General features: G+C 41.0%; 2 protein-coding genes across 10 annotated transcripts in view; one reads left to right on the plus strand and one right to left on the minus strand.

Annotated features, from left to right (window-relative positions):
• Positions 1-64,103: 64,103 nt before the first annotated feature.
• On the minus strand, positions 64,104-114,686 carry ACTR3B (actin related protein 3B). 8 transcript variants are annotated; one of them, XM_058182051.1, is made up of 13 exons: positions 114,484-114,632; positions 112,449-112,544; positions 99,665-99,720; positions 99,063-99,187; positions 93,937-94,106; positions 93,277-93,372; positions 90,296-90,403; positions 83,291-83,434; positions 80,957-81,130; positions 78,023-78,115; positions 69,595-69,720; positions 68,059-68,142; positions 64,104-65,273 (listed from the first exon to the last, which is right to left on the minus strand). In XM_058182051.1, the coding sequence occupies exons 5-13, from the start codon at positions 94,078-94,080 to the stop codon at positions 65,019-65,021; spliced, it is 1,224 nt and encodes a 407-aa protein (XP_058038034.1). In that variant the 5' UTR covers positions 94,081-94,106; positions 99,063-99,187; positions 99,665-99,720; positions 112,449-112,544; positions 114,484-114,632; the 3' UTR covers positions 64,104-65,018. The 8 variants fall into 8 exon arrangements, with proteins under 8 accessions (XP_058038034.1, XP_058038036.1, XP_058038032.1 ...); XM_058182053.1 differs by having other exon boundaries at positions 112,384-112,544; XM_058182049.1 differs by lacking the exon at positions 112,449-112,544 and having other exon boundaries at positions 93,937-94,047; positions 114,484-114,651.
• Positions 114,687-138,435: 23,749 nt separating this feature from the next.
• XRCC2 (X-ray repair cross complementing 2) overlaps positions 138,436-144,179 on the plus strand; it is an 11,859-nt gene continuing 6,115 nt past the window's right edge. The window contains exon 1 of one of the 2 annotated variants that reach the window (XM_058183754.1): positions 138,436-138,654. In XM_058183754.1, coding sequence (XP_058039737.1) covers positions 138,616-138,654 — 39 coding nt within the window. In that variant the 5' untranslated portion in view covers positions 138,436-138,615. The remainder of the gene's footprint in view (positions 138,655-144,179) is intronic. The other variant, XM_058183753.1, reaches the window with a different exon arrangement.

The raw sequence follows: 144,179 nt of genomic DNA on the forward strand, positions 1-144,179 counted from the left end.
TGTGATTGTTAAGCAACTTTGGCCTCTCCCATTCACTGTGCTTGACAGAGCTGGCTGGGAAGGTTACAAATGGCAATCATATGATCCTGGAACACTACAACCATCGTAAATATATACTGGTTGCCAAGGGCCCGATTTTTGATCACATGACCATGGAGATACCGCCATGATTGTAATTGTGAGGACTGATCAGAACTTTTTTGAGTGCCACTGTAACTTCCCTCTTTGTGGGAGACAAATTGTTTAGAAACATGAAATACAAATAAACATAAATAAACTTTGAATGATCACTAAAGAAATGGTTGTAAGTTATGGACTACCTTTAATCAGAAAGGAAAATCTACCGAGATCACATTTCTTGGGATCCATTTGAAGGACTTTAAGTGCCCTATGAATAAGATGCTTCAGCTCCATAATATGGTTGAAACTCAAAGGGGTAAACTAATTTTCTTTCTCAGAGGATGTGGGCAAAATTACAGCTTGAGATTACCTCCTTCAAACCAAGTATTCGTTTTCATTTTAGAAAAAATACAGGACTTTGTTTTCCCTCAGCAAGAGCCGTTTGCTTAAAAATAATGGCACCTGTAGCTACTGGAATGCTAAATATAAATATAAAAATAATGCAAACATATACAAACACATTCTATCCAATCCATGGTAGCTCTCATAACACTTTCTGCATCTTAAGCACCGCGGCTGGTAATAAAAACAAATAGACTCACGTTAATTAAATCAATAGTCCAAGCAAATGAGTTTTTAAAGTGGAAATTTTATTAAGCCTTATTTTGTTAGAGTGGAAGTCAATTACAAGGAGGTGTGAGGTGTGGATTGCTTCCTGGCCCAAGTTATCAGAATTCTCAAGCAATTAAAGTTTTTTTAAGGTGTGAAGGCTTAGTGAGAAACCAAAGCAAACCTAATTTATATACTACAAAAAACAAACAAACCCTCTTAGGTCTATTTGTCTGTTTGTAACCTTCAATTGAATGAAACAATACATCATAGGGCAATCATTTTTGAACCAAGGTACCTCAAATGGGCTAAATTATAGAATTTCAGGATCTATTATACCTGTGAGAATAAACTTTGGGGAAGTGGTAACTATTTCACCACTGCTTCATAGCTGCTACTCCAGAATCACCTTCCTGCTTTAATCAGCTTACAGACATATGGTCATCATTTTCAATACTCCCTGACAGTTTCCCACAAGTCAGTGGGGAAGCTCACTTGACCATGTCTGCCAACATTACCCGCCAGCTTTCCATAAACAAAGTCTAGTGTTGTTTAAGGCTGAACAATAGCTTTCTCCAAACTGATGATCATTGGATTATGAGATTTCCAGCCATAAAACTGAAGATGGTCCAGTCAATGAGATCTGGGCCTCAGGCTCAAGGAAGAATCCAAATTTAGACATTAGACTTTTTTTTTTTACTCCAAAGTATTCTAATACTCATTTTGGACATTAATACAATTGAGCGTGTCCAGAAATATTTTACAAGAAGAGTTCTCCACTCCTCTGATTATAACAAAATACCTTATGCCACCAGACTTGAAATCCTGGGTTTAGAAAATTTAGAACTCCGCCGCCTTCGACATGACCTGTGTTTAACTCATAGAATCTTCTGTTACAATGTCCTTCCTGTTGAAGACTCCTTCAGCTTCAATCACAACAATACACGAGTACACAATAGATTTAAGCTTAATGTGAACCGCTCCAATCTTGATTGTAGAAAATATGACTTCAGTAACAGAGTTGTTAATGCCTGGAATGCACTACCTGACTCTGTGGTCTCTTCCCAAAATCCCCAAAGCTTTAACCAAAGACTATCTACTATTGACCTCACCACATTCCTAAGAGGTCTGTAAGGGGCGTGCATAAGAGCACCAGCGTGCCTACTGTTCCTGTCCTAATGTTCCCTTTGATTGTATCCAATTCGTATGGTTATTTCATGCTTATACTTATATATAATGTTGTGTTTGACAAAATAAATAAATAAATACATAAATAAATTATATATATATATTGTTTAGTTTCATTTTTTTGATTGTTAGGACCTCAGAACCTGGAATGTGGGCTCACTAAGGATTTAGTTGTTATGCTAAAATTTCATAGAATTGTCAGTTGTGATCCCTCATCAGTTTTATTCAGAAGTATTGACAACCTCATGAACGCACAACACATCTCTGCTATTCATTAAAGCAACTCCTCTTCTTTTCTAGAAGTCTGAAAAAAAAATAATGATGCCTTAAGGAGGCACTTACAATGTTTTCAGCAGTCCCAAACAAATGTAATGAAAGGATAATTACAAACAAAATAATTTCGTCATAACTGCTATCTTCTTATCATTGTTCATGCTTTTGATTTCTGGAAATAGAGCACGCATGCAAATATTGCTTTCCCTATTTCTGGGATAAACTTCATCATAACATCCTGTCCAATGATACTGTAACAGTGGTTATACCACATTGAAGACTGCAGCAGAATTGTGTACATACTTTATAGTGTCCAATTGCTTTTTTTTTAATTGCGCTTGTGCGAAGAAAATTAGATTCAGAATAATTTTATTAGTGCACTGCCTTTGACATTCTTTTAACCAATAAAATGACCTGCAGGTAACCAAAACTAGAAGAAACTATGTTGAAACAAAGATAGTTCAATGTTGCAAGGATTATTTCGTTCAGGCTAACAATTAAAACTAATTAAATTGTGCAAATAATAGCAAACTGAGAAATTCTTTCACAATATGATCTTCCCTGAGCACACAGACGTAGCACCCCAAAATCAGCATATAGGTACACACCAAAGAAGATCTGTAAACTTAATCAAAGTCAGATAAGAGCATCTCCCCACCAGAATAAACACTTCAAAGGGCACATTCACACACATCTCACAAAGGACCACTTCTCCTATAAACACTAACAGTCTCTACATCCCAAATTGTAGCCTCCCTTCAACTGCTGTCTTTCATGCTCTCAAATAAACTGCCTTCTCTCCAAGCAGTATGTGTACTGTTATTTTTGCATGATTCAGCTCAGAACTGGAAATCATATTCTTCTAACAGGTTTTGCACTTCAAGTCATAGATTTGGTGATGGAGAAAGGGAATTGCAAATTGCATGTCCTTCATCTTTGGACCTGAAGTGGTCACCATTAACTGTTTGGAATCTGAATGTCCATTTGACTGGCTGTAGGGTTAAAATATGAAATATTGGCTAGATTGATTGATTGCAGTTTTTTAATCATTGTAGGCCACGCAGTGGCAAGTATAAAGGATTTTCCTGCACCATAATCCCACTGATTTAACAGTACTACTGTTTTGATGATATCAGCTTAAATATTTTAGTTTAAAGAATCCATAATCTCCTCAAATATAACATCATTCATTTAAGAGATGCCATTTAACAGAGACAAATGTTATTCATCTCAGTTGAATTTTCCTTCAAGAAAAATGTTTTTGTTGAGGTTAGATATGATCACTCGTGCAAGGAGGTCAAGATTTTGCCCAGTCTGGTAGAAGAAAGATGATTCCTGTCATGCAGAATCAAAGTTTTCTGGCAAATGAAGGACATAAAGTGCCAGCTCTTCCATTAGCTAGAATGAAACAATGGCTTTAGACTGGAAGCAACAAGATGGCTGCCTTGTGATCTTCTATGAACTCCTACATTAGTCAATCAGATTTGGTGAAGATCTGGCTGTCCTGCCAGCGTTAAAAGAAATCTGTTCCATACTTTAAAACTCTACCACTGCCTCCATGGACCAGAGAAAAGAATTTTACCTTTTACTTTATAATTAATATCCACTCTGAGAAAACTGGAAGGAAATTGAAATGTCTTGGTGCATTCATTCATGTGTCATGAAGATGGTTCTGCTTTTGTTAAGGTGTAGGCTATAAATTTAAAAAAACTGCATCAATTAATACAAAAAGAAATAGCAAAGCACAAACAAGGGATTCATGTAGTGTTTACTTTGCTGCTTTGACCCAAAGTTCTTGCAACAAATCCCCAATGGAGTTGTGTTGCTATTATAAGCTTTTCTTCCAGATCAATCTTCCATCCATCCATTCTGCAAAAGCTGAGATTATAAAAAAGGTCCAAATCTTAATGGTAACACAGAACACTGCATTGTGTTTGTTAAATGTTGGCTTCTGATCATGTGGCAACTGCTATCCACTGATTCAGGGCATCCTTAAATGAAATTTTCTTATTCTGCTAACCATTGTTTGCTGCGGTTCTCTTGTACAGCCCAAGGATCTTAATTCACTAGGCAAAAAGTAATGCAATGCAAGCACTAGTGCTGGTGTGAAGTTTTTCATTTGTTTTCTATCAGTTCTTATCCAGTTTGCTTCGAAAGTTATTGTCCAGTGAGGAAATCAGTATATTTTATTGATATTCATCTAGGTGGAATGCAGTGTTCTTGTACTTACTTAATTACCATGAGGCCAAGGGATGTGTCTGAACATCCAATCTTTTCATTGAATAACCATTTTTCCAGCAGTCGAAGCTTTGTTTCTCCACGTTTCATTCAAGCCTATGGAAAGGAATCATAAAGCAAATTCTCTGTTGGGTTTTCTCAATAGCACTGCTACAGTCAATCCTAAAGAAGACCCTGGTCCTATTTCAGAAGATTTCTCCTTCTCCAGAAGAGTTTTCTTTCAGAGATTTGGTAGAGAATTTTAAAGACCGTAAGTGCTAGTTCCAGCCAGTATATAGTGCAGGTAGTCCTCAACTTACAGCCATCCATGTAGTGGCCGTTCAAGGTTACAATGGCGCTGAAAAAAAGTGACTTACCACCAGGTCTCAACACTCATGACCATCGCATGGAATATTCAAAAGGGAAAAGTTGAGAAAGGATACCAGGAAATGAGTAAAGGCTGTGAGGAAACAAGGACAGTTTAAAATTTCTCTGTTTGGTATTAAATAAATAAATAAATAAACAAACAAACAAACCTAGCAGTTTTCAAAGCACGTAAAAATGCAAGTAGAAAAAATAGGGACCACCTCTGGTGGGAAGGTAACAGCGTTCCGTGCGCCTTTGGTGTTGAGTCATGCCGGCCACATGACCATGGAGACGTCTTCAGACAGCGCTGGCTCTTCAGCTTTGAAATGGAGATGAGCACCGCCCCCTGGAGTTGGCAACAACTAGCATGTATGTGCAAGGGGAACCTTTACCTATATATTTTTTTAAAAATTGCATTTATTGTGACTGCCCACTCAGAAGATTCTGAGCAGTTTACACTAGCCCAGGGGATCTAAAACTTGGCTCTTTTAAGACTTGTGGACTTCAACTCCCAGAGTCCCTCAGCCAGCTTTGCTGGCTGAGGGACTCTGGGAGTTGAAGTCCACAAGTCTTAAAAGAGCCAAGTTTGCAGACCCCTGCACTAGCCAAATATAGAATTGAAAACATGGAAGCAAACATGGCAGCTTGAACAAAAACAATTGTAACAATAACAACACAAAAGAGGCTCAACAGACTTAGCCCAGAATTGGAACGGACCTTGGAGGTCTTCTAGTTCAATTTCTTGCTCAAGCAGGAAGCAGCAAAGGACTGTCCAACCTCTTATTAAAAGCCTCCAGGGAATGATCACCTATAGCTTTTGCAGGCAAGCTGTTCCACTAAATAATTGTTGTTTCTATCAGGAGATTTCTCCTTATTTCTAGGTTGGTTCTCTCTTTAATTGGTTTCCTTTTTTTTAAATATTTATCATTTTTATTTTATTATATAAAATACTCCAAAAATAGGAAATTAAGGGACGGAAAGGGGGATGTAAAATACAAGAGGGAAGAGAAAAAGAAAAAAGGGGGGGCATTGACTTCCAACTCTTCCTAGCACAGTACAAGATAAACACTCCCCAGCCTCGACTTTTTGCTTTTACACATTGATATATAACTAGCTATTTCTATAACACCCAATCTTTCTAATCAACAAAGCCAAGATTAAAGTTTCTTTTCTTTTCCTTCATAAGCACAAATTCCAGAAATGATATCCAAATAAGAATATATTTTCCTCTGTTGGAAGAAATGTCCATCTGGGTTCAGTTCCAAGTGGGGAAAAAGACACTGGAAACCTGGAGGCTGCTTGGAAAGATGACTTATTGGTGGTCAGGATCACATGGCTTGAGTTCCTGAACAGAAAAGGCTGAGATGCTGAGCGCGCCCTGGCTTTATGCTTTCTCTGAACTTTGAAATTTCTGGGGCACAAGAAGAGTATCCTGATTGGTTGTCAGACTCCCAGGGGGTGGGGGTCTTAGCTAGCCTTGCTGGCTGATGTAATCTTCCCAGGTGCCATGTGGTTTCTGTTGCTAGATGGGTCCTATTGTGTTGCAGATGATGTTCCCATTGACAAAGGTGGGGAGAATGAGTTTCTGCCTCTGGCCCATTGACAAAGGTGGGGGGAGGCAGGAAGCTGCAGGGAGCTGCTTTGTCCTTAAAACATGTTTCTCCAGTTCTCTCATCCAGGGAAATATAATATTCTGCTTTTTTTAATATTTTCTTAAAATATTTTGTTCTTCTAGGAGAGGAATGGGTGCTAACTTCCTACACCTCTTTAAACAAAGTCAATTTAACCATTCCTGCTTTACCTTCCTTGCTACGGAAATAATGTGTATTTCTATTTGCACCGAGTAATCTTTGTGAACTCTCACCATTTTTATTTACAAAATTTATTGTATTCTTTCAAATTATTTGGCCTTAATGAAAAAGGAAAGGTGGTGGTGGGAACCTTATTTAATTAGCTTCCCATCCAATAAACCATATAGCAGGAATATAGCAGGAATTCCAGGAACTGCTCCCTTCTCTCATGTGACCAGCATGGAGTGCTGTGAGTAGCCACTCCTCAGCCGTGTTGTGAGAAAGTCGCGTTGTGGCTGATTCTGTTAGAAGCTGCTTGCCAAAGGACTTATTTTCACCCATGCAGCTTTTAACAAAGAAAATAACTGAAAACATCGGGGAAGTAGAGGTAAGGATTGTCCGGTAGTAAAGTCCCCCTTTCCCCTGCTGCTGCCACTGCCGCCCTGCCACCACCACTGCTTTACCGCCATCGCCGCCGCTACTCTCCAGGCCTCAAAAATCACAAAATAAAAAAAAAAGAAAGAAAGAAAGTTTTAAAAGATAGAGAGAGAGATCGTAGAGAGCTCTCGCATAGAGCAAGTGCAGCCAGCGCCAAGAGGCTGAAAGATAGAGTGAGAGAGCGCGGAGAAAGCCGCCTTGCTCCAATCCAACGAGACGCCCAGAGATACTTTTTAAAGTTACTTTTCAACAGAGATACTTTTTAAAGCTGAGGCGAGTGAGAGAGAGAGAGAGAGAGAGAAAGACAGATTGATTATAATCCCCTGACGAAATAGAAAGAAAGAAAAAGAGAGAGAAAGAGGAGGAAGTGAAGAAGAAGAAGCAAAAGTTAAAAGGAGCAGGAAGATTTGAAAATACTAACTGCTGTCTTCGCTCTTGCAGAAGAGGGAATTTAAATTGAGAGCTACATGACCACCCCGAGCGGAGACTTACCAGCACCAAGCAGTTTTTAGGAGTAAATATTAGAGAGAGAGGGGTTTTTTTTAATTTTTTCTTTGTTGCCATGCTTTGAGCATCCCTCCAACATTTTAAACTGGTCTGGATCTGAATCTACCACCATTCTAAAAAAACCCAACCGGAAGACAACAGGGAACAGGCTGCTGCTTGTCTTCTAAACAAAGAACAGAACAGAATAGAATTTATTAGCCAAGTGTGATTGGACGCACAAGGAATTTGTTTTGGTGCATATGCTCTCAGTGTACATAAAAGAAAAAAGAAAAAAAATACCTTCATCAAAGGTACAACATTTACAACACAAATGATGGTCATAGGTTGCAATTTAACCCTTAATGATAGCAACAAAAAGTTACAGTCATACAGTCATAAGTAGTGTAGATTTAGTAAATAGTTTGACAGTGTTGAGGGAATTATTTGTTTAGCAGAGTGATGGCCTTTGGGAAAAAACTGTTCTTGTGTCTAGTTGTTCTGGTGTGCAGTGCTCTATAGCATCGTTTTGAGGGTAGGAGTTGAAACAGTTTATGTCCAGGATGCGAGGGGTCTGTAAATATTTTCATGGCCCTCTTCTTGATTCATGCAGTATACAGGTCCTCAATGGAAGGCAGGTTGGAAGCAATTATTTTTTCTGCAGTTCTAATTATCCTTTGAAGTCTCTGTTTTTCTTGTTGGGTTGCAGAACTGAACCAGACAGTTATAGAGGTGCAAATGACAGATGTTAAGTTCGGGCAATGAAGAGGCAGGAGACCAATGAGTGGCAACAGCTCTTTAGTTTATTGTGACCCAGCAAAAGATAACCGGCAAAAACCCCTCTTTAAATACTCTTTTGGTTGAGGCTTCAACCAATCAGCAACGTGCACATTTCCCGCCCAAAATTCCCTCTCAAAGTTCAAAATACATTACACTCCTTCCCTCCCAGAATGCTTAGTACCTCTATTTACATAATATTTACATGCTATCTCTCTACATAGTCACGCAGGTAGACAGGGCGTCTCCTAACTCTTTCTGACCTGTGCAGTTCATTCTCTGGGAGAGAGTCGAGCTGGTCGGAGGGACTGTTTGTTCCTCCCAGCTCCTCCTCTAGGCCGTCCAGCCCTGGATTATTGGCTGAATCGTTCCTGTTGCCTTCAGGAGGAACCGGTTGGCGTCGCTGGACTTCATCGGAATCAGATAAGTCCTCCGCTCGCCTCGGGTTTGAGTCAGCTGCAGATTCAAACAATTGGTAGTCAGGGCTTGGTTGTTTGGTTTCTAGTTTGTTTGGTATACGTTTTCTTAACTGGTCTATGTGGCGTTTCCATACCCGGCCGTCCTCCATGTCTACTACGTATGATTTGGGTCCGGTTATGCCCAGAATTTCCCCCTTTAACCATGTTGGGCCCTCGCTATAGTTGTGTGCCCATACTAGGTCACCCACTGTCATTTCCCTGGTTTTTCCTTGAATACCCTTGTACCCGTCTGGGGTATAAGTTGGGTTTAGTCGGTCTAGCGGGCACCTGAGTTTCCTGCCCATTAAAAGTTCCGCTGGGCTGTGGCCAGTTGTTACACAAGGGGTTGGACGGCCAGGAAAGTGTCTATTTTCGTTTGCCAGTCGCCTGGACTTATCCTAGATAGCGCTTCCTTGGTGCTCCGAACGAAACGTTCTGCAAGTCCGTTCGTCGCCGGGTGGAAAGGCGCCGAGAGGACATGTCTGATGCCCTCTCCCGCTAAATACCCCTCAAACTGATTTGCCGTGAATTGCAGGCCATTGTCAGAGACTAGGGTGTCGGGCAGGCCGTGTGTTACGAATAGATGCCTTAGGACTGTGATTACTGCTTCGGCCGTTGTGCTTTTCATGAGGATTATTTCTAACCATTTTGAGTAGGCATCTACCACAATTAAAAAGGTCTGCCCATGGAACGGCCCCGCAAAATCTATGTGAATCCTGGACCAAGGCCCCTGGGGTTTCTCCCACTCTCTAACTGGGGCTGTAGGGGGTAGCGACCTCGACTCTTGGCAGGATTGGCATTTCCCTACCCTGTCGCTGATGTCCTTATCCATTAAGGGCCACCATACATAACTCCTTGCTAAACCCTTCATCCGCACAATCCCTGGGTGGCCCACATGCAACAGTTCCAACACATTTTCGCGTAATTTGTCTGGGATAACTACCCTATCCCCCCATAACAGACACCCCCCTTGAACAGACAGTTCTGATTTTTGCGAAAAAAAATCCAGTCCAACCCTAGCAAACTCGGTAGAGTTCCGTTTACGATGGTGATTGGCAGGGTCTTTGTGAATTGTCCATATTTGACTTGGACGGATGTGGCTCCTCGAACAGGGATCCGATTCCCCTGGTAGTCCTGCACTCTCAGCTTCTGGGTTTGTAGCTGACGTTTAGCGATCGCTGGCAAGTCTCTCACGATGGTGTCCCAGGACATAATTGTGATTGACGACCCAGTGTCTACTTCCATGGGGCACTGCACCCCTTCAATGTAGACTTGGGTAAATATTTTCTTCTCTAGTCGTGTCGATGCGTGGTCCACTCTCACAGTGGTCTGGTTTAACTTCGCGCCCTTTTTAAATGTACCAATCCCGGGCCGCTTCGCTGCTCCCGCACTCTGATTGGTCGGTTTGAATTTTTGGCGGGAAGGGTGGGGGGCTCGGCCGGCCCGAGCTATGTGTCCTTTTTTTTCACACCGCCGACAAACCGCGTCCTTGAATCTGCAGTTTTGCCGTTGGTGTTGTCCCCCACAACTCACACATTCGTCCCAGTCACCTCTCTCCAGCCTCCCGGTGTGGAACACCTCTTCCTCTTCCTCACTTTCCGATTCGGCCTGGACTTCCTCACTGTGGACCGGTGTAGTCTTTGTCCCGGCACCCTGCGCGTTTGGCTTTTGCAAGGTGTCCGCCGCCTTGGTGGACATTTCATGAGCTCTGGCTTCGTCCAGGGCTATCGCTAGAGTCAGGTTGCTTTTAGACAGCAGCCGCCTTTGTAGTCTGATGTCTCTGACCCCACAAATGAGCTGTTCGAGTAAGGAATCCTCCAAATCTCTGTACTCGCAGTGGTTCGCGGCTTTCCTCAATGCGGCCATGTACACACTTATTGATTCGCCAACTCGCTGTACACGTTGCCTCAATTCGAAACGTTGGACGAACTTTGAGGGTACCGGTGCGTAGTGCGCTCGAAGTGTTGTTTGTAGTGTCTGCCACGGTACCGATTGTACCGGCGTTGGCTCTGAGAGTGACTCCGCCGTATCGAAGACCTCTGGACCGCAGTGGCTCAGGAAGTATGCTCGCTTCCGATTGTCCGAGACTCCCTGTAGTTCGTTCGCTTCGAGGAAACACTCGAAACGAGCCATGTACGACCCCCATTTCTCCTTGGCTGGGTTGAATGGCGCTGGCGGCGTGTAGCTGGACATCGCTATTTTCCGCCTTCGCAAACTGGCTGGGTTTTTTGAATTCCTGGTTCCTTCAGCTCTTTCTTTCGATCTCACTGCCTCAATATCCCATCCTCGTCGCCAAATGTTAAGTTCGGGCAATGAAGAGGCAGGAGACCAATGAGTGGCAACAGCTCTTTAGTTTATTGTGACCCAGCAAAAGACAACCGGCAAAAACCCCTCTTTAAATACTCTTTTGGCTGAGGCTTCAACCAATCAGCAACGTGCACATTTCCCGCCCAAAATTCCCTCTCAAAGTTCAAAATACATTACAACAGACTCAATAATTCCTCTTGCAGAACTGAATCAGCAGCTCCTTGGGCAGTTTGAGCTTACTGAGTTGGCGCAGAAAGAACAGTCTTTGTTGTCCTTTTTTGATGATGTTTTTGATGCTAGCTGTCCATTTTAGATCTTGCAATATGATAGAACCTAGAAATTTGAAGGTTTCTACTGTTGATACTGTGTTGTCTAGTATTGTGAGAGGTGAAAGTATGGAAGGGTTTCTCCTAAAGTCTACCACCATTTCTACATTTTGAGTGTGTTCAGTTCCAGATTGTTTTGGTTGCACCACAAGGCTAGTCATTCGACCTCTCGTCTATATGCGGATTCGTCATTGTCTCAAATGAGACCAATCACTGTTGTGTCATCTGCGAACTTCAGTAGCTTAACAGATGGATCGTTGGAGATGCAGTCATTGATATACAGAGAGAAGGGAAGTGGGGAGAACACACAGCCTTGGGGGGCCCCTGTGCTAATTGTACAGGTATTTGATGTGATCTTGCTTAGCTTCACCTGCTGTTTCCTGTTTGTTAGGAAGCTTGTGATCCACTTACAAGTCTGTTCCGGTACCTGAAGCTGGTTTAGCTTAGTTAGAAGAGTGTCTGGAATGATGGTATTGAATGCTGAACTAAAGTCTATAAAGAGGACCCTTGCATAGGTCTTTGGAGACTCAAGATGTTGTCGGATGTAGTGCAGAGCCATATTAACAGCATCATCTGTTCATCTATTTGCTCGGTGTGCAAATTGCAAGGGGTCTAACAGCAGATCCGTGATGGTTTTCAAGTAGGAAAGCACTAGCCTTTCAAAGGCTTTAGCTATGACTGTTAAAAAAATCCTGATTTTTATGGATTGGTGTACCTTGTTGGGCTCTTGCAGCAGTGAGATCCTTCGGCTCTGTGGCCCTACAACCATCAGGAGGGATCTATTTTGATTCGGCAAGGATTAAGAAAAATTAAAGGTTTTGTAGGCTACATACATCTGGCTTCTCTTGAGGTCCTCTCCTTGCCCTTCGCTGAATTTCTTCTGGTTTTCCTAAAATGGGGTGCCAGAACGGGACACAATATCAGATCAGTGTTTCTCAAAACTGGCGGCTTTTAAGATGGGTGGACTGCAACTCCCAGAATTATCCAGCCTGCCACGTAGGGTAACTTTCTTAATAGATGGTGGGTCTGCAGTAAGTGTAATATATCTTGGCTTCAGCAAAGTGAAGGGGGAAAAAAGAGCTGGCTGGGGAATTCTGGGAGTTGAAGTCCATGAGTGTTAAATTAGAATAGAATAGAATAGAATTTTTATTGGTCAAGTGTGATTGGACACACAAGGAATTTGTCTTGGTGCATATGCTCTCAGTGTACATAAAAGAAAAGATACCTTCATCAAGGTACAACATTTACAACACAATTGATGGTCAATATAAATCATAAGGATTGCCAGCAACAAAGTTATAGTCATACAGTCATAAGTGGAAAGGAGTCAAGCGAAAGGCATTTGGAAACCACTAACTTTTAGAATGGAGCTGCTGATGCTCAAATAACAATCTCTGCTGCTTTTCAAACTTATCACTACTGCTGTCCTTTCCTCTGAAGACAGAAACACCCCACACTTTCATTGTTATTGGTATAATTAATTGATAGATATTTCCTACTTATCCATAATTGCCTAGCTATTTTTGTCATACAACTATGTTCCATTAAGAAACAGTTAATATTATGGCAAAAATTTCTGCTTACTTGAAAGACTATACACAAGAAAAATATATTTTAGAATGGAAAATGTGGATTGATTATATTCAAAATAAGTATCAGATAAAAAAAATATCGAATAGCATATGAGTAAATTTAGGAAATATTTTGTATTAGATATATTTCTGAAGGAGAGGGGAATTGAGAGTGTGATTAAGTGTGGAGTGACTAGAGATTATAATTTAGGAATTATTTTAGATTATGATTGTTAGTTTTGATACCCTGCATTTTGTTCTGGGAAGTGGGGGTGGGGGGTGGGGGGTAAGGGGGAGGGGAAATGGGGGGTTGAGGCTAGAGATGGAGTGATGGTTAATGTACAGGGATTATTGAAGATGTATAAATATAATTAATGTAGGGTCGGGTCTGCCCAGTTACCATTTTAGAACGGTGGGGAGGAGAAAAGAGAGAGTAGGAGGTAGGAAAGAGGAGAAGAGGAAGGAAGAGGGGTAGAAGAGGGAGAAGGAAGGTGTAGGGTGGAGGGAGGATAGGATGTAGATAAGAGAAGGAGAGGAAGGTTAGGAAAGTAAAAAAAGGTAGAAGAGGGAAGAGTGTTAAAAAGGGGGATGGTGACTGGGCAAGCCCGACTAATTGTATATAACTGTACATTGGATGAGTTGTTTGACAATTGTAAAAATAAAACTTTTTTATGGAAAAAAAAAGAAAAGAAACAGTTAATATTATTAATCATTATCACTACTGTCATTTATTAATTATCAAATATCAATTATCATTAGTCAATAATTAATTAGCACTGAATAGCTGATTATCCAATAATCTAATTAATTAATTATTAGCAACTCAATAGTTAAGTAAATTGACGTTATTTACTGTTCTATGTTAATTGATGTAATTAATTGATATTGACATTAATTTGTTATATGAGTAATTACTTGCTAGTTACTATCTCACTATTGATATTGACAAATTAATTTTGTAAAATACTTATGGAACATTGACCATGCCAGGCAAAAATTCCAACGGACCTGCCAAACACCCTCAAACAAAAGTTGTCACTACAAACAATGACCCAAACGAATCCAAAATATATTATAAATGTAATGAATCCATAAACATAAGTGATGAATTCAAGAAATGCCGACTATGCACCAATTATGCCCACCACTCCTGTCTGAAAATAAACAAATCAATAAACAATTTCCTACAATCAGATCCTACATTTATCCATTTATGTCATCTTGTTTTCCAAAATTCGACTACCTAATTTCCATGTCTGATAAGGTCTATACTATGGAATCAACTATAAAGGCAAGCTTAGAAAAAAGAATACTAGCATGTTTAGAACCATGTTTCACAAATCTTGAAAAAAAATTACAGCACAAAAAATGGAAACTCAACAGATCAAATTCTTTTCCCAATCCAACAAACATTACCTAATCCACAACCTAAACCACAAATATCTGCCAACCAACCAAACAATGTTGCCATACTAGTAAAAGATACCATCGAAAGAGAACAAAAATGTCAAAATGCTATATTATTTGGATTAGATAACACCAATGAACCAGATATCAGTAAAGTTCGTAACATGATTAAAAATTACAATTCACGCACCTTCTCCCCTGATGAAATAATCGAAGTCTCCAGAGACGGACCAGAATACAAAAACAGTGATGGCTCAGTGGCACCCAAATTCTGTAGAGTCATCTGCATAAATAAAACCAGCAAATAAAAAGTTCATTCATGCTATAAACTCACTTGCCAGAAACAACCCCAGCCACAACAAACTTAGATCACGGCCTGATTTATCATTTCTGCAACAGATCCGCTCCTGTGAACTCCGCACAGAACTCAAACGACGGCAAGACGAAGGCGAAACCAACCTATACATTGACTACCATGCTGACTGCATAAAAAGAAAAACCTACAGTCAATTGCCCAACATCCAACCCCCCATCACCCAAAACATACAACCATCCGTTGTACAGAATCCAACCAACCGTCATCCAAAACTAGGTACACACACCCCTTATTTCCTCTACACAAACCACTGCAGATCTTAAATGCAAACTGATAAATGCAAGAAGCATTGTAAACAAAATGCCTGAATTTCTCCTCTTGTTAAATACTGGTACATTCAATATTATATTTGTATGCAAAACATGGCTGAACTCATCCCTCCCTGACTCCATTATTTCAGACAGAGAGTATCATGTTTTCCGGTCCGATCACAAAACCTGCAGAGGAGGTGGAGTGGCTATCTTTTACAAAAAGTCACTGAATCTAAAAAATATTCAAGTTGCACATAAACTAGCTCTTCCTGAAATTATTGTATGCGAACTGTCCCTTAACAACACACTTCGCTTCTTGCTATGCTACAGAGCCCCTGACTACGACATTGCACATGCGAACATGTTAACTACACTACTAACATGGGCTACTTCTTGCCCTTATCCTCTCATCTTCCTGGGTGACCTCAACCTACCTCTTATTAACTGGATAACAAACGAATGTACAACTGAACCCATCCATACTACCCTGCACAATGCTGTTACAAATCTAGGTCTTGATCAACTAATAACTAATAATACAAGACTCAACAACTGCCTTGACCTCATCTTCTGCAACAGTGCAAACTCAATTTATGGACTACAAATAAAAGAACCCTTTTCCAACAGTGACCACAGCATGATAGACTTTTGTCTCAATATATGCCCTTACAATAATCTCCATAATAATGGTATTACAATCTATAATTTCAAAAAAGCCAATTATGATCTTATAAACACTGACCTCTCATCTCTTGACTGGCAAAATTTATTCTCTAACTGTATCACTGCTGAAGACCATTATAGAGTTTTCCTACCTGAAGTCAATAGAGTCATCAAAGTATATGTACCACAAACCACCACAAAAATCAGAAAAAAAAATTACCCATATCAATAAAAAAGCTCCAATCGGGAAAAAAAAATCCCTCTGGCGAAAAAACAAAACTGGCTATGTAGCCAACTTCAGAAACCGCTACAAAAATATATGCAACCAAATAAAGATTGAATGCACCAATTACCACATCAAACAAAATCCAATCGGGCTTTCTATAATTTTGTGAACAACAAACTTAAGGACTCGAGATCCATCCCACCCCTAAAAGGATGAAACGGTAAAGAATATAATGATGAAACAGTTAAAGCAAACCCTTTAACACATTCTTCAGCTCAGTCTTTCTTAACAGCAATGGCTCATATCCAACATTCCCCAGTTGTACCACCAATGATTACAATGACCTAACACAAATAGATTTCACAGAAGATAATGTTGAAAAAGCTCTTCACAAACTGAAACCATCTCTATCTATTGGACCTGATGGTCTAAAAAAGATTTCCACTAATATAGCAGAACCCCTAAGCATAATCTTTGAAAAATCTTTCAAAAAGTGACCAGCTCGCTTCCCAAACTTTGGTCACTAGCCACAGTCATCCCTGTCTTCAAAAAAGGATACCCCAGCCTAGTTGAAAATTACAGACCAATTTCTTTATGCTGTGTCACCTGCAAAGTAATGGAATCAATCATCAACCAATCCATCACCCTCCACCTAGAAACAAACAACCTACTCTCTAATAAACAATCTTGTTTCAGGAAAAATTTATCCTGTAATTTACAACTTCTTCACTGCAAAAACATATGGACTACAAATCTTGATCAAGGAAAAGCAATAGATGCAATTTACATGGACTTCTGTAAAGCTTGACTGAGTAGTACATGACAAACTTCTAAAACTAAAATCCTATGGCATCTCCGGACCCCTCCATAATCGGATAACAGTGTTCCTGTCAAACAGACAACAAATGGTCAAAATAGGCAGTGCCCTATCAAATCCTGCTCCTGGCAATAGCGGTGTCCCCCAAGGCAGCGTTCTAGGACCAACGCTCTTCATATTATACATTAACGACCTCTGTGACCATATTATAAGTGTTGTGACTCTAGCTCCCAAGCCTGTCCTCACAGAGGAAGATGACTCTGAAAGTGAAAGGGAGGAGCTGACAAGGCCTCCCTCCCCAGGACCCTCCTTTCTGGCAATGCCTCAGGTTCCAGCTGAAGGCCAGGAGGAAGGCATGTCGGAGCACCCATTTATAGGGAGTGATGAAGATCAATCTTGGATTGATCCCAGGCAGTGTCGGAGGGAGAGGCATGCGCAGCAAAGGAAGAGGCGTGGAAGGGTCAGAGATTGTTGAGTCACCAAGCCATGCCCCACAGGGTATAAAAGTGGGTGGGGTTGCTCTGCAGGCTCTGTGACGGACACAAACTGCATATCATGAGTTTCGGATGGGATATTTTTTGGAATCAAGGCTTGGACTTTGTGAATGACTTCAGATTACTCTTCGAACTTTTGGTTGCCCCAGCAATGGACTACAGATATGCAGACTCCTGTTTCTAGAGGTGATAAGAAACTTGGCAGGCATTTGGAAAGTAGCTGCCAGAACTTTTATTTGCTAAAGGGATTCAGGTTGGCTTGTAAAAATAAATTACTGATAGATGTCATTTGCTCATGTGTCTTCCTATGTGAGGTGGGGGGACAGAAAAATAAGTAACTGTGTTCTCTTCACTGATGATGTTAAACTATTTAACACTACCAACAATATGACTACCCTTCAAAAAGACCTTGACTTTATATCAGAATGGTCAAAAATTTGGCAACTCCAAATCTCAACCAGCAAATGCTCTGTCTTACACATTGGGGAAAAAAATCTTGTTTTGCTTTGCTGGTTGAGGAACTCTGGGAGTTGAAGTCCACAAGTCTTAAAAGAGCCAAGTTTGCAGACCCCTGGATTAGGAGAATCTGAGTAGGAAGAAAGCCGTTGGAATGTGCCAACTCCTTAAATTCTTAGGGGTATTCCCACACCAACCTCAGAGTTTTTTCCCCAGGTGTGTGGCAATATGATAGCGAAGATTCTCAATAATCCAGGTAGAATTGTCTGGAAGTTGGGTCATAGCAATTGGACTTATTTTTGACCTTACTGCAGGAATATAAACAGACAGCAAGAAAAGTAGCAGACTACAGGAATCACCTCTGCTTCAACCTAATTGGTACAATCCAACGACTTTGACTCTTCACCCTAACCAACTTGTCCAGGTGGAAGAAGCTGTTTGGCTGGGCAGCAAAACACCTCAAACCAAAAAAATAAGTATAGCTGCCCCGACTCAACTTTCAGACATATAAAAGGAACTTTCTAGAAAGAAACTATGTTTATAAAAACTGCCACTTAAAATGCAGTACTGTTTGGGTAGTATTGTCCACATTGTCCTCTAATGGCAGAAAGCAAAGAGGAATTAAAAAGCCTCTTGATGCGGGTGAAGGAGGAGAGTGCAAAAGTTGGCTTGAAACTCAACATTAAAAAAACTAAGATCATGGCATCCGGCCCTCTCAATTCCTGGCAAATAGATGGGGAAGAAATGGAAGTAGTGACAGATTTTATTTTCCTGGGCTCCAAGATCACCGCAGATGGGGACTGCAGCCAAGAAATTAAAAGACGCTTGCTCCTGGGGAGGAAAGCTATGGCAAATCTAGACAGCGTACTAAAAAGCAGAGACATCACCCTGCCAACAAAAGTGTGTATAGTCAAGGCTATGGTTTTCCCAGTTGCAATGTATGGCTATGAAAATTGGACCATAAGAAAGGCTGAGCACCAAAGAATTGAGGCCTTTGAACTCTGGTGCTGGAGAAGACTCCTGCAAGTCCCTTGGACTGCAAGGCAAACAAACAAGTCAGTCCTAGAGGAGATCAGCCCTGACTGCTCTTTAGAAGGACAGATCCTGAAGATGAAACTCAAATATTTTGGCCACCTAATGAGAAGGAACGACTCCCTGGAGAAGAGCCTAATGCTGGGAAAGATTGAGGGCAAAAGAAGAAAAGGATGAAAGAGAACGAGGTGGCTGGATGGAGTCACTGAAGCAGTAGGCATGAGCTTAAATGGATTCCGGAGGATGGTAGAGGACAGGAAGGCCTGGAGGAACGTTGTCCACAGGGTCACAACGGGTCGGATATGACTTCGCAACTAACAACAATTACAATTGTCCTCATTATCTCATAGCTTTTCCATACATTTGTCACTGACCATGCTGACACCTGATGTGCTGATGTATGCTCTGAGGGGTTTTTGGTGCTCTCTGGAGTTTGGTTGTTTTTTTTCTTAGGCATTTTATTAGGTAACATCATGAATGCTGATTATTTAGGCAATGAAACATCTGCAAGAAAACAACTGAGCTCAGAGATCATCAAGGACCCTCATTTCAATCCTGAGCTACAAAATTCAATTTTAGGGATGTATATTCTGGTTTGCATAACTCTATTCAGGTAGTCCTCAACTTAAAATGGATTGCCTAGTGCATTCAATGTTCTGTTGTCCACAAACTGGGTTTAGCCTGGTGCAGAAGCCAGTCAGAGGCAGACATGAGAGGTGGTTCAAGGAACTTTTATTAAAGTACTACAGCAAAATGATCTCAGCAGCTAAAATAGCCAAGATCCCGAACAATGCACAAATACAAATTTTATACTGCTATGATTAAGGAAGTTAACAACCTAAAAATCACTCGTTGGTTCCTTGACAAATGTTTCTTTTGATTTGGTTCTTCTACTTTACTCTCCTTCTTCATACATTCCATGTTTATACTAATAAGCCTTCTTATCAAAAGGAATGTGTGTTTTGTTATTATAATAAGCTAGAGGTCACCAAATTTATGTCTACATGTCTTAGCTAGCATCCTTCTAAGGATGTCTTCCAAATTATTACTTTCTTGTCACTTTCCTGTTACTAAACAGTAGTGTAGTGTCCCTAATATGTCTGCGAGTTATCGGCTTAGGTTGATACGTTGGTGATACAATAACACTTTATTAGCAAGAACAAGTAATGAGCAACTTCGCGCCGGCTCCATACCTAAGCAGAAAAACAAACCCAACTGAAAACTGCTTAAAAAGGAACTGTCAAAAACATGTGAACCAATAAGAGCTAGTATAGTTGCCAGCGTCTCAGCCAATGAGAGTGGTAGGCAACTATCCAGCTGAGATGCAATCGTTATTATGAGGACATAACAGTCCCACCATTAGTTCCTGGTCTTGTTATACTGATCACAGCTGCAATTTTTTGCTTCGACAATTCCTTTAACAAACTTCCCTAATTCCAACCTGAGACCTTCAGTTTCATTAGATATATCGGAGGATACTAATGAATGACCCAGACCCAAAGTTCCGATGGTCATCCCAGATGGTCACTGTCATGCCCCAGCATATAACTTTTATATACTGTTGTTGCTCTCTTCGCCCATCTAGTAGCCGCAGAGACAAATACTAAGTATTTATTTTTTTATTTTTTTATTTTTTTTATTTTGTCACAACAATATATATAAGTATCATACAGAAAAGATTTTATAGTATATAAACATATATATAAGTAAATATTAGGAGGTATAAGCATATATATATATATATATATAGGAAGAAGAAAAAGAAAAACAATAGGACAGGAACGGTAGGCACGTTTGTGCGCTTATGCACGCCCCTTATGGTCCTCTTAGGAATGGGGTGAGGTCAATAGTAGAAAGTTTTTGGTTAAAGCTTTTGGGATTATGGGAAGAGACCACAGAGTCAGGTAAAGTATTCCAAGCACTGATGATTCTGTTACAGAAGTCATATTTTCTGCAATCTAGATTAAAGCGGTTAACATTAAGTTTAAATCTATTGGTTGCTCTTGTATTATTGCAATTAAAGCTGAAGTAGTCTTTGACAGGAAGGACATTACAATAGATGATTCTGTGAGTTAAGCTTAGGTCTTGTCGAAGGTGACGGAGTTCCAAGTTTTCTAAGCCTAGGATTTCAAGTCTGGTGGGATAAGGTATTTATTTATATTTAAATAAATTTAAATATATATTAATATTATATTTATTAATTAATATATTAATATTATAAATTTATATATATATTATATTAATATAATATATATAAATTTATATTTAAATATTTATATTGTTTGAAGCTGACCCCATTCTATTAACCCATCAGCCTGCACTCCCAAAGCAAGTGCACACTAGGAAGCTAGATTCCGTTTCCTTTGGCATTTGGAAAAGGCAGAAGCACAAAGAAGCATCCAACTTAATCTGTGGCACATGGTCATCCAAGGACAAACCCACATCCCACACACAAAGCATTGCTGGTGTGATTTAAATTGCTTGTATTCATTAATTGTTATGTTCAGCAGTAACTCAATACTATCTATCTTGTATTTGGTTCTCATTGTATGTATCCCTATTGCCCCCAGTTTCACCATATCCTGTTCTTTCAATAAAGCATCCAGATCTACGCACACAATCTGATTTATTGGATTGGATTCAGCTGCATGTTGAATTGCACACAGACTAACGTGGTGAGGACAGACCAGTCACATGACCGCCCTTTGGGCACTCGCAACCAGATTGCATTTATTATTATTATTATTATTATTGTGCCATATCCATCATCAGACATTGGCGATCATGTTGGCAATCCTATTTTTGTCAACAGCCACATGAAAAAGTGCTGCTGAGTTTTGTCCAAACCATTGCATTTATGGCTGTTTGCATTGTCCCATGGTCATGTGACCACATTTTACAATGGTTTTGCCAAAACCTGGCATTTATATTTGCTTTTTAGCAAACTCCTACTCATGGCATTGATTCACCTAACAACCATAGCATTCGTTTGACAACTACCCACAAAAAAGTTGTAAAATGGCATTACAGCTATTGTGTTATGTTCATGATGCGCAAATTCCATTATAGTTGTAACCAGTGGTGGGTTTCAACATTTTTTACTACCAGTTCTATGTGTGTGCCTTGGTGGGTGTGGCTTGGTGGACATGGGAGGGGAAGGATACTGTAAAATCCCCATTTCCTCCCAATCAACTGGGACTTGGGAGGCAGAGAATAGATGGGGTCAGGGGCAGTCAGAATTTTTACTACCGGTTCTCAGAATGACTCAAAATTTCCACTACCGGTTCTCCAGAAATGGTCGGAACCTGCTGAAACCCACCTCTGGTTGTAACTCAAGGACTGTCTGTACAGATAGTCCTTGGCTTACAACAGTTAATTTAAGTGACCGTTCAAAATTACAATGGCACTGAAAAAAGTGACTTATGACCATTTTTCACAATTACAACTGTTGCAACATCCCCACGGTCACGTGATCAAAATTTAGATGATTGGCGACTGACTCATATTTATGACCTTTGGGTTGTGTCATTCTAATAAGCAAAGTCAATGGGAAAATTCACTTAACAGATTCACTTAACAACTGTGTTGTGTGTTACTAACTTAACAACTGCAGTTATTCACTTAACAACTGTGGCAAGAAATGTCATAAAATGGGACAAAACTCACTTAACAAATATTTCATTTGTTGCCAACAGAAATTTTGGCCTCAACTGTGGTCGTAAGTCAAGGACTACATGTATAGAGTAGTTACACCTATGCCAATTTTTAGGTCAGCTTTCTTGCCTCTAACCATAGGACAAAATTTGGGCTTCATCAGAATTATATGCTTGTATCCCATTTTAAAACAAATTTAAAACTCTTGCAGAAAATAGTGAAAGGAATTTCTCCTACAGTGTTTATCTGAGTTTATTTATTTTTTATTTTGTATTTATTTATTTTGTCACACAGTATATATAAGCATAAGCATGAAATAACTATACAATATATAAATATATATATATAAGCAAGAGTATATAATAACTATACGAATTGGATATAACGAAAGGAAACAATAGGACAGGAATGGTAGGCACGCTTGTGCTCTTATGCATGCCCCTTACAGACCTCTTAGGAATGGGTTCAACAGAATGAGGTCAACAATAGACAGTTTTTGGTTGAAGCTTTGGGGATTTTGGGAAGAGACCACAGAGTCAGGTAGTGTATTCCAAGTATTAACAACTCTGTTACTGAAGTCATATTTTCTGCAATTAAGATTGGAGCAGTTTAGTTTAGTTTAGTTTTAGTTTAGGCTTCATCCTTCCTATATCTGCATAGCTGTTTTCATTCACATGAGGCCATTTGAAGATTCAATTCCGCCAAGTTAAAGAAGAGTAGAATAACTAGCATTAAAACCAAGCAGCTGCTCTGCTGTAGGCAATGAACTTCATTTTCTATTTAGGGAACAGCAGTGCAATTCAACTGTTTAGCTTTTTTGCCTAAATACATTTACCAAGAAGAAAGTTCCATCAGTTTGGATGGAATTCAGCTCCATTGCCTTTACTTATGAATGCTGCCTAGGCAAAAATCAATAATTGGTGTGATAAATAGGGTGATGTGATGTAAAATGTGGCCAAGTTCCTGTGGTTTTAACAGACAGAAGGAAGAACTTTTTTTTTCCACACTGCAGATAATTAATCAGTGGAATTCATTAGCACAAAGCCTGGTGATAGCCACTGGCTGGATAATTTTAAAGGGGAATTGAATAAATTAATGACAAGTGATCTACTGAGAGCTATTACACTGAAGATTCAAATGTTACCTCCTAATTAATGGCTGCATACTTCCAAATACCAGTTGCAAGAGATATCTGCAGGAAAAAGGTAACTTTCCAAGCTTCCCAAGGTACAAGTAGTCCTCAGCCATTCATTAAGTGACCGTTCAAAGTTAGAACAGCAGTGAAAAAAGTGACAATTTTTCACACAACCATTGGAGCATCCCCACAGTCAAAATTCTTAATCAAAATTCAACTGCTTGAGTTCGGAGCTTGGCGAGGTTCAGTGGGACTCAACCCTCTGGGGCTCTGCTTTACAAAGCCAAGCCCCTGGGGAGATCTACCACTCTCCCACCGCTCAATCCTCTCCCTTTCTCCCAGGGAGAGAAGTTGAAGCCGCCAAACAGCTGATTTTCACTGTTTCGCTGGCTTTTACGAGATTTCAGCACGGAGCGCCTTGATTAGAGGTTGCAGTGTCCCAGGTCACGTGATCACCTTCTGCGACCTGAGAAGCAAAGTCAATGAGGAAGTTGGATCCACTTATTAACCAGGTTACTAATTTAACAACTGCAATGATTCATTTAACAGCAAGAAAAGTCATAACATGGTGCAAAACTCAATTAACAAATTTCTCATTTCGCAACAGAAAATTCTGGGCTCAACTGTGGTCATAAATAAATTGAGGACTACCTGTATGTTACCTAGGTTTGGTAAATGCCTGCAATAAAGCAACCACGCTCAGATTATCTTTGTTTTTTTTTTTATTGTGTTCTGTTAGATTAGGATGGAGAGAATACATCAGTTTGGGATTTAAATCAGCAGTGAAATAAAGACCAATGTTACTCGCCCTAAGTCCTTTAATTTAGAACAGCTCAGGTTTATAACAGCCAAGAAATTTGGAGAAATTAAAAAAAAAGTGTCATTACTGGGTATGATATAGTGTGCACCTGGTTAGTTATCAAGAAAACAGCAAGCGAGAAATCAGATGGCAAGTTTGTGTTTCTTTGCTGCTAGCACAACAATCTTGGGAGGACAAGCTGTGTTTGTATTCAAGGAAATGCTACACCGCTGAACTTTAATTAGTGGTGAAATATAATCCAAACTAAATCAAACAGGGCTTCTGTTTATTCTTGTAGAATTCAACTCAATATCTCTCAAACTCCCATTGTGCCTGTAATTCCTAGTTAGCGTTTAATTGTATCTATTTAATTTTAATGACCAAAGGCCTCTAACTGAATGACAGCTATGACTCCTGTTGCTAAGGAGCAGACGGGAAGCTAAGGCAGCTTACACTTCAGTTGAGCAAACTTACACGTGGTTTCTCCTGCAGTGAAAAATATGCACACCCGAAGGAAGCACATAGACTGGGGTTATTTGATCAGTCTGTGTTGCTCAGCTGTGAAGATTGACTGAGGGTATGTGGTAGGGTTTGTAGGATTCCAGAGATCCATATAGATCTGTTATGTATTCTTGTATATACCTTTAAATATTTGGGCGGGAAATCAGCACGTTGCTGATTGGACGAAGCCGCCAGTAGAACTGTATAAAAGGAGAGGTTTTTCCCCCAGCCTGTTGCTGGGTTCACCATATATTAAAGAGCTGTTGTCACTACCCTGGTCTCCAGCCTCGTTACTTCCAGAACTTAACACTGGCGACGAAGGTGGGATTTCGAGGCTAAGGAGAACCAGAACCGAGCTGAAGCACGATAGACCCGAACCCAGCAAACACAGGGCAGAAAAGCGGAGATGGCCAGCTACACTCCGCCCGCACCGTTTGACCCGGCTAAAGAGAAATGGGGAACGTATATGACCCGTTTCGAAAGCTTTCTAGAAGCCAACGAACTGCAAGGAGTTCCAGATAACCGCAAAAGGGCTTATTTCTTAAGCCACTGTGGTCCGGAGGTCATTGATATTGCGGAAGCCCTGGCAGAGCCAACGCCGTTACAATCGGTGTCGTGGCCAACTCCAGTGCACCAGGAGGAGGTTCAGACCGAATCCGACGGTGAAGATGAGGAAGGGGTCTGCCGAACCGAGAAACGCAACAAAGGGGACCGAGACGAATGCGGAAGCTGCGGTGGTCAACACCAGCGCCAACGCTGCAAGTTTAAGGACGCGACATGTTGGCGGTGCGGGAAGAAAGGGCACCTAGCTCAAGTTTGTCGAGCGGCCCAACCTTCCCGCCGAAAATTCAAATCGGCCAATCAGAGCGCGGAATCGGCAAGGCGACCCGCGATTGGCTCAAACAAAAAAGGCGCGGATTCAAACCAAACGACTGTGGTCATAGGCCGCGCCTCGACCCGAGTGGAGAAGAAGATCTTCACCAAACCAAAAATAGAGGGAGTACGGTGCCGGCTCGAAGTAGACACGGGATCAGCGATCACCATCATGTCCTGGGACACTTTGGCGAAGTCACTGCCGTCAGTCGCGAAGCGCCACCTGCAAGCACAACGGCTACGAGTCCACGACTACCAAGGGAATCGCATCCCTGTTCGAGGGACCACCTCCGTCCGAGTCGAGTACGGACCACACAAGAAGACCCTGCCCATCACGATCGTCGAAGGGACCCTGCCCAGTCTGTTGGGACTAGACTGGTTTCGTGCCCTGGGCATGGGAGTGACTGGCATCTACAGAAGTGACTGTAACCTGAAAGACATTCTCTTTAACGAGTTCGAAGATGTCTTCAAGGACTGCCTGGGCAAGTACAAGGGGACCCCTATTTCCTTCAACTTAGACCCCCAGGTAGCTCCCATTAGGCTTAAGGCGAGGAGAGTCCCTTTTGCCCTAAAACCAAAAATTGACAAGGAGCTAGATAAGCTCATAAATCAGGGGATCTTGGTGCCAGTCGATCACGCAAAGTGGGAGATGCCAATCGTCACCCCAATAAAACCAGACGGGTCAATTAGAATTTGCGCTGACTACAAGGCGACGCTTAACAAAGCCTTACAGAAAAGCGCTTACCCGGTTCCCGTGGTGCAGCACTTGCTGCACTCTTTGGGGCGAGGGCAAGTCTTTGCAAAGTTAGACTTAGCCCAAGCCTACCAACAACTGCCCGTAGACGCCCGCACAGCCGAAGCCCAAACGATTGTAACGCACAGGGGGGCCTTCAAGTGCACCCGATTGCAATTTGGGGTGAGTGTGGCACCAGGGCTGTTCCAAAACCTAATGGAACGACTTCTGCAAGGGCTCCCAGGGGTAGTTCCCTACTTCGATGATGTCCTGATTTCAGGGGAAAACGTAGAGGAATTGGGGGAGCGTTTGAGAAAGGTTCTGGGCATTTTCCGGACAGCCGGATTAAAAGTCAAGGTAAACAAATGCCAGATAGGGGTCGAATCTGTCGAATTCTTGGGCTACCGGATAGACAAGAATGGAATTCACCCCACTGAGAGCAAGGTCAAGGCAATTAGAAAGGCTCCAGCGCCCAAAAACAAAGCACTGCTACAGGCAGAAGCCCATCCGAATTATTGATGGGACGGAAACTCCGGTGCCCACTTGACCGTTTGAGTCCCCATTACACACCAGAGGGTTACAAGGGGGAAATAGACAAAACAAGGGAATTGGGCATAGGCGACCGAGTGTGGGCCCGCAACTACGGGGACGGCCCAAGTTGGCTCGCAGGGCAAATAATAAAAGCAACCGGCCCAAAGTCATACTTGGTCGAATTACAAGACAACCGAGTATGGAGGCGCCACATAGATCAGATAAGGAGACGAATAACTGAACAAACTAAGCCACAGGAAACAAATTATGACCCCTCCTTATTTGAACCCACAGCTGACCATGACCCGGGGGAGGCGCAAGACTTAGCTGAGGTCCCGGAGGTCCAGCGACGGCATCAGGTTCCCGAGGGAAACGACAGGGAAAATTACAGAAGTAATCCAGGGCCGGATGGCCAAGAAAAAGAATCTGCAAATAATCCAGGGCCCGATGGCCTAGAGAAAGAGCTGGGAGGAGAAAACAGACCCTCCGAACAGCTCAAAACACCACCCAGGACTGAACCGCGCAGGTCTGAAAGAACTAGGAGACGCCCAGGTTATTTGCGTGACTACGTCGAAAAATAACATGTAAATAAAATGCAAATAGAGGCAAAGTGTTTTCTGGGAGGGGAGGAGTGTTATGTATTCTTGTATGTACCTTTAAATATTTGGGCGGGAAATCAGCACGTTGCTGATTGGACGAAGCCGCCAGTAGAACTGTATAAAAGGAGAGGTTTTTCCCCCAGCCTGTTGCTGGGTTCACCATATATTAAAGAGCTGTTGTCACTACCCTGGTCTCCAGCCTCGTTACTTCCAGAACTTAACAAGATCCACAATAGAGTTGAGCTGCTGCAGAATTTTCTGCTAGTTGGAAAGAAAGGAAATTGGAGAGGTCCTCAAGGACATTGTTGTTGTTGTTCAGTCTGACTCTTCACAACCCCATGGACCATAATCTGCCACGCTTCGCATTCCTCCTCTGTTTCCCAGAGTTTGCTTAAATTCATTTCCATTGTGTTGATAAACTAAACTAACCATCTCATCCTCTGACCTCTCCTTCTCCATTTGCCTTCAATCATTCCCAACATCAAGGTCTTTTCCAGTGAGTCCTCTCTTCCCATTTGGTGTATTTGAGCTTTAGCTTCAGATCCTCAAGGACAACACAGCAAAACTATTGTTTCTAAAGAAGAAAATGTAGCTGGGGTCACGCTTTGGAGTTCTTTGGGAGCTCTCAAAGCTGGGTTATTTATTTGTAGACATTTCATTACCCAACTGGGTAACATCATCTGTGCTAATGAGTGTGGGGTTTGCTCCCAGTTTATATACTGTAGCTTGTCTTGCCAGTGTCGCTATAGGTGTGGTTTTCCCCTTGGTAGGTCCTTGATTAGGTTATTGTTTTCTGCTTAATTTTTTAACTGGTATTTATCCCTGCTTCTCTGGATGTTGGAGGGGATGCAACTTTTGATTCCTACTGAGTCTCTTTTGAATAATATATAAATATTGTTTCTTCTTATATGTGTGTTAATGGTTAATTTATCTGAATGCCAAGCTTCCAGAAAACCCATAGCATTTTTGGATTTGGTTTAGTCAAAGATGATCACAGTCTCACAATCTGTCCGTGTGTGGTGGGATTAAGTTTTCATTGTGTCTTTTGATCACTGGTTGGTCTTCATGGACACATTCTGCAAGTTTTCTTCCTATCTGTCCTAAATAGTGGCTGTTACTGTTACAATCCATACATTTTATGTTGTAGATGTCTTTTTTTTTCTTCTTTGGCTACTGGGTCTTTTGGCTTATTTAAGATGTTTTTGAGGGCTTTAGATGGTTTGTGTGCTGGTTGTTTCTGTGATGTTTTAAACATATGTTAATGTTACCTATTTCAAGGATTGTGTTGGTTGTACTAAAGTGTGTTGACTGGGACAGCATTTTTCAATAAAGTTGCATGGATACCCCTTTTGTTAGAAGATGTTGCATAGGCAGTCTGTTTCACTTTTCTGGGGTTCCAGGCCGTTGGAGGGTGTTTGTCTGAATAATGTTATTACATAGCTCTTCTTGTGGGAGATTGGGTTGTTACTTTGATAATGGAGCACTTGGTTGTGTGGGTGGTTTTTTTTGATAGACTTGCATTTCTAATATGCTGTCATTTTGTCTGCTCATGAAGGTATCTAAGGTATCTGTTTTCTCTTTCTTTTGTGAATTTTATCCTTTTGAAGATACTGCTGATTATTTCATGTGTCTTCTTTAGTTATTCCTTTTTTATTATGACAAAGACAAACACTTTTTGTTGTATGTGTGGGAGTACCATAGTTTCTAGATGTTGCATTATACTAGTCTCTGCTATGAAACCTGATAATGTAATTCCAGGGGTGTTCCTCTGATTTGTTGTTATATCTATACATCAAACTGAAAATAGAGAGTGAGGCAGAGGTGGATGAGGTCCATGATTCTGGCTATTTCAATTTTATTTTTATTTTTTTATTTTTTTTTGTTTACATTTATACCCCGCCCTTCTCCAAAGACTCAGGGCGGCTTACAGTGTATAAGGCAATAGTCTCATTCTATTTGTATATTTTTACAAAGTCAACTTATTGCCCCCCCCCAACAATCTGGGTCCTCATTTTATCTACCTTATAAAGGATGGAAGGCTGAGTCAACCTTGGGCCGGGCTCGAACCTGCAGTAATTGCAGGCTACTGTGTTCTTAATAACAGGCTTTACCAGCGTGAGCTAAACCGGCCAATTTTTGTGTATTTGGCTAGGTGTGTTGTGGGAGCAGGGTATTGCATAGTACTGCTGCCATGGATTCTTTCACTAGATCTAGATTTATGGGCATGAAGAATGAATCAAATGAGGCTATGATTTCATCTTCTTTTATTTTGGGGTCATTGATTGTAAGTTGGAGTCCCTAATATTGATAGAATTGGATTTATTACACTATGGCTATTAGAGTTGGTCTAAATAGCCATCAAATACAGAATAGCCATGAAAGAGCAAAGACTGGTTATTCCAAAATTTCTAAAATAGGCATCTGAAGACTGAAATTCATTGCTGAATATTATATGAATTAAAGCAGGAGATCTGCTTTATCCAGTAAACCATGGATCAGTTCACTATGAATAAATATGTCTTTAAAATAAGGCCATTTTGAATCAATGGTAGAGACAGAAATACAATTCATTGAACAGTGACGGTATGCTTCCTTCATAATAATAATAATTAACTTTTTTACATTTTAGAAAATAAATTCCGGCTCAAGATAGGCTGGCCAACAATGATATTTTCATCTTCAGTGGCTTGAAGGAACTGCCACCAGGGTATAGCTACTCAACAAAATAAAATAAAAAATCCCAATCTCTATCAGCTTTTAAGACATAGGTGAGGAAGATATTGGAACTCGCTTTCTTAAAAATAATAAATGGCTCCCTTCTTACATTACTGGATTTCTTCCTCTTGCCTCTTTAGTAATGGGTAATAATTTTGGATAAATCTATTTCTCGTGTACTTATCTTTATCCATCAAGGAACATCAATAAACTTGGTCCATTTGACAAGTTCTTATATCTTTGCTTTGTCCCATTCTTCTTTTTCTTTCTTTGCTACGAAAGACCCACCATCTGCCTTCCAAACCGTTAATCAAAAGAGGTATGCAAAGCCTTCCTTTTGAATTATTCATATACTTTCTTATGTACAGAATTTAGATTCTGAAGAGACTAAGTATTGAGAGCTCAGAGGACAAATGGGAAAGAAATAAAACAAGAGAACAATGTTAAACGATTAAGCATGATGTACTTCAGTTATGAAAAAAATCAAGAGATTGAAGAACAATAAATGTTATTCAATAATATATTCACAAGTTGATCTTGATTTCTGGTAACTAGTCCTTCCTTCCTTCCTTCTTTCCTTCCTTCTCTTCCTTTCTTCCTTCCTTCCATCCGTTGATCTGGTCTGGTCTAGTTTTCAAATAGATTTTCTGTCCAAGCATTGATTAGGTCAAAACTTCCTTACCTTTTCTGAGTTCAGCCAAGGTTGGCTAAATGCTATCCTTAGCTTGATTTATCATTAATAAAAATCCATATTAGTTTCTTCCAAATTTAATTTCTTACAAATATCACTTTCCCCCGCCTAGGTAATTCCTGTGTAATTATAGTTTGCTGAAGGTATTGTTCCATTCCTCCTTTTATAAAAAATATGTAAAAATCTTGGCAACAGAAAAACAGTTGTAAAGTTACAGCATGTATGCCCCAAAAAATGACCTCATGATAAATGCAAAAAGGGTCTCTACATGTATTCAAGAGATATCCACAGGTATGTGTTTTTTTTAAAAAAAGCAAGTTGATTGAAGCTTCCCCATTATTTAAGGTCAAATAAGATTTCATAATGTCAAAAAAGTCAAAATGAGCCTTAGCTGTCAGAGTGTGATCAAAGCACTCTCTTTTTTATGTACAACAGTCAAAGTTTTAATCACTTCTTGCTGATTCCCGTCTTGACTATTTTCACCATACTTTCAGAAAATTAACTTGAGATACACACATGCACACACACATGTTTTTATGGAGAAAAAGCACACAGTATGGAAACATAGATTTTTATAGTAATAACGTGGGCATAGAATGATAACATCCATAGACAATTGAAGAGGAATAATCCTGGTTGCAATTGTACAGTATTGTGAACCTGTTCTTTCTCTTTTATCCTGGAAAAATGCTTACATGAAAGAGAATTCTTTCCTCCCTTCCTTTTTTTTTTCCTGTTGTTTTATCTATAATTGTAGGTTGCAAGATACAAAGCAAAGTTTCTTGAAGCCTAACTTTCAATCTTGTTTGCAAAGACACAAAAAATATGACATAATTAGGACGGCATAAAATTCCGATTTGAGAATTCAGCTCAAAAATAATTTGATCAAATCCCCACGTTGAATTGACTTTCTGACTCTTACAAGCAATGTTAAACCACTGAATTGAATTGGATCAACTTTCTGAGCCAAGTCAACCCCATTTGGCAATGTAATTCCAAGTGTCAAATTGAATCAATTTTGTTTTCCCAAATAAATCACCCTCTGAGCCAAATCAGCTTGAATATTGAAAGACATTTCAATGAGAGCTGATTCAGGCACTCCTAAGATTTCTTTAGCAAGGATTGGAGACCTTGGCCCAAAAAAGATGCCATCAAGGTTAAGAATGCTGGCACATGGTCTGCATCACAAGAAGGAGGTGAAGCTTTTCATTTAAAAGACTGTAAAGCTGTCTTTCCTGAAATTATAGGGGCACCAAGCAATACAGATGATAAAAATAAAAAGAGAAAGAGCAGAATATTAAAAGTTTTATGCAGAGAAGTGTGCTGTGATGAGCTTGCAACTTTTAAATTCCTAGGATAAAGTCCCAGGACTTTAGGAGACTATCACTACAGAGAGGAGAGGTCAGGGGTGGAAAAGAGTCCCAGCTTTGGAACTCTCCTGCTTGGTTGTAAATCTTCACAGTCTTTGAAAAAAAAAAAAGGGGGGGGGATCCTTTTTGATGTGGGGGAGGATACTGGAACAGTTGACCCTGAACAGCTATCGTTTCCCACAAGGTGCACAAATACTATACCTCTGCATTCTACTTTGTACTAGATTGAAACACAGCCAGCTTTAACCTTTCAGACTAATGGGAAGGCTTTAATTAATCTTCTCAGAATCTGCTTCTACTGCTATATCTACAGGTAGTCCTTGATTTATGACTATTCATTCAATAACCATTTGAAACTGTGGCACTGAACAAAGGAACTTTAGACCTGTGTCCAAAGTTATAACTGTGCCGCCATGGCCACATGATAAAAATTCAGGGACTTGGCAGCCCGCCTGCATTTACGACAGCAGGTGAATTGATTGTGTAAACCATTTGTCCAGAATGTTATAGGGCAGTGATGGATGCATGTCAAAAGCAGGGGGAGTGCAGGGGGGGTTGTGTGTGCGCACGTGTCCACACCCATAATTCAATGCACTCCCACCCGCATGCGCGCGCAACCTCCCCATGCTCCCCCTGTTTTTGGCACATGATGGCCCAGTGGGCCCGGTAGGCCCGTTTTTTGCATTCCCAAGGCTCCAGAGGTTTTCTTGGAGCCTCGGGAGGGCGAAAACAGCCTCCCCATCCCCCTATAGGCCCTCCGGAGGCCGGAAACAGCCCATTTCCCAACTTCCTGTGGCCCAGAAGCAGTGGTGGATTGCCCCCAGTTCGCTACAATTCTGCAGAGCCTGGTGTTTGGAGAACCGGTGGTAATGACTGGCTGCCACACCCCCGAACCGGTTCCCCGATCATCAGAGGTTTGGGTGTTTTTTTTTACTTTTAAAAGCCTCTTTACTTCAGCCAAAAAAGGCTTTTAAAAGTAAAAAAAAAACCTCTGATGATCGCATTGCTGAGGAGGGATCATCAGAACCCTTTAAACGTTTGTTTTTTTAAAAAAAAAAACCTCTTCAGCTGAAGAAGTTGTTAAAACAAAAGGTTTTAAAAGGCTCCTCTGCAATCCCAGCTGAGTTAAGAGCTTCTGGGCTGCTATTAGGCAACTTCAGCTGGATCATCAGAGGAGCCTTTCAAAAAAAAATTTCCTCTGGCCCACCCAATTCTCCCTCCTTACTGCACTTTTCAGGCTGGCAAAGCCATGCTTTATATCAATTGCATCAGCTAGCAACTGCCTGCCTGGAATCCATCTGCTCAGTCAGCAACTGCTTAGCTGGCTGAGGAACTCTGGGAATTGAAGTCCACAAATTTTAAAGTCACTAAGGTTGGAGACCCCTGATCTAAACAATATAAATTCGTTGACATTAGTTTAACTCAGTATTGCTTAACTTCAGCAACTTTAAGATGCATGGAATTTGGGAGTTGAAGTCCATCCATCTTAATGTTGCCAAAACTAAGAAACAGTTCATCTTTCCTTAGACTTTCAGAACAGATAGATAGAGATTTTGCATTACGATGGCAGTTGGGACTGGAATTGTCACTACTAAGCAATGAGGTCATAAACTATGACATCATATGATCACATTGCCTAGAGACAGCAATGCTGGGATTGCCACTGTAATTGTATGTTAAGTGGGAACAAGTTTGAGCAGAAGAAACACATAGGTTGAAATTGGCTCCTTTAAAGTCTAGTTGGAAGATAGAAAAAAAACCCGGAACCATTCTGTTGTGACTCCGGCTCCTGAGCCTGTCCTCACGGAGGAAGATGACTCTGAAAGTGAAGGGGAGGAGCTGACAAGGCCTCCCACTCCAGGACCCTCCTTTTTGGCAATGCCTCAGGTTCCAGCTGAAGGCCAGGAGGAAGGCATGTCAGAGCACCCACTTATAGGGAGTGATGAAGATCAATCTTGGATTGATCCCAGGCAGCATCGGAGGGAGAGGCATGCATAGCAAAGGAAGAGGCGTGGAAGGGCCAGAGAATTGCTAAGTCACTGAGCCATGACCCACAGGGGATAAAAATGGGTGGGGTTGCTCTGCAGGCTCTGTGACGGACAAAAACTGCATATCGTGAGCTTCAGATGGGATACTTTTCGGAATTAAGGCTTGGACTTTGTGAATGACTTCAGACTACTCTTTGAATTTTTGGTTGCCAGACACCCAAGTGCCAAGATCAAAATCACATGGCCAAGGAAGTGGTATGACTTCTGGATCTCCAAGGGATGGTTATATGTCCATTCTTTGAGCACTGCCATAACTTTGAACAATCACTGAATGAATGGACGTAATTTGAGGCTTACCTGTGTGTCCTGCCCCCTTGAATGAGGTTTTGCATGACTTCCCTCCCGCTCACTCCTTTGGAAGAAGGTGGAATTTCCTCTGATCTTACCCAGTGTCTATCCTATCTGGTTCTTCAGACCATCAGGAGGCAGGCACTGCATGACCAGGTATGTCCTATTTAGGACTCATCAGACAGCACAAAATGTCCAGCTGGCTCTGCACAATAATGAGGGGTCCTTGATGCTCTCTGAGCTTGCTTGCTTTGTGGCAGACATTTCATTACCAATGAGACTTAATTTGGGTAATGAAACATCTGCAAGAAAACAAGGAAGCTCAGAGAGCACCAAGGACCCCTCCTTTCAACCCTGAGCTACAAATATTCTCCTTTATTGTCTGCAGCATAATCCTCCCAAGAATGGCTAATAGTAAATGGAGGTGTAGCTGGATGGCATTTCCAGGGAAAGTGCTGGAACTAGCCAACATTGCAAGCAATCCAAACTATATTTGTAGGAGAATAATGTATTTCTAAGTTTAGGCCAAAAAAACCAAAATGCACAGGTACCGTGTATGTGGTACCTTGCTCAATAGTAGTAACTGTGAAAGGGATCTTGGAGTCCTAGTGGACAACCATTTAGATATGAGCCAGCAGTGTGCAGCAGCTGCCAAAAAAGCCAACACAGTTCTGGGCTGCATAAACAGAGGGATAGAATCAAGATCACGTGAAGTATTAGTGCCACTTTATAATGCCTTGGTAAGGCCACACTTGGAATATTGCATGCAGTTTTGGTCGCCATGATGTAAAAAGGAAGTTGAGACTCTAGAAAGAGTGCAGAGAAGAGCAATGAAGATGATTAGGGGACTGGAGGCTAAAACATATGAAGAACGGTTGCAGGAACTCGGTGTGCCTAGTTTAATGAAAAGAAGGACTAGGGGAGACATGATAGCAGTCTTCCAATATCTCAGGGGTTGCCACAAAGAAGAGGGAGTCAAATTATTCTCCAAAGCACCTGAGGGTAGAACAAGAAGCAATGGGTAGAAACTAATCAAGGAGAGAAGCAACTTAGAACTAAGGAGACATTTCCTGACAGTTAGAACAATTAATCAGTGGAACAACTTGCCTGCAGAAGTTGTGAATGCTCCAACACTGGAAATTTTTAAGAAAATGTTGGATAGCCATTTGTCTGAAATGGTGTAGGGTTTCCTGTCTGGGCAGGGGGTTGGACTAGAAGACCTCCAAGGTCCCTTCCAACTCTGATATGATGATGATGATGATTAAGTCTGGTTTCCACAACCAGTTTCTTCACTTGTAGTATAAATAGCTATTGCAATTGGATGGAATTGGATCCAAATGGAAACTGGGTCCTTTTGAAATCAGCAGGTATGTATATGTATATATCAGTGGTGGATTTCAAAAAACTTTACTACCGGTTCTGTGGGTGTGGCTTGGTGGGCGTGGCAGGGGAAGGATACTGCAAAATCCCCATTCCTTCCCAATCAGCTGGGACTCGGGAGGTAGAGAATAGATGGGGTCAGGGCCAGTCAGAATTTTTATTATCAGTTCTCTGAACCACTTAAAATTTCCGCTACTGGTTCTCCAGAACTGGTCAGAATCTGCTGAAACCCATCTCTGGTATATATGTGTGTGTGTGTGTTTGTATTTGTGTGTGTGTAAAAGGTATGTATGCAATACAATATACAAGATAAAATATTGATTTAAGGTAAAACCTTAAAAACATGATAAAATCACCATGACACCGCACAATCGCAATAAGGTAGCTGTTTGTCAAAGAATAAGAGGCTTCAAAGGAGATGCTAAACAAAATGACATTTTGCATTGCCTAGATCCAATCCCTTTAAGATTAAAAAAGTGAGATGATCCCACTCATACAAGGCACCGAATTCCTTAAAGCAACCTGGAATGCATAATTCCATACTGCTGAGAATTAGAATTCCAGTCCATGCCGGAAAACCTATGACATCCAGTCACTTTCAAGGAGTGCTGGCTATGATGATGGATTCATTAAGCAATATACTTGGTTCAGCAAACAGTAATCTTGACTTACGCTCCAGAGTTTGAGCCAGCAATCAATGTTCTTTTTCATGTATTTATTTCTAAGAGTATGATTGATGAACCCGAAGAGGAAGTGAGTTGAATCCGTGTATTTCTTGTACAGTGCAGCCTTTGTAGCGTGTCAAAAGTCCTATTTTCTAATATATAACACCTCTCAATTTCACGACTTTTTGACATTCCATAAAATGACACTTCATTAAGAATCAAAGGAGAATCCATCCATCCAGAACTGTTTTTTTATTGATATGGTTTGAGCAGAGGAATATCAGGGTCACTCATCACCTCCCACAGAAAGAAGACACAACGAAATCTTTATTGAGAAAGTCTAACGGGAAAGAATGCATTCAATTTTGTCAGAGATAACATAACCAGCAAAATATATCACTCAATCTTTCCAGCAGTTGCTCTGAGCAAACAGGGACGTCAGCAGATTACAAATCTTAAAATGACTTCCATGTCAAAGTAACGGGAGACTTACATTTTTTTGGCATCTTTGTCACACACAAAAATGAGGACATTAAAAATGTGAGTCCTGCATCCCACATCATGCAATGCAAGCTACAGTTATCATTCACCAAGAGAAAGTCCCAAGAAATTATCTTCTCAGTCTCCCTTCATATCAATTTGTTAAATCCAGGCTGAGTCCTGGACAATTAAGTCATTTTCTTTTTCTGGCACTCAGTTTTTCATATCTTTTTATTATTATTATTATTATTATTGTACATGTAATTTTTAGAACAAAGAATACAATGGACTGGTTCATCCATTTTATGAACCCATCACATAACTATAGTAAACTGTGAATTGGAATTCGCAGAATAGTATAAGATATACAGTATTCAAGTCACAAGGGATGAGGTCACCTAACAGTTTAAATCAAAACAAACAAACCACATTATATTATATGATATGAGTTAGGCCACTACACATATTGTCTTCCATGCAAGTACTCTGGATTTTATATCAATTATTTTTTTGCCAGCATATCTAAATCATAGGAAACTATGTTATACTGGAGGGATTCAGGATTTACTCCAAGACAAAACATATCCCAAAGGTGCTTTTCCAGGAAGCAACTGGACTTTCTTGTTTTTTCTTTTGAAGATGTTTCACTTCTCCTCCAAGAAGCTTCTTCAGTTCTGACAGGATAGTAGCGAATGGAAGGATTTATATTCCTTGCAGACAGCTGTTCATTTACATTCTTTTAGTGGGTTTTTGAAGCACTTGATTGAACTTCTAGTCTTCTAGTCCAGCTCCCTATTTCAGTAGGAGATCCTATATCATTTCAGACAAATGGTTGTCAAATCTCTTCTTAAAAGCCTCCAGTGGGAGTACCCACAACGTCTGGAGGTAAGTCATTCCATTTATTAATTGTTCTCATTGTCAGGAAATATCTTCCTAATTCTAGCTTGGTTCTGTCTTTGATTAGTTTCCATCCATTGCTTCTTGTCCTGCCTTCAGGTGTTTTGGAGAATAGGTTGATCCCCTCCTATTTGTGGCAGCCCCTTAGATATTGGAACATTGCTTTCATGTCACCCCTAGTCCTCCTTTTAATTAAACTAGACATACACAATTCCTGTAACTGTTCTTCATCTGTTTTAGCCTCCAGTTCCCTAATCATCTTTGTTGCTCTTCTCCGTACTCTTTTTAGTGTCGCAACATCTTTTTTATATTGTGGTGACCAAAACTGGATGCAATATTCCAAGTGTTGTCTTAATTCAAAGGCATCAATAATTTTTATGATCCTGCTTCTTCAAAGATGTTTTCCCTTCTATTGATTGCCACAGCAAATAGCACGGCTTGCACAATTTTGATCTTTGTAGGTGCAGGCACATCATGGCATTTAAACATCTTTTCTTTTTTTCCAATAGTTTTATTAATATACCTACTTCCGATAGGAATGTTTAACAAATAAACCTGATGCAAAAACCCATTACAAAAATACATTTTAAAAAAGTAAAAAGGGGAGAAAGAGTAAAATTTGTCCCCCAAAAACAGAAAAGAGTGAGAAGAACAAACTTCCAAGCAAATATATTTAACATTAGCAACTTATCACTCTCTTTTAAAATGCTATCAAATATCATACATCTTCGTTCCATATCTCATAGCGTTTTATATAATTCATCCCTGTATCTTCAGCTCTCTGTATTAATCAGCAAATTCATTGTTCCTCTACTAAGTGCTAGTTGGTGGTGAATAGTGTCTCTTGACTGTTGTTTATTGTTGATAAAAAGGGTAACGGTTTTCCCATGTTCAATTCTAGGGGGCAGTGGTTGTCTCTGTTTCTTATGCTGAAGGAGCGAGCATTACCCGAAGATGTAATTATCATATCGCCAGCATGACTATAAGCCGAGGCATATAGAACACTTTTACCTTCCCACCAAGGTGGTACCTATTTATCTAGTCACATTTGCATGCTTTTGAACTGCTAGGTGGCCAGGAGCTCAGGCAAGGCCGGGACCTCAACCCATCACACAGTGCTTGGGTCTCAAACTGTCAACCATCTTTTCAACATGCCCATTGTTGTCTTAACCACCAGGCCACGGTGACCCTAAAAAACAGGAACTAATCACCCACTTTCACATCCATTGTCAATTCTAAGGCTGGCATTGCCATTCTTCTATATTTTTAATTTTAGCTCCATTTTTTTTTCACCTTGGTCTTTAATTTTCTTTACTAAAGCTTTCAGATCATTTGTATCTTCAGCAGAATAGTTAAAGATGTAGTAAATAGAGTTTTTGCTACTAATCACCCAATCTAAGAGTTGCAGCATCGTCTGACATATGAAGCTCGGAGGCTGAAGGTTTTTTTTTTCTTTCTTCAAATATATCTACATTTACTGTTGTATTTTTCAGGTAACAAAATATCCTCCCCAGAGAAGTTCACTTAGTGCCAACTTTACTTGATTTTTGTATACAAAATATAATTTACTGCTGTAGTAGTATTTTTGCATGCAAATGATGTGGTTTGGCTGACCGTCTAAACGATTAGATAGATTGCAGAATGCAGCAAGGAATATGGATCTGAAAATTAATGCTTCAAAGTGTCAAATGTGTTTGACAGGGAAAATGGAAGGAACAATAGTTAATAAGCTATATTCAAAGGATGAAAAATTAAAACCAGCTGATAGATTTATATAGATTATATACTTGAATAGAACGGTAACTAACAATGGAGAAATGGATGGAAAAATATTAAGATGTACACATGCTGGTTTTAAAAAAAAGTAATGGACCCCATGTGGTTTGTAGCAAGGAATGAATGTTTGTGGAAAGTGCATCTAACTAACCACTTTGTTATACTGGTAGTCCACAATTTACAGCCAATCCTTAATCCTTCAAGGTTCTAATGAACCTTTCTATGGGGTACTTATGACCTGGATTTGAAGTTTCAATAGTTTGGTTACCCTCATACTTCAGGTGCTTGACAACCAAGCCACTATTACAGCTATTGGTAGCATCCCACATCATAGTTTTATGACCTAGCTTTGAATGGTTGCTAATGTGACTGTTGTAAGTTATGACAATGCTGAAAAAAGTGACTTACATCCCATCCTAACATTTATGATTGTTCAGTGTCCACAAGTCATATGATTAAAATTCCAGTGCTTGGCAACCGGCATGAATTCATGACAATTGCACATCTCGGGGCTGTATGATTGCCATTTGCAAACTTTCAAATGATCAAAGTGATGCGGGGGTCAGTATGATTGGTTTTACCTTAATTTAATATTTTATCTCATATATTGTATTGGCCACATATTTTCTATGCATGTATATTTGTGTTTTTATGTAAGGGGCATTTATTATTGCTGTATATCAATAATTGCTTGACCTCTGCAAATGCCATGTGCTAAATAAAATAATGACGATGGTGGCTCATTAACTATCACAATCCGTTTAACAGTCATGGCAAAAGAGGTTGAAAAATCAGGTGCAGCCCGCATAGCTTACGCTCAAAACTGGAAAAAAGAAAACCCACCAACAGAGGAAGAATTAATCAAAAAAATACTAGAATGTGCTGAGATGGACAAACTTACAAAAGAAATTCAGGAGAAAGAAGAAACAGATTACTATAAGATTTGGTGCAAATGGTACAAATGGTTAGAAAATAGGCCAGATAAGAAAACTGAACAACAAAGTAAAATGTAGATGAAATAAAGAACAATAGATGAATAAGAGTAAAACAAGATAAAATTAAAATATGTATAAATAATAGGAATGGACTGCCTTGAAATAGCTGATAAATGATATGTATATGTTAAAAAAAAGAAAAGAAACGAAAAATCAGGTGCAGCCATTGACCTAAAAACAATGACTTCGTTGTTTTGCAACAAATTTGTCAGTCCCTGCTGTGATCATAAGTGGAGAGCTACCTTTAGTTTCATCATCAATAGATTAGATATAATTTAATCGGAAGTGATATTTCTGTTGCAATCAAACGTTGAAATGAACAGACATTGAATTGGGCTCATATGCAGCATGGATACAGATTGAGTTTGTCCTTATTCAGTGAAGCTTTTACACAATGAAAGAGCGCCCTCTAGCCCTCTTCAAAGTATATTCTATTAAATAACCATCCATCCTAAACAATCAACAAATAATGTTGGAGAGAGCTAGCAAACCTCAAAACTTACTGTAATTTGAGATGTAATTCATTAAGGCTAATGTCTCTGGGCGTATGTAACAGGCGAAGCTTTGAAATTAGTAATCTGCTGGTCTTGTTTCTTTTTCTGCTTTACTTCTTTTAGCAGATTTTTTTTTAAAAAACTTTTTAATTTTTTCAAAATTGTGAATTTAAAATATACACATGTAAGCGGGACTTGAACGCATTTGAAATTGTACATTTCATCTATTTTTTCACCTTGCATGGGCAATTGTACTCTCGTTCACATCCCCGTTTCCTGTCTAATTCTTCTTGCAATTGTATTTTATGACAATGCATAGAATATAGAATCATATAGCTGGAAGGCACCCTGGAGGTCCTCTAGTCCTTATACCATCTTGGACAAAAGGCTGTCCAATCTTTTCTTGAAAACTTCCAATGATGGAGCATCCAGAACTCCAAGAGGCAAGCTGTTCTACTGATAAATTGTTCTCACTGAGACACTTTGTCTTAATGACTCCATCTGGATATGAGCCCTAGACCATCGACTACTTAATTTCAGCCACAGTATTGTATTTATAAACATTCCATATCCCTACAGTAGTATTTGTATTTGAGGAAAAACTATTTACAGCTGCTAAGGTTGAATGTTACTTACAATAGGATAGGCCTTCAGTAGAAACCATAAAAAGCATCACTTAAAATGGGTTGCCACTAGCATCAGAGTGGCTCTGTGGCTCAGACTGCTAATGCAGTCTGTTATTAACAGCAGCTGCCTGCAATTACTGCAGGTTCTAGTCCCACTAGGCCCAAGGTTGACTCAGCCTTCCATCCTTTATAAGGTAGGTAAAATGAGGACCCAGATTGTTGGGGGCAATAAGTTGACTTTGTATATAATATCAAATAGAATGAAGACTATTGCTAACATAGTGTAAGCCGCCCTGAGTCTTCGGAGAAGGGTGGGATATAAATGCAAATTTAAAAAAATCAGTTTTATCTGAATGATACGCTAGATCAGGGCCGTCAAACTCATGGCCTGTTGCCTGGATGCATCACACACTGGCCACGCCAACCTCCAGTTTAGCAAATGGTGAAAAAGCCCCACTATGTCACATGAACAACTAGACACAAGAACAGTTTTTTCCCGAAGGCCATCACTCTGCTAAACAAATAATTCCCTCAACACTGTCAAACTATTTACTAAGTCTGCACTACTATTAATCTTCTCATCGTTCCCATCACCAATCTCTTTCCACTTATGACTGTATGACTGTAACTTTGTTGCTGGCAATCCTTATGGTTTATATTGATATATTGACCATCATTTGTGTTGTAAATGTTGTACCTTGATGAACGTATCTTTTCTTCTTTGTACACTGAGAGAATCTGCACCAAGACAAATTCCTTGTGTGTCCAATCACACTTGGCCAATAAAAAATTCTATTCTATTCTATTCTATGATGTCATGGTGATACCACAAGCTTGACTGCCCTGCACCAGGTGAATGAAGTAAGGGATGGCATTCATGTAATTGGCATGAAGATACCGCGTTTCCCCGAAAATAGGACATATCCTGAAAATAAGGCCAAGCCTGATTTTTGGGGTGGCCCTAAATATATGCCGTCCCCCGAAAATAAGCCCTAGTGAGGGGGTGGCCATGGCCAGCACAGGAGGCAGCCCTTCCCGTCCCCAGTCACCTAATGGAGGTTCAGCCCCTTAATTGCTGCCTGCTGATCAGCTGAGCCAGCGAGGGCTGTGCAACTCAGCCCAGATCTCCAGCTCCCAGGCTCCTCCTCCTTTTCCTACCGATCATTCTTTACTTGGGATCGCAGCACAGACACACATCTCCAAAATGCTCCATCCGAAGCCTTCAGCCTTGCAATCCTGGCAGGGGTGTCTGTGCTGTGTTCCCAAAGAAAGAATGGTGTGGGTGTGTGGGTGTGCATGAAAGAGAGAGAGAGAGAGATCTCCAATCCAACCTTGGGAGAGTTATCCAGGGCTGGTAGCAATGTTCTCTTTGTCATCGTCTCCCACATGCACACACACACATGCACACAGGTCCTCACACACACCCCAACTCTCCCATGGCAGCCACATCCCTGCGAACTCCTGCAGCACCCCCCACTTCTGCCTCTGATGGCACTAACCGTAGACCCACCTGCTCCTGCACCATGGGGGCAGCCTGCCTGCTTTTGCCCATGTTGCGTCTGCATAGCCCGCACTACTGAGTCCCAGCAGCCCCAGTACAAGCATCGCTGCCCCGGTGCTTCCTTGGCAAGGCAGCCACCAGTGACAGAGAGGCCTCCATACAGGGTGGGCAGTCATGGAGGATTACAATGGCAGGCCTGGTGCATCCAGCAGCTGGGCGCAGGTCTCTCGGCAGGGATGGCTGAGGCGCTGCAGGTGCAAGGAGATTAAGGGCTTGCTTTGCCTTTTGAAATTAAGAAACCACTTTTAAAAAACCTCCAACGCCTATTTTAATTTGTAATTCAGTTTGGAAAATACGTTTCTGGAGAAGCACAAAAGCCCATCAGACGCAAAGGATGCATTTCTGGGTAGACTTACTTTATTCCTGTGAATACAGGCAGCAATCTAATTTCTAAAATATAAATTCACTCAGTGCTTTGAACAATGAGCCTGCCTCTATTCCTCAAAAGGCCAGCTGAAGTCTTCATTGCTATCAAAAACAGATCTTGAAAATGTTGTATATCTCATTGCTATGGCAATGTAGAGATTGATGTCGCAGGCATTTCATCCATCAATATTTCAGTTAAACTGCCTTCTTATCAGAATTTAAGTCTTGTGCAGGAATCGTATACATGGCACAAAAGCATTTTTGAGCATCCTATCCTTTTTTGCTAGAGAAGATAAAACTTTTACTTTCATATTAGCTTCCTAATAGTTTCGTCAGCTCCAACTAACTGGTTTTCTATGAAGGCCAAAAGGCAGCGATTAATACAAAGAACCTTCCGCTATCGTATTTACCCTCCCTAGGAAGTAATGTATGGATCCAATAAGAAAGTTAATTGGTTTCCTGTGGCTTTGGAAGCATCATCACAACACAAGAAAAATCCCAATTTCTGTTCCTAATTAAAATTTCTGAACAGGCTTATCATGGAAATGGCTCTCTGGGTTTTTAGGACTGTTCTCAATCATTCTGTTGAAATACACCAGAATCTTCCATCTCTAATTCCATTACTTGCTGGGGGGTAAGGACGCCTGCACCTTATTTCGCACTTCGGCAAACAGCTGACACAAACTTTATTTTATTTATTTATTTTATTTTGTCACAACAATATATGTAGGTATCATACAAAAAGATTATATAGTAAATAAACACATATAGGAGTAAATATAAGGAGGTATAAGCATATATATAGGAAGAAGAAAAGAAAAACAATAGGACAGGAACGGTAGGCACGTTTGTGCGCTTATGCACGCCCCTTATGGTCCTCTTAGGAATGGGGTGAGGTCAATAGTAGAAAGTTTTTGGATAAAACTTTTAGGATTATGGGAAGAAACCACAGAGTCAGGTAAATTATTCCAAGCACTGATGATTCTGTAACAGAAGTCATATTTTCTGCAATCTAGATTAAAGCGGTTGACATTAAGTTTAAATCTATTAGTTGCTCTAGTATTATTGCAATTAAAGCTGAAGTAGTCTTTAACAGGAAGGCGACGGAGTTCCAAGTTTTCTAAGCCTAGGATTTCAAGTCTGGTGGGATAGGGTATTTTATTGTTTTCAGAGGAATGGAGAACTCTTCTTGTAAAATATTTCTGGACACGTTCAATTGTATTGATGTCAGAGATGTGGTGAGGGTTCCAAACTGGAGAGCTGTATTCTAGAATTGGTCTAGCAAATGTTTTATATGCTCTGGTTAGTAGTGTAGTGTTTTTGGAAAAAAAGCTACGCAAAATTAGGTTTACAACTCTTAGAGCTTTTTTTGCTATGTAGTTGCAGTGGGCTTTGGCACTTAGATCATTTGACATGAAAACTCCAGGTCTTTAACGGGATGGGGGTCGTCTGTAAGGTTATGTCCATCTAGTAAGTATTTAGTTTTTGGGTTCTTTTTTCCTATATGTAAGACTGAGCATTTGCTGGTTGAAATTTGGAACTGCCAATTTTTAGACCAAGCGGATAGATGATCAAGGTCGTTTTGGATGATAGAAGTATTGTCTGTGGTGTTAAATAGTTTGACATCATCAGCAAAGAGAACACAATTACCTGAGATGCGGTCACAGAGATCATTAATGTATAGTATAAAAAGTGTTGGTCCAAGGACGCTGCCTTGAGGAACGCCACTCTTGACAGGAACAGGATTTGATAAAGCATTGCCAATTCTGACCACTTGTTGTCTGTTAGACAGAAAAGCAGATATCCATTTGTGGAGGGGTCCTGAGATGCCATAGGATGTTAGTTTTAGGAGAAGTTTATCGTATACTACTGAGTCAAAAGCTTTGCAGAAGTCTATGTAGATTGCATCTATTGATTTGCCTTGATCGAGATTTGAAGTCCATATGTTTTTGCAGTGAAGAAGTTGTAAGTTACATGATAATTTTTTCCTGAAACCAAATTGTTTGTTGGAGAGTAGGTTGTTAGTTTCTAAGTGTGAGGTAATGGATTGGTTGATGATAGATTCCATGACTTTGCAGGTGACGCAGCAAAGGGAGATCGGTCTGTAGTTTTCGACTAAGCTGGGGTCTCTGTTTTTGAAGATAGGGATGACTGTGGCTAGTGACCAAAGTTTGGGAAGAGAACTGGTAGTGAAAGCTTTATCAAAGATAATATTTAGGAGTTCTGCTATATTAATGGAAAGTTTTTTTAAGAAATATGCACATAGTCCATCGGGTTCAATAAAAGCGATGGTTTTAAGTTGTGAAGAGCTTTTCCAACGTTGTCTTCTGTGAAATCTATATGAGTTAAATCATCATAGTCATTGCTGGTTCGTTTGTGGAATGTCGGATATGTGTTATCGGAGTTAACAAAAACTGAGCCAAAGAAAATGTTGAAGAGGTTTGCTTTGACTGTTTCATCATTGCATTCTTTGTTGTTAGAATCTTTTAGTGGTGGGATGGATCTTGAGTCTTTATTGTTGACAAAATTATAAAAGGCACGATTGGAATTTGTGCACAGAAGGTTCTCTTCTTGCTTGGTGTGGTAATTTGTGCATTCAGTTTTTATTTGGTTGCATATGTTTCTGTAGCGGTTTTTGAAATTTGTAATATAGCCTTTTTTGTTTCTTTTCCAGAGGGATTTTTTTTTTGATTGAAGCTTTTTTATTGTTATGGGTAGTTTGTTTTTCTTGGTCATGGTAGTCATTTGTGGTACATATAGTTTAATGACTCTATTGATTTCAAGTAGGAAGCCTCCATAGTGGTCTTCAGCGGTTATGCAGGTTGCAAACAGATTTTGCCAGTCCAGAAATGAAAGATCGTTGTTTATAAGGTCGTAATTGGCTTTTTTGAAGTTGTAGTTGGGAGTACTGTTGTTATGATGATTTAAGTATGGACTATATTGAGACGAAAATCTATTATGCAGTGGTCACTGTTGGAAAAAGGTTCTTTAATTTGTAGTCCGTAAATTGAGTTTGAATTGTTGCAGAAGATGAGGTCAAGGCACTTGTTGAGTCTTGTATTGTTAGTTACAAGTTGTTCAAGACCTAGGTTTGTAACAGTGTTGTATAGTGTAGTATGGATTGGGTCAGTTGAACATTCATTAGTTGTCCAGTTAATGAGAGGTAGATTTAGGTCACCCAGGAAGATGAGAGGATATGGGCAAGAGATAGCCCATGTTAGCAGTGAGGTTAGCATATTTGCATGGGTAATGTCATAGTCAGGGGCTCTGTAGCATAGTAAGAATCGAAGAGTAGTGTCAAGGGATAGGTCGCATACTATAGTTTCAGGAAGAGAGAGTTTATGTGCTACTTGGATATTTTTTAGATTCAGTGACTTTTTGTAAAAGATAGCCACTCCACCACCTCTTCGGTTTTCACGATCTGATCGATAGACTTGATATTCTTTGATTGAGATAATGGAGTCAGGAAGGGATGAGTTCAGCCATGTTTCAGAAACAAAAATGATATCAAATGTGCCACTGTTTAATAAGAGGATAAATTCAGGTAATTTGTTGACTATGCTTCTTGCATTTATCAATTTGCATTTGAGATCTGAAGTGATTGGTGTTGAAGAGGTAAGGGGCGTGCATACCTAGTTTTGGATGTTAGTAGGTTGGGGGTTGTGTACAACAGATGGTTGTATAGATGGTTGGATGGTAGTTAGGTTGTTTGGATGGATGGTTGATTGGATGGCTGGTTGGGTGGCTGTTTGGATGGCTGTTTGGATGGCTGGTTGGATGGCTGGTTGGATGGCTGGTTGGATAGCTGGTTGGATTGTTGGTTGGATGGCTGTTGGTTGAATGGCTGGTAAGATGGTTGGTTGAATGATGGGTGGTAGGGTGATGGGTACTTGATTGAATACTGGGATGGCTGGTTGATTGTTATGGGTGATGGGGGGTTTGGAGGTGATTTTATGATTGTAGGTTTTATTTTTTATGCAATCAGCACGGTAGTCGATGTATAGGTTGGATTCACCATTGTCTTGTCTTCTTTTAAGTTCTGTGCGAAGTTCACGAGAACGTATCCATTGTAGAAAGGATAGATCAGGACGTGATCTAAGTTTACTGTAGGTACGGTTGGATTTAGCAATTGAGTTTATAGTATAGATGAATCTGCGTTTACTGTCCTCATTTATGCATGTGACTCTACAAAATCTTGATGCTGTTGACCCATCGCTGTTTTTATATTCTGGTCCATCTCTGGAGACAGCAATTATTTCATTTGGGAAGATGATGATTCCAATGATGTTGTGAATCTTATTGATATCTGGTTCGTTAGTGTTTTCAAGTCCAAATAATATTGCATTATTTATTTTTTGTCCTCTCTCCATTGCATCTCTGATTAGTTGGTTAGTAGTTATTTGATGTTTAGGTTGTGTTGTATTAATTTGTTGTTTAGATTGAGTTGTAGGTAGTGTATTAGGTTGTGTATTTTGTGATGATAGATGAGTTTGGAAGAGATTTGGATCATTTGAGTTTTCATTTTTTAGTGTTGAAATTTGTTTTATCAAGTTTGTGAAACTTTGTTCAATAACTGATAAAAAAAAGTTTTGTTCAATATTTTGTATTCTTTTTTCTAGGTTTTGTTCAATAGCTTGTAATTTTTTATCTAAGTTTTGTTCAATAGTTATTAATCTTGTTTCTAAGATTTTATCAGCGTTGGATTTTCTGGCTGGCATAATGATAATCTTTCTTATTCCTTTGTTTTATTTCACACTCTTTCCAATTTTTGTAATGATTAAGTATCTGTCACTTAATCAATTATCTTTAATTTTATATCTCTCTCTTTAACTTTAAATGGTAATCAATTTGGCAGTTGCTATGGTAATAGGGAGTCACTATGGTAACAGTGAGATTTGGCGGGAAATTTAAAATGGTGAGATTAGGTGGTTGAAGAAGCTTCTTTAAAGGTGGCAGTAATGGCGGGAGATTTAAAAAGTCAATAGAGGCCGGGAGACTGGAGTCTCCTAGGAACTCACCAGTGGTCCTGCAGCAGTCCTGCCGATTGGGGGATAGGTGGTTTTTAATTCTTTTAAATCCTGGTTGTTTAGAGATGATGCAAATGCTGCTGGGCTTATTTCTCCTTGGTGGGGAATTTAAAATTAGAAGCAGTGAGGGAGGGCGATGATGGAGGGCGGCGATGGAAGCAGCGCGACTCACAGCAGCGGCAGCGGCAGTCTCGGGGCTGGCGGCGGCTCCGGCGGCACAAGCGGCAGTGGCAGTCTCAGGGCTGGCGGCGGCTCCGGCTGCACAAGCGGCAGTGGCAGTCTCGGGGCTGGCGGTGGCTCCGGCGGCACAAGCGGCAGCGGCAGTCTCGGGGCTGGCGGCGGCTCCGGCAGCACAAGCGGCAGCGGCAGTCCCGGGGCTGGCGGCGGCTCCGGCGGCACAAGCGGCAGCGGCAGTCCCGGGGCTGGCAGCGGCTCCGGCGGCACAAGCGGCAGCAGCAATCACGGGGCTGGTGGCGGCTCCAGTGGCACAAGCGGCGGCGGCAGTCACGGGGCTGGCGGCGGCTCCAGCGGCAGCGGGCATCTCCAGCCGCCTTCAATCGGCAGCCCACAGCAGCGGCAGTCCCGGCTATGATTTCTGAAGGCAACTTCTGTTCCACTGGTTGATTGTCCTCACTGTCAAGAAGTTTCTCCTTCATTCCAGGTTGCTTCTCTCTTTGTTTAGTTTCGATCCATTGTTTCTTCTCCTGCCCTCTGTGGACTAGATAAATGTGAGGGTAGTTGGTTTGGGGCATTCCTTAAGAAACAATGGGGGATATAAAAGGTAAAGGTTCCCCTCGCACATATGTGCTAGTCGTTGCCAACTCTAGGGGGCGGTGCTCATCTCCGTTTCAAAGCCGAAGAGCCAGCACTGTCCAAAGACATCTCCATGGTCATGTGGCCGGCATGACTCAACACCAAAGGCGCACAGAACGCTGTTACCTTCCCACCAAAAGTGGTCCCTATTTTTTCTACTTGCATTTTTACGTGCTTTCTAAACTGCTAGGTTAGCAGAAGCTGGGACAAGTAACGGGAGCTCACCCCATTACACGGCAGCACTAGGGATTCGAACCGCTGAGCTGCCGACCTTTCGATCGACAAGCTCAACGTCCTAGCCCCTGAGCCACCGCATCCCTAATGGGAGATATAGTCCTCCGTAATTAGATATAGAGTTTTTTTATAAAACTTTTATAAAAAACTTTTATAAAAGTTTTAGAGTAATTACATATAGTCCTCCGTAATTAGATATAGAGGACTTAGATATGATATTTCCTGGTTCTGCAGCCATCACCAAATCCTGTCCCCAATTTGGAACTCACGCTCTTGTCATCTTGTAACTGGGTTAATAGAATTTGCTGAGTGTTTTCCCTGAAAACCGGTAAAACTTCAGCTGCTACAAAAAAATGTGGTGGCCCATATACCCACTGGGCTGATGAATATGCTGTGTAATTGCTGCAAGATTTCTGTAGGAGAAAAGCAGGTAGAGATGGAAGGCAGAGTTATATGCATCATCAGTTTGGAATTCTTGCTTTGTCACAAGACATCCAAATCAGGGGTGAAATGCTCCCCGTTTGGTCCCGATTGCCCGATCCGGTAGCGATCCTGGCTAGGGGTTCGGAGAATCAGTAGCAATCGCAATATGAGGCTCCGCCCACCTGCCTGGCTGTCATTACTTCCTGGTTTTATTCCATTCATCCTTATCTAGCAGCAATTTAGCACTAGGTGACTAGATTTTTGGGTACGGTGATCATATCAATAAGCTCTTCTGTGCTTGGAATTCAATGACTGCTCCTTGTTATCTGTTATAATTGGTGATTCAAGGTGCAAGTTGTTGAATAGAATAATATAGAATTTTTATTGGCCAAGTGTGATTGGACACACAAGGAATTTGTCTTGGTGCATATGCTCTCAGTGTACATAAAAGAAAAAATACCTTCATCAAGGTACAACACTTACAACATTTAATGATAGTAATAGGGTACAAATTTAACACTTAATGATAGTCATAGGCTACAAATAAGCAATCAGGAAACAATATCAATATAAATCGTAAGGATACAAGCAACAAAGTTACAGTCATATAGTCGTAACTGGAAGGAGATGGGTGATGGGAACGATGAGAAGATTAATAGTGCAGATTCAGTAAGTAATTTGACAGTGTTAAGGGAATGATTTGTTTAGCAGAGTTATGGCGTTCAGGAAAAAACTGTTCTGGTGTCTAGTTGTTCTGGTGTGCAGTGCTCTATAGCATCGTTTTGAGGGTAAGAGTTGAAACAGTTTATGTCCAGGATGTGAGGGATCTGTAAATATTTTCACGACCCTCTTCTTGATTCATGCAGTATACAGGTCCTCAATGGAAGGCAGGTTGGTAGCAATTTTTTTTCTGCAGTTCTAATTTATTTATTTATTTATTTATTTATTTATTTATTTATTTATTTTGTCACAACAATATATATAAGCATTGTACAAAAAGGTTATATAATATATAAACATATATATGAGTAAATATTAGGAGGTATAAGTATATATATATACCTCAGAAAACACACACACACACACACACACACACACACACACACACACACACACACACACACACACACACATATATATATATATATATATATATATATATATATATATATATATATATATATATATATATTTGTTTTCTGAGGTTTTCACGGGTGTTTGTATATAGGTCTTTGGTTGTTCGGGTTTTCTCCCGTGTAAAATTGGAAGTGTCTTGGCGACGTTTCGACGAAGTCTCATTCGTCATCTTCAGGCTTCAGCTTCGTGATTCTGGGAGCAATGTGTGATCGCAGCTGTTTCTTCCTTTTAACTGCTAGTGGGGGTTTGAACTGATTGGGTGGGAGCTTGGCTGTGCTCTGATTGGATGGGGGTTTTTCTGTGCTCTGATTGGCTGGGGATGTGTCCTGTGTTGGTGGGGGCTTGGTTGTGCTCAGTCTAGTCTGTGCTGCAGGGGGATTTGAGCTGGTGAGCTGCATAGCTGTTGTTTGGCTTTGTGGTCGTGCTACATCTTCACAGTGGGTGTCAGTCTGCTGCATGAATGGATTGGAGGGGTTTGAAATGGCTAATGTTGCAGCTGCGGTCTGGCTTCTGGTCCTTGGTCGTGCTTCATGATCAGTGTGGGTTTGGGTCTGCTTTCTGGGTGGATGTGCGGTGGTGACATCCTGTGTGGACCTTGTGAGTGTGGGTCTGGTGTCATTCCTCGTGTTAGGGACTCGTTTGTCAATAAGGGCGGGTTTCCAAATGGCTGGTAGGCGGGAGGTGTCATCTCGTTTGTTCATGCTGTGTGGGCGTTTTTCTATCTCAATGGCTTCTCTGATTATTCTGTTGTTAAAGTGTTCCGTTTTGGCGATAGTTCTGGTCTTTTTAAAGTCAATATCATGTCCTGTGACTTTAAAGTGTTGGACCAGGGAAGAAGTTGGTTCCTCTTTTTTGAATGAGTTCTTGTGTTCTTCAATGCGTGCACTTATTCTTCTGTTGGTTTGTCCAATGTATGTGGAGGGGCAGGCGGTGCATGGGATTTCATATACTCCTTGATTTTCTAACTCAATTTTGTCTTTGGGGTTTCTTAGGATGGTGGATATTTTTCTGTTTGTGCAGAATGCTGTCTTGATGTTGTGTTTGTGGAGGATCTTGCTGATTCTGTCTGTGGTGCCTTTTATATATGGGAGGAGGGCTGTGCCGTTTTCTTGTTCTCTGTCTTATAGGACAGGAATGGTAGGCACGTTTGTGCTCTTATGCACGCCCCTTATGGTCCTCTTAGGAATGGAGTGAGGTCAATAGTAGAAAGTTTTTGGTTAAAGTTTTTAGGATTATGGGAAGAGACCACAGAGTCAGGTAAAGTGTTCCAAGCACTAATGATTCTGTTACAGAAGTCATATTTTCTGCAATCAAGATTAAAGTGGTTAACATTAAGTTTAAATCTATTGATTGCTCTTGTATTATTGCAATTAAAGCTGAAGTAGTCTTTAACAGGAAGGACATTACAATAGATGATTCTATGAGTTAAATTTAGGACTTGTCGAAGGCGACGGAGTTCCAAGTTTTCTAAGCCTAGGATTTCAAGTTTGGTGGGATAAGGTATTTTGTTGTTTTCAGAGGAATTATTATTATTATTTATTTATTTTATGGAGAACTCTTCTTGTAAAATATTTCTGGACACGTTCAATTGTATTGATGTCAGAGATGTGGTGAGGATTCCAAACAGGCAAGCTGTATTCTAGAATTGGTCTAGCAAATGTTTTATATGCTCTGGTTAGTAGTGTAGTGTTTTTGGAAAAGAAGCTACGCAAGATTAGGTTCACAACTCTTAGAGCCTTTTTTGCGATGTAGTTGCAGTGGGCTTTGGCACTTAGATCATTTGACATGAAAACTCCAAGGTCTTTAACGGGATGGGGGTCATCTGTAAGGTAATGTCCATCAAGTATGTACTTAGTGTTTGGGTTCTTTTTTCCAATATGTAAGACTGAGCATTTGCTGGTTGAGATTTGGAGTTGCCAAGTTTTAGACCAAGCGGTTAGATGATCAAGGTCTTTTTGAATGATAGATGTATTGTCTGTGGTGTTAAATAGTTTGACATCGTCAGCAAAGAGAACACAATTACTTGAGATATGATCACACAGATCATTAATGTATAGTATGAAGAGAATAGATGGTATAGAATGTATAATAGAATGTATAATTGAATGTATAATATTCATATAATATAATATATATAATATATATTATAATATATATAATATATAATATATAATTCATATAATATAATATAATATAATATTATAATTGAATGTATAATATGTATAATAGAATAATATTGAATGTACAATAGAATGTATAATTATTCTCTGAAGTCTGTGTTTGTCTTGTCAGTAGAACAACTACTGTGGGTAATATCAGAATAAACCGGCTCATAAAATAAACCAAATACAGTATCAAAATTATACAGAAAGCCAAAATGTACCCAAACGTGCCTCTGTGAGATTCAAATCTTCAATCACAGCATGATTGTCTCTTGAGGTTGGAGACTCAGGTTTTCAATTTTCTTGTTCATGGGTTCTTCCCAGGAAGAAGTTTCCAGAATATAAGAATCAACTAGGAATGGAGATTTTACAGTATCCTTCCCCTGCGACACCCACCAGGCCAGATTTAAGCATCCCATATGCTAGATCCAGCCCACGGGCTGTGAGTTTGACACCTCTGCTCTAGAACCTACAAGATCGCCAATGGAGTTCCTGCCAGAAAAACTTCAAAGCAGCCATGTCTATTGATAAAATGACATGGCAAATTAAAGGGGAGGAAGTTGCTTTGAAGCACCTTTGTTAAGAGCAAATCCAGCATGCTACAGAGTATATGGAATGTGTAGGCTTCTCCTTCCCTTTGACTGCTACCACTTACAAGTGGTCATTTAGTGACCACTCCAAGATACAGTGGAGCTACCTGGGCTATTTACAATGCACATTCAAAGTTCCAACAGTCCTTAATGGTCACAAGATCAAATTAAGAAGCTTGAAAACCAGGCTGCATTTATGGCCTTTTGCAGAATCCCGCAGTTATGTGATTGTGGTTTACAACAGTTTGTGGAAAACTAGCATGTCTTCCGGCATTTGGCAAAACTGCACCCATAGCAAATCATTAGTTTACTTAACAACCGCGACGTTCTCTTAATGAACATGGTGGCCACTTTACAACTGCCACATTCACTCGATGACTGCCACAAAAAAAGGGTAATAAAATCAGGCTGGTCATGTGCCTGACCCATTTTATGACTGTCGTGGCTTATACCTGTGAAGGCCAGGTTCCATTACAGTCAAAAGTCAAGGACTCCCTGCGTATGGATTGAGGACCAAAACAAGGCACCCATTCCTTCTGCTCAGGTCCCACTAGAAGATCTGTCTCTGGAAGATCTAGTTCTTCAAGAAGAACAGGTAGTCCTCAACTCACAACCATTTTTAGTAACCATTTGAAGTTACAACGGAACTGAAAAAAGTGATTTCTGACCATTTTTCACACTTACAACTGTTGCAGCATCCCCATGGTCACATGATCAAAATTCGGATGCTTGGCTGAGAGCATGTACTGTATTTAAGCATTATGACCTTCCCAGGGACATATGATCACCTTTTGTGGCCTTCTGACAAGTAAGGTTAATCTGGAAGCCAGATTCACTTAACAAGCGTGTTACTAATTTAACGACTGCAGTGATCTAGGTGGCACATCTACGGCAAGAAAATTTGTAAAATGGAGCAAAACTCACTTAGCAACTGTCTTGTTTAGCAACAGAAATATTGGGCTCAATTATGGTTGTAGGTAAAGGACTACCATCATATCTACAAGACTATCTATAGTCCCAAAAAGCTGAGGTTGTCTGGAGAAATCCTACGGGCAGAGGATCTGGTTCAGGGATGAATTGAAATCCACTTACCTTTGCTACTGGTTCACAAATGAGAGCACCTGCATCAGTGGTGGGTTTAAAAAATTTTTTACTACTGTCGGTGTGGCTTGGTGGGCGTGGCAGGGGAAGGATACTGCAAAATCCCCATTTCCTCCCGATCAGCTAGGACTTGGGAGGCAGAGAATAGATGGGGGTGGAGCCATTCAGAATTTTTACTACCGGTTCTCCAAACTATTCAAAATTTCCGCTACCGGTTCTCCAGAACTGGTCAGAACCTGCTGAAACCCACCTCTGGCGTGCATGTGGGTGACACCTCTGCACATGCGCAGGACCTTCTGCGCATGCTCAGAGCATCAAAAATGGGACGTGATGATGTCCGGGCAGGTGGGCGGAGCCTCTCACCGCTGGTACTATCAGTTCACCCAAGATGGATAGAACCGGCTACATTTCACCACTGATCTGGTTATCTATGGGACCATCCGTCTAATGTTACTTCTGCTGGTCTTGCCAATTTGGCAGAACAAGCATGTTCCAGGTCTCTTCCATTAGATAATGGCATTTGAGGGGTTTAGGAAGCGGGCCTCTCAGCGCCTGCCTTCTGGAACAACTTTTTCCCCAATATGCATCAGGCCCCTAACCAGCACCAGAATCTGGGCCTGTTTTCACTGTTGCTTCCTATGTACAGTAATTCTTAGATTATATGCTTTGCTTCTATTGGACATTTGTGTTTTTTTTTATTTGCATTGTTTTTACCACTGATATTACTATACACCCAACAAAACTATTAAGGAGTTGGGTGGTCTTACAAATTTATTTATTTTTAAATCCTTGATGGAGGTATGTTTGGACTTTGGATGCAGGATACAAACCACCACTCTACACGTTTTGCTTCTTCTAAACCAGTGGTTCCCAGCATTTTTTTGGCCATACCCCACCTAAGCATCTCTAAAATCCTGATGACATATAATTCTTACTATTCAAAAAGTAAACTCTTACTCGTGCGAAGGAAGCCTAAAAGGCCATTAACTTGGTTTAAACCAGGTTCCAAAGGACATGGCACCCATGAAAGAGGAAAATAAAAGAACGAAAGAGTGTAGAAGTACTGAGGAACTTAAAAAATATGACGGGATATGAAAAAACAGCAAAGTTTCAAAACATATAATAGAGAACTGAAATGCATAAATATAAAATAACTTTAATGAAAGCTTTTCTGTAATACTTTGATCGTATTAACTACTATACATATTAAAATAAAGGTACCCAACAAATTCAAAATACAGTTTGAGCTCACCTCCAGATCATATTTACAACGCAATCCTATGCATGTCTGCTCCATTTGTCTTCAATGGGGCTTACTCGTGGGAAAATGTTTTGCATAGTTTAGAATCTAAACTAAAATCCATTTTTCTTATTTCTCTTCTGCTTCCTCCTTCTTCCTCCTGTTTATTTGGAGTCACATCATGCTATATTGCATTAAGGTTATTTTATTTTTGCTAAATGCATTATTATTATCAATAACTGTCTGATTTGGTTCTGCAACCCAACAAGACAGACACAGACTTCAGAGGATAATTAGAAGTGCAGAAAAAAATATGGCTACCAACCTGCCTTCCACTGAGGACCTGTATACTGCACAAGTCAAAAAGAGGGCTGTGAAAATACTTACAGACCCCTCACATCCTGGACATAAACTGTTTCAACTCCTACCCTCAAAACGACGCTATAGAGCACTGCACATCAGAACAACTAGACACGAGAACAGGTTTTTCCTGAATGCCGTCACTCTGCTTAATAATTAATTCCCATAACATTGTCAAACTATGTACTAAATCTGCACTATTAATCTTCTCATCGTTCCCGTCACCCATCTCCTTCCAGTTACGACTATATGACTGTAACTTCGTTGCTTGTATCCTTACGATTTATATTGATATTGTTTCCTGATTGCTTATTTGTACCCTATGACTATCATTAAGTGTTGTATCATTAAGTGTTAAATTTGTCCCTATGACTATCATTAAGCGTTCTAAGTGTTGTACCTTGATGAAGGTATCTTTTCTTTTATATACATTGAGCATATGCACCAAGACAAATTCCTTGTGAGTCCAATTAAACTTGGCCAATAACAAATGCTGTTCTATTCTATTCTGTTCTGTTCTGTTCTGTTCTGTTCTATTCTATTCGCCTCCTAAAGTCACTGGATTGAGGTGAATTGCCTTAAAAATTATTTCAATACATTTCTATCATTTATTTAAAAACATAAAAACAATACCCATCCCACTAATGGTTTTATTATTACTATTGTTACACTTTGTAATAGGGAAGAGAGCAAATGTTTATCAGATGCATTTCAAATGCGCGTCAGATCGAAGAGCAAATAACTGCAGGAATTTGTAACTAATGTGATGACATTGTTACACAAATGGCACAAATTCTGTAATTTACATTCTTTTCTCCATTCCTTTACAGAAATGATTTCTTTACGCATATATGGTGCCAACTGCTCACAAAGACAGGTTGGTACTTGCAGGCTGCTACGTCAAGGTCCACTAAAAGATTTCACTGTGTGATTAATTATTTCATTGAATTGCAGCCCTGTGCTACAGGATAGTATCAAAGTTACGTGGTGTTAGTACTGCTTTATACTGCTTTGGTAAGATCAAACTTGGAATAATGTGTCCAGTTTTGGTTACTGCAATACACAAAAAAATTTTGAGGTTTTAAAAAGAGCACCGGAAAGCACAACAAAGAGGATTAGGGGACTGGAGGATAAAATATATGAAAAATGGTGGCAGGAATTGGAACGAGGTGGCTGGATGGAGTCACTGAAGCAGTAGGCATGAGTTTAAATGGACTCCAGAGAATGGTAGGAAGGCCTGGAGGAACATTGTCCATGGGGCCTCTGGTGGCTCAGCAGACTAAGTCTGTCTGTTATTAACACAGCTGCTTGCAATTAATGCAAGTTCAAGTCCCACCAGGCCCGAGATTGACTCAGCCTTCCATCCTTTATAAGGTAGGTAAAATGAGGACCCAGATTGTTGGGGGCAATAAAAGCTGACTTTGTATATAATATACAAATGGATGAAGACTATTGCTTAACACAATGTAAGCTGCCCTGAGTCTTCGGAGAAGAGTGGGATATAAATTCAAATTTTTTAAAAAATGGGGTTGTGATGGGTCGGACACGACTTTGCAACTAACAACAACAAAGTCCAGTGATGGCTAACCTTTTTCTCGTTGTGTGCCGAAAGCGTGCGTGCCGCGCACACACACACACACTCCCCCACCTTGTTTTTGGCCTAGCAGGCCTCCCTGCAGCCTGGGCCCAAAAATGGGCTATGGGAGGGGCATGCTGCACCCCCAGTGCTCCGCCCATCCCCTGCACATATGTGTGCACCCCCCGCCCCCACACATGCACACACCCTCCTGCAGATACACATACATCTCCCGCATGTGCCCCGCCCCCGTGCATCCTGAAAATCAGCTGGCCAGTGGGAGGCGCGCCGAGCTGAGCTGGGTTCAGCTGGGTGATGGCAAACCTATGCATGTGATGGGTTCACCATCACGGGTCTAGTCTAGTGATGGCGAACCCATCACTAGGGTTCGCCATCACTAGCGAACCCAGAAGAGACATGATAGCTAGAAGAGACATGATAGCTAGAAGAGACATGATAGCAGTCTTCCAATCTTTGAGGGGTGTCTCATCAAAGAAGAGGTCAATTTATTCTCCAGAGCACCAGAAGGCAGGACAAGAAGTAACCAATGGAAATCTATCAAAGAGAAATCCAACTTAGAACTAAATTCCCTGCCAGTGAGAACAATTAATCAGAGAATGGGTTGCCTTCAGAAGTTGTAAGTGCACTATCACTGGAGGTTTTTAGGAAGAGATTGGACAGCCATTTGTCCGGAATGGTGTAGGGTCTTCTGCTGAGTAGGGGGTTGGACTAGAAAACTACCAAGATCCCTTCCAACTCTCTTATTTTTATTTTGTATTCCGATTAATTGATTGAGCAGACTGTTCAACTCAAACTATGTGACCTTAAACAAAGCAGGCATTTCTCAGCCATATTCCGGAGTGAGAGTTTGTAGCTTTGTTTCACACTCTCTGGTGTTACGTAATGCTTTCCAGTTGACAATTAAATTGCAGATTATTTATTCCTGTTTCCGGCTGCTCTCCGGGGTGAATCTGAGCCAGCTTTTCGCTTTAGTGCCTTCAGACACTCGTTTGGCACCCCTGTGCTCTTTTTCCAGACAAGAGAGAACAGCATGATCATAAAGAATGAATTATTTACAGGAGGATCAGCACTTCCCATCACGTCAAAGCTTTGCTAATTGAGTCTAATTGAAACTTTGATGGTGAGACATATGCACCACATTTTTCAAATTTATCACAAAGAACCCCAAGGGTCGTTAAACATTTACCAGTGAGGCAGCCTAGGGGATAGGCTAGCGTATGGAAAGCCAACCAGATATTTCTTAAAAATGTCAAATCAGGATGGTTAAACAAAAGTTATTACATGCATATTTTTGGCTGACTCATCCAGTCCTTCCCCATTGCTGATTACTGCACATCCTTCAGTTTAAAACTGGATAAGATCAAAATCCCTCAGTTGCTGTTTCTTTGACTCCAAATAATACACAGCTTATCTTCACTGTCCTCAGTTCTGTTCATCCAGTGATTGGATTTCACGGTAATAAATAATTGCAATTGCTTTTCAATGCTATACTCAGCTTTAATTGTACAATTCAAGCAACCTTATATTTATTAACGTTTCAGAAATTGTATCCAATACTGATATAATCTTTTTGAAAATCTCTAAATGTTTTAACTTATCTAAACTATTACAGTGTTAGCAACTTTTAGTTTATACTACTAAAATCCTTGCGTCTGTGACCTTCAGTTGGGGAAAACAGCATGTTATACAGCAACAATTTTTGAACCAAGTTTTCTGTAGATGACCAGGCTGAGGCGGAGGTCAAACGCATCATCAGTCTTGCATTGCCCACAAGAGGTTTTAAGTCCAGCCGACCTTCAATTCCTTTGACACTCATCTACTGTCCATTTCCGTTGACCATCAGTAGTTCAGATTCTTGTAGAGAGCTTAAGCTTGAAATAAATCTTTATACTTATTTGAACTACCTGGAACTTCTGATTTCCCTGGCCTTATCCCCAAATGAGCTAACTTACAGAATGCATCCCAAATCCAGTCCTATAGGAAAAGCTGCGATTGTGCCAGTTTAAGGGCAGAGTGAGGTGTGCAGGGGTACAAGGTAAGCACTGGACAGGACAGGAAGAGTGTGTGAGGGGCACTTGTGTACAGCGAACACAAGAAGTGGGTGCAGGTGGGGGAGGATGTGGGGGTGCCCAGGAGGCACCAAGTAGGTTGGGGGGGGATTTTTTTTTTATTTGCATTTATATCCCGCCCTTCTCCAAAGACTCAGGGCGGCTTACACTATGTTAAGCAATAGTCTTCATCCATTTGTATATTATATACAAAGTCAACTTTATTGCCCCCAACAATCTGGGTCCTCATTTTACCTACCTTACAAAGGATGGAAGGCTGAGTCAACCTTGGGCCTGGTGGGACTTGAACCTGCAATAACTGCAAGCAGCTGTGTTAATAACAGAATGCCTTAGCAGTCTGAGCCACCAGAGGCCCGTATACAAAGGAATGAATGAGAGGCACCACATAATTTGGAGATGATGCACAAGGGTGTGAGATGTGCCAAGGGGGTTTGGGAGGGTGAGCACAGAGTGCAAGGGAGACATCACATCGGATAGGGAAGGTGTACAAGGGTGTAAGTGTGCGAGAAACACTGACAGCTTAGGGAGAGTGCACAAGGGTGCAAATATAGGTAGTCCTTGACTTACAATAGTTGATTTAGTGACTGTTCAATGTTACAATGGCACTGAAAAAAAGAGACATGATTGTTTTTCCACACTTACAACCAAATTCATGTGATTTATATTCGGATGCTTGACAGTTAACACATTTATGACTGCTTCCGTGTCCCAGAGTCATGTGAACCCTTTTTGTCACCTTCTGACACAATTGTTAATTTAAGGACCACAGTGATTCACTTAAAAGTGGCAAGAAAAATTGTAAAATGGGGCAAAACTCACTTAGCAGATTTCTCACCTAGCAACATGAATTTCGGGCTCAGTTGTGGTTGTAAGTTGAGGACTACCTGCATGTACACAACAGGCACTGCACAGGTCAAGTAGGATGCGTGGGAGTGCATGAGACGTGCTATATGGATCAGGAAAGGTGCCCAAGGATGGATAAGAAGCACATCATGGATCAGGGAAGTTGCACAAGAAGAGTTGCATGGTTTGGCAAGGTTGCATGAGTACAGCACAGGTTTGGGAAGGTAAGGCTGCAAGGGAGGCATTGCTAGGGGCAGGGAGTGCGGGTGTGGCCAAATGTTAGGTAAGGAAACATCTCTGAAACCACGATCCAATGGGGTTTATACAAATATCACTGTATCCAGCTCATGTCTTTATTTTATAATGAAATGGTCACATTTTATAATGAAATAATTCTGGGGACAGGGGGAAGTCCAGTAATTGTCTAAAGGGTTGGGAAGTTACTATAGGCAATGAATCAGGGGTGAAATGCTCCCGGTTCGGACCGGATCGCACGATCCAGTAGCAATGGGGGGCGGGTAGTTCGGAGAACCGGTAGCAAAAATCTCTGCCCCCCCCCCACCGCCCACGCCTCGCTGTTCCTCTTCTCTGTTCCTGAAGCTCTCTGTGGTGATAAAGCTACAAATGGCCTTAAATGACTGCCATGGCACTTCAAAGGGCCGCACTACAGCGCTGTAGGCGGCTAGTAGACTGGTGCCTCTATTTTTAAAGAAGGTAGACCGGTGCCTCCCAAAAAAAGGCAATTGGTAGACCGGTGCCTGTATTTTTAAAGAAGGTAGACCTGTGCGCTCCCAAGTTTTTTTTTTTTTTTTTTTTTTTTTTTTGAAAGAGTTTTAAAAAAAAACAAACAAAAAAAACAAAAACATTTTCCCCCTTTTTTCCCCCTCCCTCCCAAAAAAAAAAACAAAAAAAACAAAACACCCCCCTCCCTCCCCCACCCCCCGGCTTCCCGGGTCAATCACAAGGTAAAGTCCAATCCAAATAACCACATCCAAAGCTTTTCGTCTCCCAACCCCCTCCCCATTACATAAAATAACTTTCTAATTATTCAAAGGCAATCTGATATTTCTTAATCTGATATCTGTTTTGTAGATAATCAATCCATTTTTTCCATTCAATTAAATATCTTTCCTGCGTATTGTCTTTTAAAATCGCTGAGATTTTAGCCATCTCAGCCAAGTTAATAACTTTCAATATCCATTCTTCTATTGTAGGTATCTCTTCTTTCTTCCAGTATTGTCCAATCAACAGTCTTGCTGCTGTTATTAAGTTCAAAATCAGTTTAGTCTCAATCCCTGTACAATCCATTATAATTCCCAAAAGGAAAAATTGTGGCAGGAACTTTATCTTCTTCTTCAGTACATTTTGAATAATCCACCAAATTCTTATCCAAAAGACCTTAATTTTCTTGCAAGTCCACCAAATATGAAAATATGTAGCATCATCACAATCACACCTCCAACATTTCGCTTGGATATTAGGATACATACATGATAATTTTTTGGGATCTAAATGCCATCTATAAAACATCTTATAAAAATTTTCCCTTAAATTCTGTGCTTGTGTAAACTTAACATTTCTAACCCAAATTTTCTCCCATGTTTCCAACATTATTGGTTCCTGAATATTCTGTGCCCATTTTATCATACAATCCTTTACCAAATCCTTTTCCGAATCTATTTCAAGCAACACATTATACAATCTCTTTATATGCTCGTGGGTCTGATTGTGCGCTCCCAAGTTTTGTATACTTCATTATTTTTATTATTTATTATTATTGGCCATGCCCATTCAGTCACCTGACCACCGAGCCACGCCTACCAATTAGACCACGCCCACAGAATCGGTAGGGAAATTCTTTAGATTTCACCCCCGCAATGAATCCATATATTCTGTGGATTTTAGTATAATTCAACATTTTGCTTCCTCAACATCCAGTTATTTTGTCCAACCAGATTCAGTGAAAGCACGGACGTGTCTTGCAATGTGATTGCAAGAAATTGCAAATGTATGTTATGATTGTCTTCTTACAGCCTGGCTTTTTTTTTAAAAAAAAAATGGATTTCACTACAGAATCCAGGAACAAAAGATTCTGTCTGCTTTGAATTGCCCAAGACCAGAAATTGGCATAATCTTTTAGCAGAATTTGCTAAGCAGAGGGAAAAAACTAGGTCACTGAACCTGCTGTTTGTACAAATGCAGTGAACGAATGCTAGCAAATGTTCACTCACAGGAGGTGTGCGCAATGCACAATCCCCTTTTGCACCACTCAGACTATCTCTGTAATATACTGCCAAAATTCATTGGCAAAATGGCTGCTTTCCAGCAATAATTTTAATTGCTAATTTTTTTAAAAACGTCAACATTGGGTTGACTCTTGACTCGACTGCAATAGGTTTTTCCTCAAATTAATTAAAAAATCATGATGGTTATGACTGACATTAAAGCAGGGATCTCCAACCTTGGCAACTTTAAGCCTAGAGGACTTCAACTCCCAGAATTCCCCAGCCAGCTTTGCTGGCTGGGGGATTCTGTGAGTTGAAGTCCTCCAGGCTTAAAGTTGCATTACAGCTACTGTATCTTCTCCAGGAATATACTGAGAAATTAGCCCCATTCCCTAGTAAAATGGGGACTATTTTAAACAGAGAAAAAGACCTCAATAAGATAGAATATAACAAGTGTAGCTGTCTGTGAACACATTAACAGGTTTTATTTCACCAAGAGGAATCAATTCCCATTTTTAAAACAATAATCCCTAAAAATTAAATAAATAGCAATAATAAATCTTACAAATTACAAATTCCAGAAGCAGAACATGTTCAGCCCAATGTAAACATTGCCATTTTAAAAACACACATGGTATCCTCAAAGAACGCCCTTAGGTTGTGTACTATTGGCAAGGAAGACTTATTTCATTATTTATTATATTTATATGCTGCTCATTCTCCATCTCAAATAACTCTGGGTGGCTTATAACATGGTATTAAGGGCTGACCTAGACACTCGGATCACTTCCACAAATTCTGTGGGTATGATACTTGTATTCTTACGCAGAAAAACCAACCACAAACATAACTGCGAGCGTAAAACTTTTAAAACCTTCGCAAATGTAGGGTATTTTTTTTTACTGAAACAAGACCGCAATTTTACAATGGCTGAGCTTTCCCCTTGCCAAGTTCACTATAACAGTGTTTCTTGACCTTGGCAACTTTAAGCTTGGGTGGACTTCAACAGAATTCTGGGAGCTGAAGTCCACCTAGCTTAAAGCTGCCAAGGTTGAAAAACTCTGCACTGTAAGGTTAGAACCAATATCAGAGTCAGAAGGAACAATATCACATGTTGGGTTCTTATCTCTGTTCATATCGGCTACTGTTTCTCAACCATGGCAATTTTTAAGACGCCTGGTCCACAACTCTCAGAATTCTCCAGCCAACATGGGAAGCTGTAGTCCACACATCTTAAAAGTTTTAAGGTTGAGAAAAAAACTGATCTAAACAGTTTCTGCTTTCACCTTTTTTAGCAAGGTGAATGTTGTGTACTGGAAGCTAACTTGCAGAAAGGAGTTAATTTAACAGTCAAGTCATTTTTCACCGCTGAGCTCTAGCTGGCCCATTGCTTTGAACTCCCTGATTCTGATGCATACTCTAGGCAAGGGAGCATCCACACCACACTGAGGTTTGCTATTTGCAACAAGTCTCTCTCCTCCTGGTCAGCAGTAGGTTCTCCATCAGACCCCAAAGCAGATACTGCTGCACCGTGAATCTTACGACATAATTCCAAAAACAGGATTGTGACGGCAAATGCCAGGACCATATTCCTCGTAGGCTTTCTTGGTGTGACACACTTCAAAGAACTCTGGCTGAGGACAAAAAAAAAATTAAGGATCGATCAGAAATTGCTGAGTGCGAAAAAGTATGATCAAGAAAATGAGCCAGTCCAAAACAAAAATTGATGGTACATGATAACCTTGATAGTGCATTTGGGAAAGCAGGAATTCACTACACGGGCCAAAGATAGATTGGCAGTTTATTTTGAAAGAAAAAGACACATATCCTCAAGATATTTTTTTGGCAAAAGTTCTTTGGATAAGGAACAGAAATTTAAAGAAAGCAATACAGGAAAATTTGTTCCATTTCTAGCACACATTATGCTATTATGCAAAGTGATTACATGAATGAAAATTTGCTAAAGTCTGCTCTTACACCATGATTTGTCAAACTAGAATAGAACAGTTTTCCCCCCATGCTACCATTCTGCTAAACAACTAATTCACACAACACTTATGCCATGGGTTGTCAAACTGCCTAGTAGAGCTGCATTACTATTATCCTCCTCATCTTTCCTAATTCCTTAGTATCTTATGACTATAATTTTGTTGTTTGTATCTTATGTTTTATGTTGATTACTTTCATTAGTATCCTGGTATGATTTATTTTGATTGATTATTTTGTATCTTATGACTGTCACTAAGTGTTGTATCTTATATATATATATATATAATTTATATATAAATTATATCACAATAATTTATGATTATTGTGTTTTATTATTGCATGTTATGATTATGATCATGATTTATCACTTGTTGCTTGTATGTACACTGTACACTGAGAGATTATTCTTGCGTGTCCAATCATACTTGGCCAATAAAGAATTATATTCTATTTGTCAAAATTCCTATCTGACTTACTATTTTTCCTTCCTTACATTATCACCAGAAGGGGCCTCTGGTGGCTCAGACTGCTAAGACAGTCTGTTATTAAATGCAGCTGCTTGCAATTACTGCAGGTTCAAGTCCCACCAGGCCCAAGGTTGACTCAGCCTTCCATCCTTTATAAGGTAGGTAAAATGAGGACCCAGATTGTTGGGGGCAATAAAGTTGACTTTGTATATAATATACAAATGGATGAAGACTATTGCTTAACATAGTGTAAGCCGCCCTGAGTCTTCGGAGAAGGGCGGATATAAATGCAAATAATAATAAAAAAAAGGAGCTGGTTCTGAACTTGGAGGTCTCAGAATTGGCTTGGAGCTGTTCCAAATTAGAGACTGAAAAGTGTTTTCGTGTTTTCGTGAACTGAGCGCAGAAGTGTAAAAAGTGTACAACGAGAACCATTCAGTACACTGAATGGTTAGTCAAGGTTTAAGGCTGGGGAAGGAAGTAAAGACACTGGACAATGAAGGCGAATATACGTGCCCCAGGATAATGTACAGGATCCAATATGGGTCAGTCAACATGACCAGAGGTTTACTCTTCCAAGCTTTCAGGCTTGTGCTGGAACCCATCCTCAGGGAACTTGTCTCTACCAGAAAGTGTGGCTTGGGCTATTCCAGGGGTAGTCAACCTTTTTATACCTACTGCCCACTTTTGTATCTCTGTTAGTAGTAAAATTTTCTAACCGCCCACCAGTTCCACAGTAATGCGCTGTGTATCGTTGTCTGCGTATGCCTCTCGCGCATCGTGGTTTGGGTTGGGGGGGGGGCGCCGGCTACCAGCTCTGCTTGTCTGTTACAGCTGGATGGTGTGGGGGGAGATGCGCGAGCTATTCTGGGACGAGGCTCTTTTGTTTGCGGTCGCACTATAGCGCCATTTAGTTCACTTACGTAACGTGAACTAAACTTATGAGTGGGCTGTACAAATAGTATATTTTCAGAAATTTAAATTGTCACAAGGAATTTTATGAAAACCTAATGAAAATGTTTTTAAACAATGCTATGAAATTTTTTAAAAAGTCAATTAAATTTAAAAAAAGGAAAGTGCTTCAGTATCAGACAAAACCCCTACCGCCCACCATGAAAACTGGAACGCCCACTAGTGGGTAGTAGGGATCAGGCTGACTACCACTGGGCTATTCTATGCTTCGTATTTATTTGGTGATGGGCTTTGAAAGCAGCAGTTGCCAACTGCAAACATCTTCATATGTATAAGACTACTTCTTAAATGCAGGTCATCTTCGTTTGTAACCTGCAGAAAGTCCTCAACTTACGACCAGAATTGAGCCTGGAATTATGGTTATACGGTTGCAGTTGTAAATCAAGGCATCACACAAACAGATTCAAAGTTATGACCTTTCTTTTAAGTGAAAGCTGCAGTCATTAAGTAAACGCCACGATCGTTAAGCAAATCTGTTTTCCCCAAAAGGCATTTTTTGCTGAAAATTGGAAGTAAACACTAGAAACTGACCCCCCCAAAAAAAGTCACAAATCACAATTATGTGACTGTGAGACACCGCAAAAGGCTGTAGAGGGGAGCAGGTTGCTGTGCCCAAAGTGAGATCATGTGATCATTGTAACTCTGAAAATGAGTCAGTGGTAACTCTGGGGAGGTCTACTGAATGGCCATTATGCAACCCATTGTAAATTGAGGATTACCTGTGGATTTAGACAAATTTAATCAGATATCCTTAGAAGACACTGGCTTCTTTTTTTAACTGAGAAATGTAAATGGAGTTTTTTTGGGATTTTGCCTAAGAAAATTTGTTCTCTCAACATTGAACTTATTAATGCAAGACGTAAGCCTGACCAGCAATGGGAAAAACAATGAGTTCATTTGCTGGTGGGAACAATAAAAGAGAAGCCTAGGAATCGAACAGATGATGTGCTGTTTTCCTAGGATCAACTGATTTAATAAAAGACATACCGTTGACGCAAGCATAGATCCGCCAAACCAGACGGCATAACGCTGCATGTGATGACTGATCACTTGAACTTCCACAGGTTTGGGCTGCAAAACACAAACAAAAGCAGAATATTATCAGAACACAACACAGGCTGAGTTAACCAGGCCTACCAGTTGGAACAGCACACTGTGTTTAATGAGTTATTATGGGAGAAGAAATTCTGAATAACCATCTGTGCAGAATTAATGAAGCTGGCTCAGATTCCAGCAATGCGGGTTGCAAATCTCCATGGCTCACTACCCAAGATTTGAGCTCTCCATTCCTAATGCAAGAGGTTATACCATTCTACTAGAAAGAGTTTAATTACGCTTGCCAGATTCAAGCACCCACCCAAAATATTGTGGGTTCCACTACTTTTTTTCACATTATTGCTAGAATCACAGCTTGGACATCTGTGGTCCAGCAAAAGAGAAAATATCGATCTTTCTTTCTTTCTTTCTTTCTTTCTTTCTTTCTTTCTTTCTTTCTTTCTTTTCTCTTTTTCTCTTAACTTTTGATCTTTCTGTTTCTTTCTTTCTTTTTTTCCCTTCTTGTCTTGACTCCTGGCAACTACCTGGATAAAGTCTCTCCAGTTTTCTTGCCAAAATTTTCAGAATTGATTTGCCATTGCCTTGTTTGAGAAAGAGTCTGGCCCTAGGAGACCAGCTGGCTTTGTGCCTAAGGCAGAACTAGAACTCACAGCCTCCCCGTTTTTAGCCTGATGCCTTAACTGCTACACTGAGCTAACTCTCATTCATCCTCTACTCCGGGGGTCACCAACCTTTCGGACCTCAGGGACCACTAAATTCATAATTTTAAATCCCGTGGACCACTAATATGATTTTTTTTAAAAAGATCCATAGTATTTAGTGCAATATAAAAAATGCGAATAATTTTTCTGCCGGCCACCAAAATTTTCTCACGAACCGCTGTTCTACTCCGCTGTGCAAGCAGATCTCTGACTGCCAAAAACCTCACTTTTGTTACAAAGGAGTATAATTCTGGGCTCAAAATGTTCTAATGTTTTCTGGATGTTGAGCATTTCTTTAAACCTGGAGAATTCAACTGACAATCGTCATATAAATAATATAATGTTGTTCTTTGTGAATCATCTCAGAGCAGGATATTGGCCTGAATAAATTCAGTTAGTATCCTTGAAAAAATTTCATCTGATTTACAGGCCTTGCTAATCAAATGGGCCTCTGTGGCTCAGACTGGTAAGACAGTCTGTTATTAACACAGCTGCTTGCAATTACTGCAGGTTCTAGTCCCACCAAGCCCAAGGTTGACTCAGCCTTCCATCCTTTATAAGGTAGGTAAAATGAGGACCCAGATTGTTGGGGGTAATAAGTTGACTTTGTATATAAATATACAAATAGGATGAAGACTATTGCTAACATAATGTAAGCCGCCCTGAGTCTTCGGAGAAGGGCGGGATATAAATGCAAATTTAAAAAAAATCAGTTCAGGGGCCCCCCTTTGTTTGTTCAGGCATTTAATGGGAAATTAAAATTTACCTTTAATCGACTGCCACTGAGTTCTTCGCTGAGCTTTAGTCGAGCGTCTACTACTCTTTTTAAGTCTCTCTGTAAGCGACGACCAAAATCTCTGAACATCGTAGATCCTCCTGAAAGCACCACGTTCTAGATGACAAAGAAATATTTTTGTGGCTTTAGACAATAAAACCAAACTTTTTTTAAAACAGTCAGATCCATGGATCTTCTCTCTAGGCTGTTCCTTGAGGAACAGCAGGACACAAATGTGATAGGTCAGGTACAGCCATACAGGTAGTTCTCAACTTACGACCATCATTGAGACTCGAATTATGTTCACCAGTAGTTGCAATCATTAAGTGGGTCGCTATATGATCAGACCTGATTTTATGACTTTTTTTGGGGTGGTTGTTAAGCGAATGCCATGGATTTTAGGTGAATCCATTTTTCCCCAAGGGCAGTTTTTGCTGAAAACTAAAACAAACACTGGAAACTAGCAAAAAAAAATTGAAAATCACAGTCATGTGACCACAGACCACAGCAAACAGCTGTAAAATTGAGCCGGTTGCTGAGTCACCAAAATGTGATCACGTGACCACATGAGGGGGCTGCATATGTGGCCATCGTAATTTCAAAATCAAATCTTAAGTATTTGGGTGGGTGTCTGCAAATGGTCACTAAGTGACTAGTAGTAAGTAAAGAACTTCCTATATGACATGATAGATCCACTGACGGTCATTCTGCAGGAAGATCGAATAAATCAAGTTGATGGCCACTTCCGCACAATCAAGGTGCCATTTTTTTTTGATACATGCATCCCATGGATACATCTATTTTCACAATGAGCATCCAGTCTTTTGGCTTGCCCGGGCCTCATTGAGTGAAGAGGAATTGTCTTGGGCCACATATAAAATATATAATATAGTTTACTTTACATAAATTGCATAATAATGTTAAATTACGTGATTTACCAGTATATACAGTAATTATATTTTACTATAGTTTACAGTAACTATATTTCACTATACTATACTATATACCAGTGGTAGTCAACCTGGTCCCTATCGCCCACGAGTGGGCATTCCAGCTTTCATGATGGGCGGTAGGGGTTTTGTCCGATACTGAAGCATCTTCCTTTTTTTTTATTTAATTTAATTGACTTTTAATTTAATTTAATTGACTTTTTAAAAAATTTTCATAGCATTATTTAAAAACATTTTCACTAGGTTTTCATAAAATTCTCCGTGACAATTTAAATTTCTGAAAATATACTATTTGTATCACCCGTGGATAAGTTTACGTAAGTGAACTAAATGGCGCTATAGTGCGACCGCAAACAAAAGAGCCTCATCCTAGAATACCTCGCGCATCTCCCCCCACCCCACCCAGCTGTAACAGACAAGCGGAGCTGGTAGCCGGCACCTCCCCCCCAAACCCAATCTACAATGCACGAGAGGTATGCGCAGATGATGATACATGGCGCATTACTGTGGAACCGGTGGGCGATTAGAAAATTTTACTACTAACAGAGATACAAAAGTGGGTGGTAGGTATAAAAAGGTTGACTACCCCTGCTATATACTATAAATATATAGTTACTATACAGTAACTATATTTTACTATAAATACATAACATTGTTATATGATTTATATACATTAACTGTATTATATATTTTATATGCGGCCTAAGACCATTCCTCTTCAGTATACATATCTTGGGCTATATTAGTAGCTGTCTGTGGGCCACAGGTTGCACAGGCCTGATTTAAAACATTGTTATTAAATTATAATCTAGGATTAGAAACAAAGGCAATGAAACATATAAATGCAAACCATTAGGAGCGGAAGTTAACTCCTGTTAATCTCAGCAAGTATAGCCTTCCTATTCGAGCTAATCAACAGCTGCCCATTCCCAAAGGCTTTCAAAATTATTTTGATCACATTTTTTCAACTATGTGTGAGGTAACTCTCTTAGTATCTTAACAATCTCCTTTACAAAATGGATTGAAGCAAAACTGAAAGAAAGCAGCAGCTAGGTTGGAGAAGGAACGCATTAATTTATGAATGGAACAGTATATTTCTCAATCTTGGCTACTTTAAGATGGGTGGACTTCAACTCCCAGAATTCCCCAACCAGCTTATGGGAGTTGAAGCTCACACATCTTAAACTAGTCAAGTTTAGAAACAATGGTTTAAACCACGGGTGTCAAACTCGCAGCGTCACGTTGTCGTCATGTGATATTTTTTCCCACTTCGCTGAGCTAGGGTGGGTGTGGACTACGCATGACGCATCCGGCCCGTAGGCTGTCAGTTTAACACCCCTGGTCTAAATCAACACACTGTAAGAACTTAAATGAAAATTAATGAGACATTTCAGAACAAAGAATTCCAAATTTTCCTAATTGAGAAGGTCATAGTCATCTTACCTCACCTGATAATTTACTTTAGTCTATAGAGGGGTACACAGTTATATTCTATTTATTATGTTTAATAGACTTAAGGCCCAATGCTTTTCCCTCACATGGCAGATTACAATCATGAGTACTAATTAAACGGATGTGGATTTTGAGAAAATGGCCAGTTTACTTCTTTCAAATGGCTACCAACGCTAATGAGAATTACCGTATATACTCGAATATAAGCCGATCCGAGTATAAGCCGAGGTCCCCAATTTTACCCCAAAAACTGGGGTAAACTGGGGACACGAGTATAAGCCGAGGGTGGGAAATGAGGCACCTACCGGTTGGGGAAACCCTCCCTCCCTCAGCTGAGAAGGCTGGCGGCTCCCCCGCCCCGCCCTCTCACTGCACCGGCAGGGCTTCCCCGCGCTAATGCAAAAGCCCGCCAAGTTTGCGCCGTCCGGTAAAATGTGAAAAAAAGAAAAAAAAAAACTCGAGTATAAGCCGTATATACTCGAGTATAAGCCGAGGGGCTTAAAAAAAAAAAAACTCGAGTATAAGCCGTATATACTCGAGTATAAGCCGAGGGGCTTAAAAAAAAAACAAACTCGAGTATAAGCCGTATAGACCCGAGTATAAGCCGAGGGGACGTTTTTCAGCACAAAAAACGTGCTGAAAAACTCGGCTTATACTCGAGTATATACGGTAGCCTTTATTAATTTCTTCATCACAGCCACAGCAATACAACAGTCCTCTGGTCATGAACCTAAGACCATGGCTGAAAACACATTACTTACAACTGGTCCTCACATTTATGACTGTCACAACATCCCCACAGTCACATGAACAAATTTGGGTGCTTGTCAACTGGCACGTACTGTATGTACTGTATGAAGGTAGTTGCATCCAAGGGTTACGTGATCACCATTTGTGACTTTCCCAGCTGCCTTCCGACAAGCAAAGTCAATGTTCATTTAACAACTGGGTGATACATTTAACCCTGGGGTGGTTCACTTAACAACCACAACAAAAAGATCACAAAATTGGGCATGGCTCATTTAACAGCAGTAATTCTGGTTCCAATTGTAGTCATAAGTCAAGGAATGTAGAAAATGTCTGCTACTTAAGAGCAAATAAATCTGGAACGGTTAGTAAGATCTATCTAAACGTTGGAGAAGAGACTCAGATAATTTACTACAGCACATATAAATCCAGTTGATGATGGATTATGGGAAACTGGTGAATTTTGAAATAGAAGATGGTCTCCATAACTTCTACATTTTTTTTTATTTTGTCACAACAGTGTATGCAACATTGACATAAAACAACAACACATCATATAAACATATATATAAGCAAAAGTATGCAACAACCAGGGGCCTCTGGTGGCTCAACAGACTAAGTCTGTCTGTTATTAACACAGCTGCTTGCAATTACTGCAAGTTCAAGTCCCACCAGGCCCAAGGTTGACTCAGCCTTCCATCCTTTATAAGGTAGGTAAAATGAGGACCCAGATTGTTGGGGGCAATTAAGTTGACTTTGTATGTAATATACAAATGGATGAAGACTATTGCTTAACATATTGTAAGCCGCCCTGAGTCTTCGGAGAAGGGCGGGATATAAATTCAAATAAAAAAATAAAAAAAACAACTATACGAATTTGATATAATGAAAGGGAACAATAGGACAGGAACGGTAGGCACTTTTGTGCTCTTATTGAACTGTAGCACCCAGGGAAAAAATGATTTCAATAATAAAATATTATAAAACTGAAGGTCAGAAGACTAAGTGGAACTTTTAGTTGATCCATCCATTATTCATGGAGAAAAGTTTGCTCAGCAGTTAATAACAAAAGCAGTAGTGGGATTCAAATAATTGAACAACCGGTTCTCTGCTCTAATGACTGGCTGGGTGGGCATGGCCATGGTAGGGGCTGTGACAGGCAGCACTCGGTTTCCTGCAGCCTCCTGGGAGCAACACCACACTCTCCACACCCCGTTTTGGGCCTAGTAGGTCTCCCTGCACTTACCTGGGAGCCGAGCTGGCCCGAACTGGCTGAATCCCATCACTGAACAAAAGGGTAATAAAGGAGGTGTAAATGTTACCTAGAAATGCTTGTATTGTGAATGTAGAACAGAACTAATTAATCCACACATATGTTATGGCTAGAAAGCAGTATCAATTTAAAAGAGAACTTTCATTTAGAATTCCTCCTATAAAGGTGTTTTAAGACAACTTCTACCGTGAAACAGTATTGCTTCATTCATGAAATCAACAAGGGGTCTTCTTCAGTAGACAAATTGTTTATAGTTTCCCCATTTCATTCTTGATGATAATTAAATGTTAAGATACCCAACAGAAAAACTGGGGACTATCCAAAGAGGATGATCCCAGATCATTATAAACAAGATCTTTGGTGTTCTCTGAGCTTGGTTGTTTTCTTGCAGTTTCATTGCCTAACTAGGTAACATAATCAATGCAAGTACAGGAGCAAATCCCACACTCACGAGCACTGATGAGGTTAGTAGATTGAGTAATAACAATAGACTTAGACTTAAAATGAAACATCTGAAAGAAAACAACCAAATTCAAAGAGCACCAAGGACGCCAAAGTTCAAACCTGAACTACAAATATTCTCTTCTATTGGTAACACTATAAAGTCTTTGGAGTGATTTAGTCTGCTCCAAATGCCATCTATGGATTTTCGGCAGATAGTGATGAATGAGAATCAGCAGAGCTGAACTCTCTTTAGTTAAGGATTATTTCACTCAATAATCTACCACTTTGATTGTTTTTCATTAGCTACCTAATGTAATTTTACAATTTTACAGATAATGATTTTACTAATCTAAGAACAATTTATTTTTATTGTGATTTCATTTATCTCATTTTTATTTATTTCCCTGCAACAAGGTTATATTCCTAATATAAACAGCTTTTTTCATCTGCAATTATCTGGTCAAACTTTTAAACTTTCTTCTTTTTATGAACTTTATGTGTTTTTTTTTATAACCACACGAGGGGGCTAGAAGATAAGAAATAACTATTTGGGGATTTTTCCATTTTGGAAATTAAATTTAAATTAAGATAGGCAGGCAGAGTTTGGGTTTTTATTATAAACAACAATATTTTTAAAACTTTTAAGAACTGAATGCTTAGAACTAGATTGTAGCCTTTTTTTAAGAGCTTTCATTATATCTTTTTTCTTATTATCTGGAAGTAATGTTTTCCACTATTATCTGGAATTTATATATTGTATCGATATCATTTTAAACCTTATTATGTTACGCTTAACTGGGAGCCAAAACAGAAAAGGCTCTTCTCTTGCACCTCGCCAGCCGAAATTCTGTGACCAACGAGATCCACAATAGGCCCTTTCCACTGGAATGAGTTGTGCAATTAATACTACTGAAGTAAATTCCTCAGATACCCTGAACCCATGCCATAAAGGCCTTTGAAAATTATAGCTTTGTTTCTTGGGCAGCATCTCCTCCCCCTTTTCCCCAAGATAATCCATGCATTCCGTTAGAAAAGATTTTCTCTTCCCAGGTCAGCAAAGAGACATCACAAAAAAACATATCAGAACTCTATCGATACGGGACATAATACTAGAACCTTAAAGTTTTGTGGGAGTTTCAACACTTGAGACTTTCAAGAAGAGATTAGACTGCCATTTGTCAGAAATGGTGTAGGGTCTCCTGCTTGGGCGAGGGGTTGGACTAGATGACCTACAAGGTCCTTTCCAATTTTGTTAATCTGTTATCTGTTGATCTGTTAAACCTGCCTAGGATTTTTTTCTCCTCTTTATACTAAAGAGAATCAAGACAGGGCAATCTTGAGTGTTTTCCTCACCCTCTCACTCTATCTACCTGGGCTAAGTAGATATTCCAATAGTAGTCATAGATTGCCTTCTTCAAGACTATCTCTATCCCGGATAGCTTTTGTACATGCCACTGATGATGCAAATAGAATATTTGAGCCATTAGAAGAAAAGAATGAAGACAAGGAACACACACAAGACAGGCAGAACTACTATCTCTTCATAAATGGACTTGATAATTAATATCATGTGTCAAATTAAAAAGTTCTCAGCTGATCCTAATGGTTCAGCAGCCCATTTAAAAGGGAAAAAAATGAAGCTAATAAAGTTTAAAAATACAGTTATTGTATGTCTTTAGGAGAGAGAGATGAAAATAGAGAATGTTAACCTGTTGGGATGTAAGTGATCAAGCAAAAGATAAACACATTTCAATATAAGTAAGTGTAAAATGATCCACAATGGAACTAATTATCCTCATTTAACATAAAAAAATATTTTAGGAAGGCCTTCAATGCACTTCCTTGTAATTCTAGGGCTGTCATAGTTTTTGATTGGCAGCACCCATCTAGGCACAACCAGAATGAAATATGTACCTCCTTACTTGTGTGAACATGCCAACTAATGTTTAATCACAGCAAGTAGCTTAAGGGTGCAAGGATAGCTAATAAATAGAATAGAATAGAATAGAATAGAATAGAATAGAATAGAATAGAATAGAATAGAATAGAATAGAATAGAATAGAATAGAATTCTTTATTGACCAAGTGTGATTGGACACACAAGGAATTTATCTTGGTGCATACGCTCTCAGTGTACATAAAAGAAAAGATACCTTCATCAACGTACGACACTTACAACGCTTAATGATAGTCATAGGGTACAAGCCAAGAATGCGTAGAGATAGCAGGCAAGGGAATTTAAATGAATCTTTTCCTGCTAAATTACATTGCCATTTTAAATATGTTTATTTCTAAAAAGGGTTTTTTAAATACAAATCTGTAAGACAAATTCTTGGTGTCTAATCAAACTAGACCAAATAAAGTAATTCTATGCTAACTATGCTATGCTATGCTATGCTATGCTTTAAAAACATATGCATGGATTTAATTATTAAAAGTTATTTTTTAATAGATGAAATGTCATGAAATCAATAAATCTCATAAGATTCTCAGAATTAGGAGGCTATTGTTAGTCTGTGGTGATAGTTGATCTCCAGCAACTAGAGCCACTTAAATACTTCTATGACATTTCATTTTATTTTTACCTATACCAATGATCACCTGCAGCATTTTGTGGGTCATCTGTGCCCCTTGGAGACAGAACAGGAACCATCAAGGTAAAATTACCCTGCCAGTGAGATGGATAGGCTCCAAATTTAATAAATATAATAAACAAATAAAAAGTAAATGTGTGATTTTTATCTACATTTCCAAGGACTGATGAACTGTAAAGGCATGAGAAAAGCTGAATCAATAGCTGGACAACTATTAATGTTCAGAAATGTTCAGTGTTGGAATAACACTGAAAATAAAAGCAGTTTTACCAAAAGTATGTCTTCAAGATCAATCTTGATCTTGCACAAGTCAAAAAGAGGGCTGTGAAAATATTTACAGACCCCTCACATCCTGGATTTAAACTGTTTCAATCCTACCCTCATAACGATGCTATAGAGCACTGCACACCAGAACAACTAGACAGAAGAACAGTTTCTTCCCGAATGCCATCACTCTGCTATACAAATAATTCCCTCAACATTGTCAAACTAGTAACTAAATCTGCATTACTATTCATCTTCTCATCATTCCTATCACCCATCTCTTCCCACTTATGACTGTATGATTGTAACCTTGTTGCTTGTATCCTTATGATTTATACTGACTGTTTCCTAATATGATTTGATTGCTTATTTGTACCCGCTGACTATCATTGTTGTACCCTTTGATTCTTGACGAATGTATCTTGTCTTTTAAGTACACTGAGAGCATATGCACCAAGACAAATTCGTTGTGTGTCCAATCACACTTGGTCAGTAAAGATTCTATTCTATTCTATTCTATTCTATTCTATTCTATTCTATTCTATTCTATTCTATTCTATTCTATTCTCTATTTTTGTTTATCCCTCTATCTACAAGCTACTGATCAAACCAGCAGGAAGACACACAAGGTGTGAGACTTCAAATTTCACCTGAATTGAATGTCATTTAATAATTATGTCTCTCTCTCTCTGTACCTTATACAAAGGACGCCGAACATCAATGGGACAGTTCTGTATAACTTCATCCACCACATTCGAAATAGAGTCCACAAAATCTGGATTGGCAAACTAAAAATAAACAGAAGAGGCAGATAATCAATTAATGTAGATATAGGAGGTCCTGGGATTATGACACTTAATTATAATTTATGTTATAAATTTAAACAGCTGAAGTTATAACAGCTGTAAGAAGTATACAGGTAATTTTCAAATTACAGCCATTGGTTTAATGACCGTTTGAAGTTATGCCACAGATGAAAAAAGTAACTTATGACTGGTCCTTGCAATTACGACCGTCTCATAGTCATGTGTTCAGAATTTTGGCTCTTGGCAATGGGTATGTATGTACAATGGCTGCAGCTTCCCGATGTCATATGATTGCCATTTGTGACCTTGCCAGGGAGCTTCTGACAAGGAATGTCAATGGGGGAAGCGGATTCGCTTTATAACCATGTGATTCATTTAAGAACCATGGCAAAAAGGTTGTAAAATCAGGTGCAAGTCGTTTAACAACCACTTCACATAGTGGCAGATATATTCCAGTCCCAATTTTGGTTATAAATCTGTACTTAAATCCTTCCTTGGGATATGAAAAGATCTGTTGTAGGCGAGCAAGGGAAGGAGGTGACATACAACCAACAATAACAACAAGGAACTGTCAAAAGCTGTGGGGGAAACCTTCTCGAGATTCCACATCATGGACAGGGAAGCATAATTTATTTCTCCCTTTCTCTGCTGGGTTAGAAAACTGACAAGTTCATCCACTTTCTGATCTGATTCATAAAGACTTACCTCATCAGAGCTCCTGAAAAACAAAGCCAGCTGAGTTCGTCAATAGCAGCTCTTAAATTTTAAATTTAACAGAATAATCAAGTTGGAAGGGACCTTGGAGAAGAAACAGAATAATCGAGTTGGAAGAAGACCTTGGAAATCTTCTAAGTCCAACCTTCTGCTCAAGCAGGAAACCCTATACCATTTTAGAAAGATGGTTGTCCAATCTCTTCTTAAAAAGAGTTTCTCACAGACAGGGTAACCAATCACTCTGGGTTTCTTGGACATTTCAATTTATGTTTGCTATCCTAGCATTCTATCTACTTCATCTATTAATCTATCAACATATTCATCAATGATTTGGACAAGGATGGGGAACTCATCAAATTTGCAGATGACACCAAGCTAGCAGGAATAGCCAACACTCCAGAAGATAGGCTCAAGATACAGAAGGATCTTGACAGACTTGAACATTGGGTGCAAAAAAGATGATTAAGGGATTTGAGGATAAAACTTATAAAGAATGGTTGCTGGAACTGGATATGTCTAGTCTTATGAAAAGAAGGACTAGGGGTGACATGATAGCAGTGTTCCGATATCTCAGGGTTTGCCACAAAGAACAGGGAGTCAAATTATTCTCCAAAACACCTGAGGGTAGAACAAGAAGCAATGGATGGAAACTAAACAAGGAGAGAAGCAACTTAGAACTAAGAAGAAAATATCTGACAGTGAGAACAATTAATCTGTGGGACAACTTGCCTGCAGAAGTTGTGAATGCTCCAACACTGGAAGTTTTTAAGAAGAGATTAGATAACCATTTGTGTGAAGTGGTGTAGGGTTTCCTGCCTAAGCAGAGGGTTGGACTAGAAGACTTCTAAAATCCCTTCCAACTCTGTTATTCTATTCTATTCTATTCTATTCTTATTCTATTCTAATTCTATTCTATTCTTCATTCCATTATTCTATTCTATTATTCTATTCTATTCTATTTTTCAGTATTCTATTCTATTCTATTCTATTCTATTTTTCAGTATTCTATTCTATTCTATTCTATTCTATTCTATTCTATTCTATTCTATTCTATTCTTCTTTCCATTATTCTATTCTATTCTATTCTGCTCTGTTCTGTTTTGTTCTATTCTTCATTCCATTATTCTATTCTATTCTATTCTATTCTATTCTATTCTATTCTATTCTATTCTATTCTATTCCATTCCATTCCATTCCATTCCATTCTTCAGGGTTTGTCCCGGATTTTTCATTTCTTTTTTCTTTTTGTAAAAAGTTTTTTATTTTTTTTTAAAGAAATAAAAAAATCATTTTTTTACCAGGATATCAGTCAGGTACATCCTTAAACATAACTCAAATTTCATCCCCTCATTGTATTACATTCAATATATTTCCTTTTCCCTCTTAAAAATTTATTATTGTTTGCACATATCTATCAAAAAATCTGTTCCATCCTCCCATTCTGAGATCAGTATTTTAAACCAAGTCTAGTCCCCATATTTCAACCCCCCTTTTTACCCTACCCTCCTTCATTCCAAATATAGCAATAGTTTAATTTCATTAAAACAATTATTATTTCATAACCCAATACCCAATAAAAACAAAGGGGATCAACATAAAATCTTAAGTTTTCTCTTACTTAGTATTTCAATTTCAATTTCATATTTAACATAATTCTCTCAGTTTCTCCAAAACTTCATTAATAATTATTCTATTAATTATCTCTTTTTCATTTCTTAATGAAGTAGGATTGTTAATAACAGCTGTTTACTGGAAACTCCCAGTATGCATACCTTCCTTTTGATATAGGTTAGTCATTCTTACCTTTAATAACTTTAAGATGTGTGGACTTCAACTCCCAGAATTCCCCAGCCAGCTTCCCTTCAATTCTGGGAGTTGAAGTCCACACGTCTTAAAGTTATTAAAGGTAAGAATGACTAACCTATATCAAAAGGAAGGTATGCATTTTCTAACACTATTAGAAAATAATTGGGCCACAAGATGGTGCCTTACCCCCATGAGTACAATTGCCTTTTTTTCCTGCCTGCCTGCTTTCCTGCTTTCTTACTACCACCCTTGCAACTACTACTACTACTATTACTACTGTGGTACAGCAATCTTGTCTCTTACCTCTGGATGAAAGAAGACCTCTGGCCCAAGGAATCTTTCATAACCAACGTCTATCGTAAATGTGTTTCTATTGATGGCATTGATTCCTGTGTATTGCTTAATCCATTTGTGGGGATCAACATCGTATTTTGCAAATTCTTTTACTATGTCAGGACAAATATAACAGTACCTTTCCTGTAAATAATACAATAAAGAAGGAAAATGTTTGTTTTATTGGGTGAAAGAAGGTGAGATTAAAAATGTAACTTCTTTAGAAGTGATTCTGCATTAGAGCTCCTACAGGAACTCATCTGAAGATCCCACATTGTACAATGTTGAGAAAAAAATGTTTATTATCAGGATCTGAAAGCCATGAGCAAAAAGAAAGAAAGAAAAGAAACTGGTGAGCAATGTTGACTTAATAGGGTTGGGCAATATTTTGCATTTCAAGGCAGTCCCTTCAAATTGCTGTTGTTCTTTTCCTAAAATCACATGGCTATTGTGTCATGCAGGATCTACTGAACAGGCAAAAGAAGAAATAAAGCACTCTTTAAGTCCAGAACACCCACATAACATTCGGAAACTGATCAGGCAAATTCCTTCCTCCCTCAATCATTGAATTATAGGGAGGGCTTACAGTTCAGTCAGACTTGCAAGATTCTGATATTATATCCAATCTCAATAAAAGTAATTTTATTCCCTGTATAGTTGATTTTCCAGATTAAGTCCACCTAGTAAGGCTGAGAGTTACATTCATTTCTGGGAATGAATGGGAGTTGAAGTCCAACCATTTAAAATGTTTTATTATTATTATTATTATTATTATTTATATCCCACCTTTACCATTTTTATAAATAATTCAAGGTGGCAAAGATACCCAATATCCCTTCCTCCTCTTATATTCCCCACAACAACCCTGTGAGGTGGGTTGGGCTGAGAGAGACTGACCGGCCCAAAGTCACTCAGTCAGCTTTTCATGGCTAAGGCAGGACGAGAACTCATAGTCTTATGTTGATTGGCAAAAAGATACCCAACCAGCTTTCATGCCTAGGCCAGGACTAGGACTCAGAGTCTCTAGGTTTCTAGCCTTAATTACTAAAAACACTAAGCCAGGAATGCCAAACCTGGCTTAGTGTTAGCTCGTGAGCCTGATTTATCACACACAGGCCATGCCCACCCCTGCTCTGCAAAGGCAAAAAACGTTGTGATACGTCACGTGACGTCACGTGACACGATCAAGTTTGACAGTGGTGGGATTCCAGATCTTTTCCTACAGGTTCTATGAGAAAGCGCTTTGCAGGCGTGTGCAGCACTCAAACACCGCCCTCAGTGTCAGCGCTGGTGAGCTGAGCTGTTGTTTACCCCAGCTGAGGCGCGGCAATCCGCTCTGCCGCACGAATCAACTGAGCTACAAAAACAAGTAGATACAGGACAGGGAACAGCGGGGGCAGGAGGGCGGGGCTAGCTAGAGGTGACATTTGCCGGTTCTCCAAACTACTCAAAATTTCCGCTACCGGTTCGCCTGAACCGGTCCAAACCGGCTGAATACCATCTCTGGAGTTTGACACCCGTGCACTAAGCACTTCCTTGTCTTCAAAGGCGGCCTTCACAAAAGATCCCAGTTCCTAAACAGGCTACTCCAAGGATTTTGGAAGTGTTGTAACTAAGTATTGGAGCACTTCCTGTAAAAAAAAAACCAGTCCGTTTTGAGGCTGGAGCAACCTATTCTGGGATTAAGGTACCGTATTTTTCGGAGTATAAGACACACCTTCCCCCCACCCCACAAAAGAGGGTGAAAATCTGGGTGTGTCTTATACTCTGAATGTAGCCCCACCTAGCATCTCAAACGGAGGCTTCAGAGGCTGAAAAAAGCATCAGAAACGAAGCTTCAGAAAAAAAGCCCCAAAATAGAGCTTCAGAAAAGAAGCCTCCAAATAGAGCTTCAGAAAAAAAGCTCCCAAACAGAGTTTCAGAGGCTTTTTTTCTGAAGCTGTTTTGGAGGCTTTCAGAGGCAGAAAAAAAAGCAAAAAAAAAAAAAGCAAGGCACAGAGCTCACAACCAAGGAACCTGTTGCTAAAATTCACCTCTGGGAACAGCTGACTGAGGGTATTCCGGGAGACCAATCCACCTGCCAATCAGCTTTTTTCTTATTTTCCTCCCCAAATAACTAAGGTGCATATTATACTCCGAAAAATACGGTATTCTGTGATAGAACATTTTAGAATTCCTTTGTAGCATCTTCTTAAAATGAATGGGATATCCAGAAACCATGGGGAGCACCCTTTACATTTTACTGATTTCCCCCACGATTGGTTCAACATTTCTAGAGAATTTAGTGAAATAGAAAATATTTACCTTTATGGCTTTTGCTGTTTCCAGAGATTGCTCCGGAGGAATTCCCATCTCTCTTTCCCTTAGGAGTTGCTGAATAAAATACGTGATGTCTCTTCCAGCAATGGGGATGTGTTTAATGCAGCTACCAATCACGTAACCTTCTGCCTTCCGAAGGGGGGGAAAGTTACTTAGCTTTAGACCTCCAAAAGTAACCAGTTCAGATTTTGGGGCTGAGTGCATTCTGCTTTTCAATCAATTATGGTAGTCCTTGACTTACAGGCACAGTTGGGGCCAGGATTTCCGCTGCTAAGCAAGCATTGACTAACAATTTCCTTGTTGTTGTTAAGTCAGTTGTACCTCATTTTCTGACATTTTTTGCCATGGTTGTTAAGTGAACCATGCAGCTGTTAAGTGAATCTAGCTTGCCCCGTTCACTTTGCTTGTTGGGAGCTAGCTGGGAAAGTTGCAAATGGTGATCATGTGACCTCAGGACACGGCAACCATCAAAAATACAGGCCCACTGCCAAGCGCCCAAATTTTGATCAATTGATCATGAGGATGCTATGTTGTAAGGACGAGCTCTGGTTGTAAGTCACTTTTTTCAACACTCTTATAGCTTCAAATGGTCACTAAATGAACGGTCATAAGTCAAGAACTATCTGTATTATTTAACAGAGTTTCAGCTTTTAGCTTTTCAAAGCATATCCCCCTCCCATGCAAAATGAGCCAGCTGTGGAAACACAATAACTGAACTTATGACATAATCAACCTACACTGGGTCTAAAAAAACCTACTTAATCCTCAATATATGACCATAAGGGAACCTACCCGTTAAGGTCATATGTTGAGGAATACCCATGTGACCAACCCGATTTTACAACCTTTTTTGCAGCAGTTGTTAAGCAAACATGACGGCCATTAAATGAACAGCATGGCCATTAAGGGAACTCAATGTTAGCTATGGAATGGCTTTGCCGAAAAACAAGAGTTGGAATGTGTGGGTCGAAACACAGGTGAGTAACTTCCAATTTTTGGCTAAACTATCATAAAAGAGGGTCACATGAGCAAGGGACACTGCAAACAGCCATAAATATGGCCATTTTGCTCAGCACCCGAGGCACATGTGACTGGAGGAGTGGCCACTGAAACTTTGGATCAGATCATAATAGAACCCCCTAGAGCAGGGGTTTCCAACCTTGGCAACTTTAAGCCTGGAGGACTTCAACTCCCAGAATCCCCCAGCCAGCAAAGCTGGCTGGGGAATTCTGGGAGCTAAAGTCCTCCAGGCTTCAAGTTGCCAAGGTTGGAGACTCCTGCTCTAGACAGGTTCATTATAACATCAGACTTATCAATTTTTTATGTGTCCAATGGATTGTGACAGGAGTGACTTCAGTGTGTGAAGCCTATGACAACAGTCCATTATACTGTTGCAGCTGCAATCTTGACATTTTTTATCCTACCCTATGAATACCCTTTGGTTTTGAAGACCATGTGGGGACTTTTGCCCTCTCTCTTTCAAATAGCAATGCCAAAGACATACTACACCACCCAATTCTGCAATCCGAAAAGCAAATGAAAACTACTGCAGTCAAAATAATCTCTGGAGTTATTTTTTGTGAGATATGGATGACAGCATACAAAATCCTCTATCCCTTGGGCAAAGACCTTGAAATACTGCTCATTACATTCTCCATTTCCAACTTGGTCCATAATCCACCATATTGGAGCGGGGTGTGTGTGGAGGTGTTAGGCACCCAAGATTAAGTCTTTGCCACACAGTTCAATTACATCCACCTGGCCCATCAGAGAAGGAAAACAGGGCATCTATATCAAGATCCCATCTATCAAGGAAGTACATCTGGTGGGACCAGGGGTGGTATTGACTTACCTTCGCTACTGGTTCGCAAATGTGAGTGCTCGCACGCGACACCTCTGCACATGTGCAGGATGGGACAGGATGTTGTCCGAGTGGGTGGGCAGAGGCTCCCACAGTCGCTGCTACCAGATCGTCTGAACCGGATAGAACCAGCTGAATACTACCACTGGGTGGGACCTAGAAAAAGGGCCTTCTCTGTGGTGGCTCCCTTCTTTTGGAACATCATTCCCCGAGAGGTACGATTGGGCCCCACCTTATTGTTTTGATGCAAGCCCTTAAAAGCATAGTTTTGTCAGTGGGCTTTGGGGGCCCTTTCAAAGCCGATCAAGTATTTTATCTGAATCTGTTGCTGACACCTCTAAATGAAGAAGGGTATTAAATTTTTAACTGTGGATTTTTATTGCTGTATGCCACCCACAATCACAATGTGTGAGTTGAGGGCTATATAAATTTGTTTAATAAATAAATAAATAAATAAACTGTTTTCCCAAGAAAAATTGACCAATTCATTCAAAAGTTTTAGAGCCACAGAGGCCTTTTTAAATGTCTGTCAGCATTTGAAGTACTCTGTAGGTTCATTTTTTTCCCCTAAAAAAATGGAATTAATCTGGGGATCCCTAATTCAGTAGCCTTATTATTTTGCTCTCAAATGTTACTGCATTTTTAAAAAAAATAATTTTAAGGAGAGGCTGATTCTGGATATGTGAAAGGTACATATTCAATGATATGTTCATATTGAATATGTACATATTCAATGGATATGTGAAAGGTACATATTCAATGTTCTTTCTGCGCCAACTCAGTAAGCTCAAGCTGCCCAAGGAGCTGCTGATCCAATTCTACAGAGGAATTATTGAGTCTGTCATTTGCACCTCTATAACTGTCTGGTTCGGTTCTGCAACCCAACAAGAAAAACACAGACTTCAGAGATTAATTAGAACTGCAGAAAAAATAATTGCTACCAACTTGCCTTCCATTGAGGACCTGTATACTGCACGAATCAAGAAGAGGGCCCTGAAAATATTTGCAGATCCCTCGCATCCTGGACATAAACTGTTTCAACTCCTACCCTCAAAACGACGCTATAGAGCACTGCACACCAGAACAACTAGACACAAGAACAGTTTTTTCCCGAAGGCCATCACTCTGCTAAACAAAAAATTCCCTCAACACTGTCAGACTATTTACTGAATCTGCACTACTATCAATCGTTTCATAGTTCCCATCGCCAATCTCTTTCCACTTATGACTGTATGACTATAACTTGTTGCTGGCAATCCTTATGATTTATATTGATATATTGATCATCAATTGTGTTGTAAATGTTGTACCTTGATGAATGTATCTTTTCTTTTATGTACACTGAGAGCATATGCACCAAGACAAATTCCTTGTGTGTCCAATCACACTTGGCCAATAAAAAATTCTATTCTATTCTATTCTACAAAACTATGAACCTTTAAAAAAAAAAATTAAAAAAAAGAATTTGTTGTTGTTAGTTGCAAAGTCGTGTCCGACCCATCGCGACCCCATGGACAATGTTCTTCCAGGCCTTCCTGTCCTCTACCATCCTCTGGAGTCCATTTAAACTCATGCCTACTGCTTCAGTGACTCCATCCAGCCACCTCGTTCTCTGTCGTCCCCTTCTTCTTTTGCCCTCAATCTTTCCCAGCATTAGGCTCTTCTCCAGTGAGTCCTTCCTTCTCATTAGGTGGCCAAAGTATTTCAGTTTCATCTTCAGGATCTGGCCTTCTAAAGAGCAGTCAGGGTTGATCTCCTCTAGGACTGACTGGTTTGTTCGCCTTGCAGTCCCTTTCATAGATTACTGCCTTGTCGTGGTGAAGGGGCTTGCAGAGCTCAATGAAGCTATGAGCTATGCCGTGCAGGGACACCCAAGACGGACAGGTCATAGCAGAGAGTTCGGACAAAACGTGATCCACTGGAGAAGGAAATGGCAACCCACTCCAGTATCTTTGCCATGAAAACCCCATGGACAGTAAAAAAGAAAGAATGAAAGCAGTTAAAAAAAACCGAATGGCATTTCAAAGATGGCTTCCAACTAAAAAAAAATATTTATTAAATTTATATTATGGAAGTCACCTTTTAAAGAAATATTGATCTAATTCCTGAATAGGTACAAAACTCTGAAATAGGTTTTGGATATCTGACTAATGCTGAAAAATAAACTTTTTGTCTGTATGCCACCTAATGAGAAGGAAGGACTCACTGGAGAAGAGCCTAATGCTGGGAACGATTGAGGGCAAAAGAAGAAGGGGACGACAGAGAACGAGGTGGCTGGATGGAGTCATTGAAGCAGTAGGCATGAGCTTAAATGAACTCCAGAGCAGGGGTCTCCAACTTTGGTTCCTTTAAGACTTGTGGACTTCAACTCCCAGAGTTCCTCAGCCAGCTTTGCTTAAGTCTTAAAGGGACCAAGATTGGAGACCCCTGCTCCAGAGGATGGTAGAGGACAGGAAGGCCTGGACGAACGTTGTCCATGGGGTCGCAATGGGTCGGACACGACTTCGCAACTAACAACAACAACAACAAAAAAGCAAGCAAAACCTTCCAGGCTGGGCAAATTAAAGAGAAGTACAAATAGCCCTCCACTTACAACAGTTTGTTTATTGACCATTCAAAGTTACAACAGCACTGAAAAAGTCATTTGTGCCTGTTTTTCACACTTACGACCGTTGCAGCATCCCCATGGTCACACGACCAAAATTAGGATGCTTGGCAACTGACTCCTATTTATGATGGTCGCAGTATCCCAGGATCATGGGATCCCCTTTTGTGACCTTTCGAAAAGCAAAGTTAATGGAGAAGTCAGGTTCACTTAACAACCATGTTACTGACATAAAAACCGCAGCGATTCGCTTAATAAGTGTGGCGACAAAGATTGTAAAATGGGGCCAAGTCCACTTAACATATGTCTTGCTTAGCAAGAAATGGCTAAAAAAGACGCATCATTTGCCAAACTCGCATAACTGTTTGAGAAGGGAGTCTCAATCATTTTTTAGTACATATGCAAAATAGTTCCTTGAATAACTTGGTTTTACATATCGACTGCTGTCTGTTACAAAGCATCCCCCTGAAGAGCAGTAATAAATTCACATTCGTTAGTATTATAAAGCTGAAGATATTTGATCTTGTTGTAAATGTCTGTTTCCTATTTTGAAGAGAAAATGTTGACGCAGGGCTGTCTGCAGGAGAGTGTGTTTGTGTCAAAAAAAAAAAAGTCAAGATGGCACACAACCATGCAATTTTTTGATACTCCTGCAAACCCCCCTGGTGGAGAGTGGCCAGATCATAAATTCTATGGTTTCAGATACGATCCAGAAGCTTCTGGAAGCAGATGTGTTTGCTTTAAAGAGCCACAGACAAGTGTTGTGTTCACATTCCTATGTCTTCCCAAGTACATCTTCCAAAGCAATTGCTCTACCTTAATACATTTACCGTATATACTCGAGTATAAGCCGAGTTTTTCAGCACATTTTTTGTGCTGAAAAACGTCCCCTCGGCTTATACTCGGGTCTATACGGCTTATACTCGAGTTGTTTTTTTTTTTTTAAGCCCCTCGGCTTATACTCGAGTATATACGGCTTATACTCGAGTTTTTTTTTTTCTTTTTTTCACATTTTACCGGACGGAAGCCCTGCCGGTGCAGTGAGAGGGCGGGCGGGGAGCCGCCAGCCTTCTCAGCTGAGGGAGGAGGGTTTCAACCGGTAGGTGCCTCATTTCCCACCCTCGGCTTATACTCGAGTCCCCAGTTTACCCCAGTTTTTGGGGTAAAATTGGGGACCTCGGCTTATACTCGGATCGGCTTATATTCGAGTATATACGGTATTCACTTCACCTCTTTAGATCTAAAACTTACTTTCTGGTGTAATCAGCAGTACCCCAAAACAACACCAAAGAAATACAGGTGCCCCCTTAACTTATGGCCACAAGAGACTGGAATTTCCGTCGTTAAGTCACTGCAGTCTTAAGTCAACTTGGACCCAAATTTATGACAATTTTTGCAGCAAACATTAAGTACATCACTGCACTTGTTAAGCAAATCAGGTTAACCGAATCCAAGTTTCCCAATGGGCTTTTTTTTTTCAAGAAACAGCATAACAGATTGCAAAGTGTGATTGTGTGACTGTAGTACGACACTGTAATCACTCATAACATAACATAACATAATAACAGAGTTGGAAGGGACCTTGGAGGCCTTCTAGTCCAACCCCCTGCCGAGGCAGGAAACCCTACACCATTTCAGACAAATGGTTATCTAACATCATCTTAAAAATTTCCAGTGTTAGAGCATTTACAACTTCTGCAGGTAAGTTGTTCCACTTATTAATTGTTCTAACTGTCAGGAAATTACTCCTTAGTTCTAAGTTGCTTCTCTCCTTGATTAATTTCCACCCATTGCTTCTTGTTCTACCCTCAGGTGCTTTGAAGAATAGTTTGACTCCCTCTTCTTTGTGGCAACCCCTGAGATATTGGAACACTGCTATCATGTCTCCCCTAGTCCTTTTTATTAAACTAGACATACCGAATTCCTGCAACCATTCTTCATATGTTTTAGCCTCCAGTCCCCTAATCATCTTTGTTGCTCTTCTCTGCATTCTTTCTAGAGTCTCAATATTTATTTTACATCGTGGTGACCAAAACTGAATGTAGTATTCCAAGTGTGGCCTTACCAAGGCATTATAAAGTAGTATTAACACTTCTCGTGATCTTGATTCTATCCCTCTGTTTATGCAGCCCAGAACTGTGTTGGCTTTTTTGGCAGCTGCTGCACACTGCTGGCTCATATCTAAATGGTTGTCCACTAGGACTCCAAGATCCAAGATCTCATAAATGACAGCTGGTTGCCAAGTACCCAAATTGGAATCCCATAAGCCAGGGGTCTGCAAACGTGGCTCTTTTAAGACTTGTGGACTTCAACTCCCAGAGTTCCTCAGCCAGCTTTGCTTTTAAGTCCACAAGTCTTAAAAGAGCCAAGTTTGCAGACCCCTGCCATAAGCCATCATGTGACTATCGAAGTTTTGCATAGTTGTAAATGAGAGAACAGTACAATCAATCAAGGCCATTTGTAATTTTGAGCCATCATTATATGAATGATCGTAAGTCAAGGGTTTCCTGTATATCGTACTTACCACTGGAATGACATGGGTCACTCCATCGCCACTGTCAACCACTGTGCCAGTTAAGGTACGGTTCCCAACCTGTCGTGAAGTCCAGGATGCAGCTAAGGCTAGCACAGCCTGTGAAAGTTAATTTGAAAAAAGTAAAACAGTCATACAGAATTTCTCACCAATTTCCCAAATAGTTGGTAAATTCCTAGCCCAAGTCAGACTCTATACGTAAAATAAAAAAAATAAAAAAATAAGACTAAGTATCATTTTTCCTCTTAAAAAACAAAACAAAAGAAAAGACATTTTAATAAAACGACATTAAAAATAAAAGCACGTTCTACATCTTCTGTACCCATAGGGCAGAATGGTCTTCCTAAACCAGGGGTCTGCAAACTTGGCTCTTTTAAGACTTGTGGACTTCAACCCCCAGAGTTCCTTTGCTGGCTGAGGAACTCTGGGGGGTTGAAGTCCACAAGTCTTAAAAGAGCCAAGTTTGCAGACCCCTGTCCTAAACTAACATTTCCTAGACGTGTGATGGCGAACCTATGGCACCCTCTTTGGGCACATGTGCCATCACCAGCTGCTCTTCTAGTTTCTGGCGCGCCAGCCAGCTGGTGTTCACAGGTACTAGAGCTCTGGAAAATGGCCTGAAAGCAGTCCAAAAAATGCCCAAAAAACAGGCTATTTTCTGGACTGTTTTCAGGCTGTTTTTCTGGGCTGTTTTCAGTCCGTTTTTGGTCCAAAAACCAGCCCAGAAACCAGCCCAAAAACCAGCCTGAAAATGGCCTGAAAAACGACCTGAAAACGCCCCCAAAAATGGCAAAAAAAACAGGCATGCGTGCGCCAGCCAGCTGGTTTTCAGGTTTCCGGTGCTTTAGTGCCCACCTGCACGCGCATTCACACACATTCTGATTTGGGCACTTGGTGCAGAAAAGGTTTGCCATCGCTGTTCTAGACCAGGGGTCTGCAAACTCGGCTCTTTTAAGATTTGCAGACTTCAACTCCCAGAGTTGCTTCTGGCTGAGGAACTCTGGGAGTTGAAGTCCCCAAGTCTTAAAAGAGCCAAGTTTGCAGACCCCTGGTCTAGACCAACTTTAAGAGCTGTGGATTTCGATTCCCAGAATTCTGAATGTTGAAATCCACAGGTCTTGCTAAGGTTGAGAAACACTGCCCTAGAATAACGCTTTCCACTTCTACAGTTGTTCTCTCTGGTCCCCATGCTAGTTAGTCTACAAACCAATATAATCATGAGATTGTGTTCAGTTCCCAGAGCAGTGTCTGGACAGGAAAGGAACAGGGCTGTCTTGAAGGCTAAAATTATGCAATGATACGAAATGGAGAAATTTGGAAAATAGTTGAATAAAATAATCTTTGTGACAGAGATGAAATACAGTGAGATCACAGCAAAAGCCTTCCTTCCTTCCTTCCTTCCAAACCAGAGGTCTTCAACCTTGGCCACTTTAAGATTTGTGGATTTTCAACCCCAGAGTTCCTTTGCTGGCTGAGGAACTCTGGGGGGTTGAAGTCCACAAGTCTTAAAAGAGCCAAGTTTGCAGACCCCTGTCCTAAACTAACATTTCCTAGACGTGTGATGGCGAACCTATGGCACCCTCTTTGGGCACATGTGCCATCACCAGCTGCTCTTCTAGTTTCTGGCGCGCCAGCCAGCTGGTGTTCACAGGTACTAGAGCTCTGGAAAATGGCCTGAAAGCAGTCCAAAAAATGCCCAAAAAACAGGCTATTTTCTGGACTGTTTTCAGGCTGTTTTTCTGGGCTGTTTTCAGTCCGTTTTTGGTCCAAAAACCAGCCCAGAAACCAGCCCAAAAACCAGCCTGAAAATGGCCTGAAAAACGACCTGAAAACGCCCCCAAAAATGGCAAAAAAAACAGGCATGCGTGCGCCAGCCAGCTGGTTTTCAGGTTTCCGGTGCTTTAGTGCCCACCTGCACGCGCATTCACACACATTCTGATTTGGGCACTTGGTGCAGAAAAGGTTTGCCATCGCTGTTCTAGACCAGGGGTCTGCAAACTCGGCTCTTTTAAGATTTGCAGACTTCAACTCCCAGAGTTGCTTCTGGCTGAGGAACTCTGGGAGTTGAAGTCCCCAAGTCTTAAAAGAGCCAAGTTTGCAGACCCCTGGTCTAGACCAACTTTAAGAGCTGTGGATTTCGATTCCCAGAATTCTGAATGTTGAAATCCACAGGTCTTGCTAAGGTTGAGAAACACTGCCCTAGAATAACGCTTTCCACTTCTACAGTTGTTCTCTCTGGTCCCCATGCTAGTTAGTCTACAAACCAATATAATCATGAGATTGTGTTCAGTTCCCAGAGCAGTGTCTGGACAGGAAAGGAACAGGGCTGTCTTGAAGGCTAAAATTATGCAATGATACGAAATGGAGAAATTTGGAAAATAGTTGAATAAAATAATCTTTGTGACAGAGATGAAATACAGTGAGATCACAGCAAAAGCCTTCCTTCCTTCCTTCCTTCCAAACCAGAGGTCTTCAACCTTGGCCACTTTAAGACTTGTGGACTTCAACTCCCAGAGTTCCCCAGCCAGCTTTTCTGGCTGAGGAATTCTGGGAGTTGAAGTCCACAAGTCTTAAAGTGGCCGAGGTTGGAGACCCCTGTTCCAAACAAATCGACTTTGTAAGAATGACGCCATTTCCTCTATTTATATATGATTAGATCTTCAGCAATAACTCTCAACATTTCTATATTAGCCAAATTAAAATACTTTCACTACATCAATCACAAAGACATTTGCTGGGAGGGTTTAAAAAAGTCAAGATGGGACCTGCAGCTTGCATGATCCAAACTCTTGTTCTTTTTTTTAACAGGTGTTGCAACTGTCATCTTCATCTTTTAGACACCCTACTTTATCATATCAACTTCTCTTCCAGAATATACTCTGGGAGGGTGTGTGTGGAGAGAACTAAATCCAGAGAAGCCTCTGTTTCCAGTGCCAAAAGCAGCATTCCAGGAAGAACTGAATTGATTTTACCTGCACAGCAATATAAAGTCCTGGTATGTTAAATGATTCAAACATGATCTCTGCAAGATATTCTCGGTTTTCAGGTGTGTTCAGTGGCGGCTCAGTCTATTTTCAAAAGACAGAGTTAAATAAAAAAGATGCCAATCATATATATTTTTTCAAGGGTGGTAGATAGCATTTATGTTTATTGAAATTCTCTCTTCTGACAGCTAAAGTTTTGACAGGGACTATCAAATCAAGAATACAGCTAGAGAGCTGACGGCTGAATTATCTTCAATACATTGGCAACAATTAAACTGGTGTTGAATATTTACTGTTGCCTTGTTTTCTTTACTGGTTAACATAATATTCCGCCCTATTTATTCTCTCACTTTGGCTCTCCAGACTCTAATAAACGTGTTATTTATAGAGATTCTTAGGATAATATTTTTTAAAAGGGACACGCTGTGTGTGCATCCTTTGGATAAAATAAAATAGATGTCGCGCATCTATATGTCAAATAAATCCTGCTCCAAGTTCCAACCACTTGGGATGTGGGCTTTTTCAAATCACTTTTTTTCTTTTAAGCGTGTGTGTGTGTCTGGGTGTGTACTTATATTACTAATGTCAAAATGTATTACCAATAATACTTAAAACGTGATATATGGTACCATTTGCTGTTGGTCTTACCATTAAAAAATAGTGATCTTCCGGTTCTGCTCGGAGATACTTAAAAATAATGTGTTCCATGAACCTTTCCATCAGATCCCAGTCTTCCACCATGCCATGCCGGATAGGCCACTGAAGTGAAGGAGAAAGGAACCACAGCATCATTCCATGAACGAAAGTGTCACCTTTACCTTGAAGAAACAAAGGTCTGTTCTATCATCCCATTCAATCAGCACCTTGCACAACATAATTTGGTGAGACTTGCATCTCTGACTTCGATAAGAGAGAGATATGGCCCTGAAAACCAGAGGTTCATTTACCTTCCTAGGGCTACACCCGTGGTCGGCAACCTGTGGCTCTGGAGCCGCATGTGGCTCTTTCATCCCTCTGCTGCAGCTCCCCGTCACCGGTCGGCAGCACAATTTTGAAAGAAGCTTCTGGTCTGGGGGGGGGGGGGAACACGTTGCACCAGGAAAAGACTCTATGGCAAGGGGCGGGTTTTCCGGTCAGCTCCACAATTGATAGGGCTTTCCATTAGGACAGGTAGAGGAAAAAGGATGCTTTGCTAGGAGGAGTCTCTATGGTGGGGGAACCGGACTTACGGTTGGCTCCAGAATTGAAAAGGGGGCTTCCGGTTATGATCTTTGAGGCTCATTGAGTGTTTAAGGTTGCCGACCCCTGGGCTACACAGACATCAGGAGTTTAATGGAGCTTTAAAAGAATGGGTTCACTTGGACATAGACATCCCAGTTAAAGCTGAGCAAGGTTTAAGATGACAGGTCCAGTGCTTCAGACAAGAAGGACCAGCTATGGTGGAATGTAATCTAGAGTCTCAGGAAGGAAGGGCTTTCCGACAGAGAAAAGAGATAGGGGAGCTTGAAATATCTGTCAGCAGGAAGACAGCATACCATGTAGACTTATATACCACTCCATGGCACTTCACAACTCTCTCAGTGGATTACAATGTAGAAGCATTATTTGCATGTTGCCCCCAACAATCCGGATCCTTATTTTACCAACCTTGTAAGGATAGAAGGGTGATTCAACCTTGAGCCCCATCGGGACTGAACTCCAGACTTTGGACAGAGGACCACCCTAACAATTCCTAGAATATATTTATAGTGATGGCAGATGATTGCTGTAGTCTGGCAAGATTCTGTCTATAGGCAAGCAACAATTAAGAATTATCAGAAGCAAGTCCATGTGTTGTTCTTGGTTCTTTGGAAATCATCTTCCTTCCAGTCTCTGCCTTGGAACTGAATGAGGATAGAATATGATGGCGTTGGACCAAGGCGTAATATTTTTTGCTTTTCTAGAAAGAATGTCCTCCAAATTTCTTCCATAGCAAAGCTCAAGGAACCGAAGGTCAGTTTCTGTGCATCACTCCCTTTTACATCTTACTAGCTTCCTTCTTCCAATGAATTTGTAACAAACGATACAGGTAGTCCTCAACTTATGACCAGAACTGAGCCCAAATTTTTCATTGTTAAGCAAGGCAGCTGGTAAATGAGTTTTGCCTATTTTATGGTATTTTAGCCAAAGTTGAGTGAATCACTGGTTGTTAATGAATCATGTGGTCATTAAACGAATCCTGCTTCTCTCATTGGCTTTGCTTATCAGAAGTCATCCGGGAAGGTTATAGATGGTGGTCACATGACCCTGGAACAGTGCAACCATCATAAATAAATGCCAGTTGCTAAGCGCTCGAATTTTGATCACATGACCAGGATGCTGCTCCAACAGCATAAGCATCAAAAAAAAAGGTCATTAGTCATTTTTTTCAATGCCGTTGTCTTGTAAATGTAAATTTCTAACTCAATTCTCTGCCAAATCTGTTTTTACTTCTACAAATGGCCTTTGGTTTTCTCAAAGATCTCTTGGGCTGGATCTTCCAATAATAATAATAAATAAATGTTATCTTTATTATAAGCTTTAGAGAAAGCAAGGGGTAGGAAAATGCACTATTTCGAGGATGATTTTTAAAAGGCAACTGGGATTTGTTTTTTTCCTTGAGGAAAAAGTTTCGCTTCTCACTCAAGAAGCTTGTTCAGTTCTCCAGTTCTGTCAGAACTGAAAAAGCAAAATGGCTTCCTCAAGAAAAAAAACGAGTCCAGTTGCGTTTTGAAAAAGCATCTTTGAGACAAACACAACCTGGATGACTGAGAGTCAGCATAGATACAAAAACGCAGCAGCAAAGTAGAAAGGCTTACATTAGCCTTTGGAAGAGGAGAACGAAGGAAAGGAAAGTTCGGGGAATCAGGATCAAAAAGATGTAATAATTCTTAATGTGAAGTGAACTTAAAAGATTGGTTGGGATTACAACTCCCTAAAGACTAGGCTTAGCAGTCCATGAATTCAAATGGAAAATAAATTATAACTTTATTTTCACCACCCTCTAACTTTTCATCCAACACGAAACTAGATTACAAAGTCAATTGACAGCCTGTGGCAGTGACGGCAAACATTTTAGAGACCGAGGCCCAAACTGCAATCGAAAGACCACTTATTTATTGCAAAGTGCCAACACAACAATTTAACCTGAATACTGAGGTTTTACTACCTAAAATAATGATAATAATGATGGTTCAGTTCTGCAACCCAACAAGAAAGACACAGACTTCAGAAGATAATTAGAACTGAAGAAAAAATAATTGCTACCAACCTGCCTTCCATTGAAGACCTGTATACTGCACAAATGAAGAAGGCGGCCGTGAAAATATTTACAGATCCCTCACATTCAGGACATAAACTGTTTCAACTCCTACCCTCAAAACGACGCTATAGAGCACTGCACACCAGAACAACTAGACACAAGAACAGTTTTTTCCCGAAGGCCATCACTCTGCTAAACAAATAATTCCCTCAACACTGTCAAACTATTTACTAAATCTGCACTATTATTAATCTTCTCATCGTTCCCATCACCAATCTCCTTCCACTTATGACTGTATGACTGTAACTTTGTTGCTGGCAATCCTTATGATTTATATTGATATATTGACCATCAATTGTGTTGTAAATGTTGTACCTTGATGAACGTATCTTTTCTTTTATGCACACTGAGAGCATATGCACCAAGACAAATTCCTTGTGTGTCCAATCACACTTGGCCAATAAAAAATTCTATTCTATTCTATTCTATAAACAAGACAAGAGTTCAGCTAATTGTTCTAAGATTATTTGAATTATTCTTTTAATATTTGGATAACTTTATTTGCGCGTCAACGCTTTCCTCTGTAATTCAATCTATATATTTTACGGCAGGCCTTGAAATACACTTTTTGGGGAAGCAATACGTAGCTTTCACCAAGAGCCTCGGTGGCACAGTGGTTAGAGTGCTGTACTGCAGGCCATTTCTGCTGACTATCGGCTGCCTACAATTTGGCAGTTCAAATCCCACCAGGCTCAAGGTTGACTCAGCCTTCCATCCTTCAGAGGTGAGTAAAAGGAGGACCCAGATTGTTGGGAGCCATAGGCTGACTCTGTAAACCGCTTAAGAGAGGATTGTAAAGTACTATAAAGCGAAATATAAGTCTAAGTACGATTGCTATTGCTTTCAGCAGTCTGAAAGGGTCCTGTGGCGCAGAAAGATTAAGAGAAAGAAATGCCAGAATGTGCCGAAGACTTTAGGGGTAAAAGGAACATCTGCAGAGGAGAGCCAAAACCATCAGCACAGAGGGCACTTCAATATGATTAGGATCCCTTGCGTGCATGTACAGGTAGTTCTTACTATTACCTTACAACTATAATTAAGCCTGTGATTTCAGTCGTAAGTCTGAGTCGTCAAGCAGGTCATCACATGACCACACCCAATTTTACTATCTTTTTTACAGCGGTCATTAAGAGAGCAACAGAGGTTGTAAAGTAAACACTGCAGTCGTTAAGGGTACCCATTGTTTGCTATGATTGTTTTTTTAACTGGAAACCAGAAATAAACACCAGTTTCCAGCATAAATTCCAGAGTCATAAATTGCGGTCATGTGACCATGTAACTCTTCAATCAGCCATAAGTGTAGACAGGCCGCTTAGCATCCAAAAATGCAGTTACATAATCCTAGAAAGGAAAGTACATTGGCACTTCAAATCTAGGTTGTCACTACCCTTTTTCAGGCCTGTCAAATGGTCACTACCATGTTTCTCCAAAAAGAAGCCAGGGCCTTATTTTCTTTTGACCGCCGAAAAACTGGACAGGCCTTCTTTTTGGAGGGTTCTAATTATTGACTCACCTGGCGGCGGTAGCACTGACAGACCCGCCCAGCAGGAGTCCGCTGCTGGCCCACTTCTTCTGCAGCCGCTAGCCACCACTCGCACACATCATCCCGGCCTCCGTTTCACCTTCAGATGCCTTCCGAAAAGCCTTCCGCAGCCAATAATAGAGCTCCAGACCGATCCGGATCTCTGTTATCAGCTGCAGATAACAGATGCCAGAAGGCATCTGAAGGCGAAACAGAGGCCAGGGCGATGCGTGCAAGTGGCGGCAAGCGGCCGCAGAAGAAGGCGAGGGAGGTGTCAGGGTATGTGAGGCCTGGTAGATAGGGCAGCTCCACACACATCCCATGCCTACCCTAGCTTATTTTTTACTTATGTGCCTCGCCCGACCCCCTTCTCTTAGGGGTGGGCAGGGTCTTAATTAGGGCTAATTTTATAGATGGGGCTTAATTTGATCACATGCGCTCAAAAACGTGATAGGGCTTCTTTTCAAGCTGGGTCATCTTTTTAGAGAAACATGGTCGGTGACTAGTCATAAGTCGAGGACTTCCCGCAAAAAGCAGCAGGGCTTCAGTCACTCGGGCACGTCCGCCATCTTGATTTATTTGAATCCTTTCTGCGGATGTCTGAAATGCAAAGAACTGGCTGCTGATCCAATCCTTTGAAAGTTCAATATATGAGAAGAGCAGGCAGAGCTGGAGTGGAGTGGGTGGTGGTGGAGTTAACCCAAGTTGTTATCTTAGAGTCATTGCATTCCCACAGTCTAAATCCAACCCTTCTTGAATTCTGTGGACTCTTAGCTGGTGCCAATTTAGTACTGAACTTTCACAGATGAGATTCTTGCGTACAGTTTTGAGCAACAAATCTTCTGAACCAAAACTCAATGGAGGGTCCCGATTCTTTGTACCGGACACTCCCATTATTTGCTCCAACTTTACCTTTGTAGCATAGGTGGGTTTGACGAGAGCTTCGTCTCCAATGAAAAAGTCTAGATCATCCACACCTTGGGCCAGTCTCCTCTGCGCCTGGTCACCTACTTTGGCCGATTCTCTTATTGCAATGCCTAAATGAAAGAGTTCGAAAGCAAATTGGTGCACTCGCTTTGGGGAACAGTTAAATATTTGCCATTAGAGAGGTGTTTAGTTCCACAGCCAGATGGCATCTTCAATTACGAAGCTGCCAAGAGTACCCCAAGTGAAAAATCTTTCAAATTGTATCCATGGTGTCAGGTAAAGAAGGAAGTCACTTGCTCGTCAAGGCAGATCTGTGGCAGCACAAATAATAGAGATAGGAAGGAAGGAGGATTTGCCATAGCAACCGGAAAGTGGCTTAATGAGGGCCCGTCTTGGCAAGGAGACCTTTGTCTCTCCAGCTCCATACTAGCCAAGGACACTAATGTAGTAAATACTACTTCACAGAAGAAGGGGCCCACACATCCCACCCTCAATCCCCAAAGAAAACTCATTAGAGACAGTAGAGAAACCAAATGCTTGTCTCTCTCCACTGATCAGCACGTATTCTAAAAACACCCTCTACTTACATGATGGGATAATAAATTGTGGTTCAGTATTTCCAGCGTAGCCCAGTTTTGTGTACCTAGAATAAGAAGAAAGCGGATAATCAGAGACTCAGAGTGGCTTGGTCATGCCAGGTTTATCCAAATCAGCCCATAAATAAATGCATCATGTTGGCCCAGCTTTTTCTGAATCAAATAACAGGCTTATTGTGATCAAGGATTTCATGCAGGTAAATGCATAGTATTTTGTAAAGCACAAATATCCCTCTTCGTCTAAATTGCTGTGTTTCTACACCTGCCGTGGAGAAAGGCAACAAAAAAATGTTCTATAGATGGCATCTGCCCCAGGCAAGATTGGTTAAAATGTTTAGCAATGTGTCCCCAAATTGTTGGAAATATAAACAAATATCTGGCACGTATTACCACATGTGGTGGACCTATATAAAGGCAAGGAAATTTTGGATACAAATTCATATGTAGTTAGAAAAAATGACCATATAGAGTTTAAGCCAGAATTATTTTTATTAGGCATTATATTATACATCTTAACTACAGCAAGAATTGTGTATATGCAGCAGTGGAAGAGCAAAAACACTATTCAGAGGAGGAGACGATAAGGAAGATATTAGCCTGTGTGGAAATGGATAGACTAACGCTAAAAATAAAAGATAAAGGAGATACAGAATACTATACTACATGGAATAGATTCTATCAATGGTTAGAAACACGAGATAGAAGTTGGAAGGCGAAAGAATCAGGCTAGATGGACATGGAAAGAGATATTATCTTTAATATTGATATAGGAATGTAAGTATTAGAATAACAGATAAGTTGACATCCTAGAATATGATGGTCAGAAATAACTACAACACTAGCACACAATAAAATATTTTTAAAAGAGAGAGAGAGAGAAAGGCAACATAAACAGTAGAAGACTTAGAACAAATGCAAATGTATACAAGAATCCATTTTCAAAATTAATCTGCAACAGCCATAAAGAAATCTTATTTCACCATCACTATTGCTGAAACCTTGAAAGCACGGATGTCCAACCTGGGAAAGAAACCTGTGTGGACTTTCAACTCCCAGAATTCCCCAGCCAGCATGGAAGTTGAAGTCCACAAGTCTTAACAGTTACCAAGGTTGGACACCTCTGCTTTAAAGTGTGTTTGTAAGGTATTTTGGTAATGATAAATGGAATGTCATCATTCCAAAGTGTCTGGAAGGATGGTACCAGAATACTGATCAACATCTTCTGAGAAGGATGGATTTCAGTTCAGTTCAGAGGTAAGCAACCTCCTGGTCTGCTTCCTCATAGGAATTTGAAGACTCCTTTATTCTTGGCCATCAGTAGTTCTGCACGAGAATGATGATTGATGTGGTACTTAAGGTGCTGGCCTAGAAACCAGGAGATTTAAGTTCTGGTCCTACTTTGGACATGAAAGCTGGCCGGGTGACTTTGCGCAGTTTCTTTCTCCCAGCCCAGCCCACCTCACAGACTGGTCATTAGGGGGGACATAGGAGGAGGTGTGCTGGATATGTTTGCCACCTTAAGTTACTGATAATGTAATAAAGATCAGATAAAAATCTAATAATAAAACTGTAACTCAAAACATGCTAAAGGTAAAGGTTCCCCTTGCATATATGTGCTAGTCATTCCTGACTCTAGGGGGCGGTGCTCATCTTCGTTTCAAAGCCAAAGAGCCAGCGCTGTCCGAAGACGTCTCCGTGGTCATGTGGCCAGCATGACTCAATGCCAAAGGCACACGGAACGCTGTTCCCTTCCCACCAAAGGTGGTCCCTATTTTTCTACTTGCATTTTTTACGTGCTTTTGAACTGCTAGACTGGCAAAAGCTGGGACAAGTAACGGGAGCTCACCCCGTTATGCGGCACTAGGGATTTGAACCGCTGAACTGCTGACCTTTTGATCGACAAGCTCACCGTCTTAGCCACTGAGCCACCGCGTCCCCAAAACATGCTAGGATATTGTAATAGACCCCAAGGATAACCTGGAAACTAAATTAACTCAACTACTGCTTGAAGGCAAATGTGAGTTCAAAAAAAGAAACACATATGCTGCATTCTGTGTGTTTTACTGATTACCATCATTTCTAGGCCTTGCTATAATGCTGGGCATTCAGCTTCTCACATAGTTACTGATCACGCCATCCTCTAAGCCCAGGGCTAAAGAACACAACTGCATGTCTAGTTTTTCCATTGCTTATATTTGCAGAGCTTTCTCATGGTCAGTGAGCCCCAAAATGATAGCCTTCAAGAAAACCCAAAGAGTAATTATTAGATTAAGGCAGGGGCAAAATCCAGCAGGTTCTGGCAGGTTCTGGAGAACCGGTAGTGGAACATTTTGAGCAGGTCGGAGAACCGGTAGCGGAAAATTTGGGTAGTTTGGTGAAACAGCAAATACCACCTCTGGCTGGCCCCAGAATGGGGTGGGAATGGAGATTTTGCAATATCCTTCCCCTGGAGTGGGGTGGGAATGGAGATTTTGCAGTATCCTTCCCCTGGAGCGGAGTAGGAATGGAGATTTTGCACTATCCTTCCCCTGGAGTAGGGTGGGAATGGAGATTTTGCAATATCCTTCCACTGCCACACCCACCAAGCCATACCATGCCCACCAAGCCACGCCCACAGAACCAGTAGTTTTAAAAAATTGGATTTCACCACTGGATTAAGGTGATATTTAATTCTGCCTGATGATGATGATAATGATGTTATCCACTTAGTCGTGTCCGATTCTTGGAGAATCTATGGACCCGGTTTCTCCACATCTTCCAATCTTGCACTGTTTCTTTAAATTGCTCTATGCTTTGGCTGGTGTCAGATTTGATGGTGTCCAGCCATTGTGTTCTGGTTTGCTTTTATCCCCAATTCTGCTTAGTCCTGCTTTTATCTTATGATTAATAATTGTGCGCTCCCATAGAGGGGGACTCCTCAAGGAGACTCCCATAGAGGGGGTCTCCTCAGGGTGCCGTCAGTCAAACAATGTAGACTGGCGACCCCCAGGGGGAGAGCCTTCTCTGTGGGGGCTCCTGCCCTCTGGAATGAACTGCCTCCGAGGATACATCAACTTCCTGATCTCCGGGCCTTTCGCCGCAAGCTAAAGACCTTTCTGTTCCATCATGCAGGGCTGGCTTAATGTAGTTTTTTAGTGGGGTTTTAATATAGTTTTATTATAATTCTTTAGCCTTTAATTTAATTAGTTTTTTAAATGCTTTTTAATTTTTTGATTTGTGCTATTTATCATGGCTGTAAACCGACCTGAGTCCTTCGGGAGAAGGGCGGTATATTAATTAATTAATTAATTAATTAATTAATTAATTAATTAATTAATTAAATAAATAAATTGCTATATACTGATTTTAACATTGCAGATTAATGCTTTGGCTTCACTAAAATCTATGGAAGTAATTAGTCTTGAGTCACTTAAGCAACATGGACTGAACAAGATGAGTCATCTCCCATGATTTTGAGAACTGGCAAGCCTGGAAGGTCCTTAAGAAGATCATATGAAACAGCCCTCCATATTTCCATCTATGTCTAGCTTAGGGTGGAAGTTCAACCACCATGTCTAATTCCAAGGATGATGGCTCTGTAGCCTTATTTATCCCCTCAGCCACAGAGAACTTTGAGCTGAAGGAACAGACAATGACTTTTGAGAATTACAAGCGAGTGATCAGACTGAAGCTCATGCTCCATCATCCTTTGTAACAGCTCTACCAGTGGTTCTCAATTTATGACCAAACTGAGAACAGAACCTCCACTGCTAAGCAAGACAGTCGTCAGCCTGACATTACAACTACTTTTGCCACAGTTATTAAGCAAATGACTGTATATGTTAAGTGAATAATGCAGTCCTTATGTGAACCTGGCTTCCCCCATTGACTTATTTATTGGAAGCCATCTGGGAAGGATGCAAATGGTAATCGTTTGATCCCAGGACACTTCAACCATCATAAATGTATGCCAGTTTCTAAGCATTTTGCTTTGAGATAATATCTAATTCTCTCCTCCATAGCCAGGAAACCATCTGAATAAAAGGTATTTGACTGAACTAATCTACCTATCTTGGTCATCGTTTTATAAGCCTAGAATGCAAAACAAGTTCAGCAGGAGAGGCAGGAACATCATTATGTCTAGATCAGTTAGATATCTTTTGTCTCACATACTCCAATTCCCAGCAACCAGCCCAAAACAACGTATGAGTAGCTTAGCAACCTTTTATTTTAGACTGATTGTATATTCTAAATAAATACAGAGGAATTACATGCAAGTTTTTAAATGGGAAAATAATTCAAAATAAAATTTTCCAGCCTAAGTTTGACAATTTCATACCATTCATGTAGTTCTGCAGCATCTATCTATATTGACTGGCAAGAGTTGATCAGTTGAACGGCTTTCCTCCAGAAGTTGTAGGTGGTCCATCACTGGAGATTTTCAAGAAGAGATTGGACAGCCATTTGCTCAGAATGACAAGGGTCTCCTAATTGAGCAGGAGGTTGTCCCACCGACCTGTGCGCTCCCACAGAGATGGTCTCCTCAGGGTGCCGTCAGCCAAACAATGCTGGCTGGCGACCCCCAGGGGGAGAGCCTTCTCTGTGGGGGCATCCACCCTCTGGAATGAGCTTCCTCCGGTGTTACAATTACTCCCCGACCTCCGGACCTTCCGTCGCGAGCTCAAGACTTTTTTATTTCACCGTGCAGGGTTGGCCTAAGATACTATTGTTTTATATGGGATTTTATCATTGTTTTTTAGCATATTTTTTAATTGGTATTAGCCAAATCGAATTAGATTTTTATACTGTCTTTTAAGTTTGTTTATAAATATTGTTTTATGTTGGCTGTAAACCGCCCTGAGTCCTTCGGGAGAAGGGCGGTATAGAAATTTAAGAAATGAAATGAAATGACCTCCAAGTCCCTTCCAACTCTTTATTATTCTATAATTCTGTCTTTCCTTACAACTTTTAGTCCTAGAGGGGGCAAGGCACAATTTTAAGGACCATTCCTTAAATTTTGTTTGTTCTTCATTTAATAAATAGATCAAGTCAGTGGTGAAATCCTCCGCTGGCCGCCACCAATTTGCTTGCACGGTGTGCGCCAGATGCACATGCGCAGTCCATATCAAACATGCGCTTTTCGACTCCTGCTTTTTTTTTTTTACTTTTTAAAGCATTTTTTACTTTTTAAAGTAAAAAGTAAAGTCCGGAGAAGCGGTAGTTAAAAATGCTTTAAAAAGTAAAAAGTAAAAAAAAAAGTTTCAAAGATCAGCTGAGCAATGTGCGATTGTTGGAACTTTTTTTTTAACTTTTTAAGCATTTTTTTATTACCGGTTCAGGCGAACTGGCCCGAACTGGTAGCATTTCACTCTTGGATCAAGCGGAAAAGGATATTTAAAGGATATTTATCAGAATTTTTGCAGTCCTTAAAAATTCCTTCACAACAATTACTTTTTTCCGATATAAACAATCATACTTTAGTAAAGGTAAAGGTTCCCCTCGAACATATGTGCTAGTTGTTGCCGACTCTAGGGGGCGGTGCTGATCTCCGTTTCAAAGCCGAAGAGCCAGCGCTGTCCGAAGACGTCTCCGTGGTCATGTGGCCGCCATGACTCAACGCCAAAGGCACACGGAACGCTGTTACCTTCCCACCAAGGTGGTCCCTATTTTTTCTACTTGCATTTTTACGTGCTTTCAAAACTGCTAGGTTGGCAGAAGCTGGGACAAGTAAGGGGAGCTCACCCCATTACACGGCAGCACTAGAGATTCGAACCGCCGAGCTGCGGACCTTTCGATCGACAAGCTCAATGTCCCAGCCCCTGAGCCACTGTGTCCCCATTAAGCATACTTTAGCAGACCCCCCCGCCAAACAAAATCCAGATGTTTTTAATCTACAGAGAGGCCATTCTGGCTATCCACACGACCAAGGATTATATTCTAACTTTCTATGCATAGTATGTTCTCAATTGCAGAACTGTAGTTCTTTTCTCAAAAATAACCAACACTATTTATTTATGCTTTGATTTATTCATACTCTGCTTTTCCAGTTTGAGTCTTAACAGAGAACTTCCCTTTGTAACTGAACAGGGAGTACTGTATAGGATTCAGTCTTCCCTATGAGGTAATATTAATTCAGGCTGCCAATAGAATAGAATAGAATAGAATAGAATAGAATAGAATAGAATAGAATAGAATAGAATAGAATAGAATAGAATAGAATAGAATAGAATAGAATAGAATTTTTTATTGGCCAAGTGTGACTGGACACACAAGGAATTTGTCTTGGTGCATACGCTCTCAGTGTACATAAAAGAAAGGATACCCATTAATTCCTAAGCCTTCAGCCAAATACTTGTTCTTCAATAGGCAGCATAAGAGATAGAGCAGACCAGTTGTTTGGGTCCAGAAAGCAAACAGGGTTAGAAACTTCTAGGGTATCTCATCTGTTGACTAGACTATGAAGTAAAAAACAAAAAAAGCAACAGCAAAAATATTTCCATATTTTTGTTAGGAAATCTGCATGAATGGTTGCAGCCATAAGGCGATCAGATTTAAAACTCAACTTGAAAGTGGGGACTTTATTTTTAAGAAAATTGTCAGTTTGGTTAGGGATGAAATCAAGATACTGTGAGTTCTAGTCCTCCCTTAGGCATGAAAGCTGACTGGGTGACTTTGGGCCAATCACCAGAAGACGGTGAGTTCTGGTCCCACTTTAGGCATGAAAGCCGGTTGGGTGACTTTGGGCCAATTGCCAGGAGACGGTGAATTCAAGTCCCGCCTTAGATACAAAAGCCAACTGGGTGGCTTTGAGTTAATCCCTCTCTGTGACCCCAAACCACTTCACAAGATTGTTGTTGTGGGGAAAACGGGAAGAGGAAAGAGTATTGAGTATATTCACTGCCTAGAGTCACTTGTGAAGTAATAAAGATGAGATTAAAATTGATTTAAGAAATTAAATAAGTAAAAATATTATGACTCTCACATTTCCCCATCAAAATGGTAGATCTTAAATCTCTATTATGCAACCCTCACCAACCTTCCAAATGTTTACAAAGGCAGATTCACAGCCTAGTCTTGACCAACGGAAGCATGCCAAAAATAGAAGAGAATGCCTAAAAATGGACTTTTCGAATCTCCTGCAAATCTCTTTCTTTAAATCTCCCTCCTCAAGTTCTACTCATAACATTTTGGTTATGCCTGCTTTGCCTGCAATGTTCAGAGATGTTTTGGTATGTGAAACGAAATCAATCTAATGTGTCACTGCCTCTCTAGAATTAATGTCATTATCTGACATGGTATACAGGGCTTTGATCTTGCACTCCAAATATATTCTGAGAGGCTGTATCGATTTACAGGACAATCCTCAGCAGGTTTCTCAGAAGTCCTAGCAAGTTCATGGAGACCTTCTTCTGAAATACAGATGTATATTTAGCAGTATTGATTCAATTGCAAACTCTACACCGAAAATGAAAAAGCCTGGAAGATGATCAGATTGCTCATCCAAGTGTAATTAAATATGGGATTATTAGATTAGGCCTTAGTTAATATATGCAATGTCATCTCAGTCAGACAGAGTAACATCAGAGCCATGCCCTCTAGGAAGTTTTAAATAGATCAGTATGCCTCCTGACTTTAGGGTCAACGTGTAAGCTGATCTCTAGAATTGCAGAAGAGAGATTGATTGATAGAAACTAAAGAGGAGAATTGAAACGGGCAGATAGCGTTATGTTATGTAGCTATTAATGGGTCTACCTAAAATGCAGTAGGAAGAGAGCCAGTTTGGTCTAGTGGTTAAACTATCAGGCCTGAAACCAGGAGGCTAAGAATTCTAGCACTCCTAGGTGACTTTGAGCCAGTCACCAGGTGACTGTGAATTTTACTCCCCCTTTAGATATGAAAGCCAGCTGGGTGACTTCGAGCCAATTATCAGGAAACTGCGTGTTCTAATACTGCCGTAGGCATGAAAGCTGGCTGGGTGACATTGGGCCAATCCCCAAGAGACTGTGAGTTCTAGTTCCACTTTAGTCATAAAAACCGGATGACTTCCAGCCAGCCTACCTTATAGGGTTGCTGTTGTGGGGAAAAATAGAAGGAATATTAAGTATGTCAATGCCTTGAGTTATTTATACAAATAAAGGCAGGGTAAAAAAAAATCTAAAATGAAAAAATCCAAAATAAAACTATTCCAATCATGCTATGGAGCTTAGAAGGAAGATAAGCATTTAATGAACAAAGGATCCATCAATTACCAAAACAATGTTGGACTGCATAAGAGAGACACAGATTTATTAGCATCTAACATCCCTACAACACATCGGGGACCACAGAGTGATGCAACCATTATAATTTGGTTAACTGATTATTAGGTACAGTGGAAAACAGATGCAGCTCTTTTCTATTTCATTTCCATATTAACAAAGAAAAGATCGTTCATATACAAGATTGGCTTGTAGGTAGTCCTCGTTTACAATCACGAGTGAGCCGAATATTTTCATTACTGAACAAAGCAGTTGTTAACTGAGTTGTGCCCCAGTTTATAATAATAATAATAATAATAATAATAATAATAATAATAATAATAATATTTTAATTTGTATACCGCCCTTCTCCCGAAGGACTCAGGGCGGTGCGCAGCCAAAATAAAAGCAAAAAAAAACTACACATACAATACTAAAAACAACCCTTAAAAAACTTATTCCATTGACCTTAAATAAAATATCTCCCTATAAAATTACAAAAATTTAAAACCCATAAAATCAATTTAAAATATTAAAAAATTCAAGCCAGTCCAGCAAGACGAAATAAATAAGTTTTAAGTTCGCGGCGAAAGGTCCTGAGGTCAGGTAATTGTCGAAGTCCAGGGGGAACTTTGCTTGGCTGACGGCACCCTAAGGAGTCCCTCTCTGTGAGAACGCACCGGTCGCTGGGAGATAGACAATGGCAGTAGGCGGTCCCGTAGGTATCCCGGTCCTAAACCATGGAGCGCTTTAAAGATAGTAACCAACACCTTGAAGCGCACCCGGAAGACAACAGGCAGCCAGTGCAGTCTGCGCAGGATAGGTGTTACATGGGAGCTTCGAACTGCTCCCTCAATAACCCGCGCAGCCACATTCTGGACTAACTGGAGTCTCCGGGTGCTCTTCAAGGGGAGCCCCATGTAGAGAGCATTGCAATAGTCCAAGCGAGAGGTAACGAGAGCATGAGTGACCGTGCATAGGGCATCCCGGTCCAGGAAGGGACGCAACTGGCGGATCAGGCGAACCTGATAAAAAGCTCTCCTGGAGACAGCTGTCTTCAAAAGACAGCCGTCCATCCAGGAGCACGCCCAAGTTGCACACCCTTTCCATCGGGGCCAATGACTCGCCCCCAACAGACAGCCGCAACTGCAGCTGACTGTACCGGGTGCCGGCATCCACAGCCACTCCGTCTTGGAGGGATTAAGCTTGAGCCTGTTCCTCCCATCCAGACCCATACGGCTTCCAAACACCGGGACAGTACTTCGATAGCTTCGCTGGGGTGGCCTCGGGTGGAAAAGTACAGCTGCGTATCGTCAGCGTACAGTTGGTATCTCACCCCAAAACCACTGATGATCTCACCCAGCGGCTTCATATAGATGTTAAACAGGAGAGGCGAGAGGATCGACCCTTGCGGCACCCGACCCTTGCGGCGCCTCAGAGTCGATCTCTGCCCCCCTGTCAACACCGTCTGCGTCCGGTCAGGAGGAGAACCACCGATAAATGGTGCCTCCCACTCCCAGACCCTCCAACCGGCGCAGCAGGATACCATGGTCGATGGTATCAAAAGCCGCTGAGAGGTCTAATAGGACCAGGGCACAGGAATAACCCTTGTCCCTGGCCCTCCAGAGATCATCCACCAACGCGACCAAAGCCGTCTCCGTACTGTATCCGGGCCGGAAGCCGGACTGGAACGGGTCTAGATAGACAGTTTCATCCAGGTACTGGAGTAGCTGACATGCCCGCACTCTCTACAACCTTCACCGTAAAGCGAAGATTGGAGACTGGACGATAATTTCCTAAAACAGCTGGGTCCAGGGAAGGCTTCTTGAGGAGAGGTCTCACCACTGCCTCTTTCAAGGCAGCAGGAAAGACCCGCTCCTGCAAAGAAGCATTTGTAATCCCCCGGAGCCAGCCTCGTGTAACCTCCTGCGTGGCCAGCACCAACCAGGAGGGGCACGGGTCCAGTAAACATGTGGTGGCATTCAGCCTTCCCAGCAACCTATCCATGTCCTCGGGAGTCACAGGGTCAAAACTATCCCAAACGGTCTCAACAAGACTGGTCTCGAAACTCTCGCCTGGATCTACCCAATTTTGATCCAATCCGTCCCGAAGCTGAACGATTTTATCGTATAGATAACCGTTAAACTCCTCGGCACGTCCCTGTAATGGGTCCTCCCGCCCCTCCTGTTGAAGGAGAGAGCGGGTCACCCGAAATAGGGCGGCCGGGCAGTTATCTGCCGACACAATGAGGGAGGAAACGTAGGAACGCTTCGCATCCCTCAATGCCACTAGGTAGGTCCTACTATAGGACTTAACTAGTGTCCGGTCAGACTCAGAACGGCTGGATCTCCAGGCACTCTCTAGGAGTCTTCTCCGGCGTTTCATCTCCCTCAGCTCCTCGGAAAACCAAGGAGCTGGTTGAGACCGACGCCGGGTCAGAGGCCGCAAAGACACGACACGGTCCAAAGCTCCAGCCGCGGCCTGTTATGAAGTTTTGCCACCGTTCTGAGCAAATCACTGCAGTTGTTAAGTGAATCATGCAGTCATTAAGCAAATCTGACTTCCTCCATTGACGTTGCTTGTCAAAAGTTCCCTAGGACAGTTGCAAATGACAATCCCAGGATCCTCGGACTCTGCAACCATTATAAATTCCTGCAGGTTGTGAAGCACACGAATTCTGATCACACGACTGTGGGACTGCTGCAATGGTCATAAAGTGTGAGCATTGGTCATAAGTCATTTTTTTTCAGTGCAGTGACTCTGAACGGTCACTATAGGAATGGCTGTAAGTCAAGGACTATCTGCACTTCTAAAACCTGGGTGTGCAGCCATCCTTATGTCTATGAATTTTGATTTGGTTTCTATGGTTTCACTGTTATTGCTAAGGAGTCCTTGGTGCTCTCTGAGCTTGCTTGTTTTCTCGCAGACATTTCATTACCCTAACTAGGTAACATCATCAGGTGCTAGTAAGGAGTGCTGTTTGAAGTCAAGTAAAGTGACTTACCACTGGTCCTCACACTTATGACCATAGCAATATTCCCACAGGTCATATGACCAAAACTTGGGAGCTTGGCAACCGGCATATTTGCAGAGTCCAGAGCTCAAATGATCACCATTGCAACCTTCCCAGCTAGCCTCCAACTAGTGAAGTCAGTAGGGGAAGCCAGATTCGGTATACCATTATAGTGTTTTGCTTAGCAATCATGAAAAAAAGGTCCTAAACTCAGACACGACTCACTTAACAACCACTTTACTTAGCAATAGAAATTCAGGTCCCGATTATAGCCGTACGTTGAGGACAGCCAATTTGATCTAGTGGTTAAGGCACCCAGGCTAGAAAGCATGAGACTGTGAGTTCAAGTCCTGCCTTAGGCATGAAAACCAGCTGGGGGACCTTGGGCCAGTCACTCTCTCCCAGTACAGCTCACCTCACAGGGTTATTGTTGTGAGGAAAATAGGAGGAGGAAAGTGTGCTGGATATATTGGCAGCCTGGAATTATTTGTAAAAATAATAAAGGCAATATATAATTACATACATACATACATACATACATACATACATACATACATACATACATACATACATGCAGGCAGTTCTCAACTTGCAACCATTCATTTAGTGACCCTATAAAGTTACAAGGACATCAAGAAAAGTGATTTATGACCTTTTTGCACACTTATTGCAGCATCTCCATGGTCACTTGATCAAAATTTGTATGCTTGGAAACTGGCATGTATTTATGATGGTAGCAGTGTCCCAGGGGCACGTGATCACCATTGGTGACATTCTGAAAAGCAAAGTCAATGGGGAAGCCAGATTCACTTAAGAACCACGTTATTAAATGACATGTAGTGTAGTGAATCTGTGTAGTGAAAAAGAGGGCTGTAAAAATACATACAGACCTCACACATCCTGGACATAAACTGTTTCAACTTCTACCCTCAAAACGATGCTATAGAGCACTGCACACCAGAACAACTAGACACAAGAACAGTTTTTTCCCCAAACGCCATCATTCTGCTAAACAAATAATTCCCTCAACACTGTCAAACTATTTACTAAATCTGCACTACTATTAATCTTCTCATCGTTCCTATCATCCATCTCCTTCCACTTATGACTTCAACTTTGTTGCTTGTATCCTTACGATTTATATTGATATTGATTGTTTCCTGATTGCTTATTTGCACCCTCTGACTAACATTAAGTGTTGTATCATTAAGTGTTAAATTTGTACCCTATGACTATCATTAAGGGTTGTAAGTGTTGTAGCTTGATGAAGCTATTGTTTCTTTTATGTATACTGAGAGCATATGCACCAAAGACAAATTCCTTGTGTGTCCAATCACACTTGGCCAATAAAAAAATCTATTCTATTCTATTCTATTCTATTCTATTCTATTCTATTCTATTCTATTCTATTCTATTCTATTCTATTCTATTCTATCACTTACAACTTAGCAAGAAAGGTCGTAAAACGGGGCAAAACTCACTTAACAACTGTTTTGCTTAGCAATGGAAATTTTGGGCCCAATCATGGTTCGAATTCAAGGACTACCTGTACAGAATGGCAAACTGAGCCAGTTGCCATGGCAAGTAGAATCTTCAGCAAAGAAGCCCAGTTCTCAAGTTTTGTTCTCTGAATGGCTGGCTCCTGTGGGAAAAAAGCTAAAAGGTAGGAAGATTGGCAAAGATATGTAGATAAGAACCACTCAGGAGTTTCTGGTGGAGGCCCCATTAAGCCAAGGGAAGCATCCCCTTGGAAGACATACAACTAAGCAAAGTTGAGAGCCAAATGAATGGGACAGAGAATGAATGAAATCCTTGTTAATGGAGTAATCTACACCAGGGGTCTCCAACCTTGGCAATTTCAAGGCTTGTGGACTTCAACTCCCAGAATTCCTCAGCCAGCAAAGCTTCTGAGGAATTCTCAGTTCAAAGCAAAGTGAATTCTGGGAGTTGAAGTCCACAAGCCTTGAAGTTGCCAAAGTTGGAGACCCTTGATCTACACTGAGTGGAAATGGAGCTATAAAATGAAAGCTAGGGGGTTTTTTTGTGCGTGTGAGGACTTCCAAGAAAGTGTGGCAGAAAGCTGAGAAACAAGAGTGTGTATTTTTAGAGACAATAACAAAACTGGCGAAGGGTGAGAGAAACTTTAACCAAAAACTTTCTACTATTGACCTCACCCCATTCCTAAGAGGACCATAAGGGGCGTGCATAAGCGCACAAACATGCCTACCATTCCTGTCCTATTGTTTTTCTTTTCTTCTTCCTATATATAAATATGCTTATACCTAGTGGTGGGATTCAGCCAGTTCGCACCACTTCGGGAGAACTGGTTGTTAACTGTCTGAGCAGTTTGGCAAACTGGTTGTTGGAAGAAATCATTAGGGCAGAGAACTGGTTGTTAAACTACTTGAATCCCACCACTGCTTATACCTCCTAATATTTACTCATATATATGTTTATATACTATATAATTTTTTTGTATGACACTTATATATACTGTTGTGACAAAATAAATAAAAAAAATAAAAAATAAAAAACAGAGCAAAGAAGTTCAGACGTGTAGCTGTAATCATCAAGGATGGTTGGATGGACGGATGGATAGATGATGCTACCTGGGCTGACTTCTGATAGTTTTGAAATTTGCTTGCTTTTTTAGAAGAGGAGCTATCTGCCTCTTGGGGTCCTTGCAAGGAGGTAAAGGGGAGGAAATTATTGAGCCTCAAGGAGGGGGGGGAGAAGTGACTCAAGAGCGGTGCAACCTTCACTAATCTCTGGGGCCTCCAGCTAATTATTCTTAAAGTAAAAAAAAAACAACACAAGTAAAAGTGCTGGGGAGGGGGAGAAAGTTGATCCAAAGGTAATGCAAAGGTAATGGGGGGGAGTTGTCCTTCTGGGAGGCATGAAAAGACAGGAACGCAAGGGCAGAGAAGCAGGACGGAGCCCAACTTGTTCTGGATGGCAAAGGAAAGCCTCGCAGAAGCTTTTTTCTTTCTTTTTCTTTCTAGCGGCCGCAGACTTCCCTGTAAACGGGGGGGGGGGGAGAGGTGTCTCCGCTTGGCACAACGCCCCTGCAGGTCTCCTGCGTGAGCAGGGGGTTGGACTAGATGACCTCCATGGACCCTTCCGACTCGGCTACTGTTACCCGTCTTAGCAGGGCCACAGGACGGGGAAGCGGGGAAGGGGCAGAGTTTGGGGTGCAGAGAAGGGCTGCTGGGAGAAGCAGAAAAGGGCGTCCCTGACTTGAGACCAAGGAGAAAGGCGGAGGAGGAGAGAAGCCGCCGCCCCCCTCCCCCACCCCCGTCTCTCCTTCTATTCTACCAGGAGTGCAGAGCCAAGGCGCTAGTGCTGGCGGAGGAAAAGGGGGCGGAGGTCGTGTAGTAGGGCCGAACCGGCACCCTACTCCCACGCTCAGATGGGAGGAGACGAGCCAGGCAGCGGAGACTCGCCCGACCCTACCAGGGCAGCCCTGCCTTGCTCAGCCCAGCCCAGCCAAGCCGCTAGTGCTGCGTGAGGAGGAGGAGGAGGAAGAGACGCAGCCCGCGGCTTACCGGGCTTTGCCCTCGGATTTCGCAGTGCTCACTCACCCGGTGCCGCTGTCCACGACGCAGGGCGGCAGGCGGCTCGCCATTCTCGACGCTGGGATCTTGGCAGAAGGGAAAGCCCGTCCCGGTCCCAATTCCCGGGGATCCCAGCCGCCGCCGCCGCCGCCGCCGCCGCCGCAGCTACGAGCAGCCGGGCAGCGCTGCGCGCTTGCGCCCAACCTCGGTGCCCACGTGTGCGGCGTGCCAAGGCTGCCCTGGCGGCCATCTTGGGAGGTGGCACCCCCTCCACCCGCTTCCCAGGATCACGAACCCCAGTTGTTGGGGGGCGGGGAAGGGGAAGAAAACCCCGGGGCGCCTCGAAAAGCAGAAAATAGTCTGCTAAAGACCTTTGGCGGCAAGTCTTACAGCTTGCCCAAAAAGCACGACTCATGCTGATTTCCAGATTGTCCTGTATAAGAGAGAGAGAGAGAGAGAGAGTGTGTATGTGTGTGTGTATATATATAGTTGATATGCTTTTATATATATATATATATATATATAAAAGCATATCAACTATATAAGCATAAGTGCACCCGCACACACACATATATATATATAGTTCAGATTCCAGATTCCAAAATACTTTCAGAACCACATCAGGAATTTAATGTCATAGGTGTTCTCTTTGGGAGTGGAAAATCAGCATAGAAATCTGGAGGCCTTGTGAACTGGAAATGAATTACTTTGCTGAGAGGTGGGAGTTTCCCACACCGAGAGGTAAACATGTAATAGAAATGGAATTTTATTGGATCTAGTCTTCTCATATTGCAAAAGACGGGGAATACCAAGGAGTGGTTATATAAGAAGATTTGTGGAGAAAATACAATATACAGAACTTCCGGGGTGATGTCACGGTGGTGTAGTGCAGGAGAACGGGGTTCCGTTCTTCCGGCCTTTATTTTTCATGTCTGGAGGCAGGTAATGGCAAAGTTGGACCTTGCAGAAGACAGCAATAGAGAGGGGATAATCCAGAGGTGGCAGGGAAAAAAGCGATGCCCCATTGCGAGGGGTGAAATCCCTGAAATTCAGCACGGAAGAAACCAGCTGTCATGGCTAAGTCTGGAGGCGTGACGGCTTGATGTTGTGGTCCGTCAGCAGCCTACAGAGCTGGCAACGGAATTGGACAGCGATGAGGCTGAGGTGAAGCCAGGGCCATCGGAAAGTGAGGTGTGGACTCCAGAGCTCCAGAGACTGATAGTAGTGAGGCAGAGGAACAGGAGGAGCCTGTTCCTAATGCACGCATGAGAAGAGCTGCCAAAAGGCAAGAGCAGCTCTTCTCTTGGCCCTATTCCCGAGAGAAGACGGGAGTAGGGCCAAGAGATTACTGGCTCCTCCCATAAGGCTTAAAACAGACCAGCACCGGTGTTTCAGCTTGCCTGAAAACAATGTTGTAGCTGCATCCTCTGCTTCATGTACATCTTTTTTTTATTTGTGGCTTCTGGACATTTGCCAGGAAGGGCTTTTGGCAGTTTGCCTAATTGGACCAAGGTTTCTGAGATAACTGAAGAATGTGTGTTTGGGAGGCATTTGTTTTACTTTGAGTTGAACGACGCTGGGAATGAAGTAATTCCCAGCTGTTCAAATAAACTTTATTTTTCCACGGACTAAGTTTATTACTACCTACTTGGGCCTGGGTCACAACACCTGACTGAATGGCGAGGAAACAAAAACGTGAAAAGCAGCAAGAAGTATCAGTGGGGAGAATCAAATAAAGTGAAATACCGAATTACTTCTCTGAGTTGGTGGGATCTATAAAGTGAGACTCCAAAATACGAAAAGCGGCGCCTTAGTGGTGGAAGCGGAAAAGAAAGATGAAGGAAATAGAATAGAACCGATAGAGAGAGAAAGAGTTTGCGAATGGTGATCCGAATGACTGTCGTGCTGGAAATCGTAGAGATTGTTGAGACTGAGACTGAGGTGGTGGGATATGTGTTGAAGGTTCGCGAAGGTGGTGAATGGACTGGAAAAGAAGAAAGAAAGTGACAGAGATGGAGAAAGTGAAGAGAAAGAACAGTGACTGAGCAGATTGCAGGAAGCTGTCATCTTTAAATGTGGAGAACGGGACGTAGCAGAGAAAATAGAAAGTAGAGAGATCGAAGAATAAACAACTTTGATAATTTGAATGAAGATATTTGGATTGGACTCAGCAAACCAGCAGTGTATACTGATTAGCTAAATATTTTTTTTAATAGTTTAAACACTCTTATATAACTCAGTGATACCTATCATTTATATAGAACTTCTAACTTTTAGAATTTAATATTATATATATAGCCATACCCGAGTAACGGTATGGCTAGCTGATGAGAACCAAATAGCTCGAAATAGATCTATACTAATCTCGTTTTAGGGGATGCGGTGGCTTTAGGACGTTGAGCTTGTCGATCGAAAGGTCGGCAGCTCAGCAGTTCGAATCCCTAGTGCTGCCGTGTAATGGGGCGAGCTCCTGTTACTTATTCCAGCTTCTGCCAACCTAGCAGTTTCAAAAGCACGTAAAAATGCAAGTATAAAAAATAGGGACCACCTTAGGTGAGAAGGTAACAGCATTCCGTGTGCCTTTGATGTTGAGTCATGGTGGCCACATGACACGGAGACATCTTTGGACAGTGCTGGCTCTTCGGCTTTGAAACGGAGATGAGCACCACCCCGTAGAGACGGCAACGACTAGCATGTATGTGCGAGGGGAACCTTTACCTTTACTTTAATCTCCCTTTATTTCTCAATTAGTAAATATAAATTTGGTATAAAAATGGTTTGTTGTGAATGTGACTGCTTGAGGTTTCCTGGATTGGAGCTGAAAGGCGAAAGGGAAGCAGTATACCCCTTCCCATATTGGAACAAACCAGGTGCTTCAACAGAAAAACACTTAATCTCTCCCCTGGCTCAAACTGATAAAAGGAAGAAAACTTGTGGTTCAGAGGTTAATACGACTGCCTAATATCCAGGCAGTCCAAGTTCAAATCCAAGTAAGGGTATGGCTGGCTGATGAGAACTAAATAGCTTGAAATAGTCTCCCTTTATTTCTTTATCAGCAAATATAAATTTATATATATATTATATATAATATTATATATTATATATGTAATATTCTGGGAGCAAATATATATATTTGCTCCCAGAAGCACGAAGCTGAAGCCTGAAGATGACGAATGAGACTTCGTCGAAACGTTGCCAAGACACTTCTAATTTTACACGGGAGAAAACCCGAACAACCAAAGACCTACATATATATGTAAATTTATACATATATACATATAACATATTTTTATATATCTATATATTTTGCATATATTTATTATAGATATAGATATGTATATTTAAAAATAGATTACATTTGTTATCACATATTTGAAAATATATCTAACTAAATATAATAATCGCTGATTAATATTAAGTTCCTATTAAGTGTGTATAATATTGTATGTTATTGTATTTATTTATATAGACTCAACATATAGCAGAAAAAAATAGTTAAGCCAACTTAAGATATTGTGTATTAAATAACATTAATTAGAATTAGAATAACGTACAATAGTGGTTTATATAAATAATTGTTTATAGAAAATAGATATTATATGTTGGACTAAATTAATGAACTATATTATATTTCTATAGTGACTGTAATAATATCATAATTGTTTCAGGGTTAACTATTAGATACTACCAGGTACAAAAAGAGATATAGTTAGGAGTAGCGACTAAGGAAAGACTTAAGACCAAACACCTATGGTATTGTGGAATAACCTTCTCCAAAATTTAAAAATTAATCCATCCAATTCTTATTTTCATAATATTGGGGCTAACTGAGAAGAGCTGTGTGTCTGATAGATCTTTGTGTCAATATGTCAAAACATCACAACCAATTCATCTGAAAACAATTAAGCGAAGAATAATATCTCTGTTGATTTATGCCTCCATTTGATAAACATTAAACGGAGAAAGGATGAGAAAGGAATGTGTGGGCCACTGAGGAAGTTTACACAAAGAAAAATTACCACAATAAGCAGGCAGCATCTGTAAATTCTATAGTTCTGGAACAGACAGTAAAATTGAAAAAACAGCCCAGAAGGAGGAAATGGGAAATTACACATTTCCATGTTGCCTCTGAGAAAACTGCAACGACACACCCATGAAGTCACTAACAGCTGAGAGATTTTACGTAGCTCTGCTCCACCATTTCCAGAATATTGAACTTCTTGGGATGAAATTCTGCTGAAGCCGATTCCTCCTACATCGAACGGATGTGATGTCATCTAAGGAGTCACAGGCCTGTGCTCAGTTTTCTATTAGAAAAGATTAAAAAGAGTTAGTCCTCTGTTTACAACCATTCATTTTATGACCGTTTGAAGTTACAATAGGGCTGAAAAAAATCCAGGTCTCATACTTATGACTGGTCTTTGCACTTAAGACGATTGCCACCCCCACTGTCATGCGATTGCAATTTGACTTTTATTGCAATGGCTGTTAAGTCAGTTATTCCTTTCATTAAGCGAATGATCTCAGGACACTGCCACTAGTTATCAATTGGCTTGCATTTACAACAAGTCGCAGTTTCCTGTGGACATTCTCTTAATGCAGCGGTTCTCAGCCTGTGGGTCGGGACCCCATTGGGGGTCGAATGACGATTTGCCAGGGGTCGCCTAAGACCATCGGAAATATGGGAAGTATACTTGCGAGTCGAAGAATCGCGCTCCAATGGTTGACTCCACAAGCCAGCTGCAGGCTCTTCAAATTGCTAGCCAAATTCGGCTTCAGGCGCGATGAATTAAAAAAGAGAGAAATCTTTGCCCTGATGTCTCCCTCTCAAGCCAGCTGCAATCACTCCCAATCGCTAGCCTAATCTTCAGGCGCCATAAACTTAATAGGGGAGGAATCTCCGCTTTAATGCCTCGGTCCTCAAGGCAATCACAAGCAGTTCAGGCGCGATAAATTCAAAATGAAAATAATTTTATGGTTGGGATCACCACATCATGGGGAATTGTATTAAAGGGGTTGCAGCACTATAAAGGTTGAGAACTACTGTCTTAATGAAAGTAGTAGTTCCCTTAACAGCCATTGCAATAATAGTCATAAAAAGGTCTGAATGCAATTTATAAATGCATCAACTCACAATGGAAATTCTGTTATCAGTTGTCATAAGTCAAGGACTACCTATGTACATAACCTCTTCACTTTCATATTAACAACTGAGAAATCTGCCTAATGGATAAACTGGGCCACAAGTTGAATAAACATAGATGATCTTTAAAAAGAGCATTTGCCATTATTAATATAGCAGCTAAATATGATTTGCTGTAAGAGGGCGAGCAGAACTAGAGTAACTGATTACGTAAGTCAATTTATCTTCTCAGACCTGTCCTTTAAAGCAGGGGGTCTCCAACCATGGCAACTTTAAGACTTGTGGACTTCAACTTCAACTTCAAGAAGAGGGAGTCGGGCTGTTCTCCAAAGCACCTGAGGGTAGAACAAGAAGCAATGGGTGGAAACTGATCAAAGAAAGAAGCAACTTAGAACTAAGGAGAAATTTCCTGACAGTTAGAACAATTAATAAGTGGAACGACTTGCCTGCAGAAGTTGTGAATGCTCCAACACTGGAAATTTTTAAGAAAATGTTGGATAACCATCTGACTGAGATGGTGTAGGGATTCCTGCCTGGGCAGGGGGTTGGACTAGAAGGCCTCCAAGGTCCCTTCCAACTCTGTTGTTATGTTATGTAACTCCCAGGATTCTGGGAGTTGAAGTCCACAAGTCTTAAAGTTGCCAAGGTTGGAGACCCCTGCTTTAAAGGAAGCTAGATACAGGTAATCCTCGACTTACAACCTTTCATTTAGTTACCAATCACAGTTACAACAATATTGAAAGAAAGTGATTTACAACTGGTACGCACATTTACATCCGTTACAGCATCCCATGGACACATCAGAGGTGGGTTTCAGCAGGTTCTGACCAGTTCTGGAGAACCGGTAGCAGAAATTTTGAGTAGTTCGGAGAACCGGTAGTAAAAATTCTGACTAGCCCCACCCCCATTTATTCTCTGCCTCCCGATGGGGAGGCTGATGGGGAGAAAATGGGGATTTTTCAGTAACCTTCCCCTGGATTGGGGAGGGAATGGAGATTTTACAGTATCCTTCCCCTGCCACGGCCACCAAGCCACGGCCACCAAACTATGCCACGCCTACCAAGCCACACCCGCAGAACCGGTAGTAAAAAATTTTGAAACCCACCACTGGGACACATGATCAGAATTCCTACGCTTCCAAACCTATATGTACCATATTTATGAGAGTTGCACTGTCCTTAGGTCATGTCATTACCGTTTGTCACCTTCCCAGCTGGCTTCCAACAAGCAAAGTCAATGGGGGAAGGCAGATTGGCTTAATGACTGCATGATTAAATTAACAACTACAGTGATTTGTTTAACAACCATGGCCAAAAAAAAAAAAAAGATCATAAAATTGGACGCAACTTAACTTGTTTAGCCCCATTTAGTAATGGAAATTGTGGTCCCAATTGTTCTCATAACTCGAGGACTATCCACAGAGGGATGGTTGACTCCTAGACTTATCCTTGTAGTTTTCTTGGATACAAGTTATGTAGAACTTTCTGAAGTAGAAAGTTAGTATTTGATCCCAGTGATTCATATGCTACAATCAGAAATGTGTGCAGAGTGTGGCTTAAAAAAGTCAAAATTGTGCATTTTTTTTTTTAATTGAAAAAGTTTTAAAAAAACAAAAACATTTTCCCCCCCTTTTTCCCCCCTCCCTCCCAGAAAACCCGCTTCCCCTCCTTCCCCCGCCCCGGCTTCCCGGGTCAATCACAAGGTATTGTTATACATACCTTGTGATCCCTCGCATCCTGGACATAAACTGTTTCAACTCCTACCCTCAAAACGACGCTATAGAGCACTGCACACCAGAACTAGACACAAGAACAGTTTTTTCCCGAAGGCCATCACTCTGCTAAACAAATAATTCCCTCAACACTATCAGACTATTTACTGAATCTGCACTACTATTAATCGTTTCATAGTTCCCATCACCAATCTCTTTCCACTTATGACTGTATGACTATAACTTGTTGCTGGCAATCCTTATGATTTACATTGATATATTGATCATCAATTGTGTTGTAAATGTTGTACCTTGATGAACGTATCTTTTCTTTTATGTACACTGAGAGCATATGCACCAAGACAAATTCCTTGTGTGTCCAATCACACTTGGCCAATAAAAATTCTATTCTATTCTATTCTACATAAACCAAACATAGAATAAAATTTTCCCTTCCAATCCAATTAACCTCATCCAAAGCTTTTCATCTCCCAACCCCCTCCCCATTACATAAAATATGTAATTCCTAATAATAATTCCTAATTATTCAAAGGCAATCTGATATTTCTTAATCTGATATCTGTTTTGTAGATAATCAATCCATTTTTTCCATTCAATTAAATATCTTTCCTGCGTATTGTCTTTTAAAAAAGCTGAGATTTTAGCCATCTCAGCCAAATTAATGACTTTCAGTATCCATTCTTCTATTGTAGGTACCTCTTCTTTCTTCCAGTATTGTCCAATCAACAGTCTTGCTGTTAAAAATTGTACATTTTTATGCAACATGCATAAAAACCAGGCAGGGCTTTGATTAAACCATTGCAACTGCCATCTTGACTTTTTGACCACGTCCTGCTGAAATCTTTGACCACGATGTCTCTCTGTTTCTCAAACTCTCTCCCTTGTTTTGCATTAATATTCATAAGCCCTAAATAATTGATTGCAAAAAAAAAAATTTTGGAGTAGCATTCGTTTTACATCAAGCACAAAACCATTTGCAAATGGATTCAGGCCACAGTCCAAAACAACCATCAAAAAAGTCTGTTGAATATTGGAGAGAGCGTTTTATCACATGATACGTTAGAAAATACAAATTATAAGTAGAAAGACAATATTTTTAGCTGGAAATCAAAACATTCCTTTGGGATTCTGTACACCTCTTGATTCAATACAGGTAGTCCTCGAATGAATACCATAATGGAGGCCAAAATTTCTGTTCCTAAACAAGGCACTTGTTAACGGAGTTTTGCCCCATTTTACAACTTTTTTGGCTACAATTGTTAAGTGAATCACTGCAGTTGTTAAGTGAACCATGCAGTTATTAAGCAAATCTGGTTTCCCCCATTGATTTTGTTCGTTGCAAGCTGGCTGGGAAGGTTACCAATGGTGATCACATGACCTAGGACACTGCAACCCTCATAAACAAATGCCAGTGGCCAAGCATCTAAATTTTTTTTTTTATTGAAAAAGTTTTAAAACAACAATTAAATTTTTCCCCCTCCCCACCTTCCCCCCTCCCACCCCCTCCCACCCCCCGACTTCCCGGAGCAAACACAAGGTATAGTTCATTAAACAAACAGTCATACATTAAATTTTTAAAATCTAACACAATTATAATCCTTCTCTCCACATAACCTGACTTCTTCCATTAAAGTCAAAAACAACATCCTTCATTCAAAGGCAATCCGAAATTTCTTAATCTGATATCTATTTTGAATATAATCAATCCAGTTCTTCCATTCATTTAAATACTTTTCTTGAGTACTGTCTTTCAAGAAGGCTGAAATTTTAGCCATCTCAGCCAAATTGGAAACTTTCAATATCCATTCTTCTATTGTAGGTAATTCTTTTTTCTTCCAATATTGTCCAATCAACAGTCTTGCTGCTGTTATTAAGTTCAAAATCAACTTAGTCTCAATCACTGTACAGTCCGTTGTTATTCCCAAAAGAAAAAATTGCGGTAGGAACTTTATCTTCTTCTTCAGAACATTCTGCATAATCCACCAGATTCTTATCCAGAAAGACTTAATTTTCTTACAAGTCCACCATACATGAAAATATGTAGCATCATCACAATTACATCTCCAACATTTCGCTTGCATATCTGGATACATACATGATAATTTCTTAGGATCTAAATGCCATCTATAAAACAACTTATAAAAATTTTCCCTTAAATTCTGCGCTATGTAAATTTAACATTTCTAACAAACTTTTTCCCATGTTTCCAACATTATTGGTTCTTGAATATTCTGTGCCCATTTTATCATACAATCCTTTATTAAATCTCTTTCAGAATCTATTTCTATCAACACAGTATACAATCTCTTTATATGCCCCTGGGTTTGATTTCTAATTTGTTTAACCAAATTTTCTTCATTTTGAATAATACCAATTTTCTGATCTTCTTTCCATCTAGCCTTTAACTGTCCATATTGAAACCAAGTATAATTCCTCCCTTCTTCTTTTAATGTATCCAAAGATTTTAATTGTAGATTTCCCCTCTCATTATATAAAAGATCTTTATAAGTAATCATTTCTTGTTCCTGTTCTATATTTATATTCTCTACTGCGTGCCGAGGACTTGCCCATATGGGAATTTTATAATTTAACTTATAATAATATTTTTTCCAGACACATGAAGAGAAACTCTCAACACATGATTCTTAAAAGCTTTATCTATTTTCTTATCATACAATAAATATGCATGCCAACCATATAATAAATCATAACCTTCTATATTCAAAATCCTTTCCTCCGTCAAATTAAACCAATCACTTATTACCGAAAGAACAACTGCTTCATAATACAGTTTTAAATTAGGCATTTTTAATCCTCCTCTTTCCCGTATATCTTGCATTATTTTCATTTTGACTCTCGCTTTTTTCCCTTCCCATATAAATTTATTAATTCCAATCTGCCATTCTTCCAAATTTTTGTCTTTCTTAATTATTGGTATCATCTGAAACAAGAACAAGAATTTAGGCAAAACATTCATTTTTATAGCTGCTATTCTCCCAAACAAAGATAATTGTAATTTTTCCCAAGTATTCATTTCCTTCTGAATTTTTTTCCATAACACATCATAATTATTCTTATACAATTTTACATTTGATGAGGTAAGAAAGACTCCTAAATATTTAACTTTTTTTTACAATTTCAAATCCTGTTATTTCCTCTAGTTTTTCTTTCTGGTTCTTAACCATATTTTTGGTTAACACTTTTGTTTTATTTTGATTCACTCTAAACCCTGAGACCCTTCCATATTGATTAATTACTTCCAACAAATATACACTCGATTTTATAGGCTGAGTCAACATAACAACCAAATCATCTGCAAATGCTCTAACTTTATATTCATGTCTTCTAATTCTAATACCCTTTATCTCCCTTAACTCTCTTATCTTATCCAATAAAGGTTCCAAAGACAAAATAAACAATAAAGGTGATAAAGGACACCCCTGTCTTGTTCCTTTCGCAATTTTAAAACTATCTGTCAAACTACCATTAATTATTATCTGAGCTGTTTGCTCTCCATAAATTGCCCTAAGTATTCGTATAAAACCATTTCCAAGTTGCATTTTGTCTGTTAATTTAAATAAAAATTCCCAATGCAAACGATCAAAAGCTTTCTCTGCATCCAAGAATATAAACGCTGCCAGAATCTGATTTTTCTTTTCCAAATATTCCAATAAATTCACTATCTGCCTAACGTTATTCCTCATTTGTCTCCCTTTTATAAAACCAGACTGGTCAGTATGAATCCTTTGTTGTACAATTTGCATTAACCTATTTGCCATCATTTTCGCAAAAATCTTATAATCATCATTCAAGAGTGAAATCGGTCTATAATTCCCAGGCTTAGTACAATCCTGGTCCTCTTTGGTATCAGTGAAATAAAAGTAGTCCTCCATGATGGTGGCACTCCTCCTCCCATCAATATCTGATTAAATAACTCCACAAGTGGACCAACTATCTCATCCTGTAACTTTTTATAATATATTGCTGTAAGTCCATCTGTGCCCGGGGATTTCCCTATTTTTAATTGCTTTATTACCAAAATGATTTCCTCAGAAGTTATAGGCCGATTCAACTCTTCCCTTTGTTCATTAGTTAAACCTTTAACCTTATATTCTTTCAAATATTTATCAATAACCATATTCAATATTGTATCTCTGGCATATAAATGTGTATAATATTCCAAGAAAGCTTTTTTAATTTTATCCTGTTGAAATCGCACTTTACCCTTGTATTCAATTCTTTCAATAGTACATGCTTTCTGTCTTTTCCTTAACCTGTAAGCCAACCACCTCCCTGATTTATTGGCATCTAAATTTTGAGCGTGTAACCATTGGTAAGCTGCAGCAATTGTAAGTGTGAGGACTGGTCATAAATTGCTTTTTTCAGTACTGTTGTAACTTTCAAATGTTCGCTAAACTAATACTTGTAAGTCGAGGACTATGTATAATGTGAGTTTGGGTCATATGTATTTGAGAGTGGAAAGTCAGAACATAAACTCATCAAATTTGCAGATGACACTAAACTGGCAGGAATAGTGAACACCCCTGAAGATAAGCTCAGGATCCAAAAAGATCTTGAAAAACTTGAACAATGGGCCCTATCTAACAAAATGAATGTTAATGTGGAGAAAAGCAAAGTTTTACCTTTAAGCAGGAAAAACGAAAAGAATAGGTACAGATTTAGTGAGTAACTGTGAGAGGGACCTTGGAGTCCTGTGTATAATCACTTGAATATGAGCCAGCAGCGTGCAGCTGCAGTCAAAAAAGCGAATACAATCCTGGGTCGTATAAACAGAGGTATAGAATTAAGATCACGTGAAGTATTAGTACAGCTTTATAAAACCCTAGTAAGATCACACCTGGAACACTGCAACCAATTTTGGTCACCATACTTGCGTAGCTTCTTCTCCAGAAAGATTACACGACTAACCAGAGCATACAAAACATTTGCTAGACCAATTCTCGAATACAGCTCGCCTGTCTGGAACCCACACCTCATTTCGGACATTAATACAATTGAGTGTGTCCAGAAATATTTTACAAGAAGAGTTTGCCACTCCTCTGATCACAACGAAATACCTTATGCCACCAGACTTGAAATCCTGGATTTAGAAAATTTAGAACTCTGCCGCCTTCAGCATGACCTGAGTTTAACTCATAAAATCATCTATTACAATGTCCTTCCTGTCGAAGATTACTTCAGCTTCAATCGCAACAATACACGAGCACACAATAGATTTAAACTTAATGTGAACCGCTCCAATCTTGATTGTAGAAAATATGACTTTAGTAACAGAGTTGTTAATGCCTGGAATGCACTTCCTGACTCTGTGGTCTCTTCCCAAAATCCCCAAAGCTTTAACCAAAGACTATCTACTGTTGACCTCAACCCATTCCTAAGAGGTCTGTAAGGGACGTGCATAAGAGCACCAGCGTGCCTACTGTTCCTGTCCTAATGTTCCCTTTGGTTGTATCCAATTCGTATGATTATTTCATGCTTATATATACTGTTGTGTTTGACAAAATAAATAAATGAATAAATAAAATAAAATAAAATACTACAAAAATGATGTTGAGACTTTAGAAAAAGTTCAGAGAAGAGCAACTAAGATGATCAAAGGCCTAGAGAGTAAAACCTATGAAGAACAGCTGCAGGATTTAAGTTTGGCTAGTCTAAAAAAAATAAGAATTAGGGGTGACATGATAGCAGTATTCCAATATCTCAGGGGTCGCCAGAAAAAAGAGGGGTCAAATTATTTTCCAAAGCACCAGAGGGCAGGACAAAAAGAGGTTGGAAACTAAAGAGAGAAGCAACCTGGAATTAAGGAGAAACTTTCAAACAGTGAGGACAATTAACCAGTGGAACAGCTTGCCTCCAGAAATCGTGGGCATTCCATCAATGGAGGTTTTTAAGAAGAGACTAGACAGTTACTTATCTGAAATAATATAGGTTCTCCTACTTGAGGAGGAGACTGGACTAGAAGACCTCCAAGGTCCTTCCAGTTCTGTTCTATAATGATAATGCAAAAATAATCAATATGTGAAATGCAATACTTGTGACAGTAAAGGCATATATAGGGAGTCCTTGGCTTATGCCCAGTTGCTTAGCAACCAGTTGAAGTCAGGTCAGATGTCTCTTGAGCTAGGGCTACTTATGATCCGGAATCAAAGTTTTGATATCCGGGGTCCCAGACTAGGTCACGTGATTACATTTTGGATGCTTGCCAACCAGCCTGTGTTTGCATGGTTGTATAGTGACTCATTCAACAACCAGCAAGACATACAAGAGTAATTCCAGGCTCAATTCCAGTCATAATTCAAGGACCACCTACGTTCCTATGACTTATTCATATTGTTTACTCAATTAGCCCAATTTTTCAGACTGCAATGGTGCACCAAGCTATAAACCAGCTAATCAGTTGGCTAAAAGTGGTATTTGTGATCCAAACTATGTTGTCTAAATACAGCCAATGTCAACTTCAAAGTGTGGTTTAATGCCAAGGTTCTGACTGACGAACCACTGCAGAAGCATGCTGGGTCCAGAACCCAGAGATCGATGACTCCTAACCATCCTCTTCTACCAACTGGGTTTATGACTTTTGTAATAGGGAAAGGCCTTATATATTTCGGACTCAGTGAAAAGGTTAACCTACATCTAAAGTGCAGTGGGTTAAAGCTCAGAGCATAAAGGCAGGCTGGATGGTAAGGAGACTCCAGGCCAATAGGTGAAGATGGCGCTTGCAATTATGTGGATCAGATGTTGCAACCCAATAAAAACTAGGCCAGTAGGTTTTTTCCTCTCCCCACCTCAGCTTTTAAGCACATAACAACCAGTGGTGGGATTCTGCCAGTTCTAGGCGGTTCAGCCGAATGGTTTGCCGGTTCACCCCGCCCCTTGCCCCTCCCCTCCCCACCATTACTTACCGGTGTCGGGTGGCAGGGAGGTGCATGGATCCGGTGGGCAGCAGCCACAAGCCACTGCCCCCCCGATCCATGCACCTCGTTGCCCACTCAATCCAAGCGCCACGTGGCCACCGACCGAAGTCTGCCTGCATCCAAGCCTCTTGCTAGTCAGCTGATTCAAGCTCCTCGCTGGCCACGTGGCCAGCGAGGCGCTTTAATCGCTGGCTAGAGAGACGCTTGGATGCAGGCAGCCTTCTGTCGGTGGCCACGTGGCGCTTGGATCGGGTGGGCAGTGAGGTGCATGGATCAGGTGAGCAGCAGCCACAAGCTGTTTAGGGGCTACCCAGAGGCTGAAAAAAGTTATTTCTGACAGGTTTTCACACTTTTGACCAGTCCTCACACTTATGATTGGTCGTCATTTATGCTTGTTGCAGCATTTTGTGCATAGGGACTACTCAGAGGGCTGAAAAAGTTATTTTTGACCTGTCCTCACACCTACAACTGTCCTCACATTTTACATTTTGTGCCCTATCTTGTAACCGTGGTGAAGAGAAGCAGTTGTGAAATGAGTGACATGGTTGTTAAAAATGCTGCAGTGGGCATAAATGTGAGGATGGTCATAAGTGCGAGGACCGGTCAGAAATGACTTTTTTTAGCCCTCTGAGTAGTTTCTATGCCCATAGCCATGGCCACCCGGTCACATGAGCAGCTAGCCACGCCCACCCAGTCACATGAACAGCTAGCCATGCCCACCCAGTCACATGACCACCAAGCCACACCACAAAATAAGCCACGCCCACAGAACCGGCTGTTAAAAAAAATTGAATCCCACCACTGCATAACACCCAGTGGTGGGTTGCTGTACCGGATCGGGCGAACTGGTAGCGGAGGCAGCAGGAGGCTCAGCCCACAAGCGAACTGGTAGAGACGGGATTTGGAACTCGCGCCTGATAACACCCCTGTGTTTTCTTTGATCTAGAGCAACTTGGATGAATCAGTCTGCCGAAGCAGCATATTTCTCAAGCACTATAGTTGGTAGCACTTGTTACAAAAACACATATTTGGCAGGAGAGGCCCTGAGAGGCCGAAACAAAAGACTCTTTGACCTGGTACAATTGATTTTCTGCCCCATACAGCAGATAATAAATGTGAGGCTGGCTCAATTTTGACGGGGGAAAGGTATTGATCTGATACACGTCTTCTTTTTTAACTACCACAATCCACTAAGAGCTTGTTTTCGAAAACAGAGAAGTGCTGAATCTAACTAACATCACCGTTCGTTTTGTTTTTCTCCCTCAATACTCTAATGAACTTTGGATCACTGAATACGGGTAACCCTCAACGGACAACCACAACTGGGCCCCAAATTTCCGCTGCTAATCAAGGCAGTTGTTTAAGTGAGCTTTCCCCTATTTTATGACCTTTTTTGTCACAGTTGTTAAACAAATCATTTCAGTTGTTAAGTGAATTGTGTGGTGATTAAGGGAATTTGGCTTCCTCCATTGAGCTTACTTGTTGGAAGTTGGCTAGAAAAATTACAAATAGTCATCGCAGGGCCTCATCCTAAATATATTCCAGTTGCCTAGTGCTCAAACCTTGATTGTGTGAGTGTAGGAATACCACAACGATTGTTAAGTGTAAAAACCAGTTATAAGCTACTCTTTGTTTCAGTGCCTAAACAAGTGGTTTTAAGTCAAAAGCTTCCTTGCACATTTTAATGCATTTTAGCTGTTACCAGGCTAAAGCATTTTGTTTTAAGTAATATCATGCCAGCCTACCTGGGCAGACCAGACCAGATGAGCTAGATAATTGTGCTTTTTGTGAAGCTGCATGAACAGAATCTTGCAAGTTTGAAAGCACTTCTCTCCACTTTACAGCTCCCAAACCAAGAAAGGTTTATTCTGAGTCTCTTGATCAGTCCTCTATGGAGCACCTCCCCTGAATTATTCTGAAGAACTGCAGTGCTGTATAGGGTTCTACTGATTATTGGCATACGGTACAGATAGAAAGAGAGAGAGAGAGGGAGGAAAGAAAGAAAGAAGGAAAGAAAGAAAGAAAAAGAAAGAAAGAAAAAGAAAGAAAGAAAGAAAGAAAGAAAGAAAGAAAGAAAGAAAGAAAGAAAGAAAGAAAGAAAGAAAATGTTTATTGTAGCATCACAAAACAAACATCACAAAGCCTTTTCGATTTGCAGCCCATCTTCAGAAGTGTCTGGAGAAGGTTTCAAAACGGCAGCCACAATTGTGCAATCAAAGCACTATCTTTTTATGCACATAATGCATGTTTTAAAAGACAGCGCTTTGACCTCATGGTTATTGTAATGTATTACTGTAAGTTTTGGCGGGAGTTTTAGGCGGGAAGTATCTCGCTTCTGATTGGATACAGCCTCTGGCTGAAGTGTATATAAGGAGAGGTTTTTCTCCAGAGTTTTGCTGGGTCACACTATATTAAGAGCTGTTGTCACTAACCTGGTCTCCTGCCTCGTCAATACCCAAACATAACATTGGCGGCGAGGTGGGATATTGAGGCAGAGCACCAGAACAGAGCTGAACTCACTACGAGAATCAAACCCAGCAAGGTGACGGCGAATGCAGCGATGACCGGCTACACGCCACCCACTCCGTTTGACCCGGCCCAGGAGACATGGGGAATATATATGACCCGTTTCGAAAGTTTCCTGGAGGCAACCGAGCTACAGGGAGTCTCCGACAACCGCAAACGGGCTTACTTCATAAGCCACTGTGGGTCCGCAGTCATCGCCGTCGCAGAAGCCCTAGCGGAGCCAACACCGCTACACTCCGTATCGTGGCAGACCCTTCAGACCCTCCTGAAGAATCACTACGCACCAGCCCCGTCCAAATCGTTCGGCAGTGCGAGTTTGGGAGCGCAGGCAACAAGAAGGCGAGTCTATCAGCGACTACATGGCAGCCCTGAGACAAGCCTCCAAGCATTGCGAGTACCGCGATCTGAACGAAGAGCTGCTGGAACAACTTATACGGGGGGTCAGAGACATCCGTTTGAGGAGACGGTTGCTAGCCAAGAGCAACCTGACATTGGCAAACGCTCTGGACGAAGCCAGAGCCCATGAGATGTCCAACCATGCAGCAGACACCTTACAAAAGCGACTCACGCCGATGGTGGGCGCAAAGCCGAGCACAGTCCACCACGAAGAAACCTATCGTGAGTCAACCAGCGAAGAGGAGGAAGAAAGAAAGAAAAAGAAAGAAAGAAAAAGAAAGAAAGAAAGAAAGAAAGAAAGAAAGAAAGAAAGAAAGAAAGAAAGAAAGAAAGAAAGAAAGAAAGAAAGAAAGAAAGAAAGAAAGAAAATGTTTATTGTAGCATCACAAAACAAACATCACAAAGCCTTTTCGATTTGCAGCCCATCTTCAGAAGTGTCTGGAGAAGGTTTCAAAACGGCAGCCACAATTGTGCAATCAAAGCACTATCTTTTTATGCACATAATGCATGTTTTAAAAGACAGCGCTTTGACCTCATGGTTATTGTAATGTATTACTGTAAGTTTTGGCGGGAGTTTTAGGCGGGAAGTATCTCGCTTCTGATTGGATACAGCCTCTGGCTGAAGTGTATATAAGGAGAGGTTTTTCTCCAGAGTTTTGCTGGGTCACACTATATTAAGAGCTGTTGTCACTAACCTGGTCTCCTGCCTCGTCAATACCCAAACATAACATTGGCGACGAGGGTGGGATATTGAGGCAGAGCACCAGAACAGAGCTGAACTCACTACGAGAATCAAACCCAGCAAGGTGACGGCGAATGCAGCGATGACCGGCTACACGCCACCCACTCCGTTTGACCCGGCCCAGGAGACATGGGGAATATATATGACCCGTTTCGAAAGTTTCCTGGAGGCAAACGAGCTACAGGGAGTCTCCGACAACCGCAAACGGGCTTACTTCATAAGCCACTGTGGGTCCGCAGTCATCGCCGTCGCAGAAGCCCTAGCGGAGCCAACACCGCTACACTCCGTATCGTGGCAGACCCTTCAGACCCTCCTGAAGAATCACTACGCACCAGCCCCGTCCAAATACGTTCGACGGTACGAGTTTGGGGAGCGCAGGCAACAAGAAGGCGAGTCTATCAGCGACTACATGGCAGCCCTGAGACAAGCCTCCAAGCATTGCGAGTACCGCGATCTGGACGAAGAGCTGCTGGAACAACTTATACGGGGGGTCAGAGACATCCGTTTGAGGAGACGGTTGCTAGCCAAGAGCAACCTGACATTGGCAAACGCTCTGGACGAAGCCAGAGCCCATGAGATGTCCAACCATGCAGCAGACACCTTACAAAGCGACTCACGCCGATGGCGGGCGCAAAGCGAGCACAGTCCACCACGAAGAAACCTATCGTGAGTCAACCAGCGAAGAGGAGGAAGAAGTCCACTACACCGGAAAATCGACAAGGAAGACCCGGAGGAATGCGGAAGTTGCGGGCGACATCAGCGCCAAAGATGTAAGTTCAGGGACGCCATTTGCGGCGGTGTGAAAGGAAGGGCACCTGGCTCAAGTCTGCCGAGCACCCCAACCTTCCCGAAAATTCAAATCGGCCAATCAGAGCGGCTCTGAGTCAGAGATGCAAACCCCACATTCCGCCGAATTTCAAACCAGCCAATCAGAGCGCGAGATCGGCGGGCGACCCGCGATTGGCCAGGAAAGAAAGAGCGAAGTCAAACCGAATGACTGTTACCATAGACCACGCAGCTACCCGCATCAAGAAAAGATCTTCACAAACCCGACAATTGAAGGCGTACCGTGCCGACTGGAAGTAGACACAGGATCAGCTATCACAATCATGTCCTGGGACACTTTTGTGAAAGCCTTGCCGCACATCGCATAAGCGCAAGCTACAGAAACAACGGCTCCGGGTGCAGGATTACCAGGGCAACCGCATCCCTGTTCGAGGGACAACGACCGTCGAGGTCAAGTACGGGACATATGAAAGACCCTGCCCATCACGTTAGTCGAGGAACCTTGCCAAGCTTGCTGGGGCTAGACTGGTTCAGGCGTTGGGAATGGGGTGACTGGCGTCCACCGGAGCGGATGCAACCTGCAAACGCCCTAATGGAGGAATTCGCAGGCGTATTCGAGGACCGTTTAGGCAAGTACAAGGGACCCCTATCTCCTTCAATTTAGACCCCCAAATAGCTCCCATTAGGTTAAAGGCAAGGAGGGTCCCTTTTGCACTCAAACCTAAAATCGACAAAGAGTTAGATAAATTAGTCAGCCAGGGGATACTAGTGCCAGTTGACCATGCCAAATGGGAGACGCCAATCGTCACCCTATAAAACCAGACGGGTCCATAAGAATTTGCGCTGATTACAAGGCTACCTTGAACAAAGCATTGCAAAAGAGCGCCTACCCAGTTCCAGTAGTGCAACACTTATTGCACTCACTAGGGCACGGACAAGTTTTCGCCAAATTAGACTTGGCACAAGCGTACCAACAGCTACCCGTAGATGCTAGCACAGCTGAAGCCCAGACCATTGTAACGCACGGGTGCCTTTAAGTGCACCCGGTTACAGTTCGGGTGAGTGTGGCCCGGGCTATTCCAAAATTTGATGGAGCGGCTCCTACAAGGGTTACCGAGTCGTACCTATTTCGATGATGTGTTGGTATCAGGGAAGATTTAAGAGAACTGGGGAAGCGATTAAGGAAAGTTTTGGCCATTTTAGGTCGGCAGGATTAAAAGTCAAAGCAAGCAAGTGTCAGATAGGGGTCGAATCTGTTGAATTTTGGGCTATAGAATAGACAAAAGGATTCACCCACTGAGAGCAAAGTCAAGGCGATAAAGAGAGCCCCAGCACCCAAAAACAAGACAGAACTCCAGGCTTTCCTGGGTCTGGTAAACTTTTACGCCGTGTTTTTAAAAGACAAGGCAACCGTTGCTGAACCGCTGCATAAATTGCTTGGAAAAAACACTGCTTGGTCGTGGGGGAAGTCAGAGAATAGGGCATTTGAGGCAGTAAAAAGTTTGCTATCAAGCGATAGCCTGTTAATACAATACAACAACAGACTGCCGTTAGTATTGGTTTGTGATGCGTCCCCCTATGGAGTAGGAGCGGTACTTAGCCACAGACTCCCAAACGGCACTGAAGCCCCTATAGCGTTCTATTCACGAACAATGTCCCCGGCTGAGAGGAATTACAGCCAGCTAGATAGGGAGGCTCTCGCAATAGTGTCAGGGGTGAAAAAATTTCACGAATACGTTTTTGGGAGAGACTTTGAAATTATCACTGACCACAGACCGCTATTGGGATTACTGGCTGGCGACCGCCCAACGCCAGTGGCACTATCGCCCCGGCTGACCAGATGGACTATTTTTCTGGCCGCCTACTCTTACAAACTGCAGCATCGACCTGGAAAAGAGCTGGGGCATGCGGACGCATTGAGCAGATGCCCATTGCCCGGGGAAATCGAGGACCCTACTCCGGGCGCCCCCGTTCTACTAATTGACTCTTGGGACTCTGGCCCAGTCACATCGCAGGAAGTGGCTCGGGCCTCCTACCGGGACGTTGTTTTAAGAACTGTAATCGGTTGGGTTCAAAGGGGATGGCCCGCTGTGCCGGGCGACCGTTTTAGAGAGTTTGTAAAGAAAAGAGGGGAATTGTCTGTGCAAGGGGGGTGCCTGCTCTGGGGGGATAGGGTGGTAGTTCCAGAGAAGCTGAGAAAAAAAGTCCTGGAACTACTGCATGAGGGTCACCCAGGAATTGTAAGGATGAAGGGGCTAGCCAGGAGCTATGTTTGGTGGCCCCTAATGGACAGGGAAATCGGTGACAGGGTTGGCCGATGCCAGGTATGTCAGGAATCCAGACCACTACCACCTACGGCCCCAGTGTTGGAGTGGGAGAAACCCCAAGGTCCTTGGTCCCGCATACACATTGATTTTGCGGCCCTTCCACGGCCAAACATTTCTAATTGTGGTGGATGCATTCTCCAAATGGCTGGAGATCATCTTAATGAAATCCACAACGCGGGAGCTGTCATTGCAGCACTAAAACACCTTTTCGCCACGCACGGGCTACCGGACACCTCGTGTCCGATAACGCCCACAGTTCACCGCAGCATTATTTGAAGGGTACCTGGCCGAAGAGGGCATCCGACATGCCCTCTCAGCGCCGTTCCCCCCTGCGTCGGACGGCCTTGCTGAGCGTTTTGTTGGTGCGAAGAAGCGCTATCACGAAGCGGCCCGGCGATTGGCAGGCACAGATCGGCGCATTCCTAACCGTCCAACACAGGACCCCTGTGTGGCCACCGGCCGCAGCCCAGCCGAGCTATTAATGGGGCGGAAGCTACGGTGCCCGCTAGACCGGCTACACCCGAACTACGTGCAGGACGGGTTCAAAACAAAACCAGATAGAATCCGGGAATTAAACATAGGAGACTCAGTGTGGGCACATAATTACAGCGACGGCCCAAGCTGGAAGAGGGGGGTAGTCATAGACAAACGGGCCCCAAATCTTATCTAGTGGAAATAGACGATGGCAGAGTTTGGGCGCCACATAGATCAATTAAGAAACAGATTGAGCGATAAGGCAGAATTAGGCGAGACCAGCCCTGACTATGATTTAATTAACCCCACAGCTGACTGGAGCCGAGAACAAACAGAAAGCGTAGAACCAAACAGAGACTTATCTGAGTCAGGCGAGGTCCAGCGACACCCTCAGGTCCCTCTAGAGGACAGCAGGTCCGAGCCGGCGAATAATCCAGGGCCGGATGGCCGGGAGGAGGAGCTCAGAGGAACGAAAAGCCCCTCCGGCAAGCTCGACTCAACTCCAGAAAGTGAACTGCGCAGGTCCGGGAGAGTCAGGAGACGCCCCACGTACCTGCGGGACTACGTAGAGAAGTAATATGCAAATATTGGCAAAGTGCCTTCTGGGAGGGAAGGAGTGTAATGTATTACTGTAAGTTTTGGCGGGAGTTTTAGGCGGGAAGTATCTCGCTTCTGATTGGATACAGCCTCTGGCTGAAGTGTATATAAGGAGAGGTTTTTCTCCAGAGTTTTGCTGGGTCACACTATATTAAGAGCTGTTGTCACTAACCTGGTCTCCTGCCTCGTCAATACCCAAACATAACAGTTATAACCATTATTTCGACTTTTTTAACAGCCTTGCTGATGTCAGACACAAATATATAAATTACAGGGTTGGTAGTATTGACATGTATCTCAATGCACGTTTCATCATTGACCCCTTCCTTGCCCTTCAGCCCCGTAGCTGCTTCTGCTGACAATTGATCTGTTGTCATATCTTTGTGTTTTATTGCCTCTGCCTGATGTATGAACCACTCGGTTGACAAACAAAGAGTTTTGTTAAGATTTTTAACCTGAAAGTTACGGTTGGGCTTGCTCAACACAAATAAGAGGGGTTACTCTATGGATCACTGCACTGTGCAAACCCAGCCATGTGATTAGATGCTGTTGCAAAAGGTCAGGTAAACACTGAAAATAACGGGGGAAATAATTGGGAAACAATGCTTAATTGCAAACAAATACAGCTCATTGCTGGCTCCTAAAATACATGGTTGATTCTAACTGAAAGCAGAAATGTGTGACGCAAGAGAAATTATCAGCTTTTGGCCCAATTGCAAATAACCTTTTCAAATTTTGCAAGGCATGGTGGTAGTATATTACACTGTGGCGATGGTGGTATAGATTGTGCAGTATTTTAGAATATGGACCACTGAAGTTTAGAGTTTTCAGAGAAGGGATGAAAAAGTCAAGATGGCAACCGTGACTGCCTGTTCAAAGCCCCCCCCCCCTTTTCTACACATGTTGTAGACCTATACTCGAAAGTTTACTGGTAACCAGTACAGCTGGCCCAGCAGATATGTTGCATGGGCACACCTGGATACACCCTCAGTTGCCCACACTCTATAAACGACACTATAGGGCACCACACACCAGAACAACTAGACACAAGGACAGTTTTTTCCTGCATGCCATCACTCTGCTAAACAACTAATTCCCACAACACTGTCAAACTACTTACTGTATTACTATTATTCTTCTCATTCTTCCTATTACCTATCTCCTCCCAATTAGGACTATAACCTTGTTGCTTGTATCTCTATCAGTTATATTGTTTTGTTTCCTAGTATGATTTGATTGCTTATTTAATAATCTATGACTATCACTAAGTGTTGTATCTTATGATTCTTGATGAATATATTTTATTTTTTCTTTTATGTAGACTGAGAGCATATGCACCGAAGACAAATTCCTTGTGTGTCCAATCGCACTTAGCCAATAAAGAATTCTATTCTATAAAGAATTATAATTCTTTATAGAATTATAATTATAATTTATAATTATAATTATAATTATATATATTAATATATAATATAATATATGTTATATATAATATTATATATTATATATAATTATATAATTATATATTATTATATATTATTATATAATATTATATATTATTTTACTAGAAGAGTTCTTCACTCCTCCGAAAACAACAAAATACCTTATACCAACAGACTTGAAATCCTGGGATTAGAAAATTTACAACTCCGCTGACTTTGACATGACCTGTGTTTAACACACAAAATCATCTATTGCAATATCCTTCCTATAAAAGACTACTTCAGCTTCAATCGCAATATTACAAGAGGAAAAAATAGACTCAAGCTAAATGTCAACCACTTCAAACTTGATTGCAGAAAATATGATTTCTGTAATAGAGTTGTTAATGCTTGGAACTCATTACCTGACTCCATAGTCTCTACTCAAAATCCCAAAATCTTCAAACAAAAACTGTCTACTATTGACCTCACCCCATTCCTAAGGGGACTATAAGGGGCGTGCATAAGAGCACAAAAGTGCCTACTGTTCCTGTCCTATTGTTCCCTTCATTATATCAAATTAATATAGTTGATGCATATTTTTTTTACTTTTATATATATATATATATATAAAACGGCATATATATATATACTACAGTATATATATACACTACAGTACAGCATTTAGTGCAATATTCTTCTGCTTTATCTCTCGATCTCGTCTGGCCTGCCAAATGCAGACAACCATGAGGGGGCAGCAGAGATACACAACCCTTAGTAATAGCTCTTGGCTGCCGCCTAACAAAACTTGCAGCAAAGGAGATGACGATGAAAACAATCCCCACCCAGCGCAAAGCTCTTATGAACTGCACGGGGGCGCTAGAGAGCCGGAGCGCGCATTGCGCGTGCGCGAAAAGCAGACTTTCGTGGCCCCCGAGATCCGTCCGGCGAAGCGTCGTTGGAGAATCCGAGCGCGCGTGCTCGAATTGCAGGATGGCGCATGCGCGCTGGAGGCGTTGAGGTCCTCTGGGCAGCGACCGCTTCGTTTAGGGGCGTTTTTGCTCGCTCCCGGTCTGACCGATGGCCAGCGGGACGTCGAAATCGGAGTCCGGTGCCCAGGTGAGGCAGGTACCACCAGTTGGCCGGCTACTGCGTGGTAAGGGGAGGAGACCTGAGACCGTTTCCTGATGGAGGAGTGTCCATCAGAGGAGACGGTATACTGCTGCAGATTATGGAGGCTCCACTGTGATTCTACTGTGAAAGGTTCACCTCCTTTCGCCCTTCCTTCCTCCCTTCCTTATCCCCAGTGATCCTTTTTTTTTTTCTTGTTGCAAGGACCTAAAGCAGTTCATTGGCTTTAAATCAGCTTTCCCTATCCACTTCCTAGTTTCAATCTGGGTTTAATTGGGGATTATGGGAAATGAAGTCAGTGGAGCAACGCCGGCTGGGGAATTCTGGGAGTTGAAGTCCACACAACTTAAAAAGTTGCTAAAGTTGAGAAGTTATGCTTTTAAAAGTACAGTATCTGCCTGCAGTACAGGATGCGAAGTGCATGGAAATCACACAAAACACAGAGAACTACTTTGGAGTTGCAAAAAAAAGTGTGTGCACATTAATAAAGACAGCTGTGGAAAATTAAACAGGGTGTTTGTAAAACCTTTTGGGACAAAGTTGGCGGTCCTCCTCTCAAACAATTCAAAGAACAGAAGAAGGGGGGCATAAACTATGGTTAAAACCTTAATAATTCCATCAAGTTTGGGAGAAAAAAGTAAAACTTTTTTTTTACCATGTGTGTGACAGCAATATGTCAGCCGACTTCACTCTGCAACAGATTGATGCCAGCCGTTCAGACAAGAGGCAGGCTGTAGAACTTCAAGAAATCAACAAACTGTGGAAGTGTCCCCATTTTTTTTTCCTGCTTTGCAGCTCACAAAGTTTTTATTAAATTTTGGTGGTTCCCCCCCCCCTACAATTATTGAAACAGCTGAAAAACTATTTTATTTGACATTCCAATTTCAGCTCTTAACTTTGCACTTGAGATTATAATAGTTCTTAAAATGGTTGACAAGATTTGTTAGATTGCTTATTATCTTAATTTAATCCAGCACTCAGAGCCCCTTTTGAAATATAAAATAACCTTAATGGAAAGCAAAAATGATGTTGCTTAAAACTCTTTGCAACGAAAGTGAGATTAAAGGGTCCTAAATAGGTAGCAAGGTGGAATTTTTATCTCGCAATTTATTCAGCCGGTAGGGTTTTTAAAAAACTTGAGTGTGATCAAAAGTACAACCTTTTATGAAGATTAATATTTAATATCATTGCTTGAAACTGTGGTGACAGTGGTTGGCTTTGGCATGGCTTCTTTCTTTTTATTTCTTTCTGTTAAACTGGCTCTCCCAGGATGTTAGTGCACACAGCATGATGCTAAGTCACTGCACTTACTTTCCCTTAAAAACCAGAGAGTAAACATGAATGCAAAACACAGGTGCATTAGTGTTTAAATTATTATAATAATTTGCATCGGCAGTTAAGGACCTGCTGTTTTTGCCTGTCAAAAGTATCCAAACCCTTGTAGGGCAATTATCTAGCCCATAATAAATAGTGAGTGGAGTTCTACAATTTAGTCAGCAATAAACAGTAAGAATGACTTGCCTAGTAGTTAGAACAGCAGAAACTGAGCAATCTAAAAATTCTTTTTACCAAGGCAAACTAATTTATCAGTCATTTGATTGCAGCTACTTGTTAACTTTGTCTGCAAGTGGAAAGATCAACAAAAGCAATCTTGGTTAGTGCTTTGTAGAATACCACAAGGAAATCTATTCTAGATTGGGAAATTTAAAAAGATCTTGGAAAAAAGACAACGATGAACCATTTCTGCATTACCAAAAATAGTTTATGGATATGCAGTAAGCAAAAGCTAAGATCAGTTTAAGGACATTTTTTTAAAAAATGGCTAGTATTTCAGAGCCTCTGAATCTTACTTGATATACTGTAATAGAGGTAGTCCTTGACTTACAACAGTTAATAGAATAGAAAAACAAGAGTTGGAAGGGACCTTGGAGGTCTTCTAGTCCAACCTCCTGTTTGGGCAGGAATCCCTATACAAATGATTATACAATCTCTTCTTAAAAACTTACAATGTTGGAGCATTTACAACTTCTGGAGGCAGGTTGTTCCACTGATTAATAGATTGCCTCTCTCCTCGATTAGTTCCCACCCATTGTTTGTTGTCTTGCCCTCAGGTACTTTGGAGAAGAGCTTGACTCCCTCTTTGTGACAGCCTCTGAAATATTGGAACACTGCTGTCATGTCTCCCCCCTAATGCTTCTCTTCATTAAACTAGACATACCCAGTTCCTGCAACCGTTCTTCATATGTTTTATCCTCCAGTCCCCTGATCATCTTTGTTGCTCTTCTCTGCACTCTTTCTAGAGTCTCCACATCTTTTTTACATCGTGGCGACCAAAACTGGATGCAGGATTCCAAGTGTGGTCCTACCAAGCCATTATTAAAGTGGTATTAACACTTCACATGATCTTGATTCTAGCCCTCTGTGTTAGTTCATTTAGGAGCTAACTGTGTTGGCTCATTTAGTGACCATTCAACGGCACTGGAAAAAAGTGACTTATGACCATTTTTCACAGTTACCTTTGCAGCAGCCCCATGATCATGTGATCAAAATTCAGATGCGTGGCAACTGGTTCATTTTATAACCATTGCTGTGTCCCAAAGTTATGGGATGACTTTTTGCGATCTTCTAATGAGCAAAATCAATGGGGAAGCCAGATTCATTTAACAACTGGGGTTATTAACTTATCAACTGCAATGATGCACTTCACAACTGAGGCGAGAAGGATTGTAAAATGGGCCAAAACCCACTTAACAAATGTCTCGCTTAACAACAGAAAGTTTGGGCTCAATTATGGTCATAAGTCAAGGACTACCTGTAATGTAAATTTGGGGCCTCACATGGGCAGAGAATGCATTACGAATGAAGGCAAAATATACATGTCAGCGTTCCAAAAAAACCCCTCCTGCAGAAAAGACTCCGAAGCAAATATCTTTCAACGTTCTTTTACTAGCATAGGTAAACTGGCACAACTGGATCAAATCCGAATCTGAAGATCTGGGTTTTTCCTCAGTAAAACAGACTCCAAAACGATCACGTGCTCCAATCGCCAACCGTCCCGTCTCGAGACATCAGTCCGGCCACTCCTTCTCCAGATATAGGCTCGGCCTGACCTTGGCAGGAAGAATGTTATTATGTCTAATGGCCCCTTCTATCAAACCCTACCTCCTACTTTCCCACACATGGGGAAATGGCAGCGCGGAAGCCTCCGGCCTAGTATGGCTTGCAAAGCTGATACATGTCCCAGGATAACGTTGCAGGATCCAATTTGGGTTGGTCACTGGAACCAGAGTTTTAGCCTTCCAAGTTTGTGGACTTGTGCTGGAGCCCATCTGAACACATCCAGGATGTGCATTCTTTCACTGAGTTACTCCCTCTCTACATCCTGGCCAAACTTTTTGGAGTCAAAAGTTGAGAAGACTGATTTATTTGTTAGCTGAATTTTGTCTACCCTAAGGTTCGATATTTTCTTTTGTCAAAATTCTTCCTGTGGAAATTGAAAGCGGAAAGCTGCAGTAAAAAGTAATTACACTGTTGCTCTAAAAGTACAAAGGGTTTTCGTTACTGATCCTCCCATAGAGAAGCGAGCAGCAAACAGCCGGAACTTAATTATTTGATATTTGCTTTTTTAAAAAGTCATTACTAAAAGGAATTAAACTTTGGGAAAAATAAACCCAGCGACAAGATTATGGGTCAAAAATACTACATAGATGTATAACAACTTGTCACGTGATGCCGTTGGGAACATGTCCATTTCTGTCTTTTTGAATCTCATGAGTTTTGAAATATTAAAACAAAGCATCCCATTAAATTGAGAGACTTGTCCACCTAACACAAAAATCCATATTGCATTAGGCCCTCTTGAGTGTGTTTTCCAGGAATTTCTTGTTAAATGCCATGAACCTTGCAGTCCAAAATAAATGGGCCATTTTGTCTGCAAAGCCGTGGTGTTAGAAAAATGGATACTTAAAAATCATTTGACCTTCGGTTGCATACGTGACTGTATGCCAAATGCCTAAATATTTCCTTCATTTAGAACTGTTGTGTATCTTGCAAATCTGCAGCTTCCAGAAAGAGTTTGAGGATTAGTTATCATACACAACAAGCTACTATTTGAGCTTGGGGTTGCAATAATTTGTGTCGGATGGCTAATGGAAGATGGTGCAATTTCATCTTAAAATATTGATTCTTGGGAAAGAAAAGCCCATCGTTAGACAATCAATTTGATTAGCATCACCCCCAAAAGCCCGACAAGTTTTCAAGTATTCGAATTCTCCAGGATTTTATTTTCAGAAAGAAATGAAAGGCAAGATAAGTCCAGGAAAAAAAGAAAATAGACCATGAATTCTGCTATTCAAATTCAATCTTGTCTACATTTTACACCCTTAATATGTATCTGAAGACCCTGAAAGACCACTGGATTAGTAGCAGTCTGAAAATCCTAAAATGCTTTTCTTTTAAGCTTGTTTTGGCTCTGATGAAAGTGAACAAGTTACACTGAAATTCAGATAAATTGGAAGGATGTTTCAGTGGTACCTTGGTGCTCAACTGCTTTGAAACTCATCAAATTTGATATTCAATGCATTTTGATGTGAAAATTTTGTCCCAGGACGCATCATTTGTTTTGTACTCAGCGCACAAGCTAGAACCTGCCAGTGTTGCCTGCCTTATGACTCATTACATTACTCTTTATGGGAAAAATTGTTTTGGTACTCATCATTTTTGATACTCATCGCACCTCCCACAACCAATTAACGATGACTACCAAGGTACCACTGTATTTTAAATGCCTGCGTGTCTGGGAAAAGATAACTCACTTGGGAAATGCCCCTGCCCTCGGAACAAATTGTCGTTTACAAGTGCAGCTGAAGTTGATGGTTCCACTATTTTAGAAGTTTTGTTTACTTCTGCAGATTGTGCACTTTTCTGTTCCAAGGGAAACCGGCAGCCACGCATGCCTCTATCATTTGTGGAATTAGTTGCCTTGATTAGGAGATAATGTGGTTTTCCTTGAAAATTAGTGGGAAACTGAATGTTGCAATCAGCCTCAAGATTAAGAAGAAAAGAACACATACTGTTGTTGTCCACCAAGCAGCCTGTGGAGCTGGCAACAGAGTCGGACAGTGATGAGGTTGAGGAAGAACATGGGCCAGTCCTGGAGGCTGGGGAAAGCCCGGATGAGGGCTTTGCGTCGGAGGCAGAGATGGAGCCAGGCCATCTGGGACTCTGGAGCCTCCAGAGGCTTGACAGTAGTAAGGCAGAGGAACAGGAGGAGCCTGTTCCTAGTGCATGCATGAGAAGAGCTGCCAGAAGGCAAGAGCAGCTAAAGCAAAGAGGACGACTCGGGAGTAGGGCCAAGAGATGATTGGCCTCTCCCATAAGGCTTAAAAGACCAGCAACAGCGTTTTGGGCTCTTTGTCAGAAAACAACGTTGATAGCCTTGCTCTTTGTCTTGCTGCATTTATTTCTTGTCGGCGTTTTCTGCTTTTGAACTTTTGCCAAGAAAAGCCTTTGGC

Source organism: Ahaetulla prasina, chromosome 4 (assembly GCF_028640845.1).
Source record: "Ahaetulla prasina isolate Xishuangbanna chromosome 4, ASM2864084v1, whole genome shotgun sequence".
Classification (NCBI taxonomy): domain Eukaryota; kingdom Metazoa; phylum Chordata; class Lepidosauria; order Squamata; family Colubridae; genus Ahaetulla; species Ahaetulla prasina.

What these genes read in the sequence shown, in the direction of transcription:
- ACTR3B (XM_058182049.1), bottom strand. Translation starts at nt 114,527, where the DNA reads ATGGCGAGCCGCCTGCCGCCCTGCGTCGTGGACAGCGGCACCGG. An exon ending in AGGTCTTCTTTCATCCAGAG is followed by an intron (nt 78,116 to 80,956) that starts GTAAGAGACAAG and finishes GTTTATTTTTAG; the next exon opens with TTTGCCAATCCAGATTTTGT. An exon ending in TCAGTGGCAGTCGATTAAAG is followed by an intron (nt 68,143 to 69,594) that starts GTAAATTTTAAT and finishes TGTGTTTTGCAG; the next exon opens with CCCAAACCTGTGGAAGTTCA.